We start from the raw sequence: 129,583 nt of genomic DNA, 5'->3' as shown, positions 1-129,583 counted from the left end.
GTCGGGGTCGTCCGGAGTCGTTCGGAGTCGTCAGGAGTCACCCGGTGTCGGAGTCGCCCGGAGTCGTCTGGACTCGCCCGGAGTCGTTCGCAGTTGGAGTCGTTCGGAATCACCCGGAGTTGGAGCCGTCCGGAGTCGTCTGGAGTCGGCCGGGGTTATCTTGTATAGGAAGTCCGAACGACTCCGGAAGACTCCGAACGACTCCGGGCGACATCGGACGACTCCTTACGACTCCGGGCCACTCCGGGCGACTCCAGACGATTCCGAACGACTCCGACTCCAGGCGGATCTAGTGGTTTCATTTTGCCGGAGTTGGAATCGGATAATAGTCTGAGTCGGATCGGAGTCGTAGGTGCGCTCTTTACAGCACATCACTACTGCGCACTCTCACAAGCTCACATGAATATTCATCGCATCTTCGTCTCGTATCTTTTATACAAATCGTGTTAAGCGAATGTTATAAATTGTGTAAATAATTTAGCTTGTTTCAACTAAACAAATAACTATTATAACATTTAAATCTGTACTCATATTGGAGAACGGGTTGGAAGAGATGTAACATAATATGCGACTATGAACGACGAAAAATAAAGTTAATTTAGTTTTTATGCCAGAATATCCACCTGATCTTGGCACTCGGCTTGATTCCAATATTTCGTACTAACTGATAATAAGTAGACAATTAGTCAGTCTCGTACCACTCAATAACATCCGCATGGGTCAAAGCATCGAATGGATCGTGCCGATCGTGATCGTGAAGAAATGCCTTTTCATTCCCTAGTAAGTTTGGCTTATGAGCTCTGGGTCGGTTCTGTTGCACCCCAGGTTCACGTTCCATTCCTATTAAAAAATGAACTAGTTCCGTTCCGTTCCTTTTTTTACGGAACTCCCAATATTACTCACGACGCCAAACATCGCATTACCGCCTTAAACGCACTTCATGTGCCTTTTTCTTCACAACCCCTGGTTCGGATCCGCTGGTTAACACTTTAAGCGCCGCGACTTATGAATTAGTATGACGGCTTTGCTCACCGCTCAGCTTTGTATCAGCCGCTCAGTGATTCTCTTGAGTTAGGAAAGAGAGAACGAGAACGACATGTGCTACGCCGCTAATCGCAATGAAACAAAAGGGTGATAACAGTCGCACGAGAAATTGTCGCATTCATCACTCTCTGGCCATGCGCTACGTGCTCACTCGAAAAACTGTGCCGTCAGACCAGCGGTCAAAGTGTTAAAGCATTAACAGAATTGGGAAAGAAAAGCAAAAAGCCAATCTGCAAACCGTTACGGCTAAAGTGTACTCCATAGATACACCCCCGATGTATCTATAAAATCTCTCTAGACCTGACTGCACCGTTACGATACTAAAGAAACATTACCGTGTACCAGATCATGGTCATCGGGTCATCGCCCTTTAACTACCGGCGCCACCAGTGAGGTTTGCCTGACGTGTACTGGCTGTGTCCAACGCTTCATCAACAATGTATTGTCCATTGACCAATACATGGGAAACCGGCAATAATTAGAGTCTGTTTGTGAAACCTCTTGCTCAAGAAACCGAACTCCGACTATGCGCCTTCCTGGTTGCCCTTTCTTATCCTGGTTTGCAAGACCCTGACGTTGCCTACACGCCTCCTTAGATGTTATCCTCAGCATGTAGGCTGGAACGATAAGCACTCTTTGTCAAGGTATTCTATACCTACATGCAATACTTCCATGCCTGTTTTTCATGTGGAGAGCCCTTGAGCCCTCGCACTAAAAAAATAGAGTCTTGGCTTGAACCGTCGATAGTGAAACGCCTACGTTTGGCCCTCCAATCAGCTTCAAGGTGACTGATAATGCCTTTAATGCTTCGAGCAACTACACTCCAAGTGCCATCGTCAGCATACATGAACAATGCTTTCGACCGAAAAAGATTCATGTCTGAAGCTTTGCTTCCCTTTGATCGTCGAATCGGAGGCAAACAAACACCACATGTTCTCCAGTTTCGGGCAGCTGGCATTTCGAGCATCCAGCCGACGGCGTAAGCTGAAATCTACTGAGATGCGCCCTAAAGTAACCATGTCCCGACAGGAGTTGTCAGGTGGAAAACCATCTCCCTGTGTTTTCTCACAAATCATGCTTGGATGTTCGGGATGGGTCGGTAGACGATCGACCATTCACGGCACAATCCCATTGTTCCTGCCATTCCCGGATAGTAATGCAGCACTCTTCGGCTCGTATGCGATCGGCACTCAATACACTTCCCTCCCTTCTTCGGGTGTAAACCCGTTCGTCCTCCTTGAGTGTGAGACATATTGGGATCATGCCGGGGGTTATGTAAACTGCAGAAGTACACCCGGATTGTCCAGAGTCCAGAGCATTCCGATTTTTCTGAGTACGTAGTCCTCTCTTCCATGTTGGGTCTCCGTGTTTCAGATGGCTAGTTGAGACACACGTCAAAAGGACCTTCGCTTGCTGCTGTCTGGTGCCTCACCTGTTTGCAAGCATGTGTTGGAGCTTGAACATTGCATCTGACACTTTCTTCCCCGCATACTCAACATGAGCGTTGAGGTGGAGTCGATCGTCGATCGATGGCAAGTCCGTGGCCGCGCATTCACCGCTCAGTGTGCTCCAGCGCCTCAAGTCCGTGGTAGAGAACGTTCCAAAGAACCGGGCCTAGAATGGAGCCTTGAGAGACTTAAGCCGAAAACCGACGCTCCACAATGCCTCTGTTGACCTCGAAAAGGAGAATTCTTTCCGTGAAATAGCTCTTGAGGAGCATCCCCAGGTATGGTACTCCCATGGAGTAGGCACTTTCGAAATTCATACTGGTCGTTGGAGGGAGGTGTACAGGAACTGTCGATTGAGAATTAGGCGTTCCAGCATCTTCCTTTCCCCGTTCAACTCTGTCGATGGTTTTTGCGAAAATGGAAGTCTCGGAGGCTTTCCCGGCTTCGGTATTAAAACCAGCCGTTGCCTCTTTCAGCAAGCTTGAAATTCACCACTATCAATTCAACCCTGGAAGACGACCTTGAAGATCTCAGAAAATTCTTCAACTGCCTTCATGAACGGAATATTGAGAATTCCTATGGGACCATTCGTAAGTTTCCTAGCTATTGCTTGAATCTCTCCAGTAGTCACCACAGCCTCATCTTCGCTTAAGGAGGAACCCCATAGCGCCTCACCAGGCCAGTACATGGTCGGATGTAGAGTTGTGTCTCAAGTACCAGAACTGTACGATTCATTCAATTCATCCTAAAGAACGAACGACCTACGTTCATCTAATCTACGTTCATCGATTCTTTATAAAGCATAATGTACTGAGTTGGTCATCAATATAACGTCCTAAATAACGCCGCCAAAATAACGAACGTTATAGTACACCAGAACGTTCATTTCTCCCATACAAATATGAATGTGAACCGTATGACCAGGACGTTTACGAAAAGAACGACCTATCCGTCGAAATAAAGAACGTCCTAGTACGCTAGGTCGTTCATTCCCGTCATACAAATATGAATGTGAACCGTAATACCAGGACGTTCATGAAAAGAACATCCTACCCGTCGAAATGAAGAACCTCCTAGTACGCCAGAACGTTCATTTTCCCCATACAAATATGAACGTGAACCATATGACCAAGACATTCACGAAAAGAACGACCTATCCGTCTAAATAAAGAACGTCCTAGTACGCTAGGTCGTTCATTCTCGCCATACAAATTTGAATCTGAACCGTAATACCAGGACGTTCATGAAAAGAACGTCCTACCAATCGTAATAAGAGGTTCAATTAGCCTGCAGGCCGTTTCAAGTGATTCCACTGTAATTTGGGAGCCAAATGGTTGCTCTACTAGCACTGCATTTGGTAATATAGCGCCGTTTATCCGGGCTCATGGGGACTTGACCTCGCCCGCATATGCGAATAATGAGTCAAAGGATATATTAAATCACAAATTCTTGATTTTTGTTTGAAAATTATTTTATGTTTTGATACAAATTAACCAGTTTTTATTAACTTCATGTTTTTCCATTTCATAAAGGGATTCACGGGTCCCTCTACCTCCCCACTTTCTAAAAATGTGTTTTTTTTTAGAAGTCCAAAACCGAAGTCTCGGATCAACACCCGTGTATGTCAGTGTAGCATGCTGATTCCACAACAGATCCCTTAAGATATTGAAGGCATCGTCTTCACCGCCACCGTTAGCTTTGGGCCCGTTTAAAGCAACCGATCCCTCCCCGCCCGGCAACGCGAGAAGGTGGTGGTCGGACTTTGCTGGGCTGGTTCTGTACTGTTGCTCAGAGTTTAGATATGTACCAGTGGAACGTGAGACGATGTGTAACTCTCCTTACTATGAACATTCTTCTCAGTACCGATGATTTCTAACATTTTCTAAGGTCTGGTACGATTGTTCAATGCAAAAGTTTGACAGCTCTTTTACTTCCAACTTCCAGGTTTTCTGTGATCAATTCTACTTTCCGAAGTTTGAAGAACAAGATAAGATGCCGTAAGACGAAAGTAGATAAGGAACACATATTTCCAGTACTGGTTTGAGCGGGCTCTTTCCGACTCGCCGGACTCGTCCGTTTTCTCAAAGGCCGAATTCACTCTGATTGCGACTCCGATTCATTCCGGAATAGGATCGATCCAAATCCGGGAAAGATGGGAAGTTCACTGCAATTCATTCACAACCCAAGGCTGCTACTTTTTTATGTGTTTTCGGCAAGGTGGATTTAAAAATATCAGGTGGTGGACTCTAGTGCATTTTGAAAATTCGTCACTTGACGTAAGGTCCCCAGGATTCAAACTTTGTTTACATTTATTAAATTTGTTCATATAATTTATCTACCCCATTTTTTCGATTAAATATTAATAAAAATATTTTGGATAAATATTTTGGACTTCGCGAGTTCTTATCTAACATTAAAACATGGATTAAAGTGTGTCATTTTGTGTTATTTCGTGAATTTATTCTATAATTCATTGTGTTTTCGACATTTTTGATGATAAAAATTAAGAAAGCATTATTTTTTTCAATTTTCACTATAATTCCTCATTATCTACGAGCCGCATGGACAATTTACGTGAGATTAGAACTCTTCTTCGCAAGATTTTAATTTTCGTGCATAAACAAATCATCAAATCTTTTGTTAATATATCTCATTTTTTCTATAAAACCAATAAAAACAAAAAATGCACATAATAACAAAGAAATCTGTTCTATTTGCTAAGCTTTGTGTGCGGAAACCAATGGTTAACGGTTCAAAAATGACATAAAGTCCCTCAACTATGGCGACCCCCCAAAGGCCCTAATCCACCACCTGATATTTTTAATCCACCTTGGTTTTTCGGTTGAGTCAAAAACACTAAAAGTGAACTGTCTGTCGACCTGGTTTACTCATGCTAGCACAAATTTCGACGCCAAATTTAGATGAAAATTTGACATTTCATCATCGTCGTTGATATGAATGGTGTAAGTAGGGGATACAATATTACGAGTCTTTGAAAATGGTGGAGATATACAAAAAAGGAGGTCTGACAGTTTCTCGTCTGTGTCAAGGTACAGTAGTAAGCGATTCATTATAGAAATGGCGTTAGTGCTAAACGGATTTTTATTTGAACTATGGGGACAAAACGGCTTCTAAACGACTCAAGTTCTCTACCTAAACAAAATATAGAAAGACTTCGTTTAGCAGACGGCAAACGACTCATGCATTCTAAAAATAGCAAAAAGCTGGTGGCGCTCTCTGTTGGTGGGATACCCCAACCAGTTGAGCTTCATCGCTTGGAGGAGAGCTTTCTCATTTCCTCTGTACTGTTGTATGGTTTCGCATTGAAGTTATGCATCGCTAGAACTGCGATACGATATTTTAAATACTAAACTCCAACGGAAATCACCAGCACTGATGCAAGTGAGATTTGAGTAATGGTCGTTGGTGTTGATACCCACGTCCCAAGCGCCACAGATTAAGCTTAAACGACTGGAAAATTGAATATCCATAGAAAAAAATGAAAGCTCCACAGCTTCATTGGTTTGATCAATAGATGGCGTATTACAACTCATCATTATATTGCTATCCTTTTCTTGCAATGTGTTTCGACAAGTTTCATCTTATCATGACCTATATAGCCTTCTAACTTTCCGAGCAAAAGTCTATATGAATGGTCGTGTGGTCAGATACATGGGTATCAACACCAACGACCATTACTCAAATCTCACTTGCTTCAGTGCTGGTGGTTTCCATTGGAGTTTAGTATTTAAACAATCGTATCGCCGTTCTAGTTCTAGCGATGCACAACTTCAATGCGAAACCGTACAACAGTACAGAAGAAATGAGAAAGCTCCCCTCCAAGCGATGAAGTTCCACTGGTTGGGGTATCCCACCAACAGATAGCGCCACCAGCTTTTTTGCTATTTTTAGAATGCATGAGTCGTTTGCCGTCTACTAAACGAAGTCTTTCTATATTCCGTTTAGGTAGAGAACTTGAGTCGTTTAGAAGCCGTTTAGTGGTCGTTTAGTGGATTTGTGGCACTTGGGGTATCTGACCACACGACCATTCATACAGATTTTTGCTCAGAAAGTTAGAAGGCTATATAGGTTTCATGATAAGATGAAACTTGTCGAAACACATTGCAAGAAAAGGATAGCAATATAATGATGAGTTGTAATACGCCATCTATTGATCAAACCAATGAAGCTGTGGAGCTTTCATTTTTTTCTATGGATATTCAATTTTCCAGTCGTTTAAGCTTTACCTGTGGCGCTTGGGAATTCTAATAGCGGCACACCATGTTACTCAAACCTCCTGTTCGGCACACTAAGTCACCTTTGTATAGAGCTGCCATTTCTAAAAAGCACGGATAAACGGACAACCGATTAAAATGTGCCCGGATAAACGGTGCTCCACTGTAATTTCAAACAGCGCGCACGGCATCATGCTATTTGTTGCGTGGGAATTGGAATCTTTTTGACGTTTCCTATACAGTTTGACAGAACAAAGCTTTTCGAATGTCAAAGTACCAAGCTTCATTCCAAACGCTCCGGAAAAAGTTAACGCCAGATAACTGTCCGAGTTCGAGAACGAATTAAATCGAAATTGTATCCTTCCTCCGACAATTTGCAGTAATATTTTAAGTTTATTAATTTCTGTAACAAAAAATATACGTTTTGCTCACAAGAAAATATTGGAACAAACCAAACTTAACTTCAACCAGATGCAGTGTTCAAGAATGTTTCGATTGGTAACGATTGCAGATCCGTCCGGAATACAGCTTGCAGCTTTGTTGTAAGAGCAAACGCTGAAAAGTACTCGCATTATCAGTTAATCTTTTTTTTACGTAGAAGTGACTCGGTTAATCTAGTTATGCGTACGGCGTTTTGTTGCTTTTTGTCGCCTGCCGTACACTCGCAGTGCGAGTGATGAGTTGGACAATAGCGCCGCGCCGTTCGTTGCCGTTCCCGCGTCAGCATTGCTAGGGCATTGGAATTCGCGTCATTTGTGTTGCTGTTAGTGAATTAATTAATTCTTTCAACGTGAAATTTCACTCTATGCCAGTGGGCGGTCGTTGTTCTTTTGTAAGCCAGTGAAAAAGAAACAACCCATACGTGATTGTTCTATTCGCAGGTGCGCTTGGTTTGTGTTTGTTTTATTGCTATTAGAGAAAGTGGCGATTGTGCAAGCGTGCAAGGCATGGTAGATTTACCGGCCCCGAATAGTTTTGTTTGTATTTTGGATACGCATCGAAATAACAGTCGGTGAACAGTGAAGTGAGCAACAGCATCTCGAAGGTTGCATACGCATACTCTGCATAGCTGAAACACACAGCACAGCAGGCGCAGGATGGCACATCATCAAGGGCAAGAAGTCGGCGTACAGGATTTTGTACTGCTGGACGCTGTTACGCAGGACAAATTCATGGACAATCTGAAGCGAAGGTATGTTTTTATATAAATAAACCGCAGATGGGTGTGGGTGTGATACTTAAAAATAGAAATGGAATGCAGAGAAGATGTCTCTAAATCCAGTAGCACTGAAACTTTAACACGCTTGAAGAGACTGTGAAGAAGAATGACCAAGGGTACAAAGCAAAAATCATGACCTTATCGAAAAAAAGGTTGATTTTAATAGTAAAATTATAAATTTGACAGCAAAACCATTAAATTTATATGTTTTATTTGGTACTGAGAACAGTTAAATTGAAATCGTCTTTTGAAGCCGCCTATGTACAAGCTGTTTCCCATTTTAATGAAACACCGTGAGTGAAAGGATTGCCTTGATCAACCCAATAAGGTGATGTTTGAAGTAATCTTCAAACGTGCGTTTTTATCGCTTCCAATGTGAAGATGCAAGATGGTTGATGGATAAATCGATGTTGATTTATAGGCAAAAAGTTAATCGAACACAAAAAGTTAAGTCCCACAAACACCACTCGGCCATGGTGTTTAATTATTTATAAAATGTGTCATCTTTCTACCGTGTATGACTAACAAACCGGCCCTATTTGCATATGGCGTGTAGAGCATCGCCGCCCGTGCAATGCTTTTAAAAAACAACAGCACATTAGTCATCGATTATTGCAACCAGCGGCAATCACGTCATCACCGTGCAGTTAAACGCCGATTGAATTGACCAAGACGTTTCCCACAGCAACGAGGTTACGAATAAGTTGCCCTTTTGCTGAAAAATAAAACCACTTGCACTGCAAATCACACACATACACACCCGTATGCACAAATACAAATACCGATAAGGTGGCACGCTCGGGGATGTTTGGAAGTTTGAATCGCACAACACCCCGCATGGTCGATTGGGGGTGTTGATAAGAATACTTGAGGAAGTTTTCTTTTGGCCTTCGTGTTTCGCAAATAGACTACAAGTTAAGTGTGAGCAGCGCGAGCTCACGGAAATAAAACTAAAAGAAAGTAAACGCAAAGACCCGTTCTGTAATAATCCATTCAACAGCTGTTGCGATTGGGCATTCCAGCGATTGGTCTGAATGTGTGAATCATGGGTGAAAAATGGGATAAAACAGAATCACATATGTATTAGGCTCGAGTAGATCTCCACTCGCACACGCGGGTTTTATTTTATGTTTTCCAAAATGGTACAATCTTTCCACTGCTTACACACAAATAAAACCCCGCGGTGCGCCTTCACGTTGGCCAAGCGCACGGACCGTTTGAAGAACGCAAGTAAACATGGGCGCTGCTGGAGGATCCATCCTTTGCAACCGCGAACGCGATAGCACGGCGCAACCCGCTGACCGTCCGTTGCAACGTTTGAAGCACACGATGAGCGTTTTCTGACAAAACAATAAAAATATACAGTACACAAAAAACCCCTCCGAAGGAGTTGGGTGCGGATGGCAGTCGGTCGGATGTGGAGGGCAAGAAAACGTGCGGTACTTGAAGTTATTGCAGGATGTTTACCCTTTCAATCGTTGCCAGCTCCAGTATCTTTTTAGCACACCGATTACTCTTTATCATGTGGCCGTTTAATACTAGCAAGATAGCCATGGACAAGCGAACCTACCTAGCCTTCTTTGATTGTTCGATTGGTCTGAAAGCTCTCATCGTTAAACCTAACGGCGCCGGTTGGTGTTTGGAAGGTTTAGAGCTATGGGAGATAACCCATGGCAAAATTCAACCGATTATTGATGATTTATATGTCAATGTTTAGTAACAAATAAATAATTTAATAAATAAATAAGTAAATAAATAAATAAATAATTGTTCCATGCATTGATGAATAATTAATTTCATTCGAATTTACGGATCCATTCTCGATAATGAACCTTTCATGATTTATCATACAAAACCAATAAATGCTGTACTGTAAATTGGTCTATTGTCTTGCTTACTCACAAAACTCCAAATATCAAATATATCAGCAAAGCTGAACCGTGGATCGACAAGCGTGGTGCTGTAAAATCGAAAGACATTCCACCGTTGCGTGGTCGAGGGGAATCTTATCATTGGCCGCCCTGCAGATTACACGTGTGATTTGGCAATTGTATGACACAATGCGCGGAATTTGGTGTGGGTAAAGACATCAATATATTTTTTTTAGTACGATATTGATAATGATACGGTTTATGATTGATTGGAATGAACTGCTGACTGTGTATAAACACACAATGTTTCTTCAATCTGTGCCGCTGCTCGTTCAAGTCGCAAGTCGTTGAAGCTTCTCCATTCAATGGTACAAAAGCACGTATGACCAAGGTCTTAGCTGCGAGGCCTGACGACGACGAGGGTGGTGGCGATGATGTCAGCTATACAGACGCCGTCTACGGCGACCTGTGGTGGTGGTGGCGGCAGAGCGCTGACGCTTCGCGGCACAGGGTGTTGTAAAGTTGCTATCCATTTCTGCGTTCTGCCCATATCCCCATCATGTGTACGGCCTTCTTAAGCACCGTGGATTTTGTGCCATTGGTGGTAGTAAGACCACGGCTCTAGCGCGGCACGCGTTTCCTCACATATATAGGCCGAATGGTGACCCCCATCGTGTGTGTCCCCTGGTAAACGCTGTGGCCATATGTTGCAGACCAATCCATGGGGTTATATGTATGCGAGCGTATTGGTGAACCAAGGTGGAGGGCTCATTCTTCGAAAACCTTTTACATTAAGCTTGTAACGCTGCTTTGTATGTGTGACAATCGCCGACAATGATGTACACATGTGTATGGGTCGTAAAACAACTTGAGAAGGTGTGATTAGGATACAATTTTAGCCTTTTTTGTTAGATTCATTGGAAAGCATCATGAACTATTGACTATTAGTTTCACTTTTTTGGACAGCAAAACAAACGACATTTAAATAATTATAAACTCGATGAAAAAACAAAAAAGCCCATTCAATTATTCAATATAAAGCTGATGGAGACTCGAAAATGCATATGTAATAGCTGTGATGCCACTAAATATTTTTTTACATTTTATCTCAACAATATCTGCAATATGGGTCCGATTCCGCACAGCTGTCATATGCACGGCTTAACACGGATTAGAATGGGCCATGTATTGAAATCTCAAATAAAACTCCTTGCTTCGTCTTCAGGATGGATTAGTGCAGAAAATCAAAATCTGCAAATGAAAAGTATACAACAAAATTTAACAGAAAATTAACACACGTTTTAAATGCACTAAAACAAAAAAACTCCTTAAAAACGTGACGTTTAGAGGGTTTCTCTAGCCAGTTCAATACCATAAGCAAACAATTCAATCCCGTAAAATACATTTCAACAATAACTATGGAGACTCGAATGATCTCTCATTGATTGCTTTGTGTACGTTCGACAAACATTTGACAATGTTGAATTGGGATTTTACGGATTGGAAATGAAGCTTACAGTGTTGAGTAGGGTAGAAAAAACCTCCTGTTTGCACATGCCCGTCATGTGTTCAAGCCCGGAATGAACCGAGATCCTCCAATACGTAGAATCGACTTATCTTTACTATGAGTAATCTATAAGTCAGGAAGGCCTTGACCGGTAACGGCTTTTGCGCCATAAAGAAGAAAAAGATGTAAGAAGCATCTACGGGGCGTTGGAATGTAGAAAAATACAGTAGATGAACGCTAACTGGGTACTTTTTAACTGGAAGTTCGCTAACTGGAACTAACGTTAAAACCTGAAACATCTGGAGTCTCATGAAGGAAAATTAATCACAAATGTCCATTTTTCCCCACAAATTTGGGGTCTTTTGCCTACAATTGCTATTATCATTACACGAATTGCCATAATTGAAATCAACATAAATGAAAAAAGTGTAATCTTTTCGTTCAAGTCAACGCCAATGACAACAACCAATCGATCGAAACATCACTTCAGTTAGCGTATATTGTTCGGTCGAACTCTACACACATTAAATTCAATGTTTTGTTGTTCTTATTTCACCGAAAATCATCGACAACGGTGCAATTCTGCGAAAGAATTTAATGTTTGATAAAATGTTGTATAAGAGCCTAGACGATAGTGAATGTAAACTGATAACACCTGTAACTTATCGATTGTTTTACGATACTTTTGGTAGCATACATTGCCTAGAAAGCTTTGAAAAATATAGAAATTTGTTCAAATGATCGTGCGGCTGCTTGGAATTAGTACACTGCGGCTATAACCACACCCCTAAAAACTGGCAATGACTGGGTCAAACTTTGTCATTGATATTAAAATATCATAGATAAAAAAATATTTTTCACGAACATAAAGCCAGTACACGAGCTCGGTTACTAAAATACGATTTAAGGATAAGAAAACTCATTACAATTTTTACAATTCTTACACTGAATCTTACAAAATTTTGATATTAATTCGGTATAAAATATTGAAAAAATAATTGTGAGAAGGGTGTATGCAAAAAAATGGCAATTTCTTGATGTAAAATTTGTAAATAAATTTTGTGTCGCAATTTGTACAGCTTATAAAAAGCTCGTCAAAAATATTAAACAATTTCGACAAATGTATACCAATCAGAATTTTCGATGTAATAATAGTTGCAGAGAATGCAACAAAACATACATTAATGAAAAAAGCTTACGAAATATAAGTAAAATCAACCTTCTACCGTAATTTATTTAATTGCGCTTATAGAAACTAGATGGTCAAAATAACGTAAATTAGTTATTACTATAGCTACATGCATGAAAAAAAATAATTAAAAATGCGCTAAATTCCTATTTCTCCACAAAAAAAGCCCCATACCCACCGATATCAAATCTTTTAAAGGTATAGAAAAAAAACATGAAAACTAAGGGTGCGGTTAAACAAATTAGCCGCAGTGTATTACAATATAGCATGCACGGGAAATATAAAAACATTTATGAACACATGTTGTTCTTTTTGATCCTGATTTTATGTGCTGTTAATTGATGTATGCTTCAAATCAATTGGAAACATGTTTTATATGCATGAATTGAATATTTTTAAGTAAAAATCGAACATAATGTTTACTAGAAAATCAAATACTTCAAATGTAAATAAATAGAATGTGATTTGAGAAGTTTGTTTCGAGTCTTTTGAAGTCACACATAAAGAAATGTAATGAAACTGTTCGGGCCGGTCTGGTGGTACAGTCGTCAACTCGTACGACGTAACAACATGCCCGTCATGGGTTCAAGTCCCGAATAGACCGTGCCCCCATACGTAGGACTGACTATCCTGCTATGGTAACAAAAAGTCACTGAAAGCCAAGCTCACTTCACTAAGTGGGTACAGGCAGGCCTTGACCGACAGCGGTTGTTGTGCCAAAAGAAGAAGAATGAAACTGTTCGATTTTGGTCTGCACATTTTAATCTAATGTTTTTGTTATCGTTTATATGAAGTCTACGAAGGCCTCTGGATGCTATTGCTCTTGAAAACAAAATTTAAGTTCAGTGATGCTTCCAGAGTTGGGATTCATAATTCCCAAACAACTCATGTAAAATAACAACTCATGTTTGCTAATTCAAATTAACTAGAAGGTAACCAACTGTTAGCTCAACAGCTATTTTCTCAGAATTTTTATGCGTAAATATCTGTACTAAACTGTATTTTGTTGGTGCTGATGATAATTTAAATAAATGTTTGTCAATGAAATAGATATATCATTACATCTCATGATGTCATGATGTATGCTATGTATTGTGAGTAATCGATGTCGGCTTGTCTTGTGTCGTATGTGTGCTATATTGACAGCGGTCAAACCGAAGGAGTTAAGATGAACAATAACTACGACGTGGAATAAATGAAACGAACTTTTGATGATCGTTCCTCATGTATTGAACGTTTGGTTTTAATTTTACATTGTATATATTATTTCAAAATCAATTCACTTCCCTTCTGAAATAAATTCACTTCAATGATCGTAAGAAACATTTGAGAATCTTTCAGATATCTGCCCCGCAGTCTGTAAAATTACTCTAGTCTGCCGCTTTTCTTGAGTTTGTCAACCCCGGCTCTATTCAATTACCAATGAAATTTTAGCGGTAAAGTAAAAATGAAAGAGAATGGATTTGAAAGAAGACAGACATTTGATTTGATGAACTCTGAAATAAATTTATAGATATATTTTGATACATTTTGTCGAGTTAGATAGCAAAGTTTTTTCATACATGGTTTTACTTTTAGTCTACATAGGAGATAGCAAATTGCTACTTTGTAATTGTGTTGGAAACTTTCCAGTGTTAGACAATATTAGTATATGCTATTGCATTTTGGCGTTCAATACAATGTTTCATTCTACCATTTCGATAATTGGAGTGCATAGTTTGACCGATCAATAATATTAATCCTTTTAATCGGGTGTAATGAATAAAGATTGGTTTGTATTAGAACGTATTCAACGCGGAAACGCGCTGCAGAAATAATGGATTCAACAAAGTGAATAAATATGAACGTATGCTGGAAATCGATTTGGTGTTTTAATTGCATTTTTTCATATTTTTGGACAAACATGTTTCACACTATCAGTTAGTAGAGAAAAAAAGACAAAGAAAATAGTGATATTCTTTTTTCTTTTGTTAATAAATGCAGAATAATTGTTAATAATTGAGTTTGGATGCGATGTAAGTTACATAGCAACAACAAACGATCCTCGAGTTCGTTTTTTGCTATGTAAGTTTGTTCCATGATCCTCGAAAATCTAATTCAAACAGAAGCATCATCAACACGCTGAAATTTAATGCAATTGCAATGCAATGAGTACATATTCAACAGTTTATACGTTTCGATTGCCACCATAAACGATAGTTTTTATTTTTATTGTTGCATGGATAACAATTTAATTTACATCTACCTTGACACGGTCTTAAAATGCAGGTTCGCTAACGGACCAGTATGGATGGGACGAACAGAGCAAAGCTTTCATCGGTAAAAGTTGCGCAATGTGTTAGCAACCGTGATGAAGCGCTCATCACAGTACATTGCGCCATAAAGCCTAAACAACGCGAACGACGTCACAAGAGACCGCAGACTGTTTGTAATTTTTAATTAACCTCAACGGGTTCCGTTTTCCACCGTACGGTGCTGAGGTGCGGATGAGCACCGATGTTACAGCGGACCCGAACCGAAGGAGTGTATCATCGGTCTGCTTTCATAATCCATAATTGATAACAATTCAACGAAAGTGCGATAGATAATGTGCGCGGCCCACAGTGAAAGAGAAAGGTCAAATTTGTGCATTGATGATGAGCACGAGATGAAATTTTTAAACCGCCCAGTTTTGGTGTCTCTTCATCCTTCCTTTTCCCGCTTGACGTCACTGGAGAGAGAGGGGGCCCGTGGGCTGTTGGGCTGTTGAGGGCTATGGGCTGTTGAGAGTGACTAACCGAGATATACTCCATTGGGCGGCAAAGGCACCGGAGGTGCCAAGACAGCCTCTTCCTTAAATGAGTCGGATGGGTCAAAAAATTCGCGGTTTTGTGTTGTTGTTATGTACTTTTCCTCTAGCAAGTAAGCAGTTCGATAATCAGCAGTTACATGTGATACGTTCTTCTCTGCTTTTCCTTTTCACAGGTTTCAGGCCGGCAAGATCTACACATACATCGGGGAGGTTTGCATCTCGGTGAACCCGTACCGCGAGATGAACATCTACGGGCCGGAGTACGTCAACCGATACAAGGGGCGGGAGCTGTTTGAAAATGCGCCCCACATCTTTGCCATTGCCGATGCTGCCTATCGGGTGCTGAAGCAGCGCAACAACGATACCTGCATCATGATTTCCGGCGAATCGGGTGCAGGCAAGACGGAGGCATCCAAAATCATCATGAAGTACATAGCGGCAGTTACGAATCAGGGAAAGCAGGGTGAAATTGAACGGTAAGCCGGCGGGGACCGGGATCGCATACCAGCACTCTCGATAGTAATGTTTTGCATTGCAAAACTGTTAACCTTCTCCTTCTGCTTAAATGCGCGTAGTTTTGGCTCTCTCATTATGATGATGGTTTACGTTGTGTGTTGTTATACATTGCTGGAATTTAGGAGAGCTTTTTACTTCTTCCGAGTTCCGAGCTGCTAATGCGAAGCATTAGAATTAAGTAATTTCTCGGCCGCGTAATGTTTATATGAAATTTCAAATTCAATTGCTCTTCTATGTTGTAATACCTCCTTGGGCATTTTTATCCTAGGAAGAATAGGCTTCATAACAAGGTTAAAATATGCTTTTAGTCTTTGTTGGGGGGTGTAGGACCTTTAAAGCGTATGGTTTCGCCAGTCGCCGTTAATAAGCGGCAAATTGAAGGTTCCACAGTTAATTGAGTTGTTTTAAAACCACCCAGCAACTTTTTGTGAGTGAAAAGTTGTGCTTACATCACAGCGAAGACGACGCTCCTTAAATGATGGCAGGGACATGCGAAAAGCAATTCCTTATCGCATGGCACAACTTCGGAAGCACAACAAACCTGTTTGAGTAATATGTGCGCGGAAAATGAGAGTGATACTTTGTAAAGTTTTAATCCTGCTTCCGGGTATGTTCACTTGTTTCGTTTGATGAGATGAAACTGTTTCCTGTTTTAATTTCCCATATGTTTTTTTTTACTTGGATTGCTTCTATTAACAAAAAGGCTCCTTTTGCTTTCAACAACGAACACACATTACGATGCCAGTGAATGAAAAACTGTTTACACATTGTTGATTATTTGCCAATTATCGTTAGGCTTTTTTATTGAAAAAAAAAGCGTAGTTTATTCCAGCATGCCGCTAATTGGCGTGGCAAAATGCTAATTAAACTTTTTTTTCTCCCTCCCATTCTTTTCCATGATGGCTCGCACTTGCAATGTTTCTAGACTTTTGCGTAAAGTTGTTCCACTCAGTAACATTTGAAAGTTTATCGAAATTTGGAGCATGGCTTTATTCTTGGTTTATTCCGGCCGTGTGGTTAAGCGAGCATGAGCGGGAGTTAAATAAAAAGTTTCAGCTGTTGGCCGCGCGAGAACTTTTAATACTTTCAATTTTACGCTCTTTGAACACTTCACAAAACAAATTCTGTCTTTATCGCAGCTGCGTGAATTGGAAAGCCGAGATTTATCAGCATAATGTACTGTTTGCAGAATGTTTCGTTATGGATTGTATTGAAAAGCAAAAAAGATAAACCATATGCTAACGAAAAGGCACAATGGAGGTACCTTCTGTGGTACGATAATTTTCTCCATTGTATTGCTTCATCCCACAAAAAAAAAATCAAGTTCTTTGACAAAATCCGAAAAGAATCATTCTCAATCAGGAAAAATGAATAATCACGAGTTTGCATGACTTTTGAATGATTCATAAAAAAACACTGAAAATACTCAACACATCTAAAATGGTTCAACATTATCAAGAGTCCCAGTATTAATTTCGCACATTGTTGCACATTATTCGCTATTTGCAGGGTTAAGAACGTACTAATTAAGAGCAATGCAATTTTGGAGTGTTTTGGAAATGCGAAAACTAACCGCAACGACAATAGCAGCCGTTTTGGGAAATACATGGACATCGAGTTCGATTACAAAGGGGATCCGGTGGGTGGCATTATTACCAACTATTTGCTGGAAAAGTCCCGGGTCATTCAGCAGCAGAGTGGCGAACGAAACTTTCATTGCTTTTACCAGGTATGATTTATCGATACGAGAACAACCAGCATGATTGGTTGGGCAATTCCTGCCAATATTAATTACATAGATTCCATAATTGTGTGCCAAACAATCATAATGATATCCATGTACAATTGCAGCTTTTACGTGGCGGGGCTAACAATGAGCTGCAGCAGTACAATCTAGTAAGAGATCCGGCCGCTTATCATTACACAAATCAAGGAAGTACGGAAATCCTGTCGGAAAAATCAGACTATCGAGCGACGACCGGTGGTCTGCAGGCACTTGGATTTAGTGCGGAGGAGATTTCTATGGTATGGCGCACGGTGGCAGCAATTCTGCATTTAGGAAATATTGAATTTAAAAGTAAGCATGCCAATGAATTGTCGCATAGTTTGGGGGAAATTAATAAATGGAATTTGTGTTTTCTTTCTACCTTTCAATCATAGTGAAGGATGAAAAGATTACTATTGCTAACGGTAAGACGCTAGCAAACGTTGCCCAATTGCTGCAGGTGACGGCAGAGGAAATGCGTGCTGCCCTGACGGAGCGTGTGATTGCAGCGCGGGGCGAGATCATGACTAAAAGCCACGACACGAAGCAAGCCGAGTATGGGCGAGATGCGCTTGCGAAAGCGATCTACGATCGTATGTTCACTTGGATCATACAACGCATCAACAAGGCCATCGTAGTCCCAGGCAGTACCACGCAGAAGCGGTACAATAAAGTGATCGGCGTGTTGGACATCTATGGGTTTGAAATATTTGACCGCAACAGCTTCGAGCAGTTTTGCATCAACTATTGCAACGAAAAACTGCAGCAGCTGTTCATTGAGCTGGTGTTAAAGCAGGAACAGGAAGAGTACAACCGGGAAGGAATTGAGTGGACCAATATTGAGTATTTCAACAATCAGGTATGTTCGCATGCGTGTGCGCTTTCGAGCTCATGATTGTGAATTGGAATGTAATGTTAATTGGGTATTCATTTTTTTCCTAGATCATTTGTGCCTTGGTAGAACAAGCTGACAAGGGTGTTATCGCAATCATGAACGAGGCGTGCTTGAATGTTGGCAAAATTACGGACGAAATGCTATTGGGCGACATGGACAAAAAGCTCTCCCATCATCCGCATTATAGCAGCCGCCAGCTGAAACCGATGGACAAGGAATTGCGCCACAAAGAAGACTTTCGCATAACGCATTACGCCGGCGATGTAATCTATTCGATTAGTGGGTTCATCGAGAAAAACCGCGACACATTGTTCCAAGATTTCAAGCGTCTGCTTTACGGTTCGCATGACAAGGTGATCAGCTCGATGTGGCCCGAAGGTGCACAGGATATTGCGAAAACTACAAAGCGCCCGCTGACCGCAGGAACGCTGTTCCAGAAATCGATGGCAGAGCTGGTGGCCACACTTTTGCGCAAAGAGCCACTGTACGTACGGTGCGTTAAGCCGAACGACATCAAGAGTCCGACCGTGTTCGATGATGTGCGCGTGGAGCACCAGGTCCGATACTTGGGCCTGTTGGAGAATGTGCGTGTACGAAGGGCCGGCTTTGTGCACCGTCAGCGGTACGACAAATTTCTGCTCCGCTACAAAATGATTTCCCAGTACACCTGGCCAAACTTCCGCGGTGGCAACGATCGGGACGGCGTGAAGGTGCTGATGAACGAGAAAAACTTTGGCCACGATGTGCGGTTTGGTAAGACGAAAATATTCATCCGTTCGCCGCAAACGCTGTTTGCGCTGGAGCAGCAACGGAACGACATGATACCGCACATCGTAACGCTGCTGCAGAAGCAGGTGCGCGGTTGGATCGCGCGCCAGAAGTACAAGAAGATGAAGGCGGCCCTGGTCATCATGCGCCACTATCGGAAGTACAAGCTGAAGAGCTACGTGCAGGATTTGGCCGTGCGGTTCCGCAATGCACGTACGCTGCGTGACTACGGCAAGGGTATACAGTGGCCCCAGCCTCCGCTTGTCGGTCGGCAAGCGGAACGGCAGCTGCGGATGCTGTACTCTCGCTGGCGCGCCGCAATGATCCTACGCAAGTATCCGCGGGAAGAGTGGCCCCAGCTGCGGCTGCAGATAATTGCTGCCAGTGCGTTCCGCAAACGGAGAAAGTGCTGGGGCCACGATCGCCGCTGGCTAGGCAACTACTTGTCCATTGTGGCCGAAAACAGTAACTACTCGTCGTACAATGCGAGCGTCCGTAATATAAAGAATGTGGACAACTTTGATACGATCGTGTTTTCGGCGTTTGTGAAAAAGTTTAACAAATGCAACAAATCGGCAGACCGTGCGATCATAGTGACGGACGGAACTATCTACAAACTGGACGGGCCGAAGAACAAATTCCGTAACATGAAGCGAACGGTTGCTATTAGAGAGGTAAGATCATCATCATGGGATCTTTGCGCACAACATAAACTAACGATAAATTGATCTTTCCTCCAACAAGATCACATCGATCAGCGTTAGCCCGGGACGCGATCAGCTTGCAGTATTTCATTCACATCATAATAACGACCTGATCGTATCGTTGCAAGGCGAACATCAACCGTTGAAGGAAGATCGCATCGGAGAGTTGGTGGCACATGTCATTAGGCGATACTTTGCGTAAGATCACTCGCATTTTATTTTTGTATATCAGATGATAGAGAAGATTAATGTCCATTTTTTCATCTTCTGTAAATAATTGTAGCATCTGCCAGCAAGAACTACCAGTGAATGTGGCGTCAACGATTCCGCTGCGGCTAGGCAACAAATCTCGCTCTTTGAGTATCGAGGCTGCCGCCGGTCAAGATATGCCAGAATTTACCCATGCCGGTACATTCATCATCTTTAAGGTGCCTGCAGCGTATGCCAGTGCCCAGGAAACGACCGAAACTTCGCCCAATACGTTACCACAGCGATACTAAATAGAATGATAAGAGAGAATAGAGTGGAGAGAGAGAGAGTGAAAAAAAAACCGACAAGCAGAAGTGCCATTAATTAATAGTGAAGCGACGATAATCCAGTATCCATCCTTTCCAGGTATTGACAACAGCATTAACTAAATTGACACACATATGTTTGTAATGGTGCATTCCACACATTTGACTTTGACGGCAACGAAAACGGATGAACCGATTGTGATATTGGAGTTGTGCTTGGTGACCGCGCTATGACTTTTGCATGGATCATTGAACGGCATTTTGATGTTACTTATACCAATCATTCAAACAACCACTCCGACAGCCGGCGGCAGGAAGGAAGTAAAGTGATCGAAGGAACAAATCAACGTTTGCGGGGCATCCATTTTCATGGCTTAACGTAGTTTTCAATTTTTAAACTTTTTTTTTGATTATTAGCATGTAAGATGTTCTTAAAGAATGCTTAGGAAGCTGTATTTCGTTTTTTTACAACTTTTGCTGTACTTATTAGCTTACAGGGCGGCACATACTTGGTCTGTGCTGTTTCTGCAGATACCGCAATTTGTGCCTTTTTAAAACGTTTCCAGAATGTTGGAATGGCAATAAAAATATAGCATTAAGTGATATGTATTTCCCCCCACGTCAATTAGAGATCCTTGAGCATGTCTGATGCCGGAAGCGGAAACATGTTTTTACACGAACCGACAAGAATAAATCATGATTTTAACATAGTGGGATGTGGTTTTTGCTTATTGTGCGGAAATAATTTGCAATCGGCATTAAATACTACACCATTTGTACAATAGTTCGTACTTTTTAGAGTATGTTTATTACAAAATATACTTTATAACAACACAATGGCAATGCGAACGATAATCATGCCCGTTGCAGCAACTCAATTAGTGCCGGTCGATCCGAAACCTCCCGCTCCACGCTCCGTATCGGTAAGCGTTGGAAGCTCTTCCAAATCCGGATAAGCTATTTTCTCGCAAATAAACTGTGCGATGCGATCCCCTTTCTTAACTTCAAAGTTTGTCTCGGAATGATTGAACAGTACAACTCCGACGTTACCCCGGTAGTCCTCGTCGACGACACCGGCGCCCACATCGATGAAGTTTTTCACGGCCAAACCGGAACGTGGAGCCACCCGGCCATAGCATCCTTCCGGCACCTGGACCTGGATGTCGGTCATCACGAGCTGTTTGCCCCGAGCAGGGACCGTGTAATCGTAAGCGCTGAAAACGATACGAAATGAGGATTCTCTCATTAGATCGGTTGATGGGATGCGTTGTTGATCGTTTCATTACCTTCGGAGATCGTAGCCCGCTGCCTTGGCGGAACCTCTCGTTGGCGCAAAAGCGTTTTCGGTGAGTTTAGCAAACTTGAGCACGCACTTTTGTTCTGGCATTTTTGGTTGGAAATGTACTGCTGCTGCGGTTGTAAAAATGAACTGGCGTGAAACAACAGATGCGTGACTATTGGCGCGAAAGCAATGGATTGGTTTGACAAGCTTGAAGAGCCACATAGTGCTACGACCGGACATTGTTGAGGAATGAAAAGAAAAAATTACAAGGGTTATATCGATTGGTGCAAAATGTGTTCAAAACTCAAAACTTTAAAAAAATACACAATAAAAAAAATCATGTCAGTGTTTTTATAATAGTGATAAGTACGCCGGATTGAATGAAAACTGATTTAACGCATATTGACTCTATGACCAATTCCATGTACAATACGCAATCATAGTGCAATGCTCGAGTTTGTAAAGAAAACAACTGTACAATTTATGTTTTCAAGTAAAACTACACGATTGGCAAGTTGTTTAAATTGGCCGTTCAGATTTGAATAGTCGAGTAGTGCAACGGGTAGACCAATCCTTTGAAAATGTTATGTTATTTTTTGAAAATGTGTAGTTTAACCATTGACGGTTTAACTACGCGGAAAGTGCGCGTAAAAATGTATTTGTGTAATTTGGAGCACCGTAACTTGCATTTGCGCAATCTACTAAACGATGTTAACTAAGAGTATGAATTATAATTCCGAAATTAATAAAAAAGTTCCTTCCTTTCTGTTGTTTTATGTTTTTATAAACAAATCGATATTTTTGTTTTGTTTTACGAGAGCATTTTGAAACATACTTTATTTTTTAAATTGCAGTTGGAAAACGGTGCACCCTGCATTGTTGCAATGACACAATCGTTAAACAATTCGATATTCGAACAGCCAATGGCAATACTTCTTCTAAGAAATACTGAATATTTTTTGCCAGGCCACAAGTATTAAATCAAAGAGCGTAATGTTGATAATAAATATTAAGAAGGAAATTTCATCGTAATTATGAAAGGATATTTAATTAGTCCACATATTTTATTTTAATTGTTGTTGATTGTTGAGGAAATAATAATCGCCTTTAAATCATCTATTATTTCTACTTTTATCATGTGAGTTTGGGATTATTCTTTTTGTTTGAAGTTAACTCATAGTTTCTTTTTCATATTCAGTGGGCTGCTGGCTTTTTTTTATTCGGTCGATTACTTGGAATCGTATTCACCGACTGGTCCCTTTAATGATCGTGCATATGCAATACGGGTTGTCGGACAGCATTTGTGAATGTGATTTAAAAACGAACGTGTACGTCTTTTTGTTTGCCTGTTTTTTTATTTAATATAATACATGGAATTCTTCAAATTATCCTAATGTTTTTGAATTTTGTTTAATAACACATCTGGAGGTGTCTTTTATTTTGGAGATTCGCAAATCATGTGTCTGGTACGTTACCTACGTGTTATGTATGTAATATTTGACTGCAGTTTTGCTGTAGTAGTAGTGGTTGTAGTAATAGTAGTAATAGTAGGTTTAAATTATTGGTTTTGTACATGCAGTTTATGTTAACTTTCCTCATTATTTTTTTATATTTTTCTTTTGGCATTGTCTCATTGTATCTTTAGATAATTCCTTGTCTTTTCTATTATCTAGAGCAGTGATCGGCAAAGTCGCCGCAACGTTTAATCTGGCCTACGAAAATATTTGCGCATTTTGAAAGAAGAGGAAGAACCTATTTGTATAAAAAATTACCAATCATCCATTAGTATGACATTTTATACCGTTGAACTCTTCCAAATTTGATAATCATAACATGGATTGGCGGACTAATCAATATGGTCAAACTCGAGGAGAAATTTCCCGTATGTATTACTAACTAAGTACTTCTGCATGGCTATGCTCATCTCCATTTGAAAATAGGAACGTATATTAAAAAAACCCTGATTGTTGTTTTTACGCGAACAACGGACGGTTACATACTGTTGCTTTTTATGAGTAGAACAATTTTATATGAGCTTTTTTTTTAACAAATGCGCTATCAATTTGTCTGACATGGCATTACTTGTCCGTAAGGCTTTAGAATAGTAACTGAATGTACGTTTGTCTCGATATTTTTTCAGCCGTTAATGCTTTTGTATCATTTCCATAATATCCTGAATAAGTTTTGCAGCATCTAGCTTTGTTGTTTGGAATATTTAATCATTTTTATTCACTATGTTGCTAACTCTAAACTGAAGAATCTTTTCAATGAATTTTAATAATTGCAATTTAATAATATTAATTTGAACCTTGATATAATAATTTAATTAAGAATAATAATTAAAGAAAAACTAAAATGTAAACAATCGCATTGCTTAATACCACAAACCAGTTTTTTTTCTAAACTGTAATAATATAATCATTTGAATGTAAAAGGAAAAAATCTGCATTCTCCTGGCCTGCGGCATTCGATCATTTAGGAGCGGCTTGAGCGGCCGCGGTGTCCCCGACTTAAAATTCGATAAGTTAATAGGGTTTTGAATAGAAATGTATACCTGTAAATGTAAAAATATTAACTTTCATTGATTGGTAATTTTTATAATTCGAAACATCGAATGTCTTGATTTCTTATCATCAACTTAAAATAGTAACAAAGATTCTAGGTTAAATTGCAGCAAAGAAAACTGTTAGAAAAAGCTATACTTAGCGTTATCATTCGCGAAAATCTTCAATATGATTTTATATTTGTGTACTTTTAATGATTACTAAATGTAGTTTGGGTATCAGCATATATCAGCAATCGGCATAGTACGGCTCGCGAGCCGCGTGTGGCTCTTTACTGTTTAGGTGGCGGCTTTAAACCGCTCATATATTCCATATGAAATGCATACATTTTCTATTTTAGTTAATCTATTCGGCTGTTCACGTGGAATTTTACGAACCTTTTTTATAAGATTTTGTTTTTTTGGTCGCAAATTTTGCCGATAGCTGTATTTACGTATCTGTATTTACGTCTAGACGCCGTATTTACGTATACGTCCTCCTACTGAAAGTTTTTAGAATTTTACAAAAAAGTGTTTGAATATAAAAAAGATTTAATAAATAGTTTTAATAAATTGGCTAGATAATTCACCAAAACATGAGTTCATTGTATATAATTTATTTTTATTATTATAGATAACTTATTTGAAGTTATTATTTAAATTTTAGTCATTTTAATTTTTACGATGAAAACTATAAAACGATTATCATCGCATAATGTCATGGGTGTAGCTTGGTAATTAAAAAAACAACAACATCTTACATGATAGCATAATGTATCGCTCCACAAACATCTACGTCACGGCCAACGGCCGCACAGGGTTGGCATGGTTGGTGCGCCTTAAAATAATCCGTTAACAGTGCTGCACCGCAAAAAGCGCAGCTAAGAAGGGATCAGTTCATCGGCACCTGCTCCACGTCAAACGGTAGCCCTCATTGATTCCTTGAGCGGAACTAGAGACACCTAACCCATCATCTCGCGCAGGGGTGTTACTTCCTTCTCGCTGCACCCGATACCGATGCTGGTGGAGGTGGCGTTTGCGGTGGCGAACGGAATTGCAATTGCAACACGTACTCCGCCGCTCCGCCGTTCGCTTCTAAGCGCAGCCTCCTGTTCGCCGCAGTCGCAGCCCGCCGGGAGCACGGTGGCCACGGTGGAGTGCATTTCAAAATTAACATAGGAAGCACTGCTCGCTCCAGCTGTACGCCCTAATCGGCCAGCAAGCCAGCCAGCCAACCAGCCAGCCCTTCGGGACCAGCAGAAGGAAGCCTATCGAAATCGAACGGCGAAATGGTTTGGTGCCGGCCGAGTTAGGCATGCCAGCTGCACAGCCTAGGCTAATTAATTGAAGGGAAAGGGGAGCGTAATTTTCATGTTATAAAAATAATAAGCGAAACGGATGCAGTTGACCTGCGAAAAGATCAGTACGCTCACTGCGTGGTCCGTACGATCGGGCGGCAGAAGCGAGCGGCGGCGCGTTAGGATGGGCCGGGCGCGCGATGCTTCGCTGACTCGATGGGCACTGGCGGCGTGGGGTGGTGCAAATTTCTCCACCCTTTGGGCCACCGCGTTTTGGGGGATGAACGATGGCATTGGTTGCGATTTGCGGGCCAGACCGAACCGGAGCAGGCAGCCCTTGCAAGCAGCCCCTTGCACATAGTGATCGTTTCGATACGCTCCTTTGAATCCGTTCACTGCAGGGCCCAGGCACCAGGGAATGGGAAGCCGAAGGTGAATATGAATGCTATAATGCACCAGCGCAGGCAGGCAGTGGAAGGTGAGCATGATGCATTCTTTTTTCCCTTCCCACCAAACGCTCCCTCCCTGCTGCAGAGCTTTCCCTTCCAGCGCAAGACTAGATCGTGGCCATGTAGGGCAATTGTAGGGGAAAATGAGATCGCGGCAGGAAAGGCCTTTGGAGGTGGCGGTTGGTGTTTGCAGATGACTCCTGGTTTTTGTGCCGGAGAGCATGGACGCACGCTGCCAGCCCAACACCTACCACCCTATAGCCTATCATCGTTGCCGGTGCAGTCGTATGCAACGGAGCTTAATTAATAGAAGATAAGCATTATGAGGCGTACACAGGTGGCTTATGTGAAGTTGCGGTGGTTGATTTGCTAGAGGCAAACCGAAACTGTTGCGACCGGATGCACCGGAAGACACGTAAGGGTAACACACAGGCATAGAACATTGGCTGGGATGAGCAAAACTGTGTAATGAGTCCGAGCTATGCGACGGAGTGCAAAAAAATCACAAAATAAAACAATACAAAAACAAAAGAAAAAGATGAGGTGAATGATCTGGGACGCTTTCGATGGAAGGGCTTATTTGATGAATGCAGAAACACAGACAAAAAAAACTATTTTATATTCCATTACACTTACCAATGTTGGTTGCATGTACAAAGAATGTAAATGCATGAAAGATAGCTCTTCTTCTATCTATGTTCTACAATTTGTTGAAATACTGCCAAAACGGGATGAACGATGCGGATGGGAAACAATTCACAGTACAATTTTGCTAAAACGTTGCAGAGTTTTTCAGTGGGAACTTAATGTGATGCGAATTGGACATTTACAGCACCCTTTTGGACAGACTCAGTTGTAATCCAATAGAATGTGTGCGTATTAAGGTGGCTGTCGAAAAAGGATGCCGTAGAAAGCCGTCAAGAAAGTGTCCAAAGATTATGATAACCCTATAAGAATGCCATTACATTATTAACCATTATAGAAATACTAGTTTTAGAGTAGGATATAGTATAGTATATAATACAACTTGTAAAATGCAAATTTCACTCATTGTACTGTTTTCAATATTTTTTAAACACGATCACCATGGCACAAATCATGCATAGCATTGTTTAAACAACATCTTACTGGTGACCTGACGTTACCTGAAGATTAGTGATTGGCGTTTAGGAGCGCACCAACGGCTCCAGAGCTGGCTCCGGACTAACGGCTCCGCACCAACGGTTCCGGAGCCGGCTCCGCTCCGACGGCTCCGGAGCCGGCTCCGCACCAAAGGCTCCGGAGCCGGCTCTGCTCCGACGGCTCCGTAGCCGGCTCCGGACTAACGGCTCTGCACTCACGGCTCTGTTCCAACAGCTCCGGAGCCGGCTTCGGGCCCACCGTTCCGGAGCCGGCGACGAATCAACGGCTCCGGACCAACGGCTCTGGACCAACGGTTCAATAGAGACATCATTGTATGATAGCGTAATAAAAAAAAACAAATTTATATTCCTCGCACATGTGGAAGCTAACACACGATGTGATTGCAGTATTGACATGCATGACGTTTTGTAGCATTCGTTGGTCTCGTCTTTCTTAACAATATTCAAAACTAATCGATGTTTTTTTGATAAATTCTTTTAAACATGACCTACTCCGCTATTTACGGATTTCCTCGATTGAAACTTCATAGAAAAAGTTCTTATGGTCCTTTGTGTTAAAACCGGCTCCGGAGCCGTTGGTGCGCAGCCGGCTCCGAAATTGTCTGGAGCCGGTCGGAGCCGGCTTCGGAGCCGTTTTGGCCATCACTAGTAGTGATTCACTACTGAAGATGTAGTTCTTTTGAATGAAGATATAGAATTTGATCACCATGACTAAATTGTCTATTTTAATGATGTACAACACACGTTTTTGGGGTGTGTTCTATGTTCTACATATTTCTTTATTATTATGAATGTTTGTTACTTGAGTTCAGTTACTTTGATTAAAATAAGTACCTAATTAAATGATATTATTTTTAAATACTTAGTAAATACTTTAATCATACTTAGAACAAATAATCATAAGTGTTTAAATCAAGTGGGGGCGGTCCCGTGGTACATTCGTCAACTCGAACGACTAACATGCCCGTCATCGGTTCAAGCCTAGAATGGACAGTGCCCCCCGTAGCAAGGTTTGACTATCCGGCTGCGTGGTAATGAATTAAGTCTCGAAAGCCTGTATAGGCCGGCATGTCTGCGTAGGACGTTACGCCAAATAGAAGAAGAAGTTTAAGTCAAAAATATGTGACAGTTGATTAAAAAAACACAAATATTATACTACAAGAATGTCAAGTTACAAATCATTATAATTTTGTCGACACAACAATCAAATTACGAAAACTAGTAATAATCATTTTTACACCAATCGACATTTTATTACACGGCACTTTGGCAAGTCCTGATTGTTGATTAAGTGGATTATTCATAAAAAATAACTATTCGTTAACCCTAGTAAAGTAAAAATCAATAAAAATTTCGTTATAGCGAAATAAAAATGGACTAGAATATAAATGTTTCGTTTTTTTTTATTGAACAAATTTTGAACGGAACACTTGTTAAAATCTTTTACTACACGATCAAAGCGATTGTGGGTCACGATAGTCTAATTGTTCGACAACATCCTAAATATGCCTCTACGCGCACATACAAGAGCTACAATTAACTAAGCCGTAGCCGGGCAGATTCAATGCTCTGGTTGCGTTTGCACTATGATGCACGCCAGGGAAGTGCATCGTACGCGGGCGGTGTAAGTAGGAGTGGCAAACTTGCAAACGATTGCATTCACCCCTTGGTGGGTGCGGTTGGTTGTCTTCTTCACTCCCAGAAGCATACATCGGTTCGCCCCTGCAATGCACACCATGCTCCCTGGACGGTGCTTATTAACAGTAAAAGACGCCGAAGATAAATCGTAAGGCGAATGAATGTGATTACCTACGCTGCCGATTACTCCTGCAAGCACTAGGCAACCCACCATCGCCGCCGTGGCCGCCGCCACCGTCGTCGCTACGTGATCTTGAACCGTTGACATCGTGGGACCTGGTCAATGGGAGCCGACGATGACCACTTCACTTACAACACCGGAAATACGCATTGATGCGCGCGCCATCGTCGGTCCGGGCTGGGCAGCGCATGTTCCCATAGGGCACAGGGACGGTGTGGCTTAGCGAGATCCATTAGCCATCTAGCTGAGATGGCAAAGGTCTATCTGGGACCTGGGACGGGAACGGATCGGGATGGATGCATCGGCGCAGAGGGAGGGCGGGGTCAGGTGAAATACTTTTTTTGCATTCCTAGTTGGCTTGATGAAGCGATGGATATGAACAGGAGCAAACTGACCCATGACGAGATGCCGCCGTGCGCCGCAATCGACCACACCAAACCGCTGGCTCTGTGCCGTCCACGTTTATGCGCTTTGTAGCAGCCACTGGCTGGTTGACCACATAATTGCATTCCGTAGGTAACAATCTCGCTTAAGTTCACCATCATCTTGTGTGTATGTGTCCGCGCCTGGTCTTACCTTTTTTCCCCTGTCCACTCGAGTTCCTTCTTCTCTGTTCGCTTCACTCTATTAATCCTTTGCTTGCTTGATGTCTCGACATCGTTCTGTCTTTTGAGCTTTGTTTTACAATTTGTGGTACTTGACCGCAAACCTTGCCTTGCGCTGTATGTCTTATTTAAGCGAGATGATTTTTTTCTTCTTTCGGTTATGTTTTACATTAAACGACAATGGGGATATGACCTGAGAGCTATGAACTTCGTGTGGATGGATATCGTTTGTTCAATAAAGCAATCTAACACTGCGTGGTGTGAAATTGTATAACATTATTGACGCGTGTCAAAAAACGATTTTCACAGTAGTGAATGTTGAAGCCTTAAATCATTCGATTTTTAGTTCGAGGTTTTAGTTTGGAAGATCTTGTTGTTAGGATCATCTCTTTTTAACTTGATCTATAAAATCACCCCTGATCCAGACAATTGCAGTCACATATTACAAACATGTTTTATAGCAGAATTCAGCGGAATTGTCAGGTTGATAAAGCTATTGTATTGTTAGATATTTTGTCTCTAATAAAAAAACTAATTAAACAAATATTTTAGTGTAAAATCTGACTACGACACGGTAATTCGGAACTTTATACAGGGTACTGGACAATTTACATGCAGCACACATATCAGCATTTACATCATTTGGCCGACCCCTATAACATTCTGTCTATCTTAATTTTGTCTTTTTATGTCCTACCATTTATTTTTGTTTCTAACTTCAGTACGTTGAAAAGAGGATCCATTCCACATGCAAATAATACCAAAATGGGTGAATTTTGCTGAACTCCTCGTTCCTCATATTGACGATAACGACTTACGTGGTCATACGGGGCTTATACAAAGTATGCTACCTGCAAGTCAATCAGTCCTTGCCACGAGCAGTTTCCGGATGGAAAACGAACCTGCCCAGCCTTGTAAGATCCAGTACATCTATCGAATAGATTGCCTAAACTATCGAACAGATTATGCCTTCGCTGTGATATTAAGCACGAGAACGAACGCTTAGTGAAACGTTTATTTTACAGATAAATATCATTGGCAAACAGCTGAAGTGAGTACTACACCATTGACTCTGTTATAACTAAATAAACAAGCAAAGTTAATGCTATTCTTCATACAATGCGAATAAGTTGGTTCCACTATCCCCAACTATACTTAAATTGTAATTACTCCTAATTTTATAGAGGATAAAAATTCATGAACAAAAGAGGTTTAAAACATATTTTTGTCGTTTTGATCCAAAAGGAACTAATTTTTTTTCTCTCCAAATTTAAAAAAATTGTTCAAACTTATCATTGCGCGTCTTTCCAACGAAATTATTTTTGTCTGTCGATAGTAGTTCATAGAAGGTAGCAAGGATGCAAAAAGACGGAAATTATTTAGCTGTAGACATTGAAGTGATACATTTTTCCATAATTTTCCTGTGGTGATCAGAGCAATTCCGTTACGATAACATGGGTTTTTCAGGGATTCGCTTTATTTTGGGACACTGTCCTGACACTTGATTTTTCCTATAAGAAGTCAACTTTATATATAGGGATTTAAACTGTACAGTACCCTTTTCGAACAAACACATTTGAAATTCCTATTGGGTTCACAATAGGCATCTATTATGATAACATTGTGTATGATAAACAGATGGTCGACGAATGGTCGATGCTGGGACTTGTATGTTGATACTATTAATTTTCCAGCTCATATTAATCCGTAGCAGCTTTCGCCTACTTAAACATAGATATGCATGTACATATTTCAAAACATGTCTTAACTGAAGTAGCACTAACCACCCTCTGTGCCAAACGGGCTAAACATTTCAACCACCAAATGTTGGCACCGTTCCGCTTAGTTCTTATATTCCAACTTGATCTGGCTGACATTTCGGCGTTGTAATCGATGGTTTATAAACCAACTTCAAACAAGTATCGACCATGCCCGGTCGTTCTGTGTATGCAAGCGACGTGTCGGAGCAGGTCCACAAAGTGATACGCGTGCTGGAGCGATCGAACTTGCGATCTCGCTGTGTTCTCGCTGAAGCCGGGCGCAAGCAACCGGCTCAGAACAAGGCAAAGGAGACCGACTGGTCGCGAATACCTTCACCTTCATAGTCACCTAAGATGCGAAGAGTACGATACACCCCAGGTATGACCGTGACTTGTAGATATTATATTGACTTCGCCGTACTACCGTGCTGCACACAGTGCTTCTGTTTTTGACGTACTTTTATTTCCCTGTCCTCCGTCCCGCATCATTCTGCTCTGGTCGAAATCCGGGCCAGGGGCGACCCTAGTTCCGTCACTAAAACACTCCGCGCCGTTGTTGCCTGCCTGTCGCTTGTTTGGTCGTTTTTTTTGGTTCGCCCCTCTTCATGTGCACCACCAACCCATTTCGCGAACTGCTCTCATTTCGGGCTCTCGCCTTCGATCTGCTAGCTTGATTTACGTTCTTTTTCGTGCCCGCCACTCCACCACTTACGGTTGCCCTTCTCGTTCACAGTTGTTTGCACATAAGGTGGGTGGTTTGGGGCGCGAGTTTGCCCGTTTGCTGTCCGAGACTGCCCAAAGACAACGAGACCCGGAAATCGAACTTTTAAGCGGAAAAAATTGACCTTTTAATTAGATTGTCCATTCCGCAATCGCTCGCCAACGCCGTGCGTCTGTGTGCGACCAGTTGGCCTGGGGCTTCTGTTCCCTTTCCTAGCCGCGTCTCCGTGCTGCTCATTGACCGTGCACTCTCGTGCGCAAATGATCACCTTTAAACTAACGTCGCTCAACGGCCACGAACAGGGTTTGGTAAAAGAGTCCGGACGGACGGCGGGGACGATGGTCGTTACCGGCAAGACTTCTGTGCGAGTTCTTGCACAGATGAAAGTGGATTCTGGTTGGCATTTCTATATTTATTGGCAGTATTATGGGAGTCGTCGTGTGCAGGTAGTTTGATTGGTGGAAAACGTAAACGATAGAACTGTTGATGCCTTTGTCTGGTAGGGGATGATATGAGTGATTAATGGTGATACAGAATTTTATGAGATCGCGTAGCTGCAAAGATTTAGCCCCATACAATTGAACAAAACTGTAAAATAATTGTTCCACAGTTATACATTGAGGGGACACTCAATATTCCGTTTAAACATTTACATTTTTATTTTCAGCTCAAATACTCTTGATACAAATGCTCCTGATATTGTTATTGTATAATTTAATAGCTAATTAACTCTTCATGTCTTAAAAGCTGAAAAGATATTTCTACTCGGAAAGCCCTTTGCCAACGGAGATCATCAAGCAGCTTCTATTTTTTATCGATTTTTTGACCGATCGGATAGGTCACAATTGGAACATGGAGCAAAAAATCAACAAGTTTAGGGATCGGTGCTTTAGTTCTACGCCTTTAACGTCGGCACCGTCATCATCATCATCATCATCTTTTCCGTCGTTGTCGTCGTCGTTGTCGGAGTAGTATAACCGCAAGGCATGTTAGCTCTAGCCGTCTCACAGTTTGTTGAGCTCGTTCTCCCGTACCAGAGACCTGAGCGATCTTCAACCTTTCGACCTACACAAACACCTCCGTAGCAGGGCAACAACATTCCACTTATTCTGCTTCTTCTCGCATCCAACCCGGGTGCCGCGACTTTCGGCTTTTCGGATCTTTTCCCTTTTGCTACGGTCCTACTAGGAAGTACGGTTGACCTGGTCGTGGGGACCCAAGGGATTGTGCTGAGGAAAGGGTGCGCCCGGACGGCAAGTGGGTTTTGCTTTACCGGCGGGTGTCATTTCGGCGGGTGAGCGGGACCACGCAAAAGGCACAAACTCGGGGTTGCGAAACGGTTCGCGGGTTCACAGTGCGCCAGTGTTGCGTTGCGCGTCGCTGGCAAATCGCAGAACGAAACCATTTCTTTGCCTTTTTTCTGGTGATGCTGGTTTTTGCCGCTCCTTCAAATAGAATCTATATTTAAAATAGGTTACTCATAAAAACCGACCAACTCAACCGACCCGTCGACCGCTCTGCCGACCTGATACGACCGCGCACAGCTTGAACTGTGCGAGTGACCCTCCCCTGATGGGGTGAGGCCAGTTTCTCTTCCCCACATCCGTGCTCCGTGCTGCCATATGACTGGCGACACAATCTGGCCGGGTGACCGCAACTTTGGCGTCTAATTGTATGACGTGATATCTGCTCGATTCGTAAATCTGCTGATGGTGCGCGATTCTGCCACTGGCAAAGCAACTCGTAATCGATTTTGGTTTTTCTGTTATACTTCAAACAGCATTTCAACCAACAACTGTGTTTATGCAACCAGTTGGGTTACGTGAACCTGAGCTTCCAATAATCGATACTTCTTGGCCTTGAAATATTGTTGAAAATATAAATTTAATATTCTGTAAAATACTGTGTTAAATACTTACATACTTATCCGGCGCTACAACTGCTTGGCGGTCTTGCCCTGCCTCAGTAGTATCCGAAAACGCTCACGGTCTCACGCCATGTTATGGCTATGGATTGACAAAAAACTGAAGTAACGAAAATAAATACTTCTTTGTATTTTCTAACTTAATAAATAATTCATAAAGATATTTAAATTAATTTAGATTGCTAAAAACATATATAATAGTTTTAATTTAGTGAAATTTAATATCTATGTTACTTTTATTTACAGCTTTATTGCACTCTGTACTATGTTACAATGTTGAAAAATAGAAAGAAATATTAATAGTAAATAAAAAAAAGCTTACAATTTCCATCCTCCCGACTCAAACGCTAGGCCAAGCTAAGATAAGAAGCAAAGCTACGAAAGAATATGGGAAATAAAATCAACCCATCCTAGCTGTTTGTGTACGGCTAGAATGTAGAAATAATTAACATAATTAACACCAACGTCCAGCGATCGAAAAGTGATTTGCTCGTAAACTCGTCCCAGCGCAAGATCGCGGGGCAAACTTACACTACACTAGACCTGTGGCAGTGTCAGTGTATGTGCGCGAACGGGCGGTATCATCCGCCCAGAGGGAGAGCTATGGGGCCGTCTCGAGACGGTAACATTTGGCCCGAAAAGTTCACCACCGGTAAATGTTTGCACATGGCATTTGGCATCGCAGGGCACCGACCACCGGTGCTGCCCACCGCGCGCTCTTCACCGATCGATCCCATCTGCTCGCGGTGCTAAATGCCGTACACTCAATTCAACGAGCCGACTCTCTGGCCCGGTGTGTTTGCGAGAGAGCGTCAACGCTTCAATGATTTTTACAATTCGCAACAACTTCTCTTGCCTTCTAATGCATTCAATCGCGGCTCCGAAAGAAAGGCACTGATTCTCTCATCACAGGGGGCACAGTACGTTCGGGGTCTGAAAACGTGATTGCGTTTCCAAAACATTGCCACTGCCATTACTGTGCCAACTTTTACCTCAGTCCCTTGTTTTCGGGGACCGGGAATACAAAAAGTACACACAAATACACAACAAAGAATTGCATGAATTGACATTTTTGAAGTGTATATTGGTCTGACTCGTCTGGTCTGACTGGTCTGCTCATATCACGCTTGCTGCTATCTGCTTTTTAATTTGGATACAGTACAACTAATACATTAATAAATAATGTCGATCACAACACGGATCACACCGCTCTAGATCTGATCAATATTGTGAAATTCTCACCCGGGAATAATGCAGCAAAAAGCTGTTTAAAATTCATCACATCCAACCCCGACGTAGACGAGAATGAATGGAAATAAACCTCAAAAGGATGGGGCAATTGCCAAAGGACTCCTCGCTGATAGCCCCATGAGCTAAGCTTGTAAACAAATCAAGAGAGTGAATTAAATCCGGTGCGCCACGTGAGACACTTAGTGAGTGTGTGTGTGTGTGTGTGATTTTTTTCTTCCTAACCTCGTTCGACACCGTTTCGACGCGATGAGAAAGAGCGGAGATGAACCGCCACGGCCCACCACGCGGAAGAGAAGATAACTCGCAGTATAAACTCGCCGCTGGCTTAAGCTTAGCCGCGCGAGAGCGAGAGCCAGCGCCTGCAAAGCGAAACAGAGCAACGGAGAGAAAGATAAGGCCTGCTACGAGCGAACGCGAGAGCTGAGAACGCGAGCGCGGTGAACGCGAGCAAAAGGCACCAGAGGCCGAGAAAAACAAAGCAATCGCGCGCTTTGGAACCGTTTCCATCGTGGCAAGTGAATCAATTGCGTGCGGCTAGCGAAAGACGGAAGGGCACGTTCTGTGTGTTGCCTCCGCCAGGTTCCCGGTTTTTTCTTTCTTTTTTTTGATTCGGCGTGCGTTCGTTTGTCGTCGCAGTGTGGACCGCGAGGTATCCGGCCGTTCTTTCAATTCCCCTGCTCGTGGCCGTCCTGGAGTTCTGGACTATTAGGAGGTTGGAAGATGATCAGTGAATCCATCAGTGCGACTGTGCGACATCTTTGATTCAATCCATTCTATATTGCACGTGTTCGATGACTATCTGCTAACGTCCGTCTGCGTTACGCAAAATGCGCAAGTAAGTGATTGAGTGTGTGAAGGGTTTGGGCGTCTTATCTACAAATCGTTCCCAGTGTAAACCGAAGTGTGAAGTGCTAAAGAACGTGTGTTGCTGGTGCATAATTAGTGCTATCAAGTGTTGTCCTCGGTTCCTTCAAACCAGAAGAAACAGTAACGGTGCAATCGACACTGGATGGCTTTGCGTCCTTCTGTGTGGTGTATGGGAAAAGGTGTCAAGACGTGCTGATAACACGCTGTATGGCTGTGTGTTTGTGCGTGTGTGTTCGTACCGCAAACACGTGTAAAGTTATCAAGGCGAGTATGTTTTGAAAGCTGCGACGAGCGGGTGTGCATGAAGACATCATCATCCGGTGTTAGAATTGATTGAAGAGACATCGCGAAACAAACCAAAAAGTTACCCATTTACGAGGTGAGAATACGTTTGCGATATTTATGCCATTAGAATCGTTTGTCTGCGATCACGGGAGCACATGATCGTTTCGTTTGTGTGAGCGTTGCCATGCGTCGAACAGCAGGCCGCGGCCCACCACGGGGAGATGTATATGACGTTTGTGTTGCGCGGGAGGTTCCGTCAACCGAGAAGGGGTTGTGAAATATCTGAGTATTTGTATGTTTATGTGTGTGTATGTGTGTGTATTTGTGTGTATTTGTACGAGGAAGGGAGGCAGAGCTCACCGTAACGTGACCTTTTGTGCTTCGGAACGAACCCGCGGTCTGCCCTCGCCGGTTGAGCACGATTAGCCGCACCGTTGCGCTCGTGGGGTGGACAAGGAAACTCCATCGCCACCAGTGAGAGAGTCCGGTGGGAGGCAACAGCAGCAACACAGCCGTACGCTCCGGTTTTTATTTATGAGCTTGAAATATTTCTAATGACAATTATTATTCCGTCCGAAGCTCGCGCGGCCTGCTGTCCGCCCGCGTGCGCGCTCCCGGACGCCCCCGTTCTGCCGCTGCTGCTGCTTCTTCCGGAGATGATCTTCCAACGTCCAATTGTCAATTCACGATCACCACGATCCGCGGGCCCGCGGTACGCGTTCTGGCGCGTTGGACGAATGTTTCTGTATTTGTTGTTTATTTACTTCTCGCAGCTCGTTCGCTCTCTCGGCGGTATGGCCGACTGGCTGGCTCTCCACTGGCACTCGCACCCTGGCACGGCGACACCTTCCCGTTGCGTGTTTCGAGGCGCATTCTTCGTGTTCATGGGGGTGGGGGAGGGGTGTTTTTTTGTGTTCTTCGTTTGTCCCTTCCAACCCCCTTCCTCTTCAAATCCGTCATAATGCGTCGCGGCGCAGTGCCTGAAGTTCTAAAGTTCTAAAGCGAAACCGATCCTACCCGATTCCGTTTCAACGTTCACCTTCACCTCCTGCTGGCCGAAAACCGTGGAGTAGCGCCCATATGCTCTGTGTACGGTGAGGGCCGGTTTGACATTCTTGGCTTGAACTACTTGAAATGTCAAATCATTAATAGAGAGACTTAAATGTTATTCTGCAACGGCGGCTGCCGCGAGCGATCATACGGGCGTTCGGGGGATGGAGGGAAGCTTGAGAGGGTGGTGGGTGGTGGGTATGATACAGAAACCTGTGCAAATCTGTTCCGCGTGCCCTGCTTTTTGAACCTTAATCACTCGCTCTCAGCCTGCCGGGCGATCGGGAGATCAGCATTGATTGATTTGCTCGAAACCTGCGGCTATAGCGTTGACGTGTAGTGGTCGTTAAAAAGTACTGGTCGGCGCTACCTTAAAGGCGCTGTCAAAATTTACCATCGGCATTACTACTCCTACAGTCTGGTGAATTTTACATCTTCGTACGACATTTCCTGCAATTTAGTTTTTGGCAAACAATCATGCAAACATTCTATTTGCAAATATGTACTATATAACATCAGCTATAATCCCAATTGTTGGACGCCACAGCTGGTGGTATTTTTCCCGTGAAGGGGTCATGTTACGGTCATTGGATTTCGTCACAGACCGATGATCGACCAATAATGGGTTCCATATTGATACGAATTTCATGTCTAAGGGATAAGATTTTCGTTAAATAGTCAAAGTGAATGATTTATTGGAGGGATAGTCTAGCGATAACGATTTTACAACAAAATAGACGTTTTTGTGTGTGTGTAAATAAAGTATTACAGCTCGGAAGATGTTGAATTAAATCAAATTCAATTTACACATTTCAATAATTACTCAAAATTTTACAGTTAAATCTTTTTGGGTGGCATGTTTTGAAGGCACACGCTACATTTTTCTTTGGAGTATTCTCTCGAGGAAACTATTACCAACACACTGCGTAAGTACAGTAGTTCTTGTGTTTGCACCAACGTGTTTTATTTTCATCCTGATAATTTGCCAAGGTCAACTCAACCGGCTGAGGAAACGACATCACAAGGTGTAGTCATTTTTAGCGCCCGCTCAATGTCGATGACTTTCCCGAATACTTGTCCAATTTGTCCGACGGAGACAGGTCGTTGGGACAGCGTGTTGAATTGATACAACCGCGACCGGATGTGGCCGGCTAAGGTGGACTTGGTGGTGTGCATTAACAAAAAAGCATGACGAGACAATACAAAATGTAAGTGCAACAGGGTGCGTGCAAGTAATGGTGAGCCGAGTTGGCACCGCGTGTTGGAGTTGTACAAAAAAGGCAAACGGTTGAACTAAACGAACTCGTGTGGCGGGGTAAGCTAAAGGGCACCGGGGACGTATGGATCTTTAACGAATGAATGGAAGATTCTGGCGGGGTTGGCCCGGTTGGACGCGCGTGGAGAAAGAAGCAAATCATTATGAAGAAAGGTGTCATAAAGAAGCGAAGAACCGGGGAAGAAGCGACGCCTCAAATGGGCGTACGGCCGACGGTTTGTACATGGCTGTGGCATGAGGGAAGTGCGGCGGTGCCCGGGAGCACCGGGAGGGCCTGTGCACGGGGAAGGAAAAGTTCATGAGTCAACAGACAAGTGAACCCAGGTGACTCTTTGGTGACCGTCCGAGGGGTGAGTGAGCCCGCCTCGGTTAGAACTGCGCAGAACGCAGCGAATTGAGCGCGTTGGCTTCACTTCCTTCGCTGTGGTCGCGCATACCACGACATCGTCGCCGCGGTCGTTTACCACCGACACGTCAGTGTGTGCGCATTGGTTAGTATTTGGACGGCGTCTTTAAGTGTATGTATCTGGGGTGCTGTGCGCCGCCGGCCGATGACGATTAAGGTGACGATGAGGTGGACCACGACGACGGCGACGACGACGACGACGACGACAACTGCGCGAAGATGACTCTCACGACCTACGCGGTCAAAGTGTGGACACAGCCGCCACCGCACCATTCTCCCGCCGCCGGGTACGGCCAGAACGATGGAACGAATTGAGCGCGATCGTCAAACTCATCGACCGTTGTTTCGTTCCGCGCGATTTCCAACACAACGCGCGCGCCATGCGTCTGGAACGAAGGGGATAGGGGACGTCTGCGAAGGGAGGCTACCGGGTTGGACCAGTAGAGAGTGGTGCGTTTGAAACAGTCAGTTCGAATGTCGAATTCTCTCGCTCTGCGTCCGACGTCGGGAGCGTTAATCTCCGCCATCAAGAATGAGCAAGCAGCGAACGACCGGAAAGGTTATGACATTCTTACGACTTTAAAGGTACAGCGTCAGCACACGATATAGAAAAACAATCTCGCGGGGGGTTTTCGATGCCATTAATACATATTAGCACGAGCTGGCCGTGTGGTCCGCGATCGTGCACGGTCGATTAATCAAACGCGCCGAAAGTGACGTGCGACAAAGATGTTCGACTTTTGGGCAATCATGCTGCCGTGCCAAGCCCGCGGTACTTGTGGCCACCGCCGTTTTGTAGGGTTAGAAAGTTTAGTGCACGCTAATACAACCACTTCGCGCTGAGGGCGAATCTGCCGCTGGTTGGTTGGTCCACCGCAAAAGTATGTATGACAGAGAGAGAGCGTTTGCATTATCTCCTGCCATTTGATGCACTTTGCCACGGGTTGCCCTTTTGGGTTCCTGTTTATGTGCGCTGCACACATACGCTGTGTGTCGTAGCGACAAGCATCACGCGAGCTAGGGCACCGTCGATGTCAAGATTCCTCCGCCAGACCCGGGCCAGGGGGCGATGCAATAATGGACTTTGCGACACACATACATAAGACGGGCGTAAGCGAAAGGGGAAACCAAGCGGGACACCGGCAGGCACGTTAGAAACTGTGTGCTATCTCCTTCGCGCGCTCCTGTTATTTTAGTCACGGGGGTCATGCTCTCGCCCCGATGGGCCACAGTAGCAGAGGCGATCGGTATGAACATACACATGTATTCCAGCCTCCAGCCGCAGGCACGGCAACGAGCAATCGAAGTGTACGCTTGATCGCCCGACCTTTGACCACTAACCGAAGGAGGAGAGCTCGATTTCGCTAAATGGTTATGGTTGCCCACGGCACAAAAGCAATTGGCAGTATTTGTGCAATGTGTAACAGTACGCCAGCAACAAAGTTTAGCAAAACTACACTTCTACTTCTGGGCAGATGGGAAATGGCGAATGGGCAAATTACTGTATTAATCTATGCTCGCACTAGATGCTCCTCTCAACTATGACGTTCTGTGGCAAGGTAACAGTGAGAAACTGGGTCACCGATAAACAAAAAAAACTCGCTTTGGAGCAGCCAACCAGGATCCGATAACGCACTTTGCTCCGGTCTATTATGGTACACCCAGCTCCAGATAATAAACGGAGCAGACTTATCACGCAGCGCCGATTGTTGCAGCGTGGACAGGTGCACGATGGACCTCACGTATTGTCCTCACGCGCCTCCACTCTCCCAGCTCTCCAGTGCAGCCATGATATTTCATGGCCAAACTGGGGAGACGCGACATGGGACCAACCCTATTGAGAAGAGATAACTTGATGGGTGTCACTCTCCGTTCCATCCGCTCATTCTTATCACACTCTAGCTGTCTTGTTCCGTAGGGGTTGGCCAGTTTAATGGGGGAGTTAGTTTGCAGAAAGTGTTGTGGTTGAATATTCTAGCGTGTTGCAGTACGACTCAACAGAATGCTGTTAAAATGGCAAAGAAATGCATGTTTTTTTGTCAATTTCCTTCAAAATAAAATATTCCCCAAAATCAATACAAACAGTTGTAGTACCTCCCTGTAATGGTTGGATACAAAGCTAACATCTCGTAGTCCTAGGGATGGAACACATCGGAGAAAAATGAACCATCACCTCTATTCCATATTCGCCTCGAATCAGCGCTAGTCTTTCATTGTTGTCTTCCTTTCCTTATCGTTTCAGAACGTTCGTGGAGCCGTGAATCACCGTCGGCACGGCCACACGGGAAAAACATTCGTCTTCGGTAAAGGCGTGAAGTAGCAGCGATAAGTCGCGACAAGTAGTGGTAATAAACACACTGTGCCTTGCGCGTCGGCGGTTTGAACCGCGACTTGAGCAAAACGAATACCAAGCCGCGCAAAAGGGGTGTAATATCTCCCGCAGGTCATAACCGCGCAGTGCAGTGGTAGCAGTGGAGTGTGTTGGTGACCGACAGGGATAGGGCTAATGTGTGTAGGTTGAATGCGGGCGTGACAGAGAGAACAGAACCTTCGGACGATCACGAGTGTGCTCGAAGAGACAGGGTAGTATCACCTCTAGCGAAATTAATGTGCTGTTTGCGGTCGCGTACTTATACGATTGGGCAAGCGATTGCCCTGCGTCGATTGATTTCCGAGGGCTTGCAAAAATAATAATAATAATAAAAGTGTCGAACACATATTGGAGCAAACATATCGGAGCGGAAATCTAGTGCTGGTGTGATTTTGTTTGCAGCACGCGTAAATTGTCGGTTGTAATGTGTATTTGTGCGGCGGATACGCTTCCAAAAAGCTTCGAATAATTTAACCTTTTGCGAGCCATCGACGGGTATTTCATTCCGATGAGTAATAGCATGAGCTACGCGATACTAATTGCCAAGGTTTGAAATTTGTCAAAAGTGTCACGTATCAGGTCGCCTGACGGACACTTACCGACCGCGTGGCGTAAGCTTCGCCCCCAAACGCTCAGTCTAATCGCGCCGAGGTGTGTAGTTTTTAGCGTTACGGCGTTGACTGTGTGCGCGATCGCGCAGTGTATTGGTTGTGTCTGTGTGATATCTAACTCTAAGCGACCGATTGTGAAATCTACGCGCGTGCGAGGGTGTGTCTGTGTGAGTACCAGTGTGCGAGTGTGTGAGAGTTCCCGCCGAGGGCTCAGACGGCAGTACGGCCGGTAAAGTGTCGCGTGTTCGTGGTCGTTATCTCTGGGGCTAGTTTTGCCATTGACCGTCCTAGTGCGCCCTAACCTCTACCCTTCCTTGGTCGGTGACTCCCGCCCCGAAGGGTTGACGAAGGGTGGTGTGTGAGGTGCTGTTGTTAAGGGACGGGCGGTTTATTTAGGGGAACGGTCGCACAGGGCTATCCCGCTATCGGCAGCAATGAACGATCGCGATTGTCGCCGTGAATGAGATCATGAGGGAAGTGGACACTTCGGAAACATCCGTCGTATGGCCTGCATGGTGTTACTCAGGTAAGTTCGATAAGCGAATCATTGGGCTGAGGATGGGTAGGGATTGGATTGGGGGGAGGGGGACACAGTGTAGAAATCAACATGTAACACACGCGCGCCTATATACATGCCCGATAAAACCAGCACCTGGAAAGTTTACCCTCGGTCGGCGTTTCAAACTAATCCCGGATTGAAACTATTTCGAGCGTTTAAAGTAATTCTATCCTCTTACAATTAGTCTCCGAATGTCAAACGGCTGTTATCGTAGTTCGTTTTGTTGGATTTTTTAAACATTTTTCCTAAACTCACCTGCAAGATATTTAAAACTTGTAAGGATTCAACACGTTGGCGGCGTTATTGGTAGGGTTTTTTCGTTTCTTTTCTGAAAGTCGGTGTCATCGTCCAATCGTGGAAACATTCGTCATAGAAATAGTAAAAAGTGAAAACAAATAAAAATTGCGTACACTTCTACCACATGCCAAGTGCGTCCGTCCCGCACAGGTGTATTACTGTGACGTCCTAGTTTTGGGGGCTCCCGATGCTCAATTTAATTACCTTTGCGGCCGCAAAGTTTTCCCATTTTCCTACTATTTTGGTCAAGCGTGAGAGGATTTCACGGCGCGCTGAGCGTTGCTTGTGTGTGTGGGGAAGTTATGTTTGGATTTCCTTGCCGCACTGCACGAGATTCCTTGCGAGGGCTGCTTTTCAATAAGAGCCGACGCGTATAGGACTTCAAACTATAATACCGCAGCTTAGATGCAACGTGTGGCAGCCATGTGTTGGGGTCTGTGGTGTGACCAGTGTGGCGCAGTGAAAGGCATTCTGTCGGAAATTAAGCTGCGGAAAGCATTCCTGGAAGCTAGCGTGACATAAGCTAACGATTAGTGCAGGTCAAAGATCACAAGCAAAATGGGATCGTTTGTGTTGCTTTTGTTCAGTGTATTGTATACCAAGCACACTTTTTACATAACGGTATTGCTCTGTACAAATACACAAATGCCTTTCCTAGAGTAATCTATATTTCGTAGGATTATTTCCTCTTTGTATGAAACGTTCAGTGCTGACGTTTGACAGTAGTAGTTCGACTGTTGATAAATCAGTAAGCCTGACCGCTGTAGGTATCCACATGCATTCAAATGGTGTGAAATTTTCCGATAAGGTCACGGCCCAAAGCGGTATGCAGATTTGCATACGACATAAAAAAGGTCAAACTCGTTTGTGTCATTGGGGTGATTTCGTTTGACATAATCCAGGATAGATAGCACGGAATGGTAACCTTTACCCATGAGCTATAAGTTGGCCAGTTTGGTTCGTTTGAATTTGATTGGTTACACAAACTACTTTACAAAAGTCCTTTAATATTTCGCCGGTTGACAAAAAACAGCTACAGCTAAGTTTTCTGTGCCGAAAAAATAAATCATTGTAATCGTGTAAAGCTGCCTTCAACGTGATGCTGGTATACGTTTTCACTTGGATTTATACATTTTTTGCAGTAAGTAGTCATCAGTCATGCCAGGCTGCTGGTGTGTGCCTTTATTGCGCTTGGTTGTGCGACTCGGTCAGGTCACATTTATTGACATTTGGAGCGCTGCTGTTCGTTTGAAGGAAGGTACCGCCATTTAACAACGATGCTCCCGCGAGTTAACCTCTCGGTGTGTCCATGAGCCGGTGTCTTGCGCTTCGCTGCTTTAGGATGGTCGCTGAACATGGGTCACGATTTGCAAAAGCAATTACAATTACTTGCCCCTCGCCCTGCGTCTGATGACCACAAAACCTGGTCACCCTGGTTGGAGTTGCAGCTCGTGCAATCCTAAAGTTTTGCTCCAAATAAAGCTACTGAAGACGAGCAGCAGCCTCGACATTAGTCTCAGCGTAGATACAAGACAAGTGAAGATAGCAACATTTGTCCGCGTGCTCGTTTGTTGATGTGGGAAAATATCAATTTTGGTGATTTTGCGAATTAGCTTATTTTGCAGAGAAATTGTATGTGCTGTTGGATATTAATATTATTACCTAGTACAGTTCATTAGCGCGACGGTCAAATGTTCCGTTTCGTAGTTAATGACCGTCTACTATCTTATCTCGAATATATCGACTAAGAAGATAAACAAAAATTTTGCTTATTAGTACTATACTATTTTGTAAAATGCAAAGGTAAGATAAACAAAATAAGTTATTTGTAAACTTAACATTACCTGACTTGTTGTGAAAATTGTATATCATTCTACAGTGATATACAATTGATGGATTAAGCATGTACGGAAAAGACTCGCTTATGATGATAAATGCATAAATATCAGATTCTGATTCGGTGCTCCCATGGAAAAAAGGCAAAAAAGGGCAGAAAATGATCATAAATGGATAAAATTAAAGCCTTTTGTTATTGTGCCACCGAGATGCTTCCGAATAACTGTACCATGTGCTCAAAAATACGAATAATGTCTTGATATTGTGCCGATGTATCTCGTGCTCTCAACGTTTGCTTTAGCATACACACCATTGTCATGGCTCATTTGTTCGTGGGCTTTCTTTTTAACGTACCAATATGGTGGTACATAATAAAAATATCTTTTCTCATTATTGATTGGACCGGCTTTCGTGGCGCTACATTTGGATGGATCCCGTTTGTTTTGAAAAAATCTGTCCCACCGTTCGCGAGCCACATGTTGCCGATAGGATGATGCCGGTCGATATCGGCTGGGGTAGCGGGAATGTTGGTTCACCTGTTTACTGCGGTGATATCTGTGCCGTGCGTGATTAGCCCAGGGTAGCATTCCGGTCTGATGCTAAGCGTTACCATACGTGTCATAAAAAAGCGTCCCGGTCAAACTTTCTTCCAAAATACTCACGCTACCCGCTAGTCGATGGGAGCAATCGGACGAAGGACTCACAGAGGAAAATGGTGTGAACCACCTTTTTTTTTAATCAAAGATCCAACCAATTGAAACGAGATCAACAAAGCTCGTCAGAAATAATAAGCGACAATAAAAAAGAATACCCTTTATCTGAATCGGCTGTCTGATGATCATGTCCGTTTTGTTGCGGGATCTTTCCCGAAGCGGTACCCAGCGTTGAAACCGCAATCGTTTAGGAGAGGATTCGCTCGCTGGTAAGCAGCAGAAGCGGCAGGAAATCGGGAAAATTGAAATGAAACAAACTTGACACTGGTTTTGGGGCGATTGGACTGCGGCCCGGCACTGTGATCCAATCGACTGACGAAAAGGCGACAAACAAGTTCGAACGTAACGTGTGGTAATAAAATCACAGCTCGATCGATCGTCTGCGGGTCGATGCTCAGAACGACGCCATCGTTCGAGGCGATTCTGGTGCGCTGGAGCCTAATTTAAGATCGCATTCTTTTTTTTACGATTTAAATGTTTTCATCTGGGGCGACTTCCTCAACCTGTTAGTCAGAGTTCAGTAGAAGGGTGCTAGAGTACCACCGATAGGTGTTTTTGTATGTTCACCAAAAGATAAAACAGCTAACCATAAGATGCATATGAGCAAGATGTTTGAAGCGATCAAGATCGTTTTATTACACGGCCTGATCTCCACAAAAGGGCGATTTTGTATAACAAAAAGGCGTAGAGGAGGACAGTTTATTGTAAATCTTGTCGCTGTGGGAATCCCAACCAATTATAGCGGCGTATCAAGGCAGAAGGGATGCTTCTTCAGAAACGGTTTAAAAATTAGAATAAGAATAGCTTACGCTGAAAGTAGTTTCGGTTTAAATTTGGAAATTTCGCTCTTCAACCTACGAGACAGAGATGTTGAAAGGTCAGTTTAATAACGCCCATAGGCCAAATTCAGCTCTTAATCCCACCGTTGTTCTGAGACCGGTTCCGTTTATCTTGGTAGCAAAACGAACACCACTGGCTGGTTTTGAGCGGTGTTTCACTGTTACCCGACAGGTCGAGAAATGACTGTTTTTATGGTTTGGGGGCACTAGGGTCCAAGGATCACCTTGGTCCCGACATGAATATGAAACAGCGCTTAACATTCTGGACACTGGATCAATCGCTCAAGCAAACAAGCTTCATACACTTCATGATTGAAAAGTGATCGCGAACGGAGGACTCTCTGCGTTCGGTGGAATGTGTTCTGGATTAAATTGAAGCCAAACAATAACAACAACAAACTCATTAAAGAATGCGTCATTAACCAAACCAGACTGGGGGAGGCGATCTTTAAAAGTTTTTATTTTTCTCGTTCGGTCTCGCTCCTCGTTCGATGAGGACGAATGCATCTGCACAAAATGACCGAGTAAAAAGCACGACATTCACACATTTAGTAAGCATGTTGGTTTGGTCCTGTCCCTTTTTGCATTGTTTTTGCATTTGCATTGTCCTGACACTGTAACGCTGTCCTGTTGTTTTATTTTTGGTTGTTGTCATCCAACAGGAATCGTGAGATTCCTTTTACTTTTCTTCTCCTGAAAGCACAGAGGGTTACGTCAATTGGACGAAGGGCAAAAGTGAATGTTGTTTGGCTGTTGGCGACTTGGCACCTTCGTCGACAAAGGTTCACCCGGGATCGAACCAGGGCTGGGAAGGGGCGTCCTTTCTGACGGAGGATATTAAATTATAATTCGGATATGGTTTGCAAATTGGCTGATTAATTGCTTGATGCAGTGTCTGATACACTCTACCCATGTGTGATCGATAACGATAAATTTTATGACAAAACTCCATACCTTTGCACCAGAAACAAACAAGTCAGTAAAAAACAACACATAGCTACGAAACTGCAATTTATATCAGATGCGTTTGTTTTGTTCCTGCTAATCCAAGTAATTGTGTCGAGCGTAAAACAAACATCAGTAGTGAAAGGATCAACAATATGAGCGTGAAACAATGAATCTGAAAAGAAAATGTGTGAAGTAATGCTGGAAATCCGAGCACAAAAGATGATTAAATACCCATAAGACTGGCAATGTCAAACTGTCAGATAACAGTGACAGCGTTGCTCGTCATACATCTAAATTAAAGGTCCGCAAGATTGTGAAAGATGATGATGATGTTCGGAATGCTGCCAAAATGCCCGACGCAAGCTTCGAGATTCATCATAAGTTGTTATAAAAGTTTCTTGTTCTCGTTATGGCACTTTCCTCCATTCGTGGAGCCGGGCCAACCCGCTATCCTTAAATTAATGAGGGAGCATTAAAACTGGAGTGTGATCATGCGCTGCGCAGTAAAGGGTCTCTTTCATTACAATTGCCAAGAGGTTAAGAATGTCGAGCGGGGAGTGAATGAGACTCGCCAGTTGCTACAGTTTCATCGATAATAATGCGAGAAGTAAAACTAAAATCAGAGAAAAGTGCGCTTGAGCGAGACTGGAGACTCCTTTCGCCGTATCGGGGCTGGGTGGAATAAAACGGGCAAAAACAAAAGTAATTTGAAGGTTTCGGCAAAAGCAAAAAAGATGTAGTAACGCGCATGCGCATACTGGCAGATTACAAAACCAGCTAGACGGTGAAAGGTGCATCCCTGCTCACCCCTCGACCGCAGGGGTCCCGGGGTGAGATGGAGATGAAAAGTGCAACTGCATCCGCGAACAACAAAACGACGATTCCACGAAAGTAAGCGGGCGCCCCGAAACGCCTTGTTCCAGATCGCTGGCAGACTTTTGGTAAAAGTCACGTACTGCCGGAGATTGAAAAACAAGAACGTAAAAACAACTTCACACATACATGATCTTGACAAAAAAAATCACATTCAGCGAAACAAGAAAGGATCGCCCGACGACTCACCCACTGAAATGGAAAATCCCGGGAACGGAAGCATCAAAGCGCTGCTGGTGCGGGTTCAGGTTTGTTCTGTGGTAATTCGTAACAAAACTGACTTTACCACAAAACGGGTGTCCGTTTTATTGCTCCATTCGCGTCCCTTTTTGCTGCAGTGCACAGGAGATTGTGCAACGTTAGCACCGTTCCTTGACCATTCGGCTTGAACTATCCTTGTGCTTTGGGGGCGAGCTGAACGAAGCTGAACCCGGCGGTAGTAAGATGCCTCAGTGCAGCCTTCTTTTCGGCAGGTGAAATAACCGCCAAGAGAAAGGAACTCGATCAGCACAAGGTGTGGATATCCAGCTCACGAATATAGAACGTATCAAGCGAAGGGCAGGAGAAAGGAGACCCTCCTCGAAGAGTGAGTGGCGGTCCCGGGGGGTAGAAAAGACGATCCGGTGCAGGGTTGCGGCAGACAGGGTGGGATACGGTTCCCTTGAACCGAAAACTACTTTTCACTGGCCAAATACGCCAAATCATCCAGTTTGCTCGCGTTCCGAACGGCGGCACAATCGACCACCAATGCAGAAGCGCCTTTCGAATGTCCTGCTCGCCTATCGCTTGGGCAGTATGCGCAAGCACGGGGAGAAGGTTGTGCCGATCCCAAACGGGGACAGGATTGTTGCTGATGTGATGAGGCCGATGGCAGGACACACTGGTCCGGTGGACAGTTGGAAAGGAAATGACACGTTTTGCGCAACGGCGAAGAGAAAGGAACCCAAACTTGATACTTTTGCTGGCGGAATGATGACGCCTTAAGTTTTGTCCGAGCTGATGACCCGTGATCGACGGATCGGCGATCGTCGGTTAATTTGCTGCGGAAGGTCGGAATATTTCGCAATTCCATAAAAGATATCTTTCTTCAATGGGCTGACATATTTATAAACGAGTTGGAGTTAACATAATGTAAATATATTCAAAAACATATTCATAAACATGCAATTACATGATATACAAAGTTGATGACTCACATAATAATTTTATTAAAATTGACAAGTTTGGTAAAAGATATTTGTTACTTTCATAACTTTAACTTTTATATATTACAATGGCAAAACATGTTCAATTATACATAAAAGACTGGCATCAACGAACGAAGTATTCTAATACCGTTTGAAGGGACGACTTTCGTTTCTAATAAACCAAATCGCATTCGTTAGGGTCGAAGGTACAAAAGATCTCTTTTCGGCTTGATTCGATTGCAGTAGTGGTATTGTAAATTGATCGAGAGAATAACACGAAAAAGCATAAATCGCAAATTTCTACCGGCCATTGCACTAGCCTATGCTGTATGCAAAAGAAGAGAAAAAAACAATAGTTGTTCGGCACAGTGCGGCAGTAACCTTTCGTCAAGGGGTTTTGTGTGAGAAACGGTTCGCATCCCGATAAACACACCGCCGGCTTCATAAGCCCATACAAAAAAGGCCGCCAGCAGGGATAGATGGAAGGAGAAAATACAAATAAAAAAACAAACACTAAGACGAAGTAAATGCCTCAATGGAAATAGAAGGAAAATAGAAAGAAACAGAAAGAGGAAACATGAAACTTAATTTTATAATTAAATTGTTTCGCTCGTATTAGAAAATTAGGTATTCCGATGCGGTTCGATATAACTGTACCAGTTTTGTGGCGGGTTGATTTACTTTCATTTTTTACTGTTTCTACTTGGTATTTGTTTTGCAGGTTGAAAATAAAACAAACCCAACTCGCGGCCTGTGGCACGGTGAGCAAGAATAGGGCATTTGTGGGAACACTAGTTCGTCTGATGGGAGGAAGAATTCTTCTGTTTCTTGAAAGATGTGAACACAAACTGTATTAGTATTGTTTTACGTACTTGCTGTCGTTAGACTCAACTTCACTGGGAAATCGTATAATCTCATGCCAATCAGTGTGCAGAGAACGTGAATGTAATGACATAAAATGGGCTTGATTTTTATTGACTGGATAATAGGGGCGTTGATTTTACGAGATCTACTCGATATTTCCGGTAAGATGTTTCACTCACATGATCATCGCATGGAGCACTAGCAGCCTGAAAGACCGTAACTGATCAACAGGGTGACTTATTTGTAGTGACAGCCTAGTGCAATCGGACACTGATTGAATGTATAAGGACGCGAAAGCTATTTCACAATGCAAAGAATTGAGCGGAACGTGCAAAAACAAACGCAAAGATTGAGCCGATGATCTTGCGCTACGTTTCCAGCAGCATCCCAGTTAGTGCCACAATTAATCTAAAGAACTGGCCGTTTCCCGTTGGCACTGTTGGCAAACAAACGCGGGTTTTCTCTTTGCTAGCACGGTAGGCGTTTAACGTTGGGCAGATGACTCCACCTCAAATCAACGCCGGTGGCATCGGGCCGAACGCGAGCACATAGCGTGAAAGCTCGATTTGTAAGATTTGTTGTTCGCTGTCGGCTACGCAGCGCTCCTGAATACATTCAATTGGCCAAAATTGCGTTTCAGTAGGTTCCTCACAGTTGGGCGGGTAGAAGCTGCTGCTTTTCCATTGGCAGCTATTACGGATATTGAGTGGCGTTGTTGCTCACACTCTCGCGGTAAAGGGTTTTCCGTTGGGTTCCCCGGAGCTTTCGCGGCAGTCGGGTGTTGTGCTTGCTCAGCTAGCCAGCCGGTGCTGGGTTTGGCCACGGAAGGAAATTAATTGAAAAATTGATTAAAACATTTGCCGTCATCTGCACTGGCAAGCTGTTTGAGTAGCCGATAATGGTTGTTCCGATTTCAATGTGAACTGTACCGGGTCTTGGGAGCAATTTGTCCATCTGGACAGAGACGATGGGAACGTAGCCTATACGGCGATCGCTAAAGTATTGCTCGATTACTTTGAGTATAAGAAAAATCAACGTTGCCAAAAGAAAATACCCTCGAGCATGTACCCTGAACTTCAAATGAAATAGAAAAAAATCATGCTGCTGGCAGGTGACTGTTCGGAAATGGTTATTTTCGTTGATATTGGTGAGAATATTGATTCTCATTGGTGTAAACTAGCTTGGTCCCTCCAGTAAAATAGCAATGCTTTTGTAATTATTTTGGACTGAACAGAGAATTAGAATGAGAAATTGCTTTGATTGCCTTTGATTTGTTTACTTGTAGCAATTTATGTGAAAAGTAGGAAAAATATAAATTCCTTGCAAATATTTCATCAGAAGATGTTGAATAATCCTGTAAACTTGTGTAAATAGCCATCCTTTCCGATGCTGATGATTTGTAGCAGAACAACAAAACCAAGGGCGATTTTTACGAGAAACTAATTACATGGGATATAGAATAAACAGTTATACGCAACAAAGAGTTACGGCTACCTTCGGGAGAAATCAATCGTAGAACCGGCGATTGGAGTGTAACAGGTGTTTAGCCTTGTAAATTTCGAACCTGGTGATGTACTGCCCGTACCGTTGCAAGCTTCCGGAGAAAAGAGATATTCTGACCTCTTGGAAGATAATGAGCAAATAAGGCAAGCAAAATCCTCATTAAATGTAAAGTGTTGAAAGCATGATTACCTGCTGTGCGCCTCCTCCCTGCACAGCGAACTACATGCGTTTGGATTGTTTCGCTATCTTTTCCTCATGAAAACAAGGTGTTTAGGGAAATTTCATAATTGCCTTAAAGCATTTGTCTGAATAGGCTTGAAGCGTTGGAATAGATGAAAGTTCTTTCAACATCCAGTGTGTGTGTGTGTGTGGGTGAGCTTTTGATAGATGCATGACGAGATCGATTTAAAATGAGATCTTTCCCTGAACCGTTAAAAATGCATTTTTTATACATACTTTGAAGTAAAAATGCAATGAACTTTTTAATTGGACAAAACATTATGAAACAATCAACGTCTCGGCAGTTGAATCGCATTGCAAAGAGAAAAAGGTTTCTGCGCCAAACGACGTGTGCTGGAATAGGGTAATGATTCTAAAACGTTCCTTCTTTGACTCTGGTGTTGACTCTGGTTCGTGTTGCAACGACGCGTTCGAAGCACTACCGAGCAAACGCCCTTCTTCCGTGGCGGATCATCGTTCGGATGATCATGATGATCATGATAATGATAAATATGTTATTATGTGCCTACCTTTTATCGTAGAAGCGTTCGCGTTGAGCATGCTGCATGGCTGTTGGGAAGGCAAGAAGCACCAAACGTTGCATTTCTTGTGCTCTCTTCCGGTTCTCTGGTTTCCTTTCCTTTTTGGTTTTTCTTTTCAAGCGCAAGAAAACCTGCACACTCATTGATTGCCACCGAAAGGCAGCGTGGCGGATGGTGGAAACGGCGACCGTCAGCTGAATCGCAATATTGCGCTGATCGTAACTGTTTATGATCTATTGATACATGATTCTACTGATTCATATCTTTGATGCAAATGTAATCGTTTATCCGGACGGAAGAGATTGGGCAGACTGTCGGTTGTATTTTCCTACTGCTTAAAGTTTGCTACTCGGATGGCTTTTGCAGGTCTTTTTGGGCTATCATGAGAGAGATACATTATGTGGTGACTTTTATCGTTGATTGATGTGATACGTCTGCTAAAAAATCTATTCACCAATCTAAAGGTGTATGCACATTCCAGTAGTCTCAGAAATGATTGCTGCGACATTTTAAATATTTATAGTAAATTTCTGACGTATTTGAAAGTAAACTTTCACTATTTTCTAGTAATCACGAGTTTAATAACAAAGTCTTTTGGTTTATTATGTGACGCAAATGACCCGATCGGGGGCCAATATTGCAGCCAATGTGGTGGAAGTCAGCTGTGCGAACGATCGATAAGCTGTAGACAAGAAGCGAGGCAAGCAAAGGCGCGGGACAGGCAAGCGAAACAAGGCTCAAGAGAATTGGTGAATGCGCCCTGGTTCAGGCGTGCACATGAAGGAAGCATTGATCACCTCGGTCAAACGGCAGCAACAGCAGCGGCAGCATTGTCTCTATCACAGAAGCCCGCCTACATCTTCTACACTTGGTGCTAACGCAAGAACCGCGCGGCTAGTGCAGAAGCAACGACTAACCGTTTTGTTACAGATCCCTAGAGGCAAACTGTATCATTTTTTTACGATCGAAGGCTGGATTGCTCGACAGCGCACGAGCATGGCAATAGCTTTTCCAGCGGGCGCAACATGATTTCCCGATGCTTCCTCCGCGTTGTTCGCGTCCAAGGCGGAAGAACGGCTGACCAAGTGCAGCGAGAGACCGGCGAGTAACGATTCGACTGCTGGAGGGTGTAATTTATTATTTAATGTGCCGCGTGCGCGCGCTCACACTCCCGGCTTTATGTCCAGATGATCGCGTTGCAATCCAGCAGCCACACCATAACGAGAAGCTCCGGTGCTCAATGTGCAGAAGGTCCTTAGCTCCGCATGGTGTGGAGGTCGGTTTTGCCGCGGTCTGCAGATTTTCAACCCGCGTGCACAGCACAGTCATCGATAGAAGGAGGTGGGAGGAGGGGAGGGTAGGAGAAGAGTTACCACGGCAAGGGCCATTCTGCAGCCCGGGGCCGAAGATCAACGATTGACGAAGTCGCGACTGGGCAGAATTTACAGTACAGGGGCTTTACGTTGGGTCGTGGCGTCGTTCGATGAAAGGAGCGGAGAGAATGTACCATACTGTGCCGCAATGTCGGCGTCGATCGGTGGCAGCAGTAGGCTCGTGGAATTGAATTGAAATAATTTTGATTAATTGCTGATTCAGCGAAATGCAATTAACGATAAATACGGTAGGGAAAGGTGGAATTATTGACCTTTAGGTGCCTCTCGTCAGGACGCCGATGCGATGTTGTGTACAAAGTGTGTGTGTGTGTGTGTGTATGTGTGTCTATACATTTTAGGTACCGAGACAGTGTGAGGGAGACAGATAAACGAGGAACATTAAACAAGAAGAGAGAATGAGATGTAAAGAGTGTCGAGATGTTGGCAAGTGATCTTACAAACACTCGCAGCCGCGCTGCTATGCACATTGCCATCCATCCAAACATGACCGTCCTTGCGACGATAGAAAGGCAGTAGCGGAGTGGTGATCGATACCGGAAGAATGGAAAAGTGCAGCTGTACAAGTGGGAGCGGGTGGGGGGAACATTCGATGCATCATCTATTGGTATTTACGGAACCGTTAGAGTAAAGGGCTTCAAGCGGTTGCAGTGAGAAAAGTGCATGGTGGCATTCTTCTTACGTTCAGCGAGACGATTGATGGACGACGATGAACGAACGTTTTGTTCGTTGGTTCGCTTGGCGGATAAATCGCTGCAGGGGCATTGATTGGTTCCGGCGAAGGAGAAATGGCTAGGTCGTTTGTCGCGGGAAAATTGGCTTTGTGGTGTCGCATTGTCGCTAGCCCCTGGAAGGGTGGCTTTGCAGTTGAAGTTGGCAAATTGTTCGCTTCTATCGTGAGATTTTGTTCGACATATGTACAGTTACTGTGTTCAGCTAGACACTATGTATAGCTATGTGAGCAAATCAGAATGAAACGATTTGTTATTATTGTCATCTAGAAATCTGTGGATAATACTTTGAAAATGTTTCGTTGAATAAGCAAGGAACGGTTTATTTGAGACATTAGTTTAAAACGACTCAATAAAATATTATAAAAGCTTTGCAAAAAAACCTTGACAAAACTGAGAAGTGTAAGTTTCAATGTTTAGCCTATAGTGAAACATAATCAATTAATCAAATCCCTCCCGTGACAAAAATTGCCATATCGTTTTCATTTGCTGGGGGAGCATAATTTTTCGAACGTTTATTGCCACCGAGGCATTTTGTTGTCTGTGGAGCGTGGAGCAGTTAGCAGGATAATCTTACCATGTTGTCACCTGCAAAAACGTAAAAAGCGTGTCTCGAAGTTCACGCTCCAACAAGTTGTCGGTCTCCTGCAGGTTTATAAAGTCATCGTGTCATTCTGGAGGTCTCCCGCCGCCACTCGATTCCGTGCCCGGGGAAGGTGTGGAGTGGTTTTTGATAAAACGATCGAGCAATCGATCGTGGCAAATGCGTCTCGCATTCGTTTCTTTATATGCCACCAGCAGACGAATGAAGCGTTTCTCCCTCTCCTCGGTGTCGTTTGTGTGTCTCTGTGAAGTCAATTTCGACGTTCGCTGAGGAGGAATCATTGAAGGTGGGTTCCGTTGGTGGTAATTTATTCCAAAATTGATCGGTCATTCAGGCGCGTACGTGACGCTATGCGCAAGCACTACGCCATGCGATGGAGGATACGTTGCGTATTTCGAATAACAGCAGGGCGACGTTGAGGATGCGCTACGCATGATGCAGTAGGGTTGATGGGTGAGTATCGATTCGACCCCGAGTCGGGCATATGTGGGTGCTGTCTTCGACGCAAGCGATACAGGAAAAGGAGAAACACAGAAGTGAAGACCTTCACTTAAATATGCCAGTTTGGATTCGGCGATTGTTGACCGGGGATGACACGAAGGCATTGATGTCGACTGGATTGAAAGCAGATATGTACGCAAATATCTTTCACGAAGCTTAATACATCCTGCAAAAGCTTTCGCCTGTGGAAGGGCAAAGTCATCAGAATAGGGGTACACGGATCGGTGACTTTATAGCAGAAGCAGGGATTGTTTTCGTTCTTCTTATTTAACGAGAAAGGGTTTATCCCCCTATGTTCTATGAGACGTAGGTTCGATTTCGCATACTCAGAGGCTTACTTTCTTTTTTATAAGCTTTGCTCATTTGCTTTGTGATTGTTTTTAAATAACCTTTAGGCAGTAGACGTAAATGAGCTAGAGTCATTTGCTATAATTAAGTTAAAAAAGGGGCCGTATATCTGCCTCCATATTTCGCATAACGCTTGTATGTAAGTGCTAACTCACCAACACGAACTCAACTGTTGCTCCAATGACTCACATTTCCCCATACAGCCATAGCTCAGCTCATGGCTCATGTCAATTTCGAACGAGCTAACGACCTGCAACGTGAACGGAATGATAAAATTCTCTTTGTTCTGTTTGGATTGCGAGCTTTCCAATCGTTTCTCGGGATAAAGTTGATCGCCCATACCCGCATTTGCGAGAGCTGCTTGCGTTAAAATGAGACACACGGTACATTACCTCTGCGAAGAGTTCAGAAGCTTAAGTTACAGCGAGATGCCTTGTTGAATTCTTATGGCGGCACACATAACTACCGACGATACGTCTTGATGAAGCTGTCTTATTATAGATGATTTATGTGTTGTCTCTATTTTTAACTGCCAATAACCTTGACGAGATATGATTTTTAATTTAATTATTCAACATTGTTATAAGGACAGTTGTTGCATATTCCGATTGAATCTCCTGACGCAAAATGACACAATTCAAGGCATAATGTATGGGGATTCTATTTGCAAGTGAAATGGTCCTTGCAAAAACAAACCGTTAATAGATAACGTAGTGCGATAGGGTGCATGTTCAAACTAGATTGTTTGCAAAGTACAGCGATACAGTGTTTAATATTTTACAATCATCAAGATCTAACGGCTGGATATTGCACTTTTGTTTGAAATACAGAGTGTGTGAAACAGCTTGGCTAGTAAGTTTAAGCAAAGCTTATCATATAGCATATAGTATCACATCTATACATCTCTAGTAAATGTTTCTGCATTTTGCAGTAGCCACTCTAAAACCGAAGAAAAATGTGTGGAATGCTAGCCGTAATCGATTAGATGCAATCCATAGGCTATCGAGTCACTCCTCTTCAAAATGGAAAATACAGACCCCGAAAAGTAGGTTCGATTACTTTTCAATTACTATAGTGGTGGCGTCGAGCATGTTTCCCCACATTCCGAGCATATTTCCTTGGCACGGCACGGTGCGCAACAGAACTAGAAGCATCATTCAGCCGAAACCCTTCCAAGTGCGATCGTGCCTTCAAATTTCATGCGGTTTAAAGTAGATGAAATATTTGGGCTCCTGTCGGTTCGTCCCACTTGGCACGGTAATCGATGATACCGGCGTGCCAGTACCCCTTCTCTTCGCGAGAGCCACTTTATGGAGTGATCACAATGACGTACCAGTAATAACGTTGATGCCCGGCGTGTTTGTGGGAATGACTTGCAACTCGCCCGCTGCTCTGGCCGATTGTCCGCGGTTGAACAACGCTGTTGAACCGCAGATCTCCGGAACGAACGCGCAATGTAAACAATGTAGCACCGGAGCTCTACCGGAACAGGTTGGAAGAGGTGGTTTCATGTGGGCCATTCGGGAAATTGGAGAGTGACCATAAGCACCTGCGAAGACAACCTCCGGCGCAAGCGGCGGGCGATGGTGCCGAGAAAGAGACGAGAAAAACTGAAACGGAGCTCCATTATGCTTATGATTATCAAATGAAATTGAGCTATGCTTCCGTCGAATCTGTTTGCGGGTTGAGTATACGAGACTGGCAAGGGTGCATTGCGGATCGCTTGTGTGTCTGTGGTAGAAGGAGCGGAAGGAAGAAAAAGCGGGGTAGCGAAAAATTGTGATTTACGGTTGTTTTTTTCCTTGCGGGCTACCGCAGCACCCTGCACGTTTGCTCTTGGTACACCCTTGATTTCCCTGGAGTCGATCGACGATCAGGAAATTACTTTCTCACACCTTTTAATTTTTCGATAAAGATCCAATCCATTTGCCACACATCGCAGCCACCGTGCAAGAGCCACGGCCATAATGAAGTGATCTAGTGAGATTCGAGCACCGGCATCGCGGGGAGGAAGTTGGGGCGTCGCTTGGCGATCAGGCGTAGTACAGGTGTTTAGGTGTCCGCATGGATTTCAAGTGAAATTTTTCAAACGGATCCTGGAAGGTGTTACAGTACGTGTAGGCAGCTTGGTGCGAGGTGCGTGCGTCAGTTTGAGCCATACTTCCGGCTGGGGCGGCGGGATATTACGGAGCTCTTCCAACCGATGCGCAAAGCGTTCTTGATGGCTACGGTCTGGATCGCCGTAATTTAGACCGGATCGGGCCGTCACTGAAATGAGCTAGCGGCGAATAATTGGATCTACGGACGGTAGTGTCCGGGTTCGGCAAGCATCGAACAGTGGGTTGGAAAGTGAACCCCCGATACCTTTTCCCTTCCGGAAAAGCCAATCGAGCAGCGACGGCGAGAAGCGTTATTAGAGAAAGCTGTCTAACAAACCAACGATGACTATCTGGTGGCGGTAAATTGACTCGATTGGGGCACGCCAAGCACCGTAAAATCAACGGTATGAAATACGGCAACACGAAATGCGCTGACAGTACCAAAGCTTTTAATGACAATTTACGGATTTTTGTCGATCTCGATTTGATCAAGCCCGTAGAGCCGCTAGTGCGCTATTGCGAATGCTGGTATGCTGATGGCCGTGCTTCCGCCAGCTGTAGCTGTATATCTTGCTAAAGAACAGTGGTCTGAAGTAGAGCATACCAAATGTATGGTAATGCAATACATTTATCTATGTGAGTATGTTTTAAATATGTGTATGGTATTTGAATGGTACAAAATTTTGTAGACTTTCCTGCAATAATGTTGTTTTCTTTTCTGTGATGATTTTTTAAAAATCACATTACAAAATAATTGAATTTGCATTTATACATGAATAGATGTTGGAGATATTTTTTTTTAATAAATGTCACCGTTTTGTCTTATTTTGTATTGTGACGGAAATGATCAACAACGGAAGTCCATTGTGCGATCTTCAAACACTAGTGCGCTCTACGTACGCGCCCGTACGTGTGCGGGTGGAATGCGCGAAGATGCAAATGTTGCACTTGCACACACGAGTCCAACGTCTAGATATGGCGTAGTGTAAAGCGACACCATCTACAGTGCCCCTGGCGCACCACAAAATGCATGACATCTTAGTGAAGTTTTCGCTCACGTATTCGACTAGCAAGAAAACCGAGCACGCTCTCTCCCACACCAGATCCTATCGTGGGGCTCGCCACAAACAAACACAGGCCACCGCTGCACTGCACTACTGCACCGCACCAATAACACGGACTATGAGCAAAGATTGTATTAAATAAAATTAGCATTATCGAGAAATTTAATCTGCATTACGCTGAACTTTAGGTCGCGTAGTCCTTTCCCCGTACGGAATTCGTCGGCGAGGAGGGTTTTCGGAGTATCGGTCGCCCTGCTAGCGAAATAAAGTTGTATACACATAGCCATGCACCGTTGAAGCAAGTTCCGCATCTAGCAACGCTTAGCAACGTGTCGGATGCATAATAATATGCAAACGAAGCTGCATCGATGGCGGCGTTGTGCTTCGAATCCGAAAGTCCGCCCGCATCGGTCGGACATCCGATAGAGTGACTGTGGTAGCTCTTCTGACTTTCGTTGCGCTTACTTTACTGTAATCTGTGTGTGCTCTGTCTCTTACCGCTGTTGACCCTGACTGGGTGTCAACTCATGTTTTACTCTGTTGCTTGACTGCTCATAGTTCCATGGACGTAGGAGTTTCGGTGGAAACAATGTTGTCCAAAAAATGTTTTTCAACTACAGGGTTCAAGAGATTACATGGCCTTAATGCACGGTTAGATTAATGCTTGTCTGTGCAGTTCAAGCATGGGTGTATGGCAGTACATTAGCGTGGCAATGAAATTTTCTATCTATCTTTTGATCCGTACAACACATACAGCAATGCAATCCATTCTCACTAGGGTAATGATTGATTGTACAAAATGTTAGGAATGACACAAGACAGGGCATGTATTTTTTGTTTAAATGAATGCAATCATTTACTTGATTTGTTCAGTTTTGTTCATCGTTGAAAAATCGGTGTGATTTATTTATCCTTGCAGTGAGATTTACGAGCAAGATGTAGTATTTGATACGAATTTTTTTTATTTAATAGCTGAAAATATATTAAGGTTTACAAATCTATGGAAATGCTCACACACAATATATCAATAGCATTTCTCACATAAACACAACTGCCCTCTAAATGTGGGACGAAACAGAAGCCTCATAAATGTGTACATTTGATCGGTAAAAGCAAAGTGTACCGTTGGAGATTGCGTATTCTGCGGTTAAACTGCATTTCACTCAATCTAAGATCACTCATTTAACGGTTTGTGTGTGTGTGTGTGTCGATGCATTGCACGGTATTTGATGCGCGCTTTCTGCATTGAATGCTGTGCACTGAACTATTTTTCAATCTTGTATACCTATGCTGTCTACCTTTTTTCTCAATACGTTTATGTCTAACTGGCCTATTCAAAGCATAGTTTTTCGATAATCTTCGGAACGCTGCAAAGTTTCATCATTTACGATCGTTTGTTTGCTAGCCAAATTGTTTAATCGTCGCGGTCACAAAGGTGGGAAAAATCCTTTTTGCTATTGAAGACGAACCCAAAACGCTTCGGCCCTGATGGGTACTGCTTCGAATCGAATTGATTGTTCACTGTTAGGGAAAGCGATCGATGACGGTGATTACAGGGGCGCCCGTACGTACACAAAGCTATCGACGATCGAAGATGAAGGTGGTGTTTGATCGTTGCTGGTACGGGATGCATCAGCGCCGTGGTGCAAATAGTGCAGCGCAACTAGCAACAAACATAAATCGATCTAATTTGGTATTTTCTCTATTTCTCTTTCTACTTCTCCCACCTATTACTTGTGCTTGCCTTACTCCCCCCGGGGCCATCCGATCGCGAACCACGCAATGCAGGAGAAACAACGGTTAATGAAGATTTACCACAACGACTGGTGGCGGCCGCAGCAGCAGCAGCAGCAGCAACGGCCGTTACGCCTTCCCCGATAGTGCTACTGGCGCAGCAAGAAGAACGTCAACGGCAGAACTCACGACATCAGAAGGATCGCCAGCACCACCACTATCACCACCACCAGCAAGCGTCATCAAATCAATCTCGGTCGTCATCGGCTTCATCAGCATCAGTGTCATCGTCACCGTCCTCGCCGGCGACATCACCTCACTCTCGCGCAGCCACCCTGTCCCAGCAGGAAAGACGGCGGGTGAAACGAAAATCAATCACCAGTACATTGCTGTTCAACCAATCACCGGTAGCCGGGCTGGCAAGCAGCGCCATTGCGGCTGCACTCGAAGCCGGTTCCGTGGTCGTACCTACTAGCCCTCCCGGTGGACTTTTAGGGCTTTCGCCACACCGGCGGGTTGCAGAGGCGCTTTACGATGGTCGGCCATTCGTAGGTGGCAATGGTGCACCGTTGCTGAGCAATCATCACGACCGCAACACCGAAAACCGCCAGAACGAAGCCACTAGTGACGAGGAGGAAGACCAGGAGGAGGAGCACGAGGATAACGCACTTGCAAAAGTGAACGTAAATCGCGTGAAAAGCAATCATTTCGGTGTTATCAATACACGGCTTCTGCAGGAACGCGTTCAAGAGCGTCAAACAAAACTTCACACCCTCGACAAGATGCTCAGCGAAAGAATTTACGATCGGAAGAAGTATCTGAACTCTCCCACCGGCAGTGGTGGGGCCAGCACGGTTGGCAGTTCCACTGCAGCTAGTGCGTTTTACGAAAAGTATCGCAACGGCGGGGACTCCGGCGAGTCTCAGCTGAACCTGATCAAAAACGGTGCAGCCAGTGGGGGCTCTATCGGGAGCCTGAACGGCGTTAGCTCCAGTGCCCATCTCAGTGCAATAGCGGCAAGCATTATAGGTAGCAGTAATGGTAGCAATAATGGTAGCAACACTAGCAATAATAACGAAGGAAACGGCACACTGTCTCTGCATAGCGGCGGCAACAGCAATAGTAACCAAATTAGCAGCAACAAAAACGGAAATGGTGGCAATAACAACAACAACAACAGCAATACAAACAATAACAACATCAGCAGTGGAAGCATCGGCAGTATCAACAACAGCAACACCAGCAGCATCAAAAGCGAGCGGTTCAGTCCACCCAACAACGATGCACAATCGATGGCTTCGAGGTGAGTAAAGCCTGTTGATAGATAATACTAGGGTCGTTGTATATTATGCCTATTTGATTAGCATTACTACGCTCATTGAGCATAGTGCACGTTGTGCAGATGAAGTGGAGATGACTTTCTTCAAGCTATTTAATGATCTTAGTGAGCTTACTCATGATTTCTTAACATGAGCATCGGAAAAATAACATAAAAATAGGAATACTCTGAATGTTCTTCAGTTTTATACATGTTTGTTCTTTACACCTCGAGGTTCATGTAACAATCTACAGATCAACAGAGCAACTCAAGGTAAAGGAATCCGCTGGCTTCACCTAGCACAAGGTAGCACAAACCAGTGCATGTGCTCAGTACAGATTTATTCTCTCCTCATACCGACGGGCTATAAATGCGCCTGTCTTAGCTGTCCACCACCGGAATCAACTTTCCTGGCCTAGTCAGTTGATGGGGGTTCATACGCAGTGCGCGCTCTAACCTGCACTGTCCGGGCCCGGGCATGTGCTCCTGCAGCAGCCGGAGCTTATGTCGCTCGGAAGCAGCTCAATGGTGCTTTCTGTTAACTGAGTTACGCTCCTCCTCCCGCTCTTCTCACTTTCTTCCGCACGCGTGTGCTAACCGCTGGTGCACCGGGTCCGGTGCGACGACAGTAACATCATTTGTCAGCAAAACGTGTGGTCTGGTGATCGTGTCCGCCTCCCGGATCCCGGTTCAACCCAGTGTGGCGCGGTCCGTACGGTGCTTTGAGACTGTTAAATTTATGACTAATTTGATTTACAAGTTTGACACGGACATGCGTGAAACGACCTTTCCGGTGGTGTGGAGAGCGCACAGAACACGGGCTGCTGGCTGGGCCGGTAGCTACCGTGCGGTGCGGCTAGTCGTCGTCCCGGCGTCGTCAGCGATGGTCATGTTTGATTACTTTTACCTTTCCCTCAGCATTTTACTGTAAATTCTCTACACCGGCAATGCTTGACTTTGGCACGCGAGAGGCAGGTTCATTAGAGGGAAAAGCTCAAGCTTGTTTTATCTGTGAGCTGATTTGAAGTGGCCAGTGAATCGGTACACATTCTGCATGAAGTGGAAGTCGTATGCGTGATGGTAGGCCGGCTCATCTGTCTGTTGGCAGAATGATTTGCTTGTAGAATGAAAGCCGTATAAAATGCATTTATACACTTTACTAGCTCCTTTGATTTGTTAATTCGAATAATGTGGACATCAATTGTAGGTCGAGGAAGAATTCTTTATACATTTTAGCGTTGTTCATGGGACACGAATATTATTTGTTAAAGAAGATTTTTTTTTCATTAGCTCATAGCAATAATGCTGGTGAAAATGTTAAATGCATAAGTATCATACATTGCTCCAAAAAAATTGGACAAGCACAATTGCTATCCACGGCTAGTTTGCACAGTCAGTTTTACACAACCAAGAGAAAGGTAGACCAGGGGCGTTCGACTGTAAAAGAAAGGAAAAAATAATTAGTCTTCGAGCCCATTGAGGCGTGAAGTGAACATCCGGGGATCCGGGTATAACATCCGCCATAGACACTGGCCTTCGCGACAATCAAATAGGGACGGTATAATTTACGAAATAGTCACGATGATTGATCCATTTTGAACCGTTAGATCTGGAGCTGTTTTTTTGTTCCTCTACATTCTAATTGGCCTACGGTTTGTCTCTTATTTGTGGTACTAAATGAGGTTCATCGGGTAAAGAGGTCTGCGGCTAGCAGCAATCGTCATGTTAATGGGTTGTACGGTGGATTAGTAAATTTGTCATAAACATCGTACCAGCGGTCGTATAATCACGTTTTATAGCGCGAAACCTCGCGCGGCTGCTGGACCAAAGAGGCATTTGAAGCGCGGTAGTGGGGTAGGGAAGTGTGCGGCTTTATGATTTGATCATTCGTTTTATGGCGGTGACCTTTCATGCGTTGCTCTAAGCGATGCTGGTATGTTTTCTTAGATTTTAATGAAATTCGTTTATTGCTGCTTACAGTTTGATTGAAGCTGTATGCGCAGTGGCAAAAGTGCCATAGTTTTCGTGTTGTAGTAAATGTATAGAGCAATAAATAAAAGTGGCTTTGTCGTTGGCTTATTTGTTGACACATTATCAAAAAAAAAAAATTAAAACTTTTCAGTAATACTAGGTGGTCGACATTGTCTACGAAATGAAATTTTAATATATCACGCGCGGCACGAATAACCAGAGCTACAATTTGTAGTAGGTGAGGTGTGAAATTTAGCGCCATTTTTCCTACGCCACGAAAGCATCAGAAAGCCCTAGCATGGGACGTTGTCACACGAACCGTAACGGAGCAGAACGCAGGTTGACACGTAATTAAAAGCCTATCAGACCTCCTTTGGCGGAGAAACGCGATGACGCTGCTTCTCATCGAATCGTATCGCACGGTGTCACATTCGCTCATCAGTCTCGGTTATTGAACCTGAGTGGTTGATCGTTAATTTCATTAAGCTGTTTGCTCGGGGCTGAGAAAGAGCTTTGTTCAGGAAATATGGTGGGAGACCCCAGACCAGAACGGCTAAGAATGATGCCAGCTGCTTCGGCCAATCATTGTTGATGAAAGCTGTAGTTTATTATATTTTTTTGTTTTTTTGGTTTAGCAAATTGACACAAGAAAAGGTTTCCGCCCAGGGTATGATCGCTCCATATGGTGAGGAGGACGCTGTTTATTACGCCACGGGGGCAAAATTAATTTCCTTCATCTCGTCTTGGCACGCTGTCCCACTCATTCCAGCTCGCAACCCTAAGGCCCTATCAATTTGTTTACCGTTTTCGATCGTTGCTTGTTTTTAACATGATCGTTGCCCGTAGTTGCTTGGCAGAGTCCGCGTGGTCTGCAGATGTAATTAGTCAAACAATTCATACTTCTTTAGCTCATTCGACCATTACAACCCGTTTCCTTTCTGTTGTTTTTCTTTGCATGCTACACCCCAAAGGTCGCGAAGTGTGACACCGTCGTCCTTCTCCGGGACGCCACCCCAGACGATGCACGCGAGCGATGTCGGCTTCTCTAGCAGTATTTCTACCGGTGGGCTACTTCCGTCCCCGAACTCATCCTCCGGTGCGGGGAATTCCGTTGGACGGTCCGAATTTCAGACGCGAAATTATTCCGATTTCATGCGCAGCCTGGCGGCCAAGTACAACAACAATAACAACACTAATGAGTAAGTTTAACCCCATATTCGGTATCCAGCCGGAGCGGTATGGAATTAAGCAGCAATTAAGCGAGGTTTACATTCTATTGGCTTTTGAAGCTTTCAGTCGATTTCAAATCCACACTAGTGTGGTAAGAGCAATGTAAAATTTCAAATACTCAACACACAATACTCGCAGAACGAAGCGATAGCATGTTGAGAAAGGTTCAAACGCAAAAACCAAAAAAAAACTCATTTAATTCTGCAATACTTACACATGTTCTTTCGTTCTCGTCCATCCACAGTATATCGAATATCAAAAATTCTTTTCTTGAACCAAAAATGCGCCTCACTCAGCCAAAATCTTACATCGAGAGCTCGTTGAGTAGTAAGAAAGGCAGCCCTCTTACCTCCACTCAAGTAAGTGCCTCACGGTGGAATGTGCGTTCGGTCGTTCTTCGAATCGTTCCGTATCTAATTTTGACCGTTGATTTTACTCCCTCTAGGTACCTAATCCAAGTATTATGACGTCACTGTTTTCGGGTCTTCCATTCCAATCGGCCGTCTTTCCACCGCTGATCGATATGAGCAGCACGCAAGCGTTGGTTACGCTGGTAAGTACCAAGGGGTGCAGTTACAAGTAAAGGCTTAAACGTGCAATATTAAACGTTACATTAGACATACAAGATAGAAACCATTGGTGCTAACACATCTGTTGTGTTCTTTTTTATAACTTTTAAAAATAGGCTAGAGCGGCTAAAGATTCGGAAGTTCACAACATTCTCAAAGTGGATACGGGAGGTAGTCTGAAGAAACCGTCCTCACTGTCGCGTGGCTCGTCGCCGCCACCGTCCTCCGCTCTTGGGAGTCATCATTTTTCTTCCCCCTTCGGTACGGGGTATTTGCCGGGGTTACTCCCTAACCATCATCATTTGGCCAGCTTCCCCTCGCAGTCTCCCTCGCTAGCAACTAGCGGGTCTCTGAAGTCTCCTTCCCGAGCACCCGAACCGACTGCCCTTGTGTCCACCTTTCCACTTGACCTGAGCGCCACGACGCCGTCCGGCAGCAAGAGGATAAAGCTCTCGCCAACCCCTAGTCGTCATCAGGAAACATCTCCAGCGCCCAGCTCCACCAACAGCCAACCGTCCGCGGACTCGCTCGATCTCAAATCGACCCGGAAGTGCCACGCACGCGTGGAAGAAATCAGTGCCTGGACGGTGGACAACGTGTGCGACTTTGTTGCCAGCATCGATATCTGCGCCGAGTATGTACAGGTAAGCGAACAGTGTCATCGAACCTCTCGATCGGTTGCATCGCGCGACCTAACGGGGATCTTCATCGTGCTCACCAATACCAACAGCGAATGGTTGTCGCGATGAAGCAATAAAACTAGTTAGTCAATTAGCTCACGATTGAAGTCTGGGCAAGGGCTTGCCGATCGTCTCGCGTAGCCCGTATAAGGCAGGCCCGTCCCCGGGTGCAGCGCTAGTACATTCTTCTACTGCATCGACCTATCCCGAGATGCGCACCTGTCTTGGAATGACTTGCGCCGACAGGTTTATTTGGCATTTTTATGGGTCTCATTTAAAGCTGCTTAAGACGTTTCTTGACACCTTTTGCCTACAACCGCACAAAACGTTGAACGCTTGTTCTTGAGATCTCGCCCGATGCCTGTGCTGATCGTTGTAGTAGAGGGTAAAAGACAAAAAAACGAAGCTACAAAATACCCTTGTACTAAGCAAGCAGCGACCGTTTTCCGGCTTGTGCTACGATTGAAGTCTTTTATTACCATTCGGAAGCCGTTCATAAAATGCCGAATATTGTGGTGTTGCTGCGACACTTGCTATCGATGTGGAAACCGCGATCTAATGCCACAAGAAATTAAACGTGACACAAATGCGCAATCTTGAGAAATTGTTCGTGATTTAGGCCAATCCCTTGCTCGATGTACGGTCTGCAGCTTGTTTACGAATGAGAGGCATGCAACGGTTTGTTATTTAGCTTTGTTTGATGTTTAGCTGTTGCTCATTCTCATTCATTCTCATACAGATTCAAAGATGCACCGTTTCAATGCACGGATTCTGCAACAATTGCACTCGTTTTAGCGCCATCCAGTTGGGTAATCAATACCTGATGTTTTGCAAATTAGTAGATATATGTTGACACTGTACACGTTGTTGCTTATGACGCAATAAACTCGACGATCGCAATAATTGTTCAAAGCATTACAAAGAGTAAAAAAGTTTTAAATATCGTAAAATATACTAAAAAAATCAAAAGAGAGTCTAACGAGTTAAATTGTTCATCGACTTATACGTTCACCAGCTTCCCGTACGACTGTATCGGTTGTGTCTCTTTCCTTCTTACTTCCTCCCTCATGATCGTGTAAGTCGATGGTACAAACGGCTAACATCACTTTATAACTTCATCTGCTTAGTGTCGGTTGATTCGACAGGAGCTGAAATGCTGTTCCTTTGCCCGCTTATGCACCTTCGTTTCAATTGCAACCCTCAAAGCGTTTCACCCTTTTTACGATCGTAACAGTATTATTACCATTATACTCTCATTCGTACCGCATTTATTATCGATTTGTAAGATTAACATTCGCCGGAGCGAACGAAACCAAGACTGCAGGAGACGCTCGCGCGTGAGAAACGCACGGAAGCGAAGTGAAGGACGTAGGAAAACAAATATACTTTTCCACTTTGCCCCGGCTCTTGTTCGGTTAATCTCTCAATTTAAATTGTATTTTAATGCTTCTGGTTTGGTGCCAGCCGGGTAGATTTCCATATGAGCTACGCAGATTAGGCCGGTCTAGTGGTCACTGCAACAGGGTAGGTGCCTAACCAATTACATGCTGCTGAAATCGAACGCGTTACTGTTTATTGATCATTGAGCACTGGTGCGGAGAGCATGCACGATATCCAATGCACGTTGCACTGAGCAAATGGTTTGATAGGAAAAAATACCTTGTATAGAGGAAACAGAGGGGGAAAATATAAATCTACATAGGTTCATACATCGATCTGTAAGAAAAAATATCAAAGTATTGAGTTAGAGATGCGTTCGCTTCTTTTTATATGTATCAAAAATGGTACTACAACATTTTACATGTTATTTAGAATTAAATGCCATGCTATTATTTTAAATGATGGTAAGGTAAAATTTAAATAATTAATGACTAGCGGCACTGGTCTACAAATTATAAAGTGATAATTTACCTTAATGACATGGGTTGGCGAGTATTGATTTAGTTTCTTATCGTACGCGCGCAAAATCTATGCAATCATACGCTAGGACTGGTTTGACGGTGTTAATTATTCGCTTAGCTAGGGTTGAAGTTTGAATATTTAATTTTATGAGGCTTATTAGTGAGTAGATCGTGTAAGTGTCTCGGGTAGTGGTGCTGACAGCGGTGCAAAGTACGGCATTGCTAGCAGACCGTATATTTAGCTACAATTGTTATAGCTTCGAATCGTACATGAGCCCAACATTGATCCGTGCTTCATACGACGGGTTCAATTCTGTCGATTAAAATTGCACTTCTTTCCTGGTTCGTTTTACGTTTCCATTACCGACTTGTATCTTTTGGAACAGCTGCTTAATTTGTAATTTTGTTCTTGTTTGTAATGAAGTGGATATAAACAACGATACAATTTTCTATAATGCTGGTTTCAATCGAATGATGTATGATCGTTTTTTAGTCAAGTGACTTGAATGTTTATTGTGGGGCGTATTTTGATGATTTTCATTAGACTGTTTATGAAATAGTTTTTCCAACAAGTGAAATAAGCTTTATTTGCTATTACATAAGTTTAATACTTTGTTCATCAAACAACTGTATTATGAATGCTATAAATACCTATTTCCATAACCATTATAGCTTAAAGGATTTTATCAATCAACAATAACTATGACAGCAATGACAGTATCGGCTTGTTCACTGCTCACAACCACGATGGCTGCAATAATGGTGCTGCGTGTCTGTGTTTAAGCGCGAACATCCTGCTCGTGGGAAGTGGAAGCCGTTACTTTGACCATACCCTGTTCACCTTATGTCTTTCCTCTCGCTGAATCCGGTACAGGTTAGCCACAGTGGTGCAGCGGTACACGTTTTTCAGCACGTTTTTCCGCTTCCATTTCCATTACCGAAGGGGATGGCTGCTCCTCAATTCGGTATCAAACTGCCTCCAATCGCTGTCCGGTAAGGTAAAAATTATGATATCATCTAGATCGGAGCCCGCTGCAACGCATTCCACTGCTGCCCGTGTAGGGACACAGCTGATAGTGGAGCATGCGTCGCGTATGCTGCCGTCCCGCAACGCAGCAGCGGCCAGAATGTTGCCACCTTCCCAACAGGTTGTCCACCGGTTTACCGGTAGCTCGCGCACGGCAGCATATTTCGTGTATTTCGCAGCAAATCGTACGCAAGCGCTCCCTGGGCGCATGCTGCCCGATCCAGTTCTGTTTCGTTACCGTTCGTGCAAGCTGTCCTCCTCCGCATGTGCACGACGACATAGCAAGGCCACGGCGCCGTAGTAAACAAATGACACTTTGGAACTCGGAAAATTGGATCCTGTCAGCAGGGCCTGAAACGGTTTCAGCGGGCCCTTCGGCACAGTGCTGGTACCGACAGTGCGCGAAGATTAATCGGCGAAGATTAGCGCCTGCACATGATTTACAACTGGCACCTGGATAGGCGCATTGCACGAAACCGTTCCGATGGCAGTGAGCACCGGAAGGAAAGAAGGGACAGTTCACCGCCTGCCGCGGTGTAGATCACGAATGTCAGTAGACGCCACACAGCAATCGTGGCCGGGGCGCGAACTGGGAAATTGGCGCGTATATGCCTGAGCCCTAGCTCAAACTGTCAATCGTAATTATCGCGTGAGCGTGAACACAAATCCCTTGCGCTTGTGACATGGGTTTTGCAAGCGAACGCGAAACCGACTTTAGCGTGCTATTTAGTGAAAGGGTTCGGCTGTGTGAAATATTACAATAGATTTTAAATTAAAAAAAATTGTTCAACTCAGCTATTATCTGGGCAATTTAGAATTAAATTTGCAAATGAATAATACTTTTGTTTCATTCTTCTCGCAATCAAAAATTAAGTATCCTAAATATGGCATGCAATTGATAAATTTTCAATAAAATCTTAATCGCTCATCGTTTATTGTATGTATAAAAAAGCTTAACAACCTTTTAACCACAGCGATACGATACTGACCCTACACTTTCACCCAAAGTTTTTGGACAAATGTGGCATTTTTTCTGCCTTTTCCTTCCTCTGTCCCAACGGCCCGATTCGGGTGGATCTCGGGCTAAAAGGTTAAACAGCGGAAAGCGATACATTCCGGCGATCGTCGCATGATTCGATGCGGGGCGGAGAATTAGATCGATGTGATTTTGAACGGCTTAACTAAAGGCTGATGCTGTACGGCTTGCGTGTCTGGATGCGAATGTGGACAAAAAGTGGAGTGGAAAAACAATCTCATTTCTTGCGCTGAGCAGGCGAGAGGGACAGCCCCGAAGAGACCTAGCGCGACACAGGGTACGGAATAGGGCAAGAACAAGATCCACCAGATCTCGATGTCACGATAGATGTCATTGATCCCGTCTCGAACTATGGCCACATCGTTGATCGGGAGACCCCGGGCAACAGCAGCAGCAGGCTGGCCGGGTCGAGCTGAACCTGCTCCAGCCTCTTATAGCGTCGCGCGACGGCTAGGGCAGCAAGAGTGAAACACAAACCAAAGAAGAACAAGTTCCGTCCGGGTTCGTCGCTTTTGAAAGCTCCGCTAGATCACTCGGTCGAACGGGGCCGTGTACAGCAGTAGGTAGGGGGTTGTTCTGGGGGTGGTAGAAACGAAGAACGGGAAGTTGGTGCAACGGCAGTTCAAGGATAGATACTGGTGCACCCCAACGTTCGCATGGGGCCCGGGGTGAACCTGGGTGGAACGAGAACTTTGATCTCGTTTTCAGAGCCTTGCCCGGTTTTCAACGACTTTGCACCACACACCGTGGCATTCTGTCGCGGTTTGGCGTGCACTTTGCTTCGTCTAGTTCCAGCGGGTCTGTGTTAGTGTATCAGAGACGATTTTTTATTCGTTCATTGTGCTCGGGATGATCATCATCATCAGCATCAGCATCAACATCAACATCATGATCTTCATCATGCGCTGCGTGTGGGGAAGCCATCGCCATACACGGAGCATGATCCCGTTTTACCGTTGACATTGCGCCCCGGCCGCACTGCACTGGCCCGTCTCAGGCGGCCGCCTCCGTGCTCGAACTAGTATCGTTGCATTCCTGTTCTATGTGGCCATATCGAGGCAGTTCGCGAGATGCCAAAGATAGAGAGTTCAACCAGAGCGATGCGAAAAGTGATTCGCGAATCAAAACTGGACGCCTTTTCCTGTAAGCGACCTCACGGGCATTAGTTGACAATGCTCTCGTGGCAACAACCTGCTCAGCAACGTGACATCGAGAGCCCGGGACAAATTAGGCACGTAAAGTCATCACCGATCGAGACGGTAACTAACGTACGGCAAAACTATCTTTAGCTGGCCTTCCAAAGCAGCTAAATCCATTTCGAACTGGATTGCTGCCAAATTAAAAAAAAAAAACATCTCCTCGCCGTGATTCTACCGCATACATACATATACATATACCCTGCTTTATGCGGGCGACTCATTCACAAAAGATAAAAACACCGGTTGTGACCACCGGTGGCCTTTCCTACTTCTCGGGCAGTGGATCTTCGCCGTGGACGCTGACCGTGTTATTTTTGTTTTGTTTCTCGGGGATTTTAGAAACAGTTTTATGCAAATGCTAACCTTTTTCGCTATTTATTGTTAACCCGTTTGGGTTGTGGCCGGTTAGACCCCGCGTGGTCGATCGGGTGATATGCGAACGTTGTTTGTTTCGATGGGTATTTTTGTTGCTGTTGTTTTTGCTGTTGCGCCCCTGCGCGTCTCTTATAATACTCAGCTGGATGGCCGAATTCGCCGAGTTGGCCCCGGCACAATCGGAGGTTTTGAATATATTGAACGGGCGACATCGGTGGCAAAAATAGTCGTGAACCATGATTGGGATCAACAGTTAGTTGAAATTAGCAACCAAGGCCGGCAACCATGCAATGGTGGCTGGTAGAAGAAGTGGATGAGTGGAACGTCACTGTTATATTCTACGTAATCCCGATGGTTGAGAAATGGTTCGGTTTTTTCAGCACACATTCAGATACAATGCAATCAAATTGGAACCTTCTACATTGCGTCATTCCACGAAAGAGGTATATTTACGCGAGAGCGCGTCCTATGACCTGGTAATGTAATCTAATTAGCTCGGGCAGAACAGCCCGGGTCCGATTTTGCAATTAATTCAGCTCACTTAAGCATGCTCGAAATGGTGGCTGCACAGTTCTTAAACATGAATAAATAAAAACTAATCAAGCTCTAGCTTACTAATCCTCCAGTTTCCCTTGAGAACATTGTGCCCGGGTTCGTCGCTTAACGAACCCATGGTAAACCAGAGGACTTGATGCGTTAGCGTTACAATTAGAACCATCCATGGGAGCTCACCAGGATTACACCTATTTGTTGCTCTGCGATATTAACCTATGATCTTTGAGCGAGGGGTTTTTTTGCGACGCGTAACGCAACGCGCCTCATCCATTATGCATGAAAGGCGTAGCCGTAGTTTTGAACTTGCCAAATCAAGAACTTTGAAGCCAAGGGGGAAAAGGTGGAATGATATCGAAGGAGACGTGTGTGCGACCGGTTGTGTGTCGTTTTCGGGTCCAAAATAACTCCAACGTCGATGAATTATTCAGCAGGTCTTGAAATAAATTCTACACACCGTGATGCAAGAACAGGTTTCCAACTGTAGCCTCTGACCTAGAGGAACTCTCTTACTAATAACCGCACAGGTGCTGGGCTACAGGTTCTCTTGGTCGATCGACAATCACGGTCGTTCTCGATCTGGGATCGGAAATACCACAGATTACAATCAACCAGTGTGTGGACATTGTAAAGGGAAGCTGGAACCAATTTGGACTCCTAAACTAAGTGCGTCTACGCCCTTCCGGTCATGTGGTATGCCTATTTGCAGCTGCCTGACCGTTTGTGTCCTGCGCGTGAGATTCATATGTGTAGCTTCCAATAAACATTGTGTGCTTTCGGAAGCTTTACATTGCCCCAAAAACGCACCCAAGGCGCAGCAGGGTAGCACATAAATAGACAAAACATTTCCTGTTATTAATTCACCATCTACGGATTCTCGATCCGGAGGGCCGATGATTCGCGGTGGTCTACCAGAACGTGACCACCGGCAACGGATTAGTTCTCATTAATTGGATTCGTTACGCAACGCCGCGATCATAGCCGGGCGCGGGAACACCGAGAACGAAAGGTCTCATCGTCCGAGAGGTCTTTCACTGTGTGGGCTCGTCGCACAAAGGTCGACAGTACGAAATGGTGTGATTCCTTCCGTAAAGCTAATAGAATGGCGGACATTTGCGGAGAGCGTAGTGGGGCAGTGCAATGGTTATTGGGGAAATTAGAACGGTACGGATGATGTGAAATATGAAATGAAATGGGCAATTCCCTTCCGACTCCCTTTCGGTGCTGCGCCAGCTGGATATGATCGTGATCGGGAGGTGGTGGGAGGAGGGGGGATTTTCATAAGCACTCCCGAGCGCCCGAGATGAGGCTAAGCCTTTGCGAAGCCGTTTAAGTGGCCAGCATCATCGATGATCCATCAAGAGACTTCTGATCTGGCTGCGATTACAGGTGTGCATGTGTTTGTTTGTGTGAGCGGGCGCGCGCTCGTGTGTGTGTGTGTGTGTATCGTGGTAAATTTCGAGCAATTGAGGCGCGGTGGAGGGCAATATAAAAACAAAGCATCTTCACTGAAACTAGCTGAAGCATGCACACGAGGGCATGAGTGGGTAAAAAGGGGAACAAAATAGAAACAGTACGGTTCCCGAACATCTGTTCTGTGATTTTGGAGAAATCGCCGGAATGCTGGTGGGAAAACCGTTCCCGTCTCTGGGAATGTTATTTCAACTACGTCAGGTGGCCATCAGCTTCTAGTGCGGACCGTTGCAATGGAGGGAATTTATGTCATGCCGCCGGAGGGGGAGTGGGGGATGCTGCCAAAGATGTTTGCTCATGTAAATGTCGCGTTCATATTTCACGCTGTGGATTCTATGACCTATTATTGGTTTACACGGCAATGGTTGGTTTTAAGTGCATTGCTCCCTTCGGCAAAGACAATGTGAATCGGTTGACGTTTGTTTAATATTTTGTTTTGTTTAGAACTATATTAAGATTTGTGTTGTTCAAATGAACGAAAGATACACAATTTGTTTAGTTTCTAGTTGTTTGTCAAAAGTAGTTAACAAAAGAGTCAACAAAAGCAATTGAGTGTAAGCAGTTGAACATTCAACTAAAATTGTTGCAAGTTTGATCATTCGTATTAATCGTATACAATTCTATAGTCTGAAATATGTTCAAATAATTTTATCAGTTGAAAAGCAGTTATTATATTCTTATTATTTAAAAGGATAGACAGAAAGGATAATTTTCGTTTCAATTTAACTTTGTTATAATTGTAAAAGTAATAAGTGATAAGTGATCTTTCATATTTCATTTTTTGCTTACAAATTCTATCCCTTCATCTTCGTACTTTCGTTGTACTTCCCGCTATCGACAATTGGCGTTCTTGGTTCGTTTGAGGTTTATTTGCTTGCTATAGATTGCGCTGGAGTAGCTGCGCATAACAGATTCATTACATTTCTAAAGCTGCTTACAAAGACCGACTAGCTTCTGGGGTTTTGTTGCTTTTGACGTGGTTGAAGTGAAACCGTGCATCTTTGCACTTCTTGCAATCACTGCTCGCTAGATGTTCGGCCGATATGCGCACCGACGGATAAAAGCGAACGGAACGGATGTCTTGACAAGGCAAACACAAAAAAATGCACACACAAAAAAAAGGTTACATCGCCCTAGGTAGGCAGATGCAGTTCTGGTTTGCCCACCAACACCAATCGGTCGGCCCATGGCCGTGAAGGGGACGGCACTGAAACGCGCAGCGGAAACTAGTCTTAGGTTAAGTACGCTGCTCATTTTTCTTAAGGCGCTACTGCGTACAGTCAGCTTCACCGCATGACACGACCCATCCCCTTTTAGTGCAGTTCCTTGTTGTGTTGCTCTTTTTCATAGAATCGCTTTTCTTTCATCAGATGCGATCGAATTGCTGCGATACTACTGTGGTATTTTCCGTGCCTATTAGAAGCGATTGCGCGATGCATTCTTCGCGGATATCGTATTAAGGCTGCTGCTGGTCGGTAGAGGTAATTGTAGCTGCGCAGCATCGTTGTTGGCGCTAGCTGCTGACCTTTGTGGAGCAAAATGCTACCGAGCCAGTGAGCAAGATTGAGCTATTGAAAGCGATTGTATCTGAAGTATGATAACATCTTACTCTTGCATTTGTATATTGTTGAATATATAATGGTTTGGTTATATTTTAACGGATTAAAGCAATTTTAGAATGATAAGCTTGTGACAGACATTGTTTTGGAAACACCATGCCATACAGACGTACGATCGTTGACAAATTTGTGACATAATCGTTGAGCAAATATGTGGAATTTAAAATGCGTGTCTGATCAAGTCATCCGCATTAGCCTGGTTTTTGTATTGTTTCAAGTTTTACTTTTGAGCAATCTTCCAAAAGGAACGGCATGGGCTGGGCGCCTTGCTGCGAAAATCAAATTTTCCTGCGGCAGAATGTCGAACTAACTGTTAATTCTTTTCCATCATCTGCGAACGAGAAGTTAATTACCGAAATGCGTTTCGACAGGTTAACAAGTGTTTTACTCTCACCTTAATTAAGCAGCGAAAGGTAGCGAAACAGAACAGAGTGCGAACGCTGCGAACAGCAACGATGCACAAAACAAGCAAATCTTAATTCACCCGACCGTCGCCCGGCCGCCGCCCCGTGGGACAAACGCGCACGAAGTGAATCGAGCCGCAAGGCGCAGCAAAATAAGAAAAAAAGGAAAGGGGACCGTCTCTGAAGCCGCGCAATCGCAAATGCAATCATTGCGGAGCTAAGCTTCATAACTGCTTATTTGTATCCTTTCTTCCTTTGGTGTATTTCTGTTTCATTTGTGCGTGGTGTTTTGCAAGGAAAGGAAAGGAATTGTCTGACGCACGCACTCTTAGCAGAGAGGCACTCCATTTCGCTGCAGCTAATTAAGAGCTTAAGCAGCTGTGCTGAAATTCGATGCTGAAGTAATGCGACCAAATCGCGGCACCAGTGAAGATCGCACATGCACAGTTCACAAGATCGTTCAATATTAGAGCTTGCACAAATCTGTTCTCCATTACGCATCGATAACGTTCGCTGCCGAGTCGATTGTGCTTAACTTTCTCATTTTATTGGGCATGGGTATTGAAGGGAAAGAAACAAAAAAGGGGATGAACACAACAAACAACTGCAGCGACCTCTGTCTCGAAAGTAAAAGGTGCTCCAGTTCGTCAGTCCCAATGAGATTTGGGGAGCACCATTCGGGCAAAGTATGGATGAAGTTTTCCGTTTGTGGCGTTGCGTCTTTCTCTCGTTGCAGCGTTCTTCGGGAATGAGTTCGAATTTTACGAATGTCCTCCGGGCACCACAACGCCGAGCAGCATTCGTAACATATTATTAGCATAAAATTATTCCAGTCTTCTGGACTTTTGTTTGATTGGGTGTGAGTCTGCTGGCAGTGTGCAGTGAGGGTTTTTTTTTTTGTAAGATTTGGTTTTATTTCGTGATGCCAGACATAGGGCAAGGAAGGACTTCAGAGAATAAGGCGAAGGATTTTTATGTTTCCACAAAACTCAGTAAAGTTTAACATAGGGCAAGGGAAGGACTTCAGAGAATTAAGCGAAGGATTTTTATGTTTTCAACAAAACCGAGCAAAATTAAACTCCCAAACGTGGTCGTTTTTCTATCGTTTACGACCGAGCGCCAGTGTTTGGGTTAATTGTATGAAAAGGATATTTTACGACAAGCGGATACCGTGTTCTGTGCGATCGGGTTATGAGTGCGCTTTTTTTTTGCCCTTGCCTGTGTGCGATGATGTTTGTTGGATTCCAGGATCCCCGATTGTTGCAAGGTCGATCGTCAATCTTGGAGAATCACGGGATTCGCTTTTCGAGGTACGTTCATTAAAAATTCTATCGATTCTCTTTCGGGTTCTGCTGCTGTGTAAGGGGCCTGACGAGGGTGACGGTCTTGATGATGGCAGTGGCGACGACGACGACGACGACGCTGACCAAGACGACTGGTTCGGCCATGATATGCCCCGGGCCAAAGGTCTCGCCAGACCTGCCCCGCCACAAAAAAGGGCTCGGCAGCATCTCCCCCCCCCGCCCCCTTCTCAATCGATGTCGTTTCACAACGGATTCGGTTAGGTGGCTAGAGGCATGTCAGAATGGAGCCCGGGCCCGGGAAGAAAAAAGGATCTAATCAAGCACGGCTATCCAGTGGCCTTTATTTTGTATGGGCTTTGTTTGTCGGGATGCTGTGCGGGCAGATATTCCAGGAATCCCAAAACCACCGAAGCTTTGCCAGGGGTCTTCGAGGTCAGGACCCGGGAGGCTAACTGGGGTGGCTGATGATGTTGATGCTGCCGCTGCTGATGATGCTCCTGCTGCTGCAAACGAAGGCGATGCGAAGCGAACGGCAAATGTGTAGCAAATATTTTATTCAAGTAGCCGCGGGGATCAATTATTTCGCCCGTGCTGCACCTCTATCGTCGTTTGTGGGGCCGATGCAATCGTCGCTTTTCGTTGCCTCGAACACGGCCGCTTTGCGCACGCAACGCTTTTCGAGCTGCTTCGTCGGTGTAGACTGCTGTCTCCCGCACGATCGGGGGTTCGCTGCCGCCTGGTGCAGCATGCGCGAGTGGGGGGCCACATGCGCGAGTGAGTTAGATGCATCGCGTCGGTGCAGTGGGATGCGCTCTGGTGATTGTAATTTCCGATGAATTACTGCAGCATTATGCTTCCTGAGCAGCAGCAGCAGCAGCTCGAAATGGTGTCTGCTGTGCCACCGAGACGGTGCTGTGATATCGATATCATGCTGGTTTTACACCTTTTACGCGTTCTACTGTAGTTGTATTTAAGAGTGTTTTGTGTGTTTGTTTGTACATTTGGTAAATTTTGTAAGCCATGAAAGGCAAAGTGTCCTTCCAGTAGGGCAGTAGTGTGATAATCTTGGACGTATTAGATACATGGTTAGAAGAACTGCAATGATTCGAACTGTATGGAGTTTTTATTGCGCATGTAACTCTACAATAAATGTGTATTATTTTATATTGTTTATATGAACCTTAAAAAAGCGAGTGTTTTTCATCAATAATGTATCTTATGTTATTACATTTAATGTCTAGTCAAAAAAAGTCCACAATTTAATATAAATATTTTAAACATTAAATTTTCGTCCTCAAACCCTCTTTGCAAAGAAAGAAATAAAAAAATATACTTCACTCCAAAGCAAATCGCAACAAACATCTCGATTACGACCAATTTAGACGTTCGATCCTAACCTTTTACGACCTCCAGCAACACACCGGTCACTTGGTGCATGTGTGCCTGCGTATATGTGCCGGGCAGAATTAAAATGTGCCCTCGAGCGTGCAATCTTCTGCTGTTTGCCGGTTGCGCCGTGAGCAGCTTTGTTCTCGCGTTCTTCCTTTATTAACTGGTACCATTGGCTCGCCGATGGAAGTCTGCAGTGAAACAAAGTGTACGAATACCTCCGCAGGTTCTGAGGCTTAACGACGGGAAGGACGGAGGCAGTCGAAACGGGATGATCGGCTTGATTGGAGAGCAGGCAAATATATTGCACTTTGCACCGAATGCAATCCTGGTGCTTCTGGTGTGAGTTAGTGTGGTTTTTAGAAAATCTGGTTTGTTGGCCGGCAGAAACGTTGAAAATTGTCTCTTTGTGCTTAACGGGGGGGAGGTAATGTTATTTTTATAAAACCTCTAAAAGGGATCGATTTACTCCTTTGCGTTCATGTTGGTCTTAATCTCCAATGGGATAGCCTCTTGCTCGAGCTACTAATCTTCCACTGCACACCGCAAACCAACGCACGATCGAATGATCCTTGCAAGATTCCATCAAAGGTGCCACAGCAGCACTTCACAGCATCCGAGCAGGGCATAATCTTTTATGTGTATATGGCACAGGTTTTAATCATAATAATTTCCTTCACAGCTCTCACCTCCGCCGGGAGGTTGGAGAGAAGTTGGGCAGTTAATGGAGCGTTTCGTTGGTGGTAAAGCGGATCAAACGATCGTTATTCGGGAACATACAGTAACATTGTTGAGTAAGTTGTAGCACAAGTTTCCTCCTCTCGGCTCCCTATCACCGCTCTGGCTTGTATCGTGTTACACTTTCGTACAATGTTGTTCGATATGGGATCGATTAATTGCACAAATTTCAACACTTTTACAGTGTTTTAGCGTGATACGCTTGGTATTTTTTTTCATAACAGAATTATGTACCGACTAATAGCTTATGACTTTGTCACGTTCTTCACTCCACGACTCTTTAATAAACGGAACAGGAAAATTTGATCTTACGTTATGCTTTTTCGCCTGCGATCAGATTTTAATCTTTAAAATGTATTAAAGAGATAGAACATGATTGAATATCTCCGGTGATGGATCTGCTTCCCATCGATGGTACGCATGCACGAGAAGAAGAGAAAGGCACACAGGGAGCCCCATACTAAGACGCAACCTTATAACAACCGCATTGATTTATTGCTTTTTATAGCGAAAACGTTATTGCTACCTACAAAAGGAGAATGAATGATTTTGCGGCAAAATTGTAACTAACTAAGGAGCGAGCCCAGACATTGCTGGTAGTGGTGATTAAGTGCTGTATACGAAGAGATGATTGAAGCTAAAAGAAAGGGATCTCTATCAAAATCCTGATTGCTCCTATGCAAGCGATGGAAATGTTCTCAATGGTACTGCTCAGATACCTTTGGCTTCAGGCTTTAGACTGCGACTATAGACTACGAAAGAAACTCTCTGTATAGCTTACGCAGACAAATGATTAATTAATATATGGTCAAAGTTCATTGCCAGCGACCGGTATTGAAGAAGTTAGGTTTATGTGCTAGACAAGATTAAAGGATTTTACAAAATTGTTGCAAACATAAAGAACAAGCTATGATTTCAAAAGGAACCCATAAAAGATCGTTTCTTTCATCAAGACAAACTCTGAATTGGATTGAATATGATTATTAAGATAATTGACCGGCTGACGGTCAGGCCAACGGAAGGACTTGATCGCTAGAAGTTAAAGGCTGCCGTTAATCTTTAGAATCTGCATCTCAGCAACTTATCCCTGCCGGGCTTTCCAAAACCACCCGCAAGCCACGCACAGGAGAGAAACCGTTGTTTATATGTTGGCCAACACCACCGGCACCACAATATGGGACCAGAGCATAGCAATTTGCAGCAGCAGCAGCCCACCTATCCTGATGCCAGTAGCCCATCAAGGGTCCGGACTTCGATAAGATTTATGAACGAAAGTACGCTGGCGCTTGATGGTAAACGGGCGCGCGCGCGCGCTCAGTTCATTGAGTAAATCCGTAAGCATTCAATTGCACAAATTGTCGGTTTTTGCAGGGCCGCAGCCCGACTCCTGGTCAGCAGGGTTTGAGTGTGGTTTTACGCCAAGCTCCCTTGTCGATTGCGGGCCATCGGCGGAGAGTTGGTGGGAGTTGCTTTTCGCTGAAATTATGCGCCTCCAAAGATGTGGGTGAGGGATAGGCTCTCTGCTTCTTGTTCGCTTAGCCCTTCCCTGTTTCGCTGATCTGTTTCCAGCTGGTTGATTGAGCCGGTTGAAGAAGGCCATTTTTTATGGGGCGTCTCTTTCCGGAGCACGGCGGAACCACAATCCTAGTCCTAGGTATCAGGTGCCCCCAGGCAAAAAAGCATCCAAGGGACGGCCAGGCAGGTAGCTTAGCGAACGGTACTCGGTTGCAGCAATCACTCATTCTCAATGAGCGGTGGCGCTCGGTGGCTGAAGCCTTCTGGTGCATCTGGTGCATCGATGCAATACACGAGTGCACGCGCATGCTACCCGCACCATAATTGCCGTTGTCGGCGTGTGTGTGCGAGCGCACACGCGCGCCGCACTCGCGTTCGTACTTGCACACGCGCACTCGTTTCCTTCTTGCTCCTTGAGTGGATTTTCTTAATGTGCATACAGATAATGCGCGGGCACACTTACTCCCCCGTGTGCAGTAAATCGAAACGACCGGCCGAAGTCAGCCGAGCAAAAGGAGCAGCCGGAATAGCTAACATTTCGATCCCATTGCTGCCCGAAACGGCTGTTCCCTCTTCCCGGTTTGGTGGAAAGATTGATTCCTTCCTACACCGAACGTGGCTTCCCCCGAGGGAGTGGCGGTGGTGGTGAAGTGCCGTCGGAGAAGCCAACCGTTTAGCCCTTCGCACAAGCTCAAGCGAAAAGCCCGGAGTGACTAAAGGGTGAATGCGCTAATTACCGGGCATCGGTTTTGAGGTGCAAGCGCCTGCAACTGAAACCCATTGCCATTCGGTGAGACAACTCGCACACGAGCTATAATCAATTGCAGGTGGGAGAGCGCTTGCCACGGCAATCACCTGCCTGTTGGGTGGGAGGTTTGTGCAAGTCGGTGGTTCGGTTCGGGCCAAACGGTTCATTCGTCATAGTTGACACGTTTCCGCCTTGATTCGTTTGGTTAGGAATTTGTAAGTCATCTAATCTGAATAACGCGTTCTGGGAGGACCTTGACGACTTGTCTATCCACACGCACAGACATTGCATAGCATAGCAAATATGTTTTTATTAATTATAGGCTTTCAAGTTTAGTTTAGATTTTGTGCAATGGCATGAAAGACGACATTTAAGGTGGAATTTATGAACGAATGTGGTGTGTTTTAAAATTGTGTCATAGTTCAGGAGATTTGAGGCTACTTGTTTTAAGCAAAGAGTGTATTAGAATTTAACAATTAGTTGAGGAAACATCACACAGTATACAAAGCAATAATAATCCATGATATTCCGGATAGGATATTTTGTATTAAACATTTAGAAAATGTGCTTTCGATTACCGTAACATTCAAAAATATTGTTTAATCGAAAAAGCTGCTGAGTAAGAGTTTCGAATAAAGCTTAAAATTAATCTTTAACAGAAGTTACAATAGTTTTAAAGTCATTTAAAGTGTCTCGAAATAACTGAAAAATCTCGTAAAAATCGCGTAATAACTTTGTTATCAACAGAACAGGAGATTCCATGAATAGCGAATGAATTCCATCATTAGCGATTATTTATCGTTAAATTATACAAATAACAGCTACCATCACATTTCCACATGTATATCTTTCAACTATATTTTTCATAATCCATAAGTTTAATTGAGCCTGCTACTCAATAAAGCTAGAAAATTTACTATTTGTTGAACGTCAAACAACAAAATTGCTGCTGTGAGTCGTTTCGATAACAATTTCCCATTCAAAAGCATACATTTTACGAACGGCACTAAACGTTAGGCAGACAATTGTGCAAATCTCATGACTAGGGGCCATAAGAAAAGAGTTGCACCCCGCTTAATAGCAAACACAGCACCGCAGTGCGAACCACTGCAAACTGATGATGGTAATGATTAAAGATGATGCTTCGGTAGTTACTGGGCGCCGGCCGGCAACGTGCCATAATCTTTTTTTTTTATGCTGAACGCTCCTTTCCCCTTTACCAGCCATTGCCATGCCCCTCGGTTCAATCGCTCATTGAACGCTTGAGGCGTTCGTAGCGTTAAATACCAGCACGAGCACAACATGCAGAAAGTGCATCCGTGCATTGCACCGGAACACGAGCCACCCATGCCATCTGCCTAGGATAGACAAAAAAAAGATGAAGCATGTGCGTATTTTGACGGCACTGTATGGACCTCGATGTATGATATTCTGTCTGCGTAGTTTGTTTATATTTGTACCATATACTACTTTTAAAGTTCATTTCATCGCTTGTAAAATGAAAACCAAACGAGATCGTTTCTTGTGCAAACATCCAAATAGTTCCATCATTCCATCAAAAAACCATTACAAAATTATAAATCACATCCCTTGACGTTAGAACCCACCCATTCCACCAGGCCAGGCCCCCTTCGCGCCAGTCAAGAAGCTCGTGCAGCAGTTTCAGGCTATGGCGGTCTGTTATTACAAAAGCATAATAATGGTAGGATCGTGACGTCGGCAGCCTGAAGGCGCGTGCCTACGGTTTTATTCTGCCTACCTTTTTTTTGTTTGAATCGTTTGTCAGGGTTGGGTCGTTTGTGCGGCAGCAAAACCCTGGCATTGCGGGATCATTCTCGATTAGAAGGGGGCACTGCATTTCTGCATAATCTTCACATGGCCAGCTTCCATGCTTCCATGCTCTCGTATTGCCAGGATAGTAAGCTAACGGGCACCGATGTCGTATCCTGCCCGGCATGTCTGTCCGTTTCCTCCGAAAAGCTCGCCCCAAGAGGGCAAGAACATGTAGAGAAATAAGGAAAGAAACGCCAGCAAAAAAAAACTGCTCAATCGGTCGGTGGTGGTCGGTGCATTTGCTTATGCATCATCAACAACAACAGCAACTTGCCCTGATTTTGTTGTGTACCATTTGTGACCGTTTTATGTGTGTGTGTTTTTTTATTGCCACATACACGCTATGGTAGAGCAAACTGGTGGTGGTAGGAAGCACAATTTGAGCAGAAACGCTATCATTAGGATTGTTGGTTTCTGTGTTTTGTTGCAGTTCTTCCCTGCAGCGGCAACCGAAGGACTGACGATTGGTCTAGCACCCTTCCGTTACGTCGGTCTGTCTGTCGGCGAGGGTGCCCCGCGAACCGTTGCATGTGGCGCAGCAATTCGTAGCTGTTTGTAGTTTGTACCAAAACAGCAAACACCACTATAACACACTGCCTAGAAACACAAAAAAGCTTCAAAATACCAACGCAAATATGGGTCAGCTACCGGGTCGAAAACACTTGGTAATATCTGTTACAAGAAGTCCATGTAGTGTGTAGTTGATATGCCACGATTTACACGATACAATCTGCGACAGTTTCGAGCCCGTGACCTCTGCAATACGATACACGGGCCAAATTCGGGTCGGGAATCTGTCGAACCGATGACTAATGTTGTGTTTTGTTTTCTCTTTCCCCTTATGTTTTTGCAGAACTTTCGTGACCAGAGCATCGACGGTGCGGGATTGCCGCTGCTAACGGAGGAACACCTGACAAACTCACTCGGCATGAAGCTGGGCCCGGCGCTGAAGCTACGCTCCATGTTGGCCAAAAAATTGGGTGGTCCCTGTCCGTGCGCACTGTGCAGTGTGCCCACTTCAATGCCGCCGGCCCGCACGAACAGTAGTGGCAGCGGTAGCAGCAAAGGCGACACAACTCCCACCAATCGGCCACCGAGCAATGACGGTTCGATTGGTTAATCGAGCGCTCGTGGTTGGCTGGAATTTGGTTGGCGCTGTCGTGTGGCTCCGTGGATAACGCGCCACCCGATTCGGGGTTTTCCATCCATTTTTTTGCTGTTTGATTTGTTTTGTTTTTTGGAACGTACTTACTTAGAACAAGGCACCGCGTGCAGGCCGCTTATTTTCCATTCGACAAGCCGGGACATGTACAATACTAACGTTTAAGTTGCATTATCTTTTAACACTAATGAAACAGCTCTAAAAGACAATCCTCTTTCTGGGAGGGCTACTGTGTTGCATAGCTGCTCGGGGCAGCTGAAATGTGGCATCTTTAGGCCAGCGATGAGCGATGAGAATTAGGAAAGGCGTGTTCTGTTTTCCCACAGCGAGTGGAAGAGTGTTTCCTTTCGAATTTTTGCTAGCGAGTTAAAGACGATCCCTGTCAGTGAAATATAATATCAAGCACTGTTTGTTCCATGGATCGATTATGCATTCACTCTAGAACACCGACGACTCAGTAATTAACAATGGTTTGGTGTATTCTTCTACCAAAGAAAACAATAAAACTGCAGTGCGAATTTTTGTCTTTCATACTACTAGAATCAAATAATCGGGTCTCTATCGTACACAAGTAAGGTAGAACATAACAAACATAAACTCACACAACGAGAAACGAAAATAGGAAACACTCATCCTTTAGGTGGAAAACAATGGCATACGAAATGATCGCTAGTTAAGTGGGGCCTATCCATGGTCTGTCGCTAGGTGCAATGTATAACTAATTAATATGAGCCCAGGCAAAGCTAGATAAGATTACTACAGTAGGCAAGAACGGTACGAAACACACAGTGCGGCGCGACTCAATGTTGTTAATTTGTCGTTATTTATTCAGTTAGTTTATGGACTGTAGCTCGTAACGCAGCTCGTTGCATTAGTCAAACGTACAGCTTTTGTAACTTGATTTAGTAGCACGAGCAGGAGGAGTAGGTTGAAGAAGCAAACGAACAACATAAAAAAAGACAGCGCTATTTTCAGATCTCTTCCCACTGTCCGAGGAGATGATAACCGTTTTACGAACAAGAAATCTTCCAAATAGCCCCTCTAAAAGTGTGAAAACGTTACAAAGAATTGTGTTGTATGTTATTGTTGCGCACTAAACTCTCTCAATACGCGCCATCGCGCGCACACCCTGTATGTTCTGCGAAATTCCACTACGCCGAGTGCAACTAGGCAGCTATTCCTATTGACACACACACAAACACACGTGACGCAGCTTAACGATATTGATTTCACTGGCAATTGATTTCATTGCATGTTGCTATCCCTACTGATAAGGGTAAGATTTCATCCCATCTTCTCCCAGCAGGGGAGAGGAGAACAAAGGCGTATGGATAGCGTACACGTTAGCGGTTACATTATTTAAAATGTTAACGATAGCAATATCAGTATTTAAAGACAAAACATACAAAATGTTAATGTTATACAAACGCGTTTCCGGCAGAAACCAACACATCTGGATGCGGTGGTGAATGCTAACGGAATGTGTGTAAAAAATAAAGACATTACAATGAAATAAATTAAAAACGAGTTAAACGTTTGTTGTACCTCATTTCAATGGACAAATTCATCACAGCGTGCACTGTGGGGTGTTGTTAACTATGAGAAATTTATCTTTCCTGTTTCATGCATTGTTTGTATGCTGTTCTGCTAAAGTAAGTTAATGGCTATGGAGACAAGGTAACTAATTGGATTACATTATTGGTCGTCGATTAAATACGGTCGGTTGAATATTGGTTCTCGTAAGGGTCCTAAAGGTAAACATAAGATAAATGACAATGCGTGAACATTACAATCACGTATGTCGTTTACACCAAGGAGATGTTTAAAAATAAATTTAATAAAATACTATGAGAATTTTTTGACAGTTCCTTCAAAATGGGTGGTTCCTTCTATTGTATAAGCATTAAGCAAAGTGCAAAGCAAAAATAAACTTTCCATAACGTTCGTTTTAAATTAAGTCCATCCCTTCAGAAACTTCACGCAGACGGTCCACTACGGGCTGCACACAGTGTAATTGGACAAAATAATGAAAATTGAACAAAAAACCACATTCGTACTGTTGAAATGTTTCACGTTTGAATTGACGGTTTGATTCGGTATTCGGTGCAATAGCAGATTGGCTTTGTTAACATCGTTTATACGCAACGGTTCAATTTGCACGTGAAATTATTATGTCCTTACTTTCGTATAAAAAGTAATGATAATTTTAATTTTTTTATGTTGTTTGATGTTTGATAGTACTAATTTGACTATTTTTAAAAAAAATGAGCAATTTCTTCTTATCTATGCACAACAACTGTGTACGGTATATACTTGGTTTGGGAATAGGTACTACACAACAAAAAGGTGCCTAATTTGTCAAATTACCTACACTTGTATTTTCTAATAAAATAGAATATATCTAATAATTATTTTATGGACCTTGATCAGTGGAGAAAATTATCCACCGGTGGAAAACATATCCATATATAGTATATTATTCGATCAGATAAAATTTATCGACCATTACTTAAATTAACAGTAAACTCATCACATATTTATTGTTTAGTAGAAGCTTAATATTCTTATTTCGAAACATGAAAACTTGGAAAAGGCTGTCTTCCTTTCCTAACTAAGTGAAATGAAAATGATGTAATCAAAATTTTCTTTGATTTTTTTAGTTTAAACGTAATTATTAAATAAAACGTAAGTAAAATAGCATCTACTAAAATAAAACTCATTATCTATTATACAAAATTATTACACACACAAATATATGCCCCTCCTGGAAAAAAATGTAAAATTCATAGAAAAATAGAAAATGAAAGCAACTAAGAATAATTATGAATAACATAACAACAACTGAAAAACAAATTGCCTGGGGCAATTAGGGTAACTATAATATACAGCTAACTATACTATATTAGGCAACTATATTTAATTTGTAAAAATATTATACACATGATTGGGATAATATACAGCATAATATAGAATCAAATAAGGATAAATTATTGCAACGGCAATTATCAGGATGATAAACATAACAGCAAACACATTTTGAAGGAAATAAATACTCAAAACAAGATGCATAACAATATTTTTTTATATATTAGACAAGACATTATTCAAATATTGAGTGAAATATGTTATTGATAAAATTAATCATCATCAAACAAGCGCTCCGAGCGCGTTTTCATGTAACACTTGGAAGAATACTCGGTCTCACGTATTGTGCACAAAACCCTAACCAGTGGCGGATTAAGGGTATCGGGGGCCCTAAGCGGTAAGACGAGTTGAGACCCCCTGTAAATGGTAAATGGTGTTCGGGGAGGGGGGGGGGAGGTTGCTGGCTGTTGGGAGATTAAACTTGAAATGCCGTCGGGGGTCCTACGATCATCAGTCACAGGCTCTAAAATTTATACTGACAGGGGGGAGGGGAGGGGGGGGGTGCAATTGATTCGCCAGCCTCGGGGCCCCAACGTCCATCCTTCCGGGGGCCCTTGTCGCTAGTACTCTGTCCATACGGCATACTATAAAACGGCGATCTACGAGTCCGCCTACCGTTAGATCCGCCACTGACCCTAACAAACGATTTATATCTGTTGATGGACATACCTGTTTCATAATACTGCATGCTTGTATTTTTTAACACAATGTTACACATTTTGTGCAACCAGAAAGGATTAGGCGAAAAAAAATTATTTCATTTGGAACCAATTCATTTTATTTTAAAATGATAATCAGCAGAGGGGGCTCAGAACTCAAAATTTACAAAATACAGTGCCGATCTTCTTGTGCTTTCAAATTTTCATTTTTGGCAAGAACTAAAGCTGAAAATCGAAGCCAAAAATATAAGCAAAAGTTATTGTTTTTCAGATTAAAAAAATGCTTCACTCAGCTAGATCCTTAACGTGCGTATATTGATGGATACGACCATCTTATGCTAGGATAATTAAGCATGGATTACCATCTCGAGACCGTTAGAAGATACACGAGGATGAATGAAATACATCATCTGAAATATGGACTGAGTTGGAAAACTTAAATCAACGCGTCGGTCCCGTGGTACAGTCATCAACTCGTACGACTCAATAACATCACATAAATGACGGTCTACCTCTGCGGCAAGCTCTAAACATGTTTAGTTCCTGGTGTGATCGCAACTTATTCTCACTATCAGTTGACAAATGTCAGGTTATTTCGTCGTCGAGGTCCAGAAGTCCGAAACTCAACTATAAAATCAACAATAAAGTGCTGCAAAGTACCGATTGTGTAAATGATTTAAGAATACTGCTCAGCTTTAGGTCGCATATGAACAATATTATCAATTGAGACAATCGGTAGCTAGAGACTCTTATCAGGGTAGTTGGGAAATTTCGTGACCCTACTAGCATTACAGGTTTCGTAGCACAGTCGTCAACTCATAGGACTCAATAATGGTTTCATAAAACGACGTTCTTCGGCATCAAATCTTGTGGAATTTGTAAGTTATTGCCTGCGGAATATGGATCGCGGAACACATGTCGACGCAGTGTACATTGACTTCCAAGCTGGCTTTGGGTGGTGTTCCTGATCTGTTTAAATCTGTTCAAATGGGTGTTCCTGATCTGTTTTAATCCTGGGTGAAGTCATATCTCTCGAACCATACCTACCAAGTGGTAATTGAATCACAATGCTCATACACGTTTACTAGCACGTCAGGGGTTCCACAGGGCAGCGACCTTAGACCTCTGCTATTCCTGATTTACATAAATGACCTGTCTAATATACTGCCGGTGGGATCATATCTTGCTTATGCCGATGATCTGAAGATTTTTACTGTGGTCAAAGACACAAGTGACTATCAGCGCCTCCAAGAAATGCTCGACTTATTCGGAGGTTGGTGTAACCGTAACTGATTAAAGCTGTGTCCAGTTAAATGCCAGACTATATCATTCACTAGAGCATGTCACCCCATCAGACACAATTATTTTATCTGGTGTCCTGCCAGATTGTAAGTTCAAATTTCATGAACATCTTGAAAGTGTTATATCTAGGGGTAACCAAGCATTAGGACTTATAATGAAAATGTGTAAAGAGTTTCACGATTCTATGTGCCTATAAGTCGTATATTGCACTATCGTTCGGTCCCTCTTAGAATATTGTTGAGTAGTATGGGGCCCCTTAGCAGACCGCTCAATCAATCGCGTGGAAAGTATTCAACGAAAGTTACGCTTACGCTTTACGCTTTACGGCTCCTTCCTTAGTCTAACGGAGTCCAACCTCCTTACTACCAACGGTAGTTGGAGGATTGTTTGGTTTGGAGACGCTTAATGTCAGGGTGTATTTGCATTTCGATTTTTGAATTTTTTTGCACCATCTAGGACAGTTAGAACTAATTTTTACTGTTGCCCAGAGCGAACGAAGACCATTTACGGACAAAGCATCTCTCTGCAGCTTATGTGTAGTGAGTTAAATGTTGTGAGTGATCTGTCGCTGACTGGACCGACCACTTTTGTTGTGCCAAAAAGAAGAAGAAGAAGAAGAAGAAGAAGAGGCTACCATTCTTCTTCTTCTTCTTTGGCTCAACAACCGATGTCGGGGTCAAGGCCTGCCTGTACCCACTAGTGGCCTTGGCTTTCAGTGACTAATTGATTCCCCCCCATAGCAGGATAGTCAGTCCTACGTATGGCGGCGCGGTCTATTTGGGGATTGAACCCATGACGGGCATGTTGTTAAGTCGTACGAGGTGACGACTGTACTACGAGGCTACCATTATAATGTTTTTTTTTCGCAATCAGGTTTAGAATACGCTAGTATTGCTTGGAGTTTGGACCTCAGCTCAGTCTTGGATTCAGCATATTGAAGCAATTTAAAGTAAAGCAACGAGTTATGCTATAAGACTCCTTCCACGGAGACATGGTGGCGTACGTCCAAAATATGCCAGAAGATGCCTTCTACTGTTAGGTTTGAAGCCACTCTCAACTAGACGTGCGAACACTCTACTTAGTAGCAGGGTTGATTTGTGGTGAAATTAATGCTTAGCACTATAAACTTCTCTGCTCCATCTAAGACTCTCAGGCAAAATTAAATAATACGCACGTCACATTATCGTACCATTTTCGGTCAGCCAGGTACGACAAGCATGATGCTTTCTGCCTTCAGCCAAGTTAAAAATCTGTATGAATTTAGTATGTCTCAATCTGTGTTCCGTGAGCGTTTGCGTGGTACTGAATATGTCTTGAATGGCTGTATACGCCGGCATTTCCGCGCAAGACGCCAAATAGAAGAAATCAACGGTAAAGGATAGCTTTCATAAACGGCTTAACGATTGATAACGGAACATAGTGAAAAATAAAATCAACACTAACACAAATTTATTTTATGTTAGGGCAAAAAAAACAATGAATGGTCTGTTCGAAGTCGTAACCAGCTCTCGCGGATTAAAGATTAGTTTGGATGTCAAGGGTCTGCACGTACACGGCCCAGTACGTGTAGAAAGGAAAAGAAAAAGTGTGCTCGCTCGTAACTGGAATGTTTCAATACTTCGTTGGCATTTTAAAGTAACGAGGGCAAATGCAAATATTGACACCTTCCTAGACGGCCGGTGCAAAAAAGACTCGGTGCGAGCGGCAACAAAACCTATGTATGTATTAACATCCTCCGTACCATCCTCGACTCGTGCACAACCATGCGCCGCTTTGTTAACATTGTCGAGAAGAGTGCAATAGCGACGAGCCGAAAGCAACACGTGCCAAAGTTGGATCACTTTCGCAGTATTGGTGATGGGTAACCGAAACAGATGGACACCCGCCGTCGTGACATCATCCTTTATCGCCTTTGAGTCTTCGCTCACACAGCAGCATCAAACTTACGATGAAAGACTTGCTTTGCATGGCCTGGTGAACGGTTATGTCCTACGTAACATAACTTTTCATCTTGAGGAAAGCTGTAAGGAATCTGACCGGCAAACGATCAGCAGGCAGTTGGGCCTTCCGGCATGCAAACAAAAAAAGGTAAGTCGACACACTTTTATCACACTCCCGGAGCCGGAGCACTGCTCCCTCATATCTTTCCTCACTTAACCTTATGATATTTTGATGAAAGAAGAGTAGCGTGACGACAGTCCAAACAGTATGGAATAAATTATGCAAGCTTAATCTGTATTTCTTTTTGCTATCGCTTCCTTTCCCCCTGTTTGGCACCTGCGAGTCTATGGAATGACTACTGGAATCATGCGCCTACAAGACACGTTCCTCACGTTGGTTCGTGTGCTGCCGACATGAAATCAAATTTCAAAACCAACCCATCCTCATTTGCTGCAGACGTTCTGTAAGTGAGTGAGTAAGTAAACAAATTTGTGCTTTTCCGCTTTTGTGATGATTGAATTAACGCACCTGAAAGGGGTACAGGGAATGAGCAAATGGAAGGAATGGGGGGAGAAGAAAAACCAACACCAAAGTCAAGTGTCTTCTGTACCAAACATACGTTATTACGTCTTTTTACAGCAGCTCTAGTTTATTGAGATTTACGATAAATATATGTGTACGTACGTATGTATAAATACATTGTGTGCATCTAAATGCTTCATTTGTTGGTGAAACGTTGGAAGTGTGTGAGTGTGTTTATGAGGTGTCTATGTGGGAGCTATTGTGGCCAGTGTTTTGCAACACTTTGCTAAGAGGTGTGTGAATTAAGATGTTACAGCAGCAGTACAGCTCGATCTTTTCCTGTGCCTATACTTTACATTTCGGAACTGTTTCTCCTGATAGGTCCTGAGCAAGACGAAGACGGCTAGCAGTTGATTTGCGTATTAGAAATGGCCTCGTCGCCTTATTGATCACAAATCATTCTGAGATTACGGTACTTCCGCACGCACTGTCCGTCTTGTCCGTCCGTCAAACGAGTACAGTCTTTCTGCTAAAAATGTACCAAACACACACTACACGCATATCGAAATAGCTTCCTTCTACACTCCTTCCATAGCTCTGACACTTACGGTAACGAAACCTGATAGCTGAGAAGTGGTTGTGAAATGTGTGTGTGAGCTATTAAGCTTCCGTACTGTGCTGTAGGAAAAACGATGAAACATAACAGAAACATAACATTGCTTTAAATGTGTGCGATACAATTTCCACCTCAACAAAACCCATCGCTTTATGCTGGGAGCGCTGGAGGATTGTTTTTGGTGGAGCATTTTGTTTGTTTGTTTGATTGTTTGTTTGAAATCTATATTCTTTTCCTGCCGCAACCATTCAACATTCTGAATTAGTTTACACATAGTTACATATATTGTGAATTTCACTGCAAAGAGAGAAAACGGCAATAGGGCTTTTTGGTTTTATTTGCTAGAGAGTGTATGTTCTAATAGACTCGCCATATAATTCCATCTTCTTTTTTTGTTTTTTTTTGCTGGTTGTTCTGTTTTCCTACAATAGTCTTTCGTTTGCTGGTTTCACATCTTCTTCTCTAAAATGTCCATTCCTTGCCTCCCTTCTCACTAACGAGCGCTAGTATTTCGTGGATAAAATATGGCTTTAAACATTTACAAACATCCCTGTCACATCAAATAGATTAGCAGCAACCGATGCCGGAGAAGATCTCGAAGACACGAGGTGTCTTGTGTACGTGGTTTTGGTTTTAGTTTTTTTGTGTTTTGTTTTTTTTTTGGGTTTTTGCTTGTCTTTTTGCGTGTATGATTCATGGTTGTATTCCTTTTTTTGTGTATATTTTTGTTTCGTTCCATTTCGAAAATCAACAAACATTACGAAACGTTATCTTACGCCTTCCTAACCGCCTCTCTCTCTCTCTCCAACCTGCCTGCGCTACCTTCTTTGGGGACAGTCTTTCCCCCCTCCCCTGTAAGAATTCACATTTTACTTGTGTTGCACGGCAAAACGCGACTGGATAGAGATGCTGGCGAAGGCCGAACAGGAGCTTACACTACTACACTACGGAGGATGGAAGATTGAAAGGAACTGGGAGGAACGTGACCGGCGTGACTCTTGCTCCGCTGCTGTGTGCCGGGCACCCCCTTCTCTCTCGAGGACATGGTTTCTGCAGGTGGCGGTATACGATGGGGGCAATGGGACGACCACGACGGGGCCCTTACTTCTTGAAGCAGGAGATGGGATTGAAGTAACACTGACGGTATCGAATTTGGCGCTTCATTTCTGGTGCCCGGTAGAGCTGATCCCAACCACCACCACCGCCGCCGCTGATGGCACTGGGCACGGGGACAAGAAGGTAGAAGGATTTATTTGCTAATCGTTTGCAACCGGTACCTGCCGGAAGGTGGGCGAGCGTACTTACTTGCTCTGAGCGTACTGCGCCAACAGCTGCAGCTGTAACGGATCCAGCCCATAGTTGTCCAGCTGGTTCGATACGTAAGAGTTGTAGTTTGTGTAGAGTTTTCGCAGCTCGTTCGGATTTATCTCGGGCAGATCCTGCAAACGACCAAATGCAGACATGGTTTAGAAACAATAGGCAGCACAATGGTGAATATTTCATTTGCTCCGGGTTGTAACCAAGGATTGTTTGCACGTGGCAAATGAGGATGAGGATGAGGTGTTGGTCATGTTTCACATTTACTTTAACCTTCATTGGCTAGACTTGCCATTCGTTTCGGGTGTTTTGTTTCAAGTTAGTGAGTTGGTATAGACCAGGCAAGAAGTCTTTTGAGACGTGCCATAGCAGCTTCGAACAGCTTAATTTGCTAACTTAAATTTTCGTATTAAAGAAAATCGTATTCTTTATTTATGAATTTATGTTATTTTAACACATAGCAGTTGGGATATGTTTTATTTTTGCATTCACAATTATTTTTACCATTTACAAAGGTACCTAAAAAACAATGTATAACATCAATAAAACTTAGTTTCGAAGCTCTTTTCGTATGAATAGCAAGGATGACTGCCATAATAATGATTTCTTGCGTAATTTGATCATAAAAAATCCATAAATTTGGATTATAAAAATATTGACCAAACTACTGTTCAACATCTGTCGTCAACCCACACCCAGAAGAGTGTGCTTTTGGCTTTTGTTTGATAAATTACTTACAGAACACTCATTTCTGTTGCTTATTTTAGTGAAAACATTACTACATGTCAAAAATCATGGAAAAAAATCTATAATGTCCTATTTTTACTGATTTAATGACAATAACCATTATAGGAACATGCCTTGTTTGTGTACCTATAATGGCACTATGATAAAAATAACACTTAACAATGCATAAATATAGTAAAAAGGCAATGAATTTTAGTAAAACAATAGCATTTAATAACAGTTATGTTAAAATAATAATAATTTCGTTGTTATGTGGTGATTTAGAACGTTAAAAAATATATGAGTTTTATTATAAAATCCAAAGAATTATGGAAAAATGTTGATACCTTTCACAAAATAATAGATTTTTCGGTCATTAGGTAACGGAAAGGCCGATTTAACTTTTAAATCCTTTGTGAAAGACCAGATAACATTTCACACTATACATAAACATAAATAATTTACTTATTTTTAAATTATCGTATGGAACCCGTTTCAGTGCAATACCACCACTATTGGTACTACCACCACTATAGGTACGTTTACCCGATCAAGAATATCAACATATTGAATTTAAAAAGATTAAAATTGTTAAGATATTTAAAAAAAGGTTTACAATTATATTTATTTGAAAAATAATGTAAACCTTATCAAATACTAAAACGCTTAAGAAAAAAATATTGAACCGGTAAATAGTTGTCCTTTCAGAAAATCAATGAAAACACCTTTCACCTTTCAGGAAATCAATCAATAAATATAACACATGATAAAATATAGACAAATTAAACAGGAGATGAGTAATTAAATACATAAATGAAATGATGAAGTTCACAATTAAAATACTGTGCACAATTCAAATGTGTGAACACAATTGAATGAAACATGAATGAAACAAGAAGTGCTATAATTAATAGCAAGTTAATTCCATCAATTAAAAAGGAATGAAAAGGATGATGCATTTTTATTCGTAAATCTTTCCTTGTAAGCTTCAAGTGAAATTATACTACTAAAAACATACCAACATCAATTAGTCAACGTGTCACGCTAAACATCACCCAGCCTTTAAAGATTTGCCCTTCCTGCCACTAGCGTACGTACTACGTTGTAACGAAAACACCTGTTGACTAGCAAAGTGAGTCGCCAAGTCGACAAACAACGACAAGTCACGGGCATTTGGCAGGAGAATTCCCATGCAGCCTCCCGCGTCACCGGAATAAGAATCACACGTTACACGTCGCACGTTACAGGAATCACCAAAGGGTGCCTGCGTTCCCTTCGAAGCAGAAGGATCATAAACGTATGACATGGAGCTGCTAACACGATAAATCTCATCTCATCGAAACGAAACGATTACGTATGGAACGGAGCATCTCCGGCTTTCCGAGCACCATAAGGACCATAAGGGGCGTTTGAGCAATGCTCACCACATAAGGTGAGCCGTTCAAGCCGGGAAGCCGACGACGACGACCCAGGAAGCTAGCCGCTTCCGTTCTGTTCCGTTTGTTCGTTTAGGCAGCTCTGTGGGCAACCACTTGTCGTCAATTTCCGCCTCCTTTCCATACTGATTGCTTGTTTATGTGCTCAGAATTTATGGTGACAAGCGAACCGCTACCGTACGCTGCCTCCGTCGGCGAGATGATGCGAATGAAGTGCGAACTTTCCAACACAAACGCGAACCTTGCCTGCCAGGGTGACTTGTGCTTTTTTCAGTCTTTGTCACTGTACTGGCCTGGTTTTATCGCCACTATGGCTATTAGTACAGCAAAGCATTTATCAATATTCGTATCCTACTCTCTCGCCACTCTGCGCCATAGCTGGGAGCAGAAAATAGAATGTAAACTATTTCACACGGATGCTTGAAAAAGGTACAAATTGACAAGAAAAACAATAGTATGGAAACGTTCAAAAAAGAAGGACGGTCGCTTGTTCCATTGTTCGCATCATGTTGACAGTGGTCAACGGGACGGTGCTAGCAATAAATTGGCACAAATTGAAGAATAATAAACCGGCACTGCTGCCACACTTTGTCAGTATCGTCGATCCTATCTGGCAGGCTACCACGAAGCGTACTTGCCCCGTACCGAAACAGGCTGATGAGTACCCTTATAGCACAAACCACAAGCCACCTACCTGATTATCGATTGCATTTTGCGGTCGACCGGTGCCCAGCTTCACGACAAACAAGAGCGCCAGGACGAACAGTATCTGTCGCGAAGGTGTCGCCGGGGCAGCCATGGGGATGCTGTCGGTGGGAAGATGATGGTTGTTGCTTTCGGGAAAGATTCGGTGCACTTTTCGCAGCCGCGCCTCAGTCTGGGCTTATTTCCTCTTCTGCTATGCTGTTCCTGTTGCAAAAGAGTGGAACTCTTTCACGTCTGCCGGTGTTGTTTCTTAGCTGTGTGCTGTGAATGATAAGGAAGAAATCTCGGCAAAGTTCAAAAAGGTAAAACAGGCACAACGGGTGGTACGGGAGTGGTTATGAAAATAAAATACAATTAATTCTGCGGTAAGTGGATGCTTTACATGGAGGGGCAAAGAGGGAGGAGGGGGTAGGACGTGGCAGGAGATATCTATGGTCCGGTTAAGATTATACAGTAAATTGAAATTCCGCCAGCGGCTGTCGATTGATGATGTAGTAGTTTCATGAAGATTAATATTTATCCGATGTAAGCTGGGCTGGGAATTGGTTGGATTATGCAGCGGTGCAACCTCAGCGTACAGTGGTAAGTTTGGTGACAAATAATTACAATGTGAGAATAATTTACAGTAACAGATGAAATTTCAACCGTTTGATACTACTAAATTGGTACGTAGCATTACCGATAGTTCCTATAGAGTACTCATATATTATATATAAATACATGAATAAATACACATATAAAGTACATTAACGGTTAAATACTACTTTCATTTCGAAATTAAAAAAAAGTCTTCTTCTTCTTCTTCTTTGGCTCAACAACCGATGTCGGTCAAGGCCTGCCTGTACTAACTTGTGGGCTTGGCTTTCAGTGACTGATTGATTCCCCCCCATAGCAGGATAGTCAGTCCTACGTATGGCGGCGCGGTCTATTTGGGGATTGAACCCATGACGGGCATGTTGTTAAGTCGTACGAGTTGACGACTGTACTACGAGACCGGCTGAAAAAAAGTCTAATCTGCTCTATTATGTTTATGCAAACTTTTAAAAGCAAGTAACACCGTTTCTAAACATCCCTACTAGCTTCTCACCCAGTCGTCGTCCCAGTGAAGCTCCTCACCCAGCACCTTTGTGTGGATGTGCTTTTAGCAGACGCTCATGTAGACGATGCAAATGACATTCTCAGCTCACTTTGACCCAGCACCTGGTGTTAGGCTAACGAAAACAGTACTATGATTACACAAACGTCCCACAGCCGGCGGTCAGCTGATGAGTGAGTGCGCCCAAAGAGCTTCCCTAGTAGGCTAATTAACTCGCAACCCACGCACGGCCCACTTTTCAAGCTGTCCAACATACTGCTTGGTTAGCGAAAGGACAGTTGTACTAGTGTGCGTCCCTAACGGGTGGTGCGAACAAGAAGGAACAGCTTTATCATTTTTTTAAAATGCCACAAGATCTACAGTAACAGTCTACAGGGAAAGTGTACATAACGAAGGGAAGGTAAAAAAAACCTTGTTTTTTTGTGCGCACTTGTAGCTGGTACCGGTTGCTGTCGATTACAGAACCAACCTTAACGGTGCTGCCATTGACAGTTCGATTGTATCGGCTACAGCATCAAATTCATGCAAACCATAGCGCTGTACGTGGTTTCAGCTGTGTTGTGTTGTGTACTTTTCTTTCTTTTGGCACTACAAAAATGCAAAGTGGATGTTAATTTTACAGCTCCCTTCTTCTCCGCACCTTCGCGCTTCGCCATGGATGTGGAACAGGAATTAGAAAAAGTCATCCCGACCCTATTGCCACTCATTAATCACGGATCGCTAGAAACACCATGCGTCTCCATTGGGTGGCCGTTTCAATAAAAGAAGCGTTGTGCTTGGTCAGGGTTACGTTGGTTTCTTGTTCGGCTTTTTCCCCCATTTTCTATGTATATGCTAAGTTGAAGCACCCGTAGGAAGCAGCAACGGCAGTTCCAATTCGACGGAGCGTAAAATTAAGGACAAACTTCACCCTTTTTCACTTCATCTTGTGGTTTCGGATCATGTAAAACCCATTGAAAATACGATTACCCCTTTGGTGGTGGATGGCAAGCAAGGATATGTGATGGTTGTGGCGAGAGTCATTTTTGTGGTAATTTGAACGATGTAATTATCTCCATTGCCAAACGATGTGTGGCTAATTATTCCCAAACGCTGCCCGTACCGAGTGTGTTCTGTGTCTGTGTGTCACGTTGCGTTTAATCAACAGCAGTAGCAGCCAGATGTCGCCTCAAAATAGGAAGCAATTCTTTAGCTTCCCACAAGGTATACAATTTGCTCAAGCAATTACAGGTTAATGAAGAAAGTTGGAGTTGCTTTCAACAAGTTAGAACGTCTACACAGGGTGGGACACAGTAAAGGGAACGACATTTTGCATAGTTCGTTGTTTAGCTGGCATTTAAATCAATCCTGCTGAGCTGATGATTTGAAAAAAGGCCACATATGTACGTTCAATAAATATTGTTTTAGTTCCTTTGCTGGCACGATACCGCATTCACTAGTTGACGTCATTTTGGACCGCTTCTATGGGAATTTTCACAATAAAAAAACAAGATCTATGAAAAGGACAATAGGCAGACCCGTTTTTTTGTCAACGATTTTGAACCTGTTGATAGCTGTCAGCGTGATTGACGAAGGTTTTACGAGAGGTGAACTTTCCGGCAGCGAAAGAATCAATTGAAAAGATAGAACCGACAACAACAACGAGGGATATGATGGCAGTAAATCATGCTACACGTATTGCTAAACCTGACAAAACACACAATCAACTATGACGATATTGAAAATGGTGAGTATTTGAAGGCAATTAAAAAGGACCTTTTTCTGCATCCCAACATCCTTTGCTTACGCCCCCGGGGGATAAGACAGAATGTCTGTCACGAAACGTGTCAAAACAATAGTGTTAACTTATGTTGTTTTTTTTTCTTTTGTTTTTTTTTCTTCTTCTCGGAATGCGATACACACCGAGGAGGGGAGAAAAAAGGACGCACAGGAAAATATTGCTACCGTCTCCTGGTTGCTGGTTGTTGAATAGTCGGTCGGACTATAGTGAAACGTTTTACAGAACGAGGAAGGACAACATGTCCCAGGTTAATATTTTACTTTCCTTGACACATGATATTTTAATGTGCTCAGTTTTCCCTTCCTTGCATGACAGTTTTTACTACATTTGCATATCATATGAGCTGGTGAAGCTTCATATCGGACATATCGGTAGCACGGGGAAGCGAATAGAGGCAGTTTTAAAGAAGCTTTTAAATACTTTGTGATGGGGTATGTATGAAAGGGGACTATGGTGTATTGCAAAGAAACGAAAACTAATGCAATTTATACGATAGGCTGTTAGGCAGTCTGCATTGTTTGGTAGCAAAGTTCAAGCAAAAAACAAAATTGTTATTAATAGTAGCAATAACTTAAAATAAATAATAATAATATAGCTCCTAACAATTAATTTTATAATAATAACAGCAATGTTTAACATATAACACGTGCTTATTCCACAAGTTTGGTGTGAAATTAATTATAGCCTCAATTAAATGAATTAGAAATTTTAAGTAATTTGCATTTTATTGTAATGATAAGTTGAAGATGTCTTTAGATCACTTTAGCGTTATATTTCAATACATATAAATTTATGTGATTTTATGTAAAACAGATAATCTTTTTTTATGTATTTTTTGTATTGTAAAGACATTGCGATATTTTCTCATCCATTGTGAAATAAGGCATCAAACATATATCTTACCTAATTTGAAGATTGTGATTGAATAATAAAGAATTTGCTCAGATTGAATCTAAAAAAATGAATTGAGTACTTGAAACATATTTCGTATTAAACAAACCAACGCAAATAGTAACAAAATGAACAATTTGGAGGATGTCGTGGAAGTCCTTATTAAGCTATAAAAAAAAATGTCTCAATTTTAATTTAATTAATTTAAACAAAAAAATTAGACTGCAAATACATCAATTGATGTTTTTTTAGATATTCAATAATTATTTTTAAAACCTTAATGAAATAAAATTAAAAAAAATCTGGCTTGTTAGCTACCTATTTTTTATATTGTATATGTATATTATACAATATAATTGTTGCAATGTCTGGAAGGCTGATTTAATTGTTTGCAACTGTTTGTTTGCGTGTTTTGTTCAGAAACATATTTGCAAAAGTAGGTAACACTGTACGCTGTTAATTAGTCTCTACATGACACGCTTTTGCTCGCATCTCAAGGTCGTAAAAGCGACCAAAAACGCATAAAACGGCTCGTAATGGAATTTACGATTCACACATACATTCCATAAATCAATCAACTAAAACCCCTTTTGACTAGTGCACTTGACCTATCAGCCAAATACATATATCGCTAATACAGTTTCATTGTTTCTTTGTTTGATGCGGTCGGTTGGAATGCATTTTATGTACGTTTGGGCCGAACTGCTCGTCCTACCATTCTTCGTACCGTGCAGTAAAGAAGGGCATGGTCGCAAACCATGAAAGGAAAGCCCAGAGCTGAACTGAAACTGAAACATACCACTCGGGCAACAGTTATCCATTAGAAGCGGCAGGAGAACATTATAATGGCTTAATGTAACAGCTACCCAAGCTAACGAACTTCATCATCGTGTGGTGTATGCTCTACTCACATGAAATCTCGCTACAACCTAGAGACAATTGTTCGATTTAGATGCGTTCACACACACAAACACACACAAAACACAGCACCACAAGCACACACTACGGACCAATGAGCAATCTACACTACATGTACCAAAACGGATACAATCACACACACACACACACACAAACACACACAGACACAGGTTAGTAGTTAGAGAGAAGTTAGATCACTTGGGCTGTCGCTACTTACAGCACGTGTCGGCGTATTCTTGCGTCAACTGTTGCGCTCCAAAAGTGAGTCTGCTACGGTATGAGCGATCCGGAAGCGACCGTTACAATATTTATACAAACCGAATATGCCATGTCGAGGGCGCAGAACCGTTGCACGCATGGCTCCACGGATGGCAGTTTTGCTCGATTTGTGTGGCGCTGTCTCTATCACACCAGTTTGCGACTAGTGCGTGCGTTCGCTTCCTTCCTTTTCTGCGTTGCGTTTTTCTTCGACGACATCTGCCCTCTCACATCGTGCTTCTCTGTCGCTCCAGCAGGCGGTGGCTGTGGGGAGGAGGAAAATTCGCACACCAGTATACTACGATCGCACGCTTCTCAGTGACGCGCGCGAAAAGCTCCTTTTTCGCAAGCTTGCCTCCTTCTTGTGACGATAAAGCGGGGATGGACGATGAAACGGGGATCGTGATGATGAGTCGTTTTGCCTGCTTTTGCCTACCGGGCGTACACCACCTATCAACAAGTGAATGCAACAATATTGTCCCCGCACGAGAATGAGCAAGCATGCGGCGAGCAGGCCGGGCTGGCACCGAACGATGAATATATCGTTTTCCTAACACGGTGCATGCACCGTTTTGAAACTGGCACAGATATAACAAATGTTTAAATGAATGCGCTTGTTTGCGACTAATTTTCCAACAATGTAACCTATTTCTTGGGAAACGCGTTACTTTGTTGATTGAATAAAATATTTATATCTGTTACGTTTCTATTGACGCTACCGTAGGAGGACAAACAACTTTTACCTGCCTGCTCATCAAATCATACTTGAGGGAAATCGGGATACAACCGAACCGATTACAAATGATTTATAACCTTTTCCAAAAGACCACCCACCCCAGCCCGGGCCGGGGGGGTGGAAAGCTGCTGGAGGGTGAAGTGCACGACGCACTTGACGCGTGACGCGCTGCTGACGACTGTAAGTCTCCGAGGCTCCGTAAGCGAAAGCGTCCGTATGAATATTAGATATGAAAATCCGTCCTCCCAAACGCAACAATCATCCATCGCCGAAATCAATGACAGTGGCGCTGGGTGCGCAATGGTGGCGCATTATTTATCGCAGCATCACCATCCGCGACACACTCGGCATCCCCCACCCGGGTGGGTACAAGTGATGGGTGAGCGATTACAACAACACAGCACCACCGCCACTGTACGAAACGAATTAGCATATAGATATGCGTGAGCCCTGGGATCAAAGAAAAGCCCCATTGGCAGGGAGGCCTTTTTCGTCATCGTGGGATAAATTACTGCCCGTCGATGCTTTCGCCCTCGGAAAGTTCTTTAAATCGCACCACCGCCAATGGGGTTGCAAAAATGGGACAGAAAATTGTCACCGCTTGTTGTGGTGTTCTTTTTACCCCCTTTTCAATGTGTGAGATTCTTTTAATATTCGCATCATTAGCTCGACCAAAAAGAGGCTACATTGGAGTGAGTTGTGCAGCAGGGCGGGTGTGACAAGTTTACATTGTCCGGACAGCATGATTGCCATTTATCAGCCACGGGTGCCAGGCTGGCCGTGGCATTAGGAATGCACGAAACGTGACTTTGAATTTTCATCCTAAACCGGATTCGTCCCATCATCGAGATGGATCGTTCTGATTTCAGCCCGTACGCTGTGCGGGACAGTGCCAATGAAGCAAGCGGCGGCATGACTTTTAGCTTTTGCTGCATTGTGCAGAAGATATTTAGATTAATGTAGGCCACCTACAAAAAGACCCCCTACCCTGCATGTGGCTCTGTGTGTGTGTGTTGTAACCAGCACTGCATTTGCGAGTGCAGCGTTAGTTTAAGGACATCTGCATTGGCTCCAGCAATGCGCCTCAGGATTGCGTCAAAAATAGCCTATTTTATTGGTTTCTTCATCGAATATCATTAATTGCAAAGTGGAACCCACGAAAGTAATCCCTTCGGGCGTGCATTCAGCTGTAAATAAGTTCAGCACAGTGACGCCATCCCATAGTTAATGGCCGTATGGGTTAGTGAGGAATGCGGGCTGTAGACGAGTTGGATTTTATTTGGCAATAAATAGAAAACACACTTCTTTCATTTCTCACCCTGCTCGGTTGCTGCCTCTGGGAGGTTCATTTAAAACGAGTACAAAAACAGTAACAAGGAAATCCCACCCTTCTGTCTCGCAATTCCCGGTATTCTTCGGGAACTGCGAAGGTGTACTGTTGCAAAAAAAAGAAGAATAACACAAAGTTTCCCACAATGACGCTCACAGGGAAAGCTCTCGTCTATCATAGTCATTCTTCAAACCCTCCGCCCCATCTTTTTTTGTATATCCGGTCAGATTAATCAACTATCTAATCTTACGTCAATTTTTAGGCAAACCCGATAAACTATGACGACTCATGAGACTGACTAACCAAACCCATCGGTCCGGGGTCTGTGAGATTTTCCCACCGCGCGAGCAGCAGTGCTATATGAGACACCAGTTAATTAATACGCAACGATAATTTATGCTCCACGACCAACCACGGAGCCCATGGTTGGGTTTTATCATTCATCAAACGCTTTCACCACTTCCAGGTGCTTATCAACGCTCCAGCACTTTTGGCGGCTTTCTCGGTAGAGGTATGCAGTCATCATTATCTTACTATACAGCTTGGTTTACTCTCTTTCTCTCTCTTTCATTCTCTTTCGGTATTTCTCTCTGTATCCCTGTGTTACGTCCGTCTACCATGGCATACTTCCGTTCAGAAGGTTAGGAGTAGTTTCTGATGCATTACGTTCCCATGTCCTCCCCATTTCAACGCAAGTATTTATGACATATTTTGTAAATTTGATTTCTCCTCTACATTTGCGCACATTAGTTATGTGCTATTATCCAGAAACGGATAGGTTTTCCCTATGCGATACTCCCTAGAACTAGGGGCTGCCCTTGCGATGGATTCTATCAGCATCGTTCAAGGATGAGCGTTTTCTTACGTAAAAGCAAATTGCTAATCAACAGCACATTACACAACGGACCGGATTCCCAATTGGACCTGAGCAGCCGCCCAAGCTGAACGTACATCGGACGGCACCACATCAAACGAAATCTGACGCAAGACGTAGCTAACTGGGCTGGCTGTAACTCTATCTTTCACTTATGTTTGCCGGTTGCTCGTTCATCGGTCAAGTCGTCGATCGAACTGATCGAGAAAAAAAGGGACGAAGGACGGAAACTGCACATCATATAAGAAATATCTTTTCGCTTATAGTGCTGTCGTGGGTGTCAATGTCTTGCCCCCACCAGGCAGGGAATGATGTGGCAAAGTCGAGCTGAGGGCTACCTGTAGTGTGGCTCGGGCTTGAAGATATCTGAGTCGCAAGATGGCTCCAACTGGGAGGGGCAAGCGGGGAAAGGGGGGCAATTTTTATAAACTGGTAATTGAATTTTATGAAACGGATTATCATTTCCAAAGAGCCGAACAACACGAAAACAACGGTCACACGCGCAGCCATGGATGAGTTCGGCAGAACTCGAACCTCACTAACGAGGTATATTTTAAAGCCGTTGTGCCGCAAGCGGTGTCGAACATTCAGCTGGTAATTGAGAAGCAACATTCGGTAGGGGATTGATTTGGAATCCATCCAAAACTGTCTATTCAATCAATAATCCCAAGGTGTACAGCCGGCGGGTACAGCAGCTTACAGTTTACGTTTCTACAAATCGAAACGCCTTCGGTCGCGACGCTGTTTTACGAAGCGTAGTTTAGCTGCTGGATACTGAGAAAGTGTATTTTTGTAGTGTACCTTCTTTACCGAGCAGCTAAGAAAAACAACCATGAGTATGAGTTTTTTTTTGTGGTGAGCTTTTGCGATATCATAGATATAATGGAAGCTTTTGTAAAAGCTTTCACAAAAGTTCGTTTGTGCACGGCAGGACGACCGAGCAAAAAACGAAAGCTTAACCGGTTCGGAGAGGTGCTGACCTGTACGGTTTGCTACGACGATCCTTAATGGTGTCCGAAATTGGTTTCTATCTCTGTATGGTAACGTTATAGTTTTTGTGTTTATTGCGCTGTTAGCTACCATAAATAATTTAGTTGTTGAAATTCGTATTGTTTAAAGGATAAAAATGCTTTAAAACACATAGTGAGCCAACCAAAGCTGATTTTTTGCGATAACTACGATTACAACTACGATCATCGCAAAGGACACAACATTGCGAATCGCTTTGCAAATTATAGTAATTTGTACAATGGATTTTTTAAATTATAGCTATACAGTATAAAAAGACGACAAATTTTGTCGGCAGCTACCAAGCAGGGTTTGTTGGAGGCAAATCCACCACCGACCAAATTTTCACTCTACGGCAGATCCTTCAAAAGTGCCGAGAGCGCCAGATCCCTACGCCCCACCTGTTCATAGACTTCAAGGCGGCTTACGACACCATACACCGGAATGAGCTATGGAACATCATAAAGCGGTACCATTTCCCTGGAAAGTTGATCCGGCTGTTAGAAGCCACCATGAACGGGGTGCAGTGCAAGATGAGAGTATCGAACTTGACGTCGGAATCGTTCGAATCTCACAGGGGTCTGATTCAAGGTGACGGACTCTCCTGTCTGCTCTTCAACATTCAACTCTTCAACTAGAGGGCTAGACAACGACATCCGTGGCACGATCCTCTACCGGTCTCTCCAATTTCTTGGCTTCGCGGATGACATCGACATCATCGGCAGGACAACAGCGAAGGTGTGTGAGGCGTACACCCGACTCAAACGCTAATCAACAAGAATTGGATTGAGAATCAATGCGACGAAGACGAAGTAGTAAAGGAGTTTTGCTATCTCGGGACGGTCGTTACTTCGGACAACGACATCAGCAGCGAAATCCGGAGACACATTGTGCAGGAGAAGTATCGCACATTGATTCGCCCGGTGGTCCTTTATGGACACAAGTCCTGGACCATCCGAGCGGAGGATGCAAACGCTCTGGGCGTGTTTGAGCGACGCATCCTCCGGACCATCTTTAGCGGTGTGTTCGAGCATGGAGCGTGGAGGAGAAGGATGAACCACGAGCTTGCTGAGCTCTACGGCGAACCGAGCATCCTGACGGTGGCGAAGACTAGCAGGATACGATGGCTGGAGCATGTTATGAGGATGCCGGACCCATGCCCCACCAAAAAGCTGTTCGACAGCGATCCCCAGTTCGGCATAAGGCACAGGGGAGCACAGCGAACTCGATGGCTGGACCAGGTGAAGCGAGACCTGACGGAGATCGGGTGTCTGCATGGATGGGAGGCTGCAGCCAGGGACCGAGCATCCTGCAGAACTACTGTTGTCCGGGTCAGGTCACATCGACGTGCTCTATCGTGAGCAGACAAACAAGAGATACAGAGAGAGAGAGAGAAAGAGAGAGAGAAGAGAGAGCGAGAGAGAGCGAGAGAGAGAGAGAGAGAGAGAGAGAGAGAGAGAGAGAGAGAGTATAAAAAGGGGTATATAGCGGAAATGCCCCTGTTGGGACCAAAAGATTGGGTCTGTTTTCCTACGTTGTGTTTTATTTAGCGAAATCGCAGTGCAAAAAGAGGACGATACAAAATTCAGACTTCTTATATACCCTTCTCTAGAACCTGTCGTTCCTGACGCACAATCCTATCCGTTCCCCAACTAACAAAACCCGCACAACGGTAGTTCCTCATTCCGTTAATTTAAATTATGAATGAATCCTAACAGCCCCAATGATTGAAATCGATAGTTGTAAAGTAATTGTTCTTCTGGAGACCAATCTTATTCATCGTCTTATATACAGACAAATGCGAGTCGATGAAACTGTAGCTGATCACATATGTTTCAAATTTCACCCAATAGAGTCAATGCGAGCGTCTACAAATGAGGTCCATAACAGCCGAAGTCATACAAAATCATGAAAAAGTCTGCTCCCTTGCGTTCCGGCGTCCACCCGACATTTACCGAGCCGAAGTGATTAGTTGTGTTCTTTAAACATGTGTGCGTATCAGGTAACAGCTCTTCTGGTAGCAGGAGGAAACGTTTCTGTGTCTTTTTCGCCTTTTCATTGCCTTTAGATCCTGAATCGCCTGAATGTCACAAGGTCTTTTGCTTCTAAAAAGGCTTTGCCGGAAGAACTCACCATGTGGCAACTGTGTATGCTACAAGGTGTCTAGAATTATGAACACCCTGACTAACATCGAGCACCAAAATACTGGCCCTAGTAGTGGTGGTAAAAGGCCTTGTAGAGTGGTCGATAATAAAGTTATCCAATACAGCATTGCTTATGGAATAGATGGGTAGCGAAAATGTCACGCTGAGGGTTTTTTTTAAATACAAGAGCATCAAAAATGAAGGCGTAAAAGATGAAGACGAGGAGAATGGTCCTAGATATTTCACAATGCGTCATGCACAAAGACATTGAAGTGGACTTCTTGCTATGACAGCTTCTCAAAGGCAACTGGTTTCATCAAATGGCTCGCTAAACTGCTCCGTATGTGAGAAGTGCTGTGAGACTACCGGCTTCGATGACAGCTGATGGACGAGAAAAAGCCGCAATTGTAACAGTTTCAATAGCCAGCAACACTGAGGGGCGGTACCAACAGAGACTCTCCGAAACAACATAGTTCGCTCTTTGATGTTATTTAAGTTCCACAGCACCATCATTAGATCGTCAACATCCAGGGTACATTGCATGCTCGCTCCTGATTGGAGTAGTACGCCCATCACCAGAAGTGAGATCAGTTTGAAGAGTAATTTAGTGCAAGATCGCTACGGCTGATCTTCCCCATTAACCGGTAGAGATACAAAATAGATAGCAAATAATCAATCATGTGCCTGTGCCATGCTGGAAAAAGAATGTGTATGGAGAGATGAGAAGAGGGTGAAAACTGCTGGACACTAAGAAGTGAATGGTGAGTTTAATGAGCAAGAAAGCACCGTTCCTTGAGCTTTTGTTTAGTTTTAGAACAAAGGTAATATACAGATCCCGATTGGCACTAGTTGTTAGGTTTTTTTCACAAAAACGAAATCTGTAAACATGTTTGAACTAAATAGTTCGGTCGTCTGTTTTTCTATCAAATACCATATTACTTGTCTCCTATTTGATACGAAAGTTTTCGACGAATGTGTGCTTGTCGTTTGACATATACGCTAAGCTTGAACAGTAATTATATTGATATAAATATCCTTTGCTTGCTGGGCTTGCCATTAGGTTGCACGAGCCGGCCAGACGATAGAAATAAACGTATTTTTATACTATTAGCAGCTAGCAGTCACATCAAAAATTGCTGATGGTAATTGCTGAACGGATTGGTTCATGTCTAGGGAATAATGTCGACCATATCGACAGCTTCATAGCGCTTTTTAACGGTATTTTCAAAATATTTTTTTATTTTATTTTTAACGTTCATTTTTTTTAAATGAATAGAACAAAACTAGAAATATGACTTAGGCTGTACTTTCTTATTTGATTTGCTTTTGATTTGTTAATGAGCTAACGATTAAACAAATGATTCATTAATTGTAGCAATCAATAGATGCTTCAGTCCCTTGAGCTTTTAAATATTGACAAGGAGAAAGGGGATGTAGTGTTGTGTTTGGTGACTTGTTTTTATGTGCCCTCTGCCAACCTCGAGGATAAATGCTTGGCGTAGTATTTGAAATTGCATATATCCCACTATTCAACAATAATATATGTAATGCTATCGCTTTAGTTCTACAAAATATGTGTGCCCTCTCTGAATACAGACTGTGCCCTCTGATTTAAGATCCAGTTTTGAGAAATGTTTGTGTTTAACATTTTTAAAGCAATTTAAACTATAGCAAAATATACATATTTTCTGACAAAATACTTGTTTGCTACATTTCTTTTGCGTTGATGGGTTGATAAAATAATAAAAAATGGTATTTTATCTATTGCAATAATTATTTATTATTTTTAGAAATCACAGAAAATGATACATAGGATGTAGGAAATAATTGTAAAATAAAGGAAAAGTTGTGATATCTCATTTTGCCAATGTTTAATAAACTTCAATTACAGCTCATTAAATCTTTGTATATTTCAATTCTTAGTCTTTGTGTTTATAGTTCATTGATTTATTGTAGTATGACTAATACCATTACTTTAATAATACAATCCGATATCCGTCTTAGATGTTTCACAGTTGAAACAACATGGTTATGCTCAGTGATTGAATAGGAGCACCCAGCAGCAGCATGTTGACCAGTGCACTCGTACATCAGCAACATCGGGTTTCGTTCTATTAGTACGTAAAATTTAAACTCCATTGCTTGCCATGTCATCGCTGGCCTCGGTGGTCTCACTATCAACGCAGCTATTGACTTCTTAAGTGGGTAAACTTTTTTGTCCGATTTTTTGTATTTAATTGGTAGTAACTAGCAGCAGCTGGCCTCACCCTCTGCCTTAAAGTCTACTCTTACTGTTCCTTCCCTTTTTTCCTTTTGTTTTAAAAACAACTTACTGCATTAAAATAGCATTTCCAGTATCTGCCCTTCTTGGTTTTGTCCTCAGTGCCCCGGGTTTGGATGTCCATCTAGATAAAACGATCGAGAAGAAAGCAACAACAAGAAATCGTATGTAGACATTGTGGTGGCGCGATGCCCACAACTAAAATTGCTGCGGCCAAGCATTAGGTTTATTTTTGTTTTGCTTTTCTTTCTTTTGTATACCACTGTTTACGAACTCACACACAGATTTGCATTCAGTACTCTAGTTTACCATTTCGTCCAGCAACTCCTTCCGCGCCTCGATGTCATCGATTTCGTCCGGAATAGAATTGGCTACCCTGTCGTCGGCATCCCCATCTGCGTCCGCTTCTAGAAGTTCAGAAAGTGAAGCGGATAGAGAAAGTAGCGATCGTTAAAGGATTTCAGCGGATGAAGCGATAGATGATGGAAAAGGTTAACTTGACCCATGACACCACGGATCGAACCGCGGGCCATCACAGGCGCTCAATTTACCAGCATAATAGCTTTTCATCAGTTGCTCCGTTTTGCTCGGCGGTGGCGGTATTTTGGCCGGTACTAGCGATACCGTGGGTTTACCGGTGTAGCGTCCATCTCGGTACACCTTGTTGATTGGTCGCCCACCGCCGTCCTCGCCATCGCCCTTCTCGAGTGCGTGATGCAGGGCAACCATCAGACGATCAAGTAACATGGCCGCCCGTTTCGGTACTACCATCTGGAAAATGATAGTTTAAGACACAGTTTGATTGGTTGTTGTGTTGTTGGATTGTCCAGTAGGGAGTTCAAACATTTAAGGATCACGGACTTTAAAAGTAAAATGGCATTTCTGTAAAACAAAGAAACTAGTTTTTTTCTTTTGTATGCGATGCAAACAACGTTAAGCGGTATGCATCATTAGGTCATGTTTATCTGCTTTGTAGTTGTGTTTTTGTTTCTTGATACTGCCTTTCCTCGTTTTTTTGTTGCAATTTGTGATGCTTACTTCTGCATTTATCTCATAAAACCGTACAATTATAGATTTTAGAAATGTGTGCTGCTGCCTTAGGTTGCATAAAAAATACTGGTGTATAATTTTATTTTATTCGTAAAATGAAAAATGAAAAATCGAAGTGTATTAACTCTTCCAGAAAAGAATTATAATTTTGTTGCTATATTTTTCGAAACTAACATTAATGTACCCATAACATCTAACAAACTTATTCTACACGTACGTACCGAGCAACCAAGGTCCTTAAGAAACGTTAAAACGAATGCAAACTCCTATATATTCTATATGGAAAAACAGATTTGCGTCAACTATCTAGAAACGAAAAAGGAACGAAAATAACTAGATACACTCAATTGGAAACTTCGCAACAACTAGTGATGGATTGTCGGAATCGCATCCACGGCTCAAAACCATTTCCGATCTTAGCTACTCCGACTCCGAATCCGGCCAAATCAAAGCAACAGTTCCGCTCGGTGCCTTCCGAAACCTACAAAGCCGTCCAGAGTCGGATAGATTCGGAACTGTTGGGGTGGTCGATTGTCGCATGGAGCGACTAGTCTGCAGTCAGAAATGGCTCCGGTCGGTTCCACCGATTTTGACAATTTCAATGCCTCCGACTACCGAGAAAATGTTTCAGTCTGCTCCGAATGTCTCCAAACGGATCTACACGTCTCCGACCTGAGAATGTTGCATCTTTGATGTTCGATTGAAGCCACTTCTGTTGTTTTCATAATCATGCCATCATAAAAATCAGTTAAAATTCTATATGTTAGGCTCATTGAAAGCGTTTGTATCCGAGTTGAGATTAATTGAACCCCACATTCTACAAGATGAATTAATATACTTTCCAATCTCCCCAACAATCAAAACCAAAATGAAATGAATACGTTTAAGATACAAGGCTTTCGATGAAGGATTAAAATATTCGAAATGCCATGCAATACATAGCTTATTAATAGGTTAGCTCACACAGTCCATACCTTAATCCGCGAATCATTCCCCTTACAAGGGTAAAAAAAGAATCGCCAATCTTTTTCCATTCACACACCAACAATCTTCGTTGGATAAAATTATCGTAATTTAACAAAATTACTCCTAAAATACGGGATCTTGTTACTAGAAATGAATAAACCACCAATAATTTTTAAACACGGATTATTGCAATTTTTCTCTTGATCTGCCGAAAGATTACAGGCACTACAGCGATGGTATGCTTGGAAAAAATTCTCCACAGGCTGCTGATTTCCCCTACCTTAGTGAAAAAATGTGTTTGACAGATATTTTCTAGCAGAACTCCCGTGTGAGAACGCGACTAATGAAGAATATCCTATTTTAATAATAAGGATAATAGAAATTGTATGTGATTTTTAAAGTACATTAAACATATTTTGTCACATAAAACAAAAACAAAAGAGCACGCGCGACCCTCGAATCACTGAAAATTTGTACATGCGCCCCTCTGATGAAATGAGTTTGACACAGCTGACCTACACGATCATGCCGACGAGACTTCTTCGAGAAGTGTCATGCAGGCTAGATATCAAGTAGTAAAAGTTGAAAACTGTAGCACGAGACCGCCATTGTAGTCATATAGTTATATTCACGCAAATACCAACCTGCAGCAAATCTGCTGCTAAATACTTTGAGGATTTCGCTCCATAAAAGTGGGATCGTAGGACGCAGGGCAGCAAATATCGTTTTTCCTTTGAGCTCCCTGCCACTCTTTAACAATGATCTACCAAATCTGGTAGCATAAATATCTTTCTTATTATGATAAGAGGAGGTGGGAGTCAAATGGTCTTGGCGGCAAATGAATTTTCATCGTACGTTCATCGTGCAGCGAGCGTTGGTATGTAAATAGGATCAAACAAACATTGAATTAAATTTTTATGGATTGAAGGGCGATCTTTTAATTAGATTCAGTTTCTGCAAAAACAGTTTTTTTGCAATAATTTATCCATTTTTTCTTAACAATTGGATGTGTTAGTCAGTAAATTTCGATGAACCATCATCAAATCAAATAAAGAGATCGTACTCTGCAGGGTATAATCTTACTTGTTACCGAAAATACCTGGACCGTCGAATAAAAAGCTGATAAAATTAAGGGTCAAATCAAGGATAATTCATTTGATGTAGTAGAAGACACATTTTCGTGGGATTTTTTTATCCATATTATCTTTGTCAATGGTGTTCGATATGTTTGCTTTATTGCTATTATTGTTCAAACAAAAATTGATTTGAAATATTATCGTCGTTCAGATTTAAAACAGAATACCTATTAAAGAGAGCCCATGGCACAAGAAACATCCAAGCCACTACCTGGCTCGCTAAACAAACCCAAAATAAACCCAAAACAAATTAAAAAAGCTGCTTTATCAGACATATTTCAATTATCTTTAACTCTTTCATTAATTAAAATGCAATTTTAGATTATTGAGAGGTTCATATTATTGCATGAGCAAAATAAGTATAATTTTATTTTTGTTAATAAGCGCTTTGGTATATAAACCTTAAGATAGTTTCCCATTTAAACCCTCGTGTCCTCGTAACAGCATGAACTTGCTTTCGTATGAAGCAAAACGACAAAGCAAAACGTCCCTCCTGAATATAAACTTGCTTTTTGAAATAGTGGTAGAAATAATCCACGAAAACCTTTTTAAAAACAGATGTAGTCGCGTGCAAGATCATCGTACTTCTTCTTCTTTGGCACAACAACTGTTGTCGATCAAGGCCTGTATCACTAGAGGGGCTTGGCTTTCAGTGATTATTATTGATTTCCCATAGCGGGATAGTCAGTCCCCATCACTTAACCCATGACGGGCATGTTGTTAAGTCATGCGAATTGACGACTGTACCACAAGCCCGGCTCTGTACTAAAAGATCGTCGTTCACATGAAATAAAAATAGTGCGCCATAGGAAAAATACAGTAGTAAATTACACGTCAAACTCCCTACCTAAAACTAATACGTATAATTCATTATAACTCTGCAGAAACAACATACTTTGTCCACTCAAGAATAACTATGCATATGTTCTAGGGTTAGCTCGATTTACGTTTGTTTCCTCACGGCTTTAGTTTGCCTCTTCAGACCGTCATGATCTTTCATTTTGCTCTAATGGTTCAGATTCTTTTTTAAGTTAACTATAAATATGTCTCGAAAATTCGCTACACATGCTAGAAGGATGCGAGAAGGTCCCAAATTTCAACCCATGCGTTGCCCAGATATGTTTAGAAATCCAATTACCCCGCAAACCCGCCGTCTTGCTGTCGATAGTTCGCTCGCATGGATCGCAGACGGTTTGTGTCCTATTGAAGTAAAGTTGCACAGAAACGGTTATGAACCTATTAATCGAGTGATTTTTGTTTCGTTTCATTTTTTTAAATACCTACAACATGGGCGGAAGCCCTACATGCCACTACAAACAAATAAATTTAATTGAGTCATTCTTTAACAGAATAGCTTCACAATTCAACGCTTGTGAACTAAACGCTATTCTAATTTACCTTTTTTCTCCTTTTTCTAATGATTTCTTCGGCTTATAAAAAAAATACAAACGATCATTAAATCTATAACTTTATAAAACAAAACTATTTTGACCTATCTTTGACCGATTCGTTATTTCCACGAATCAATTGTGAAAGTTCTAGTATGAGTTATCGATTAGCTAAGAGTAGTAAATCATTTAATTTACTAAATAAATATAGTTTGACTACAATTATAACGCAATCAAAAAGCTAAACATAATAAGAAAAACAAACTATAATATGAATAAATGGTTGAAACTTGATCGAAACGTGTTGCTTTATTGTGTTTTTAATTTAAATATTACAGGTAAACTATTTATCATTGCATTTTTGTTATTGAATATGTCTCTATGATCCAAGATTGAACATGAACCTGTCTATTAGCACGATACAATAATATGTGTGGAATTGAATATAGATACGGATATTAAAATAAACAGCCGATTAAAAAATACACCTTATCCAAGACTGGGTCGGTTCTTAACTACATCATCAAATCCCGTTTGTATCGCGCTTTGATCGACTGCTCTCATTAAACAGGATATTATGAACAAGTTTTCTATATATTCCATTGGCATAGATATACTAGTTTTGAGAACGGGGTTTCCCCATAAATCTTGTGCTCTTATCAGAGCTGTATCACACAATATGAAATGGAAATGTAAGCACTACTCAACGCTATGGATATTAAAAAACGACATTTAAACCTCAACACCGGCAATGATACACTTATCACGGGTGATCGCCTATCATTAAAATAATCTGGCTGAAAAAACTGATATGAAATTTTTACATCTTTTTACAATTCCACTGCAACTAGGTTGGTAGTAGAATAATGGAACCCTTACCGGATAGTCATCGTAATTCACTTCTGCAAATTTTGCATTCTCGTCGGACTTGATCTTCGCTGGCGGTACGATGGCTTTGTAGCTGGACAATTTACACCACACACTAGGCGTTTCGATCAACACGAAGCAGATCGTCAACTGTAAGAGGATTCTTCGCATTTTTATGCAAAATGTGGGCTGCGTACGCGGTAAAAATTAAACACTGTCTTGACGGTTCGATGCCACTGCAGTGCACGTGCAGCAAGCGTGCTCAAAACGGGGTTTGGTCCAGTGACAGAATAGAGATAGTTTTTACACAGCTGAAAATTTGTCACAATCACGCCAAACACTGAAAACCACTCACTGTGACCGCCAACTCTTGCCCGCCGGCATATACAACCGGCAAAGGATTAATTATTCACCACTGCATCCATCATGCTTCACCACAACACGGTTCTTTTCAGCTCTATCAGCGGCCAGCGATCGGAAAATCTCTTCCTGTTGTGGTACTGTGTATAACACCCGGTTGTAAATATATTTTCCTTCCTTCCCTTTTCGTTAAAGCGTATCAAACTAAGGTAATATTGCTACAAATGAAACGTGATTCAAAACTGCAGGCCAGACCTGTCTCAGGAACTCGACCGTACTCGACAGTGATGTGAGCTAATCTAACCTGCTACACTGTGCTTACAAGAGCTTTTATAGACTGAGTCGATTACAATCACCACCGTAGAAGTGTGACTAGCAGCAGCGCCCTTAATCCTTAACCGTCGCCGGCTGCAAGCGATTCAAACGGCACGCACACTATCATAAAACCAGGAAGACGCGTGTACGCTACGTTTCTTGGTACGTTTGGCAGTGTGTCGAGTGTTGTAGTCTGAACTGTGCAAGCAACAAGTGGTATGTACTCGTTGTGTGTGAAATTTATCTTTTGAATGGTTTAATTATATCATAACCATTTCATCGAACACATGTGAATTGAAAAAGAGAAAAAAATGTTTCCATTTCAAGAATAAAATATAATAAAGATGCTCCTTCTTTGCATTAAAATTATGATAAAATGATCAAACTATAATCCTTAATTGAATTATGCTAATCGTATATAATATTTAACTGTTTCTTTACTTGATTGGGTTAAGTGTAGTTTTAAAAATATACAGATCAACTGTTTGTTAAATTAATGTATCTCGAAAATAATTTAAATATTATTTTAAAAAATGTGCACAATTGAAGGAAAAGCATTAATATGTCTTTCCTCTAATCTTCTTCTTCATTGGCACAACAACCATTGTCGATCAAGGCCTACCTTGCACCCACTTGCGAAGTGAGCTTGGCTTTCAGTGACTTATTGTTACCATAGCAGGATAGTCAGTCCTACATATGGGGGCACGGTCTATTCGGGGCTTGAACCCATGATAGGTATGTTGTTAAGTCGAACGAGTTGACGACTGTACCACAAGACCGGCCCCTTAGGATGTCTGAAGGTCTAAAGTCATACAATACTGAAAAACGCCCTTTCCTCTAATTCACAATTTAAAAAATTAAAATAAAATTAAAATTTAAATGAAGTTCCTGTTTGTAAAGTAAGAACAAATGTTAAATGTGTTTATTTATTTATTTATTTATTTAATGAATTACTTACCTATTTAATTATTTATTTATTTATTTATTTATTTATTTATCAATTTATTTTTTTATTTATTTACTTACTTACTTATTTTTATTTATTCATTCATTTATTTATTTATTTATTTATTTATTTATTCATTCATTTTCTTATTTGTTTATATATTTATTTATTTGTTTGTTTGTTTGTTTATTTATTTATTTATTTATTTATTTATTTATTTATTTAGTTATTTATTGTAATTTAAATGTATTGAATTACGGCTTTTTTCAATATTATTTTTTTCATTTATTTATTATACATTTTACATTTCACATTCAACCTAAACGAAACAAGTTGAGAATATACTGAATACTTATTTCTAAATAATAAATGTACAGTTCATTATTTATACCTCCTTAACCAAACTCCTAGGAAAACTGCAATATAAATTCATTGAATTAAAATAATAAAATATGTTCTATCATGTTTGTATTTTTTTATGAATTATAATTTCTTTTATTTATCATTATAATCATCATTTTGTAATTCGGTAAAAAAAAACAATTTTTTAAATGATCTTTATTCTAGAAATTGCATCTAGCCGCAATCTAATTTGTTCTTCTCTCTTTCTCTCTGTTATTATTTCTTATTTCTTTTTTCTTACATTTACATTTACAATTACATCTATTATTTTGTAAATTACAAGCTCAAAACTTGTAAACATAATTCAAACAACTGTGATTTTGTATTCGGATGCCGGATTCTGGTCCCTGTGAAACCGTACGAGAATCGTATTCCTTGAAATGCTGCCACTACCACCTAGATTCCAACGCTAAGAAGTACAAAATGTTGTGTTTTATTCATCTCGAATAATCATGCGACACCCCGTACCCTTTTCTTGTAAGATTAAGATTTAAGATTTATGAGGAATGCAGCAGAAAATATCAAACAGTTTGTTATCAAACGAACATTCCCAGCTATTGTCGTTTGTACCAGCGTTGCATTTATTCGTATTACAGATGAAAAATAGCTGCGGAAAGGCAATCAAACCCGACTGATAGAAAGATGAAAGGAGGCATTTCGCGTGCCGATGATTTAATTATGCATGAAATACGGTGGAATATTCAACAAATCTGACTCAAATTATTTTGTTAAATAGATGCTGAATGAATATTAATTAAGGGCGACCTTCAAAAGTATGACCTTCTGCTATTGTTTCCCATTGTTAGTGGAAAACTCCTACATCCCTAGATCACGGGCTAGAAAATTGGACTAGGATTAGAATTGAACAAAAACATACCTCGTTGAAGTTCCGATTGGTTTTTTTTTGCATTTAGCCATGGATGGATGAAGCTAGATGTATGCCAATGCCAGTTGCAACAAGCACAAAAGTAAGTCAATGTCAGGAAACCGTCCCACAAAGCCTACACCAAATTTTTGGGCAAGGCTCTGGAAAAAAGTGGTCGCTGTGTCTCACAAAACGACGAACGGTCGCGGAAGCGGAAGAGGTCATCGGTCAAGTAATGCTAAGCGCACGAGGAGGGAAAGGCTGCCTGGAACCTGGAACCGATGTTAGGTTCGAAATGCATGTTTAATGTTCCGATATCCTGCCGAGGCGCAGGGCGCAATTGGAGAACGCTCTTCGAATGCCGTTTGCCCACCTGTTGCTGCGAACATGAAAGTGCTTTCAGCACCGCTTGGTAAAGTATAGCCTTACTTAGTTCGGGTTCAACTTACGACAACACACATGAGCAGCAATGGGAGAGGAAGAACAAAAAAGCATCGTGATCGTCGCCTTCAGACAAAAGGGAAAGCTTCAGGATCATTATTACTGTGGAAAAAGCGGAATGGAAATGTGTACATGTGTCACTACATGCTGCATGCTTTCTGTTGCAGTTTCAAATAACAAAACTACTCACACACCTACATACACACTCATACACCCTGGAATAAGACTTGGTGTACAGGGGAAAACTCTATGCAATTCTATGTTTATCTCGTACCAACGACACCACGCGTTTTTCACACCCGTCTGTATCACGTGGCGATCCATTCTTCTTTCGGTGGACTGAAAAATAGAGGTTCCGATTCCCGAATGTAGAAGATAGAAATATACTTTTAGTAATACATCTGCTTGCTAAATATAACTAAATATTTTATCATTTAATATCGACAACAATACATACCCAAGAAAATTAAACCACACAAAAGAAAAAAGGACACCAGGCTCAATCCAAGCAACAGATAAAGAGGGCAAATCAATCATTTTTATTACGCAGCATCTGACCATAAAATCGGTGAACGAAATTGAAGCTGCTTTTAACGATCAAATGAATTGAGTTTCGTAATTAAAAGTGGTGTTACAAATTGTATCAACACATCCTATCCCTATGGAACCATATCGACGTATAAAATAATGTTTTTAATTGCTTTTTTGCCATAATCAGTCAGTAATTCAGTCATCAGTCAGTAATTCAGTCATCAGTCAGTAATTCAGTCAGTAATTCGATAGATCAGAATCAGAAGACATCTTGAGTGTGTTGTGCGATTCCCAATTGTAATGTATCTTTCAGAAGCGGATGTATAAATGGTCCGCACAGATATCGACACATGTCCGGGCGTGTAGTAGACAACAAGATTATGACAAAACCCATCGAGCCGACTCAATATTGCAAAATAGATCAAGTTTAATCGTAACGCAGCTAATCAACTTTCTGAAAGTTCGAATCAAATTTGATTTCTTTGCGAAATAATATAAGAAGATACATACAAACCTAAAACATTTCTGTAATAAATGAAAATAATAATATAACACGCGAATAATAAATTTCATCTTTAAAGATCGCCTTTGATTTTTCAAACACACGAAAATCATATTCATTAGTGATAAAAATGATTTTGGCCATTAATTTTAAACATGCAAAAATGGAATACAACCTTAATGATGTGCTTATAATGAGAGTTTGCATAGAAGCTGGTGTGCTTGAGATATGTATTTATATTGTTTAATTTTACTTCTTTTTTTATTAAATTTTGAATTATTGCATTTTGAAACAGTTATTCAAACTATATTTTTACCATAACTAATAAAGTGATAAATAAAACAATTATTATCTTGCATACTTTTAGGCGTTTAGTATATCAGTCGCAAAGTCATGTTTACTTACTATTCATGCCCTTCTAAAGTGTAAAGAAAAGCTCATCAAGCATTTCGCTGGTGTTGATAGTGGACCTCATACCGACTAGTTGAGTTTTACCTTTTAATAAGTGAAGGTTCTCGGCAAATTACTTAAAAAATAAACCGACCTATGTATTGCAGGGGACTTATTTATGACAGAGGATTTTTCAGTTCTCCGGCCGCAAACAAAATAATTGAAGGCTATTTTAACGTTGCTTTCAGTTAATGAGTGAACGTTTAAATCGTGTTTCGATAAGAAAATTATGAAATGTTTACAAATTTCTAAAGCATTCTTTTACTGAAGCTTAATTTGGATTTGAATAATAAAAATAATATGCTATTTATTTTAATCCTTACAAAGACATCAAGGCCGCACCAGTACCTGTACCTCCTAATCTTAACGAATGGTAATTAAATATAAATTTAGTAATCTTTAGAACACTGCATAAGCTCGATCTAAAAATAAAAACAAAACAATTAGTTTTAAGGCTTCATCCATAAATTACGCAAAGCTCATAGCGAGACACGATGAGCTTACTGCACTGGTCATATTAATCTGTATCAGGGAAGGATTCTAAACATTGTTTCCTAAAACAAAACAATATGACCCAACAACTCCATATTTGTATAACCTCGAATGTTGTTAAATAACGACGGTGATAGTTTTTTTTTATTATTTTTTTGAGGTCTTTAGTTAATCCGTTCAAATCCGAACATGTTTTCAAAGATTAATAAAAGAAAAACGAAACGAAAGAACAAAATAGTGATCGTAAAAACGTTACGTTGATTAAGGAGAACTGCTGTGAACGTCATCTTTAGCTACACTAGGAGATGTGGATAGTACTAGCGGATAATAATAGTAGTTTTATTGTAAAATTCCTAGCAAAATTACAATAAAACATCAGATCGTATGGAGTGCATTCTTCTCGCTGTGATATTCAAATGAAGGCAAAGCAAATCATCCAAACAACATACAGTATTTTTCACATTTTTATTACTACGTTCCGCCATCAGTCAAGCTGTGTTTCAAGCTTCCTGCTGACGCGTGCAGCCTTGTGTAGAAGGAACAGTGTGCAGTGCAGTGCTGTGTTTGTTTGAGTTTATAGTTGTCCACCTTCCAACAGTAGATGCGGTGATCCTGTGCAGGATTCACCATCATCATCTCTTCTAAAGCTTATCGTCTTGGCAAGCATAACCAGGGAATGGTAGAGTTTCAGTTAGCGTAAGTAATTATGCCTTCAAAAGATAACCATGCGCAGCGTTCACGATTGTATTAGCGACACTCTCGCAAGCTAGCTTCCGCATCATACAATAGTTCAAGTATGTTCGTAATGTTCAACAATGTCGCTGTTCAACGGCGATCTTTCTTTAACTTTGCCAGTCATGCGTAAATGCAAAGATGGTTCCAAAATATCAAATGAAAGTAGCTCTAAAATATTGTTGATTCAATAGATTCTGTGCAGGCTACCCGGTGCATAGTGCAGTTTTTTTAGTACTTTACTTTTTATCATTATATGTCCACCATCGTCCACTACCAACAAAGAGCTCCGAATTCGAGTGCTGTGCTTTAACGCAGTGTGTCAATCAAGTGCTGAGAGCACACTTCTGTTGTATAGTTCGTATGATATATTCAGTGCGGGTTTTTGAGCTCTATTACTAAATTGGACAACGGCAGCTGATTACAACAACGCCACACTGATACATATTTCATTTTCAACATTTGCCTGCCTTCCTGTATTCGTTTTGGGGCAACACTTTCATCCATCCCATTCAGTTTTGTTATGTTTGGAAACAATTACGTATTGGGATGGCGCGGGATTTTCTGTGGAAACAAACAAATTTGAACAAACACCATCTAAATTACAATCAAACACATTTTTAAACTAAACCAACACATGAAAAAATGAACACAAATGAACACAGAGATCGTTATTTTGTCACTATTATTGATGTATCTTTTTTCCATTCAAGTAAATTAGATGAAACATATCCACATAAACTTATAAATAGCAACAGAAACCGCAATGAAGACTTTTACAGGAAAGAAAATAATAACAATTTTAAATAGAAATGATAAGATTTAGAGCTCGTCGTCTCCGCCCGCATCTGGCCAGATTGCAAATATGCCTGCCTCTCACTTCAGTGCCACCTTTTGCTATGATATTCATGGAATATAGCGTCGTTATTTATATGCCTTGTACACTCACTTTTGATGTAGTTAATAAAAATCAAGAAACCAAAAATGGAAAGAAGAGGAAGAAGAAAAAAAGCATTGGAATCTAATGAGCAATGAAAGCAATTAAAAGTAAGCTTCATTTCGCTTTCACTGCTTGCGTTTGTTTCGAACACATCGTTCCTACTTCCACCCCAGTAAGATTTGCCCTGATTTGCATTGATTTGCATTGGGTAGCAAATATTGTGTCTGCCAAAATAACACTTTCTTTCTCTGCATAGGCGGGGGGCCTAGGTTAGGACCAACCTTTAAAAAAATGATGATCGTCCATTGTTTAACAGAATCGACGAATTGTAGTTGATAGTAGTAATAAGTTACAAATTACACAGAGCAACTTTTACTTGCATAAATGCACTGTTTGTTGAGAATGTAAAATTAGTAGCTCAACAGCCACAAAACAGAACATGACGAATCTGAACGTCTTACACTATACGCCAAAGGAAAAGAAGAGATTCTTGTAAAACTAGTTACCAATAAGGGGGGGGAGGAAATGGAAAGAACGCAGCATGTGCAAAAGCTGCTCAAGTTGTGTAGATTGGTTTTGTTTGTTTTCGATTCTTTCCGATCGCTATCTGGTTTTCTTGTCGCTTGCTTGCTTACTTGAATTACCACCCTCTTGAAATTTTCACTTTTCTGCGCGCTCGCTCTCTCTCTCTCTCTCTCTCTCTCTCTGGTCCGAACGAAACGGTTGCGTTTTGTGTCGTATTGTGCTAATGAATGTTTGTAAAGTCTCTTCCCTGATGCCCGACGAATCCCGGCAGAGGGCGGGTTTTTAGTTGTACTGCTCAGGTAGAACGTACGAAATGTCGTCCCATGGATGACGGTAGAGACCTTGCTTCAAGCGCTTCTGATCCATGTAATGTCCGATGAAACCGATGCTGCGACCCAACACGAACAAGGAATTGATCGCACCGATGTTGATGTATTCCTGGGCTTCCTCGCTGTTAATGATAGAATAAATAATAGTAAAGTATGGTAAACTAAATGTACTGAATTGAGGGGTTAACATAGCACATGCTCAAAACATACCTTGTGAATGAACCGCAGTTCCTTAGCATATCGACAAAGGATGTTGCAATGACTCCATCGACGTTCAAAATTAGATTCGGTTTCTTGCTGGTGGTAATTTTCTCCACCTCAAGCGCGTATTCCAGCAGCGGGTAAGCTGGGAAGTTTTGCATTACAAACTCTTTGATGATCTTTACTCGAACATCCGGATTGTTGATCGATTTCACTCGATGACCAATACCCATGATCAGTTGACCCTAGGAAAAAGGTAGATTGTATTATCGTATTGAGAGCTTCACTGCAAAACACGGTACCCCTTTCCCCATCCTTCTTCACTTACCTTCTTGCGCATGGAGTTTACAAACTCCATCGGATGGAGATTGGAATCGTATGCTTCGGAGAATTGCTTGGCTGCACCATCAAGCGCACCACCGAACCGATCACCGATCGTGAGCAAACCGCTCACTACAGATGACACCAAATCCTTGCCAGCTCGTGCACATACGATCGTGTTGTGTGCACCGGACACGGCTGGTCCATGGTCAGCCGTGACCATCAAGCACATTTCGAAGAATTTGCACACATACGGTGGCAGACAGCGCTGGAACCAAAGCAGCGACACAACGCCACCGATTCCTACGTTCTTTTGCAGCACGTCGCTGATCGGCATACCGGCGTAAAGCAGCTCCTGCCCTCTCTCGTCACAGATGGACGTCATGAACGAGGCCGGCTTACGGATCAAACCAAGCTCGCGAGCCCACGAGTAATCCATCGGCACGGTCGGGGGCGGTACTTCCTCCGCAGGTACAATAAGTCCCTCCTTCACCATGCTCTCGTACACGGATCCAATCATATCACCGAAAGCATCGAACGATGCAGGCACATGAGCGCCGGCTTCGGCAAGAGCCTTGTTTTTAGCCGATGCTGTTTCGCGGTCCGAGTTGGCGCAAGATCCCGCATGCCCGAACTGCACCTCAGAGGTGAACATTCCCGCACACGTTCCAATGCACCAGGCAATCAGCGGCTTGGTGATGCGACCGTCCTTCAGCGCTTCGCACACTTCGTACTCCTCCACACCGCCAACCTCTCCCAGCAGTACGATCATCTTGGCAGCCGGATCTGCCTGGTATCGCATGATGTGATCCATGAAGGTAGTGCCCGGATAACGGTCGCCCCCGATTGCCACGCCTTCGTAAACTCCGTCCGTCGTCAGCGAAAGAATGTTGTTCAGCTCGTTCGACATACCGCCCGAGCGAGACACGTACGCAACACTGCCAGCGCGATACAGCTTGGAATGTATGATGTTGTCGAGCATACCGCCCGTGTTGCCGATCTTGAAACATCCCGGCTTGACGCCACCGACCGTGGCCGGACCGATGATTGCAACGTTTCGTTCACGGGCAGCCATGTTCAGCTTGCGAGTAAGATTCTCCGGAATACCCTCGGCAATGATGGCAATCGTGCGGATCTGCGGATAGTCCAGCACCTCGACCGAGCTGTCGTAGGCCGACCGGAGCGATGCAAAGTTTACCAGCACGTCCGCTTCCTTGTGCTTGTTGATTGCTTCCGACATCTTGGAATACACCGGAATCAGCACTTCCTTGTGACCCCAGTAGAACTTCTGTCTATGGTATCCGGTGAACGGGTACACCATAGCCACTACGGAAGGTTCATCGCGACTGTAATAAAATTAACATATGCTTTGGTTAGTATCGTCATTCGGTTCATTGAATCCCTTTTCGCCTTTGCTCACCTGCAGATGAAGTCGAAATCTAGCATTGACTGAACCGCACGGGTTTGCATGCCCCAAACGATCGCCTTAGTACGATTGCTAAACATCTGACGGTACGCATTCGACCCGATCTCCGTTGGAGAGCTGCGGGCTGCACCAGCTTCGCCTACCGGGGAAGTAGCGGGTGAGGTAATTTTCTTGCTAACGCCACTACTAGCTGCTACATGCGTTTATCGATTAAAGTGTGATGGTGGTACGGCAAGTACAGACCGCATTATGAACGTACGTAGGGATACGGTGAACGGGATTATGTATGGAAGGTGTTTGATCATCGGAAGCAGGCGAGGATGCAAACATAAACCATGAACACAAACACACAATGCGTGATGACGTGCGGGGAGAAAATGAAAAGAAAAAATAGGAAAACAGTATGGGATTATGTGAATTTTCAGAAAGGTCGGATTTGATACGGCTAATGATAGTGGGATGGAAAATTATAACGAAAGCTGCACACGCACCAAAGCGCCACTGGGAAACACAAATTTGTGTGTAAATAAATGAATCATAGTGTATGAAACGTATGCAAGCGTAATTGTGGAACAATACAAACACAGGAGAAAGTATTTTCATATTTTTATCAGAAATTAGAAACAACCTGAAGATTACAACTACATCAATTGTTCAGTCTCTTTCATATACCGAAGGAAATAATAGCGTCCGGCCAAGAAACGGTTTGCTAAACAGCGTGCTACTAACACCAAGGGAAGTTTCAACTAGAAACCTTAAAGCAACCTTATCATTTCCACTGTAAAGGAAATGGAAACACGTACACGCACTTTATACATATTTTACCAATAACACACCCTTTTTACAACATAGATCCGTACTTGTTTAACAAGTTTGTTCAAAAAGCAAACGCTCACCTTGGCCGGTTTTGCCGGAACGATCTTCGTCATCGTTCGATGTGGTATATGACGGACGGAGCAATATTTTAAACAATAGCTTAGAAAAACCAGCCATTCTACCACGTGGGGCAGGTGGCACGTTTTGCTCTACAATAACTGTAGGGGTGGTATTATCTTGTGCGGAGGAATTGCTACACAATCGTTCATCAGATGCTTCGTGTACAGTGGAAACGAATAGGGAAATATGCACGATTAATTCACAAAAGCATCACGATGGCACACAAATGAATAGTAAAAGATCTGAGCTGATAGGAAATACATAGGAAGGATGGGGGTTTCACTGTGTCATGTACACGGCAAAGAAAAGCTTACCATTTTCCTGGCTGGCCGTGGATGATTTCTTCGACGACTCAGCACCCTGCTGGCCGCCCGGCAATAGAAAATTTGCGGTAGCAAAGTGTACATTATTGCTCTTTGCGATCGGTTTCTTTCCCAGCGCCATACCGCAAATAGCCGTCATATGCGTTTCCGGACCGAACACATACAGTGGAATGCCTGTTGTGAAATAAAATAACAAAATAACCAATCAACACCCAAACCTCGCACACCACACCTTTCACTCTCCAACTTACCCAAGCTGCTACCGATCTCACGCATCTTGCGCAAGCCCTCCTGATAGTTCGGACCAGCACGGCGCACGAAAATGGACACATTATGCTCGATCAGCTTCTGCTGGTAGTCACGCAAAGCGGTAATGATTCCGCTAAACGTTGCTGCCACATTCGTAAAGTTAGCAATGCCACCTCCGGTGATCAGCACCTTTCCGTCCGGATGCTTCGGGCTGCTCGTCATTAGACTAAGAATGGTCTTAGCGTACTCGTAAGTTTGCTGCTCTGACGGAGCGCCACTGTATTCGCCGTAGTTGGCCAGCTCGCTAGCACCTCCCAGGTCGCAGATTGTATCAGAATAGATAACGCTAGCACCACCACCAGCCACCATCGTCCAGATGCGACCGTTGCGATTGAGAATGGTTAGCTTCAGCGAAGCGCCACTCTTAGCATCCAAATCGGCAATGTACGCTTCCTCCGGGAACGCATCACGTCCAAACGGTGGCGGATAATCGATCTCTCCCCATTTCGGCCGACAGATGAAATCTGCAGTTGCATCAACCTTAGCGGCAAGATCAAGGATGTAGATGGAGTCGTCCGTCACGACCAGCGGATTAATCTCCAAGTAAGTAAAGTACAGATCCACGTACATTTTGTATAGATTGTACACAAAGTTTGCAACTCTCCTGGTAAATGGAAAACAATAAAATTGGAGATTTTTTACTTTCTGCGCCAATTAATTTGCACCATTCATCACTCTTACTTTTTCTTAGCGGAAGAAATCTCGGTCAGCAACATTTTTTCGATCTCGGCCATTGTGACATCAGTACCGACTGGTACTTCCAATTTCAATGCTTTCGCGTCCACATCGCCGATATCAACTCCGCCCTGGTGATAGAACAGAATTGTGTCTGCCGTTCGATGAGAGTAGATGCATACGTACGCTTCCTCATTCTGTAAAGATTAATGAGTTGATTAGAAGGCATGATTAAAAATAATCAATTGTTTGTTATTATTTGCTGGAAAAAATCAACATTTCTTACATCTTTGTGGGGTACGAAGGGCTCAATGATAAAATTGCGCAGTTTGCCAGTAGCATTGCCAATCTTCTGATCCTTGCCCATCCGTTCGTTGACCCATGTTTTTACTTGTGCTAGATTTTTGTTCACGGCAATCAGTCCAAGCTTTCCACGTCGCTTGATCAGTTGATCAGGCTTAACCACAAGAGGCTATACAAAGAAAAGAAAAAGAAAAGATTAATAGTATGTTACATTGTAACAGCAATATATGATATATAGTACAGTAGGTGACCGCTAACTGAGAGGTAAACAAGCTCCAGTTAACGAACAATGTTCGCTAACTGGAGTGACGTTTCTATGGATTGATTGTTTTGATTGGCGTTGACTGGAATAAACATACCAAACTTTTTTTTCATTTATGTTTATATAAAGTATAGTAATTCGTGTAATAACATAAATTAATAGCAAACGTAGGCAAGAGACCCTAAATTTGTTTGAAAAATGCACTTTTGCGACAAATTTCTCTTCATAAGATTCCGGATGTTTCATGTTTTGACGTTTAATTGTTCGTTAACTGAGAATCACTCCAGTTAGCGAACCTCCAGTTAAAAAGCACTCCAGTTAAAACACATCCAGTTAGCGGTCACCTACTGTAACATAGTTCCAATATTTAAAGTTAAAATTGCTAATTGTAGTGACAACTATATTTAAAAAGTTTTACTGAACGAAATATTATATACTATCCGATAAACAGAGTTCGTATAGCATTATGTAAAACAACACAGCTTTGAACACTATACGACTGACTAATGTATTCTTAATAGAACTCTACGAATATAGTCTTTGAAAAGATGGCACCCCAAGACTCGGTACATTTTTTATCGCAACATCAACATTACGAAGCATTAAATGTCGAACGTCGTTTCTCTGAGATACAACCTCACAGCCAAAGATTAACATTTACGTATTGACGCGCGATTCACCAAGCCTCTATACAAACACTTCGATGATACACTACACCTTCGGCCACCAGTTTTTACGTCACCACCTTTACGAACGGCCGAAAGATCCACAGGCTGTGACGAAAAAAAGCCATTTTACGTAATTCCGTGCCCACAAAAAGCTGATCACCGCTATATGTAGGTATGTCAGTTACAATATTTTTCTTTCTTTTTTTTCTCCTGATGAATTTATGTAAAGGTATTAGGAGTAGAAGCGGACAAGCAATCGGGTTGATGACGGAATTCAGTTTGCTGCGTGAAACAAAAAGTCGAGGTTCTCGAAGTTTCTTCGTGGCAAACGACAATTAACGGCAAAGCAGACATCATCCTCTCCAGCCGCTTATTGTTTGTGCAGAGTGCATTATCTCAGCACCTGACCTTGACCGTACTTTGCACAGTAGGGATC

The 129,583-nt window shown here is 42.8% G+C and overlaps 6 protein-coding genes across 18 annotated transcripts in view; 2 read left to right on the top strand and 4 right to left on the bottom strand.

The window, feature by feature from the left end:
* The first annotated feature begins 7,012 nt into the window (after positions 1-7,012).
* LOC1279578 (unconventional myosin ID) lies at positions 7,013-21,177 on the top strand. 2 transcript variants are annotated; one of them, XM_061660884.1, is made up of 9 exons: positions 7,013-7,106; positions 7,609-7,919; positions 15,478-15,780; positions 17,330-17,549; positions 17,672-17,897; positions 17,981-18,444; positions 18,528-19,922; positions 19,993-20,150; positions 20,236-21,177. In XM_061660884.1, exons 2-9 carry the CDS (start codon positions 7,825-7,827, stop codon positions 20,450-20,452), a joined length of 3,078 nt encoding a protein of 1,025 aa, XP_061516868.1. In that variant the 5' UTR covers positions 7,013-7,106; positions 7,609-7,824; the 3' UTR covers positions 20,453-21,177. The 2 variants fall into 2 exon arrangements, with proteins under 2 accessions (XP_061516868.1, XP_061516869.1); XM_061660885.1 differs by lacking the exon at positions 7,013-7,106 and adding an exon at positions 7,267-7,490.
* Positions 21,178-21,256: 79 nt separating this feature from the next.
* LOC1279577 (deoxyuridine 5'-triphosphate nucleotidohydrolase) lies at positions 21,257-21,995 on the bottom strand. The gene is made up of 2 exons (XM_319329.5): positions 21,754-21,995; positions 21,257-21,681 (listed from the first exon to the last, which is right to left on the bottom strand). Exons 1-2 carry the CDS (start codon positions 21,987-21,989, stop codon positions 21,342-21,344), a joined length of 576 nt encoding a protein of 191 aa, XP_319329.4. The 5' UTR covers positions 21,990-21,995; the 3' UTR covers positions 21,257-21,341.
* A 13,763-nt stretch (positions 21,996-35,758) lies between these two features.
* Positions 35,759-86,554, top strand: LOC1279575 (uncharacterized protein DDB_G0292186). 4 transcript variants are annotated; one of them, XM_061654936.1, is made up of 8 exons: positions 35,759-36,506; positions 41,387-42,652; positions 61,033-62,281; positions 65,239-65,466; positions 65,742-65,856; positions 65,943-66,050; positions 66,183-66,710; positions 84,713-86,554. In XM_061654936.1, exons 2-8 carry the CDS (start codon positions 42,595-42,597, stop codon positions 84,977-84,979), a joined length of 2,553 nt encoding a protein of 850 aa, XP_061510920.1. In that variant the 5' UTR covers positions 35,759-36,506; positions 41,387-42,594; the 3' UTR covers positions 84,980-86,554. The 4 variants fall into 4 exon arrangements, with proteins under 4 accessions (XP_061510920.1, XP_061510918.1, XP_061510917.1 ...); XM_061654934.1 differs by having other exon boundaries at positions 35,768-36,095; positions 65,742-65,877; XM_061654933.1 differs by having other exon boundaries at positions 35,768-36,506; positions 65,742-65,877.
* Positions 86,555-92,450: 5,896 nt separating this feature from the next.
* LOC1279573 (uncharacterized) lies at positions 92,451-102,211 on the bottom strand. Of its 2 annotated transcripts, XM_061658057.1 has the most exons (5): positions 102,073-102,132; positions 101,849-101,963; positions 97,160-97,431; positions 94,292-94,425; positions 92,451-94,205 (listed from the first exon to the last, which is right to left on the bottom strand). In XM_061658057.1, the coding sequence occupies exons 3-5, from the start codon at positions 97,262-97,264 to the stop codon at positions 94,088-94,090; spliced, it is 357 nt and encodes a 118-aa protein (XP_061514041.1). In that variant the 5' UTR covers positions 97,265-97,431; positions 101,849-101,963; positions 102,073-102,132; the 3' UTR covers positions 92,451-94,087. The 2 variants fall into 2 exon arrangements, with proteins under 2 accessions (XP_061514041.1, XP_001689183.1); XM_001689131.2 differs by lacking the exon at positions 101,849-101,963 and having other exon boundaries at positions 102,073-102,211.
* A 7,879-nt stretch (positions 102,212-110,090) lies between these two features.
* LOC133393717 (uncharacterized) lies at positions 110,091-116,555 on the bottom strand. Of its 2 annotated transcripts, none has more exons than XM_061659798.1 (4): positions 115,906-116,555; positions 111,038-111,257; positions 110,765-110,893; positions 110,091-110,610 (listed from the first exon to the last, which is right to left on the bottom strand). In XM_061659798.1, exons 1-3 carry the CDS (start codon positions 116,062-116,064, stop codon positions 110,787-110,789), a joined length of 486 nt encoding a protein of 161 aa, XP_061515782.1. In that variant the 5' UTR covers positions 116,065-116,555; the 3' UTR covers positions 110,091-110,610; positions 110,765-110,786. The 2 variants fall into 2 exon arrangements, with proteins under 2 accessions (XP_061515782.1, XP_061515781.1); XM_061659797.1 differs by having other exon boundaries at positions 110,796-110,893.
* A 6,045-nt stretch (positions 116,556-122,600) lies between these two features.
* Positions 122,601-129,583, bottom strand: part of LOC1279572 (ATP-citrate synthase) — a 13,168-nt gene continuing 6,185 nt past the window's right edge. For 3 of the 7 annotated variants that reach the window (XM_061654930.1, XM_061654931.1, XM_061654929.1), the window contains exons 3-10: positions 128,201-128,386; positions 127,921-128,111; positions 127,182-127,843; positions 126,922-127,104; positions 125,666-125,810; positions 124,253-125,591; positions 123,934-124,169; positions 122,601-123,845 (exon numbers count right to left, since the gene is read on the bottom strand). In XM_061654930.1, coding sequence (XP_061510914.1) covers positions 123,677-123,845; positions 123,934-124,169; positions 124,253-125,591; positions 125,666-125,810; positions 126,922-127,104; positions 127,182-127,843; positions 127,921-128,111; positions 128,201-128,386 — 3,111 coding nt within the window. In that variant the 3' untranslated portion in view covers positions 122,601-123,676. Of the gene's footprint in view, positions 123,846-123,933; positions 124,170-124,252; positions 125,592-125,665; positions 125,865-126,921; positions 127,105-127,181; positions 127,844-127,920; positions 128,112-128,200; positions 128,387-129,583 lie in introns of all 7 variants that reach the window. The other 4 variants (XM_061654925.1, XM_061654924.1, XM_061654928.1 and 1 more) reach the window with 2 other exon arrangements.

This window comes from Anopheles gambiae, chromosome 3 (assembly GCF_943734735.2).
Source record: "Anopheles gambiae chromosome 3, idAnoGambNW_F1_1, whole genome shotgun sequence".
NCBI classification, from domain to species: Eukaryota; Metazoa; Arthropoda; class Insecta; order Diptera; family Culicidae; genus Anopheles; species Anopheles gambiae.
This window is presented reverse-complemented; position numbering and strand designations above follow the sequence as displayed.

Excerpts from the sequence above, each read along its gene's own strand:
- LOC1279578 (XM_061660884.1), top strand. The coding sequence starts at position 7,825 with ATGGCACATCATCAAGGGCAAGAAGTCGGCGTACAGGATTTTGTACTG. Across the intron at positions 15,781-17,329 it reads AAGCAGGGTGAAATTGAACG|GGTTAAGAACGTACTAATTA; the intron begins GTAAGCCGGCGG and ends CGCTATTTGCAG. Across the intron at positions 19,923-19,992 it reads GAACGGTTGCTATTAGAGAG|ATCACATCGATCAGCGTTAG; the intron begins GTAAGATCATCA and ends TCCTCCAACAAG.
- LOC1279575 (XM_061654934.1), top strand. The coding sequence starts at position 42,595 with ATGAGGGAAGTGGACACTTCGGAAACATCCGTCGTATGGCCTGCATGG. Across the intron at positions 65,467-65,741 it reads AACAATAACAACACTAATGA|TATATCGAATATCAAAAATT; the intron begins GTAAGTTTAACC and ends GTCCATCCACAG. Across the intron at positions 65,878-65,942 it reads TAAGTGCCTCACGGTGGAAT|GTACCTAATCCAAGTATTAT; the intron begins GTGCGTTCGGTC and ends TACTCCCTCTAG.
- LOC1279577 (XM_319329.5), bottom strand. The coding sequence starts at position 21,989 with ATGTCCGGTCGTAGCACTATGTGGCTCTTCAAGCTTGTCAAACCAATC. Across the intron at positions 21,682-21,753 it reads GCGGGCTACGATCTCCGAAG|CGCTTACGATTACACGGTCC; the intron begins GTAATGAAACGA and ends TATCGTTTTCAG.
- LOC1279573 (XM_001689131.2), bottom strand. The coding sequence starts at position 97,264 with ATGGCTGCCCCGGCGACACCTTCGCGACAGATACTGTTCGTCCTGGCG. Across the intron at positions 94,426-97,159 it reads AAAATGCAATCGATAATCAG|GATCTGCCCGAGATAAATCC; the intron begins GTAGGTGGCTTG and ends GGTCGTTTGCAG. Across the intron at positions 94,206-94,291 it reads GCGCAGTACGCTCAGAGCAA|TGCCATCAGCGGCGGCGGTG; the intron begins GTAAGTACGCTC and ends CCCCGTGCCCAG.
- LOC133393717 (XM_061659797.1), bottom strand. The coding sequence starts at position 116,064 with ATGCGAAGAATCCTCTTACAGTTGACGATCTGCTTCGTGTTGATCGAA. Across the intron at positions 111,258-115,905 it reads TGAATTACGATGACTATCCG|ATGGTAGTACCGAAACGGGC; the intron begins GTAAGGGTTCCA and ends ATCATTTTCCAG. Across the intron at positions 110,611-110,795 it reads AGGAGTTGCTGGACGAAATG|ATGGACATCCAAACCCGGGG; the intron begins GTAAACTAGAGT and ends CGTTTTATCTAG.